General features: G+C 41.7%; 1 protein-coding gene across 1 annotated transcript; it reads left to right on the top strand.

Moving 5' to 3' along the window:
• The first annotated feature begins 41,595 nt into the window (after positions 1–41,595).
• On the top strand, positions 41,596–119,366 carry LOC149748569 (rap guanine nucleotide exchange factor 4-like). Its single transcript, XM_089916661.1, has 4 exons — positions 41,596–41,792; positions 98,572–98,714; positions 101,358–101,446; positions 117,326–119,366. Exons 1-4 carry the CDS (start codon positions 41,728–41,730, stop codon positions 117,560–117,562), a joined length of 534 nt encoding a protein of 177 aa, XP_089772787.1. The 5' UTR covers positions 41,596–41,727; the 3' UTR covers positions 117,563–119,366.
• The last annotated feature ends 1,177 nt before the right edge of the window (positions 119,367–120,543 follow it).

Genomic DNA, 120,543 nt, shown 5'->3' with positions numbered 1-120,543 from the left:
TAAATATTTATGCACCCAACATAGGAGCACCTCAATACATAAGGCAAATACTAACAGCCATAAAAGGGGAAATCAACAGTAACACAATAATAGTAGGGGACTTTAACACCCCACTTTCACCAATGGACAGATCATCCAAAATGAAAATAAATAAGGAAACACAAGCTTTAAATGACACATTAAACAAGATGGACTTAATTGATATTTATAGGACATTCCATCCAAAAACAACAGAATACACATTCTTCTCAATTGTTCATAGAACATTCTCCAGGATAGACCATATCTTGGGTCAGAAATAAAGCCTTGGTAAATTTAAGAAAATTGAAATCATATCAAATATCTTTTCCGACCACAACGCTATGAGACTAGATATCAATTACAGGAAAAAAACTGTAAAAAATACAAACGCATGGAGGCTGAACAATACGTCACTAAATAACCAAGAGATCATTGAAGAAATCAAAGAGGAAATAAAAAGTACATAGAAACAAATGACAATGAAAACACAATGGCCCAAATCCTATGGGATGCAGCAAAAGCCGTCCTAAGAGGGAAGTTTACAGCAATACAATCCTACCTCAAGAAACAAGAAACATCTCAAATAAACAACTTAACCTCACACCTAAAGGAATAGAGATAGAAGAACAAAAAACTCCCAAAGTTAGCAGAAGGAAAGAAATCATAAATATCAGATCAGAAATAAATGGAAAAGAGATGAAGGAAACGACAGCAAAGATCAATAAAACTAAAAGGTGGTTCTTAGAGAAGATAAACAAAATTGGTAAACCATTAGCCAGACTCATCAAGAAAAAAAGGGAGAAGACTCAAATCAACAGAATTAGAAATGAAAAAGAGAAGTAACAACTGACACTGCAGAAATACAAGGGATCATGAGAGATTACTACAAGCGACTATATGCCAATAACATGGACAACCTGGAAGAAATGGACAAATTCTTAGAGAAGCACAACCTTCCGAGACTGAACCACAAAGAAATAGAAAATATAAACAGACCAATCACAAGCACTGAAATTGAAACTTTGATTAAAAATCTTCCAACAAACAAAAGCCCAGGACCACATGGCTTCAGAGGAGAATTCTAACAAACATTTAGAGAAGAGGTAACACCTATCCTTCTCAAATTCTTCCAACATATAGCAGAGGGAGGAAAACTCCCAAATTCATTCTTTGAGGTCACCATCACCCTGATATCAAAAGCAGACAAAGATACTACAATAAAGAAAACTACAGGCCAATATCACTGATGAAAATAGATGCAAAAATCCTCAACAAAATACTAGCAAACAGAATCCAACAGCACATGAAAAGGATCATACACCATGATGAAGTGGGGTTTATCCCAGGAATGCAAGGATTCTTCAATATACACAAATGAATCAATGTGATACACCATATTAACAAACTGAAAGATAAAAACCATATGATAATCTCAATAGATGTAGAAAAAGGTTTTGACAAAATTAAACACTGATTTATGATAAAAACTCTCAAGAAAGTAGGCATAGAGGGAACTTACCTCAACATAATAAAGGCCATATATGCTAAACCCACAGCCAGCATCATTCTCAATGGTGAAAAACTGAAACCATTTCCTCTAAGATCAGGAAGAAAACAAGGTTGCCCACTCTCATCACTATTATTCAACATAGTTTTGGAAGTTTTAGCGACAGCAATCAGAGGAGAAAAAATAAAAGGAATCCAAATCGGAAAAGAAGAAGTAAAACTGTCACTGTTTGCAGATAACATGATACTATACATAGAGAATCCTAAAGATGCTACCAGAAAACTACTAGAGCTAGTCAATGAATATGGTAGAGTAGCAGGACACAAAATTAATGCACAGAAATCTCTTGTATTCCTATACACTAATGATGAAAAATCTGAAAGAGAAATTAAGGAAACACTCCCATTTACCACTGCAACAAAAAGAATAAAATACCTAGGAATAAACCTACCTAAGGAGACAAAAGACCTGTATGCAGAAAACTGTAAGACACTGATGAAAGTAATTAAAGATGACACAAACAGATGGAGAGCTATACCATGTTCTTGGGTGGAAGAATCAACATTGTGAAAATGACAATACTACCCAAAGCAATCTACAGATTCAATGCAATCCTTACCAAAGCACCAATGGCATTTTTCACAGAACTAGAACAAAAAATTGCACAATTTCTATGGAAACACAAAAGACCCCAAATGCCCAAAACAATCTTGAGAAACAAAAACGGAGCTGGAGGAATCAGGCTCCCTGACTTCAGACTATACTACAAAGCTACCATAATCAAGACAGTATGGTAGTGGTACAAAAACAGAAATATAGATCAATGGAACAGGATAGAAAGCCCAGAGATAAACCCACGCACATATGGTCACCTTATCTTTGATAAAGGAGGGAAGAATATACAATGGAGAAAAGACAGTCTCTTCAATAAGTGGTGCTGGGAAAACTTGACAGTTCCATGTAAAAGAATGAAAATAGAACACTTCTAACACCATACACAAAAATAAACTCAAAATGGATTAAAGACCTAAATGTAAGGCCAGACACTATAAAACTCATAGAGGAAAACATAGGCAGAACACTCTATGACATAAATCACAGCAAGATCCTTTTTGACCCACCTCCTAGAGAAATGGAAATAAAAACAAAAATAAACAAATGGGACTTAATGAAACTTAAAAGCTTTTGCACAGCAAAGGAACCCATAAATAAGATGAAAAGATGACCCTCAGAATGGGAGAAAATATTTGCCAATGAAGCAACTAGCAAAGGATTAATCTCCAAAATATACAAGCAGCTCATGCAGCTCAATATCGAAAAAACAAACAACACAATCCAAAAATGGGCCAAAGACCTAAATAGACATTTCTCCAAAGAAGATATACAGATTGCCAACAAACACATAAAAGGATGCTCAACATCACTAATCATTACAGAAATGCAAATCAAAACTACAATGAGGTATTACCTCACACCACTCAGAATGGCCATCAACAAAAAATCTACAAACAATAAATGCTGGAGAGGGTGTGGAGAAAAGGCAACACTCTTGCACTGCTGGTGGCAATGTAAATTGATACAGCCACTGTGGAGAACAGTATGGAGATTTCTTAAAAAACTAAAAATGGAACTACCATATGTCCCAGCAATCCCACTACTGGGCACATACCCTGAGATAACCGTAATTCAAAAAGAGTCATGTACCAGAATATTCATTGCAGCTCTATTTACAATAGCCAGGACATGGAAACAATCTAAGTGTCCATCAACAGATGAATAAAGAAGATGTGGCACATATACACAATGGAATATTACTCAGCCATAAAAAGAAACGAAATTGCATTATTTGTAGTAAGGTGGATGGACCTAGAGTGTGTCATACAGAGTGAAGTAAATCAGAAAGAGAAAAACAAATACCATATGCTAACACGTATATGTGGAATGTAAAAAGAAAAAAAAAAGGTCATGAAGAACCTAGGGGCAGGACAGGAATAAAGACATAGACCTACTAGAAAATGGACTTGAGGATATGGGGAGGGGGAAGGGTAAGCTGGGACTTGGTGAGAGAGTGGCATGGACATATATACACTACAAAATATAAAATAGATAGATAGTGGGAAGCAACTGCATAGCACAGGGAGATCAGCTCGGTGCTTTGTGACCACCTAGAGGTGTGGGATAGGGAGGGTGGGAGGGAGGCGCAAGAGCGAGGGGATATGGGGATATATGTATACATATAGCTGATTCACTTTGGTATACAACACAAACTAACACAACATTGTAAAGCAATTATACTCCAATAAAGATGTTAAAAAAATAAAATACACAAAGGAAAAAGAAGTGCTTGTACAGTATATTTAGATTTTTAAATTGTCTTTATTTCTGTTCTTATTCTTTTTCAGGTTTACCACTATACCTCTCTAAGGTTATGGAATGGGTTGACAGCCCTTCATTCAGGGCTTGAGATGTATGTGCTAAGGTGAGTTATCTGAGTCCATCATCTAACTGGATAAGCTCTTTGTGTAGTTGGACTTATCCATTGCCTCAGGAGCTACAAATTGCTGACATGATTGATGTTGATCCATCAGATATGTTTTGATTTTCTTGTGACCTAATCTTTCCTCCCAAATGACTCATCTTCATAGTGCAGGTAATAAAATATACTTCCCCATGCTGTTTTGAGTATTCTTTTTTTTTTTTGCGGTATGAGGGCCTCTCTGTATTTTTTTTAATACAGTTTTATATGTCTTCTTCACAACTGTTGTTCTGAGTATCTTTTTTTTAAAATAATACAATGTAGGAGAAGTCTATTTCTCAACTACTTGTTTTTAGTCATTCAAGCCTTCTTCAGTTAAATCTAAAACCTTTGGACAACTTTGTTTTCTTTCTCACTAACCATTGTGATTTTTCATCTTTAGATAGCAATATTATACATTTAATTATAAATTATAAATAGTTGATATTTGATCACTGACACGAATAGATAGTAGATAGATAATTGCAATGATAGTTTCTGCTCTTTAGGAATTTTGCAAACCAAAATAGCCAAAAAAGATTGGGATATATCCATAAGACAAGGTCCTTTGATTTTTGTCAAATTCAATATTTTTAGGCCTCAGTCACTTCCTCTAGAGGATAATAATATTTTTTCCATTTGTTTTAGGGGGTCATTATAAAAATTTATAACTTAAATTAGTGGCTGTGAAAAGCCTTTTGTAGACTACTGTCCACATTATTATGTTTGATATGAAGGCTATTCTTGATACAGTGCATACTGATGATGTAATTAAACCAATAAATCTGGACACAAATAAACAGCAAGGGGTAATTACATCTCTCTGTGTCTGTGATAAACATAACTACAGAAGAGAGAGAGAAGAGTCAATGTTTCTGCCTTAGAAGAAAATTCTATTGTCACCCTCAGGAGATCCCCAGAAAGTTAAAAGGCAAGTGAAGACACAGTAAAAACTTAAATATATTTAAGACGAGGGGGGAAAAAGATAAATGTAAAGTTGGAGAAAGACAGATTCTCAATAAACATTTATCACATGAATGAACAAATTAATTGGATAGAGTAGCAGAAATTCAGCTTTTTATCTTTTACTATTTCTATGGAAAACCTTGGGACTGAGATAAGCATAATGAGTTGGTTGAGGCAGGAGTACTGATAAAGAGAGCTTACCTGACTTTGAAAGAGACGAATGCTATTCTTGGTCTGCAGAGAGGAAGACAAATGTGGAACCTTCCCCAAACTATTGATTTTATATTCTTCATCTCTGAATCAGCAGCAACTTTCATTTCAGACATTCCCCTGCTTTTTCAAGATGTTTAAAGTTTAAAACCAGCATCATTACATCAGAACAAAATCTCTTGCTAAGTTACTTTGTGTGTTCATGTTATATTCTTATCCACAAATGACAAAATAGCTTCTCTATGGATGACATACCTTCTTTCCTCCACTCCTTATGAACTAAATTTATGTTTGGCTTAAATGTTTATTCTATTCATAGTCTAAATATATATATATATATATATTTTTTTGAGCAATAGTGATAATCAATTAGTTCTATGTTTTAAGAGAGAACTGATGGCAGGGAGAAAGTTGTATTTTGGGGAGAAGAAAAATTTGTAGGTGTTTCTGAGATCAGTAAACTAAGCTGAAGATGACCCAGTCACCTCAAGTGGCTTTGGGATTGACACCCCAGCAACTTTAATCGAACTGGGATTAAGGGGTTCACTGTGAATGCCATCTTCCCCTTCAGACCTAGTCCTTCTTCACCTGTGCCCTTGATCTCAGCAAGTGGCATCATTATGTACTCAGTGGCTCATGCCAGATCCTGTTAGTTTTTTTTTTTTTTTTGCGGTACGCGGGCCTCTCACTGTTGTGGCCTCTCACGTTGCGGAGCACAGGCTCCGGACGCGCAGGCTCAGCGGCCATGGCTCACGGGCCTAGCCGCTCCGCAGCATGTGGGATCTTCCTGGACCGGGGCACGAACCCGTGTCCCCTGCATCGGCAGGCGGACTCTCAACCACTGCGCCACCAGGGGAAACCTGTTAGTGATTTTTAATACCTCCTGCTCCCTCACCCCATGTCCAGTCACTTACCAATTGCTGAATATTTTGGCCTCCTAAATATCTCTCAAATTCGTCTCCTCCCCTCCATTTACTACCACCATCTTCTTTCACCTGAACCACTCCAATAGCTTCCTCTTCAAAACAGTCCCTGAGGGTTTCCTCTGTTTGTAGAGCACACCAGGGGCAGTGGGGAGCTTTCAAACCTTCAAACCTTTTCACAGCACTTCCCTGCTTCCCTTCATCCTGGGTTAAAATCCTGAGGCTGACCTTCGGGTTCTACATGGTCTGATTTCTGCCAGCTGTGCCCAAAGAAACATTTGCTGAGTGAATGCATGAACAAAACCTCGCTTTGGGTAAGTTACTTAAATATTCTAAACTTCAGTTTCCTCATCTGTAAAATGAGAATAATAATATTTCCCTCACAGGAATGTTGCTAATTTAAACAATAAGATATCACATGAATAACATGTGAGCGTTTAGCATTGCAGGATACATCTGATTATCGTTGAGTGAGCCAAATCAGCACTCAGCACAGAACCTGATACATACACCCAATACATATTTGTTTGATAAATCAGTGCTTTGGGGTTGTAATGATCTTGGGTGATTTTTATTTCTATACAAGTACCTACAAAACTCCATAATCCTCCATTTGATGCTGAACAGACAGCTGTATGTGGTTACTTGCAGCATCATACTGACTCTCAACAAATCTTCATTGTCTCCAGTGACTATGAAATCAAGTTCAAGTTCCTTCTCTTGGTCTTCACATTTCCAGTATGTAAATCTATGCTCCTGAAAACTTTCTCTCACACAAAATGTATTGAGTTTCTACACTATTCCCAGAGCTGTTAGGTGCTAGATATTTAACTCTTGAAGCCTTGTGTGATGTAGAATATCCAAGTGCTGTTGCATTTAAAGAAGCAGAGTCCAAATTGGCCAAAATATCATTAGAAAGGGATTTTGTTCTTTACACAAGTCTCTCAAAGGGTGTGGACAGGAATCCTGACCCTGGAAACACACCCCATCACCTGCGGCAGCCACGTAGGTGCACTGCTCAGCTCTCCCTTTAACAGAACCTGCTGTGGGGAGCAGAGTTGACTGACAGGCTCCAGCTGAAATAGCTTTGGGTTCTGCACGATGTTCACGCTGAGGCCTCGTAGCCAGTGAATGACCAGGTAGGGGTACTAGAGCGGTACACTGAGGGCCAAGGCTCTTCTCCCAAGCTTCTTTCCTTTCTCGATGTCAGCCCCACCTCATGATCAGGGTCTGAAGGCCCTCTGTCTCCTCTGCTCTCCCCTCCTTTGTGCTTCACAGGCACTTCCCCCAGCAAATCTTTGGCATATCTGATCCCATCTCAGCATCCGCTTCTTAGCAAACCCAGAGTAACACAGGTGGTACCAGGCGTGGTCCAAGACAACAATCTGTAAGATGAGACTTTGATTTTTAAATGTTTTTATGTACTCCTTTTTTAAATTGAAGCATAGTTGATTTATAATATCGTGTTAGTTTCATGTGTATAGCACAGTGATTCAGTTATATATATCCTATATATATATATATATATATATATATATATCCTTTTTCAGATTCTTTTCTGTTATAGGTTATTACAAGATATTGAGTAGGGTTCCCTGTGCTGTACTGTAGGACCTTGTTATCTGTTTTATATATGGTAGCTTGTATCTACTAATCCCAAACTCCTGATTTATCTACCCCGCCCCTTTCCCCTTTGGTAACCATAAGTTTGTTTTTATTTCTGTGAGTCTGTTCCTGTTTTGTAAATAAGTTCCTTTGTATTGTAAGATGAGACTTTTAAGTCAGAGAACTTTACGTGGCACTGTGGTCTCAAAAGGAAAAATAGGTGTGTCTGGGAACCAAGAGTGAAAGGAAAAGTAGCCCCACTTACCATGGTTCTTAATGACCCGCTGGGGAGTATGTGCTTTATATCCCCACAATTCTGGGCTCTGCAGGGTTGGAGATCCTAGTTCCCAAAGGAGGTGAATGTGCAAGGCGACCTGGTAAGCTTCCCGCTGAGCTACAAGCTCTGGTTGCTGCCAGTGAACTTTGAACTCTGTGTTCAGGGCCAGCGGGGAAGAAGAGAAGTCACCATCTTGTCAGGGGCAGTTTCCCCAATCCTCAGGAGAAGGTAGGGCTGCTCCTACACAGCGCAGGCAGAATAGAATATATGCAGAACCCAGGTCACCCACCTGGGCACCTCCCGCTATGCTCTTGCCCAGTGCTAACTGCTTGTGGATGTTCATAGCAAACCCAGCCTAAGAAGGATACGCTAAACCAAGGGCCCAGACTCCTCAGGAATGAAGGCTTAGGAAACACCACCATGAAATCCACTGCCTTGTTGGCAGCTAAAGCTGAGGGTGAGGGCACTTAGAATGGATAATGGGGGACAAAGAGGATGCATATCAGGTGGCGCCCTGAGACCAACTGCAGGGAATTCCTCTTTTACATTCCCCCTGGGAAAACTTGGCAGGTGCCCAGGAAATGCAAAAACAAAGGACACATATTCAGAGAAGCATCTGTCCCGACACCTTTGTGTCTCCTTAATAGAGCCCAGAATATTAAAAACAAAACCAAAAAAACCTCCTTAAATCAATAAGAAAAAGTGTACAGACTTTCACTTACAAGATCTAATGTTCCTGGGATCTAATGTACAGCATGGTGACTGCAATTAATAATACTGTATTGTGTACCTGAAATTTGCAAAAGAGAGAATTTTATAGTGTTCTCACCCTCCAGAAGGTAACTATAATGGATAAAGATAATGGATATATTAATTACATTTTAATTAACTCGATTGTGGTAATCATTTCACAACGTATACATGTATCAAGTCATCATGTTGTACACCTTAAATATACCCAACTTTATTTGTCAGTTATACCTCAATAAAGCTGGGGTGGAGGGGAAATAAGCAACCTAATAGAAAAATGGAAAAGACAGGACCTGATATTTCACAGAAGAAACAACATAGGAAATAAACTTAAGAAAAGCTGCTTAATTTCATTAGTAATTGGGGGTAATTCCAATTAAAACAAAATAAAATATATTTGAGGGGAGGCAGGAAATAGAGTTCATTGAGTCATATTTTCTCTTTACAGCTTCAAATACATACTGTATGCTAAATATTGGGTTGGCCAAAAAGTTCGTTCAGGTTTTTTTTTGTAACATTACTACACTGCTATAGTCCACATTGGTATGTTATTTCCATAACAAGTTTAAAGACTTCTTATGAATGAACTCAATAATACAAAAATGTGCACATACTTACACAAATTGCTATAGAACAGTAGTGCATACGTTATTCTCCTCCTGAAAAATTAGCTTTGATTTAAAAACCTCTGAATTTTCAAAGTCTCTGATTTTAAAGACAAGATCCAAGATGGATACTATGTGATTATAATGTCTATTTTAGCTGTTTGATTATCTTACTTGGATCATGAGACAGAGCGGGAAGGATTTAGATCAAAAGACATTGGTGAAGTTACCCCTTGGGTTATTTTTAAAGGGATAGCAAGAGTTCTTCCCTTAATCCTCCTCTCCCCTGCAACAAACCACACACACACACAGACACTTTGGCAAGAATTCTACACTGGAGCACTGAAGGGAGCTCATGCTCGGAGGTAACCGATACAGACTTCCAGAATTATGGGACCTTCGGCTGGGTGGAGAGAGATGTGCCTGTGAATGAGCACATGGGGGCATCAAGGCATAGGAAATATTCTGTCTTAATCTGTATGGAGAGATATGCAAATTGGTTATATTATTCTTTATGCCTTGTATAAGTGAGATATTTTTGTATTTGTAAAGAAATATATCATAAAAACAAATTTTGAAAAAGACTCAACTACAAGGTACTGATGATTCTGGAATTTTACAATATTAATCCATAACCTCTTTACGTTTGTCACACACTTTCAAAATTTAGAAATTTTTGCTGTCCACTGCAAGGTTGATCAAAAGACACTAAACAAGTCTGCAAGACAATCAGCCTAAGTGTGACAGGCTCACAGAATCTGCAGAAGCACCCACAGCTGTCACCCTGTCCTCCAGCTCAGCCTTCCACGTGCACTGGATGGTGTTTGACAGAGCTGTTCACTCTCCTGACTGGATTCCTGCCTCTGCAGCCCACGACTTTCCTTGAGGATCAGCCTTACCCCACAGTGAGCGTCTTACCCTCCACCAAGCTCTACTCTGCCCTCCTTCAGCCCCATCTGACACATCACTGTGGTGGTAGGAAAAAATACATTTTACACATGAGTCACAATGTGGATACACCTGGGAAGAATGGATGACACACCGGCTTGAAGCCATTGTCTCATGAGTCATTGCAGCAGCATCTGTGCAGGAAAGGCCGTGGAGTAGACTGCCTAGTAACACCTGCTCTGAATGGTGCTACCTGAGTTTAAAATCTGGCTTTGCCATTTACTGACTGGGTGACCTTGGGCAAGATCCTTCACTGTGCCTCAGTTTTCTTCTCTATAAATCTGGAGTAATTAGTACACCTCTCTCATAGGGTTGGTGTGAGAATTAAACGAGTCAGCATATGCAAAATGCTTAGAGGGTACCTGGCTCATGCTGCTGTGTGAGTGTTAGATCTTTTGTTTCTAGAGCAAGACAGCAGCTCCTCCCACTGACGTCCCATGTAAGCCCAAATGTGATGGGGTCAGGGCTGGGAGAGGACAGAGCTGTCTTTCCTTTTCTGCATCTTGATGAAGGTAATAGAGTCTGACTCCCTTTGGACTGCCAACAGCTGTCAAGCCTCATCCCTCCCTCTTCCTTTTTGCACCCACATCTGGGCAAGCCGATTCAAAAGCGCACACACTCCCTCTTTTGGTGCCCACAGGAAGTCAATGCACACAAGCCCCTTCTCTCTAAGAGTGCTTACCCTTAGCCCAGCACCACGCCCTACCTCAGTAAAAGCCAAAGCCAGTCTTCTTGCTCTCTCTCAAGCCATCTTTTGAACTGCTCGGGAGCCTCCCCTGCTCTCCCTAGAAAGCCTCATTATGTGAGAACGAAACCTTTTTATACCCTCTTGGTGCATGTGCAGCGTCATCAGTCTGGGACTTCGGAACCAACTTCAGGTGGGCAGGGGCTCATCTCATCTCTGAGGGGGTGACCACAGCAGAGAACTGTGAGCCCAGGAGATGGGGGAAGGCAAGGGATCTAGCTAGCTGCTGTTTCTCTTTGCTTAACTCTTTTTAGCCTCAACTATAGGAAATGAATTCTCCAGTCTCCAGAGTAAAAACTATTCTTGATCCATAGTGCTAATTTAAGAAAATTATACTCTGCACTACCTTTAGGTAAGTATCCTTTGCTAACCTAAACCAATATTCTCAGAGACGAAAGAGACACCCCACGCCCCCCCCCCACCAAGTAGTCAAGAATTTAGCATCCTGATTTGGTTTTTTTTGACAGACATCATTAGGATCCCGTTTCATCAAGGAACAACAACAACAAAAATGCAAAGCTAGGAAGTAAATACTCTATCACACTGTGGAGGAAAGGAAGGGAGAGGGGGGACAGAGGCATTAACTGTTGTGTATTGAGGGCCTATTATTTGTCAGGCTCTGTGTTATATTCATTTAGATTCACACAGCAACCCATCAGCTGGGGTTTATGGGCTCCATGAGCTCCTGCTTCGCAGGTGGAGGAAATGAAATGCTGGCAGATTTTATAAGTTACCTGTGGTGGACAATCTCTAAGGTGCCTCTCCTTCCCCCCACCACGATCCTGCTTCCTGGTGTTCAAGCTTTTGTATAATCCTGTCTCCTTGAGTGTGGACAGGACCTACGGTTTTCTTCTAACCAACAGAATATGGCAGAAGTGATGGATACCACTCCTGTTATTATGCGATGTTAAGTGAGACTTCATCTTGTAGCCGACCTGGTCTAGAGACTCTCTTTTTGGACTTAATGAAGTGGGCAGCCATAATGGGAAAGCTCAGGTGGCACTGAACTGCAGTCAGTGTCCAGGAGTTGCAGGTAGCTGGCAGGACCTCTGGGAAGCCTCTAGTTGATGACGAAAGCTGACAGCCAAAAGCCAGCAAGAAGCCAGGGCTCTCAGTCCTACAGCTGCAAGGACATGAATTCTGCCAACAACCTGAGCAAGCTTAGAAGAGTATTCTTCACTAGTTATGTGTCCAGAAGAGAGCACACTTTGGCTGCCATCTTGATGGTGCACTTCTAAGACCCTAAATAGAGAATGCAGTTAGTCTGGACTCCTGACCCAAGAAATTGGGAGGTAATATACTGTTTTAGGCTGCTAATTTTGTGGTAATTTGTTATGCATTAATAGATAACTAATGTATTACCCATCCCAGACAGATTTTTAGCACATTCTAATTTTCATTTTTCAGTGATATAAAATTCTACGTAATAGTCTACAGTGTTGATAAAAGGCATTGTTATGGAATATCATCGACTATGGTACATTTTGAGTTAGTTGCTCTAACAATCTTCTTGAGAGGTTGATTGCTGAGGAAAGTATGTAATAATAATATGCTTTAATATGATCACATAGGATGATAGACATATTAGGACTTAATATCATTATCGAGTTCTTTCTTCCCATTTATACATCTCGACTATGTATAACATTCCTTCTGTTTCTGTATAAAGAGTCGATTCTATTTTATTTTATTTATTTATTTTTTGTATTCTTAAAATTCTTCTAGTCAATATCTTTCATAGGGGGTCCTATGGAGTTTCTCAATATCCACAAGATGATATATTCATGACAATTAAATATCCTTGTATGTATGAAATCTTTTTACAGTATTATACACCTTGAAATATAGATAATGTATAAAGAAGAGGAAAAGAGTGGTGACATTTGTACCAATCAATGAAAAATTCATGTTATATAATATATCCTAATTTATTCCTATACCTCTACCCCAATTAGTATTTTTCTAAATTTCTCTACTAAAAGCACTTATGTATTAATATAAATTCACATATCCTATACTTGTAAAATTGGTAAACTTGTTAGAGATGTTTAAGAGCATATTTCCCAGTTTATCATGACTATGATATTACTCTGAACAGAGAGGCTTCTTTGTGTTAAATGTTACTCATTTTCTGCCTTAAGGAAATCTAGTTCTCCATTTGCCAACTCCAGCTGGGAAAACCCACTGGGCTAAAATCAAGGCAACAAATAATTCTGTGGCCAGTTCCCCAGATCTGTGATTGGCCCTATCTGTACAGTCCCAGAGAAACACAACAGGATTAAATACTGCATTTAGTTTTAAATTTGTTGGCAAACTCTCCAGGTAGATTCCTGCTCCTACTTTCTCCTGCTAATATCCAGCTTTAATGAGCCTCTGACATTTCCAGAAGACTATTTCTTCTGTAGATTTTGCTTATACCAAGTACAGCACTCACCATATTCATCATGATGGACTGAGCAACTGTCCTCCTTATCTTTAGAATACCTGAGCACTGATGCCCTAGATTCCAAACTCAGCTCCAAATGTCTCGGCTAATACAATCTTCTGAGATGGTTAGGGATGTTAATTAACCCCAACAATTAAATTAGATTCTCCCCAAGATTGGAGATCCACTTGAAAATAATTAGTGTGACCTTAATCTTCCAATAAATATGTGTAATCCTTGTCTTGAGACTACATGATGGAAGAAACTTCCCCATTTCCAAGGTACTGGCTCACTCACACAGCAGGAGTCGAACTGCCTGTACCTCACTCATATTGCCTGTTACCACAGTTATTATTTTAGCAAAAACTGCACAGTGGAACCTCACCATGTGCTTCTTGCTAATGAGGAGAATTTAAAATACTGTCCAAAAGGGACTTAACCGTGGCAACTATCAGAGCACCTCACTGGAAAGCTGAAAGCCCTATAAAACGATCAGAATCTCAGCACTTGTTCATTCCGCAAGTACAATCCAGGAATGAGCTGAACGTTCCTATCTTTGCCTCAAAGGACTTCCAGTCTACTGGGTAATTTTTCTAGTAGAGAAAAAAGTCATCAAGGTCTCCCCTAGAGGACTAGATAAAATATTTCCTAAAACCAGTCAACTTTGCATTCTCTTTATGTGTACCTATGTGCAGGTGTGCATGGATGCACCCTCATTTTGTTCCACTAAACATTTAGATCTCCTAATTTTCATACTCACCAGACTTCTGATCATTTTTCTGCTCCTTCCTTTTCTTTCTCCCAAGCATCTCCCTCATCTCATGCAAAAAAATATAATGCAGGTTCAGGCTAGCTTGCTAGTGTGAACTCACTTCACCAAGGTATGATCATGCTGGATAAGGCCTGCTGTTGCACCCGCATTATGAAAGAGCTTCCTATACCCCGGGAAGAGAGCCCACCTGGCTCTATTCTCCTTCATTCCTTAACTCCATTCTCCTGGCAATTCTGGTTTTTATATTCTTTTAAGTCTAACGGTTCAAACTTGACTGTGCATGAGTCACATGGAAGCCTTGTTAAAATGCAGATTACTGGGCTCCACCCCCAGAATTTTGGACTCATTGGGGTGGAGTGGGCCTGAGGATTTGCATTCGTAACAAATTCCTAGATGATGCTGATGCTGCTATAGTCCAAGGACCACGCTTTGAGAAACACTGTTTTAGGCGATGGCACTCAACCCTGATTACAAATTAGAACCACCTGTTAACATATTAAACAAATTCACGTGACCAGGCTCCTCCTGTGACTGAGTAAATCAGAATCTCATGGGGTGGGTCTGGGGTGCTGGTTTATTTTAGAAGCTCCCAGCTGATGCTAATGTGGGACCAGGTGAGAAGGGCTGCAACAAGAGGAGCTGATGACAGAGATGAAAGTTGGAGTGAGATTTGAAGAGAATGCCTTGACTCAAAACCTCCTCTAGAGATTTTGTCTTCTATGTGAGAAACACATATTTTAATATTTTAGGAACGTTTAAAATATTTCAAAAGCCATTACACATTAGTATATGACTCATGTTCCCGGAATTTGTTGGCATTCAAATACCAAAGAATTATAGTACGTTGTCATAATAACATAAGCCTTTCGTTTCTGTTTGCTGCAATGGGTGGTCAGACATTCAATTATGCATTTTTTATGGCAAGAAAAATGCATTTTCTATGAGAGAATAAAAATTAACAGGATATTAGCACAGCAAGAACTTATTAAATGGCATGGAAAGTTTATTCATCATCAAGAGAGTAATTATCAGGAGACTCAACTGAGTAAAACTAGAACTTCTTAGTGAACCTGAGCTATAAATAAATTTGGGCTTGGAAATGCATCCAATTCCTGCAAATAGTCAACTGAATCTTTCATGTTTTTTTCTGAGACATTTGACTTTGCATACAGACCTTGCCTGACTTTTTTTTACACTGATTGTAAAAGTTAGAAGCAGTACACTGGATTTCATTCCACAAGACCACTAAGATTCTGTGGGAAGGATTCAGGTGATGGTGGCCGGTTTCCAGGCAGGACTTCATTCTTTTCTGATTTGTTTTCCTGGTGCCCAGCACAACATTTGGCATATAACAGATGCTCTACAAATACTGACCTAATTTAACCGAATATTGTCACCCTATTTCAGAGGAAATAAATCTGCCTTTTGCTTTTCCTTTTTAATTTTTGTTTGTAACAGAGTAATAGATGCACATAATTAAAAAGTCATGGCTGGGCTTCCCTGGTGGTGCAGTGGTTGAGAGTCTGCCTGCCTATGCAGGGGACACGGGTTCGTGCCCCGGTCCGGGAAGATCCCACATGCCGCGGAGCGGCTAGGCCCGTGAGCCATGGCCGTTGAGCCTGTGCGTCCGGAGCCTGTGCTCCGCAACAGGAGAGGCCACAACAGTGAGAGGCCCACATACCACACACACACACACACACACACACACAAAAGTCATGGCTTGTAACAAAAAAATCACCAGCTTGTTCTACCTTGTTACCCCCCAAATTCTGCTCTCCAGAAACAGGCATTTTCTGCTCGGCCAGCTATTTCTTCTGATATTTCTATCCATATTTGTGTGTCAAAGTCCCCACAAAAAACTATCTTGATAGAAAACTTACAATCTATTTTGATTTAAAAAAAGAAAAGAGCTGAGTTCAATAGAAATTTGACAGGCAGGTAGTAACTGCCTAAATGAATCCAGTCAAATGAGTTTCCCAAGGGCTTGAGCCCTTGGGTCGTATGAGGTCAGTTGCAAAGGAGTTAGCCATGGCGTGGCTTAGGTGGGAATTAGCAGGTGGCGTCTAGGCAGGGAGTGGTGGACATTTGTAAACCCACACATATTCGAGGTAATTGGTTTGATACCTGAGGCGAGGCTAGTTGTTGAAATGGTATGTAACGTATCCTTCCAGAGCACAGGAGTACCAAAGAGCTGCTGTTAAACGAACTCTTGGTGATACTGACACTGAAAGTGCAAAGGATAAGATGCTGGAGGCTGATCCAAGCTTAGAAATGAGCCAAGGATAGAAAAGATGTGTGTTTCCTATTGTAAGTTCTACAACGAGAAGGTAAGCGCTGTACCTTGATAATTTTTTTTTACATAGAAATAAAACACTTAACTCTCAATGTATCTAATGTTTTACATTATAATGTACTAAATAAATACTGCCTTTACTATTATTTCATTTCCCCATACATTTATAACTGATAGAGAGTTTAAACGTTTTGACAAAAATTTTAAAGGTCATGGAACAATGTTATGAATATAAACTTACCAGTTATGAAGATTGCTTTGCACAGTTTCAGCTCACATGGCTATTTTTATGGTCCCACACTCCCCTGCAAGGCTAGGACAGCCTGTAAACGAAACTGAGAAAGGCCTGTTTCCTCCCTCTTCCCTATACCTGCCTGCCCTCTGCTGGAGGTGCCAAAGATTAGTGAAATTGTCCAAGGACTGTCAAGCTACACCCAGGTGGTTAGCAACCTTTTATTCTGCCCTGCCCTACCCTTCACTGCCACCCTTAAGGTGGAAAGCATCCCCAGCACAAGCAAGGATGTTCTAATTCTGAGTTGGGTTAGTCCTTTTATCCACACGTGAGGAAGACTCTGATGCCTATAAACAATCACCAGTTACATAACTGAATTCTCTTAGTTCTGTGCTCAGATTGTAGCCTTCTGACGCAAGCCTCTTGTTGGAAGAGATGTTAGAAGTTATTTAGTCCAAGGCTGGCTGGTTCCAGCATAAACTAACATTTTTACTTTTACTGCATGACTTTTACTGAATAACTAAAATATTTTCCTGTGTTGTAAATGTGAGCTCAGAGACCATCATCTTCCAGCAGAGACTGGATTTTTGACTTAGGCCAAATTTCGCTTGACATTTTCTTCTCCTGTTCAATTTCTACAATTGCCTTCACTGCCTGGGCAATTGCTCTCAGAGATGTTTAGCATTAATAGCTACTTAGAGATGTCTCTTGTGACGGATATGAAGAACGATATAGCCTTTCAGTTTCTTTCCAGAACTTCCAGATCTGCTTCCAGACTGAGTTCCAAGATATTATATTAATCTCCTCTTTCACCCCCAATCCTGCACCCACCTCCAGTTTACATTCCCACATACAGCAATATCACTTCCCTGCCCAGTAATTTAGCACAGGCTAAATCCACTGGAAATGCTGAATAAATCTTTTGTTAAATGTGTGAATGAAATAATATATTTCTTTTCTTTAGTGAAGGAATCAAGGTTAGTATCACTCAGTAATGAGAATAAGAATTGAGGTGTAGGCAAATGATATATCTGTAAACTTACAGGAGACTATTAAGAGCTCTGTTTGCTCAGAAGAGGAGCAGGTTATAGAACATTCAGAAATATGAACTTCTAAAATTCTTTTATCTGCTTATCTCATATCTTTGTTGTTTTCAAAAGGACATATGTGTTTATTTATGTAAAACAGTCATGTTAAGACAATAAAGGGAATAGGTTTAAAAGATAAAGTTAGAAGTTGTCTTAAAGCTCTGAGATTCTGAATTATCTTTTTTGTTAGAACTCTTGGACAGTGGATGGTCATTTATTTTCAGATTCTGAAATAACTTCTAACAAATATAAAAAGAACAAGGTAGTGAATGTTTTTATTTCCAACCTGTCAGTTGTTTGTAAGTAAATTAACATGCAGTGTGGCTTCCTATTACACAGGGGATTTTTTTGTTTGTTTTTAACATCTTTATTGGAGTATAATTGCTTTACAATGGTGTGTTAGTTTCTGCTTTATAACAAAGTGTATCAGCTATACATATATATATATATATGTATCCCCTTGCTCTTGCGTCTCCCTCCCACCCTCCCTATCCCACCCCACTAGGTGATCACACAGCACCGAGCTGATCTCCCTGTGTTATGCGGCTGCTTCCCACTAGCTATCTATTTTACATTTGGTAGTGTATATATGTCCATGCCACTCTCTCACTTCGTCCAGGGGATGTTTTTGCAAGAATTCTGCAGACATCTCTGACCATAAAGAAAGTTATTATTATTCCCATTTTATATTTAGAGAAATAAGGCAAATGAAGAAATTGAAAGAAATGCTTAATTTTACAGCAGATCTGGGAACAGAACAGCGGGGCCACTGATTTTACTTCATTAGAGTAGTGGTTTTTTTTTTTTTGCTTATATCCTCCCTAAAATAGTTTTGAAAAACAATGTGCCTTCTCACACATTTTTTTTTAACATCTGAAATTTTTCCTTATAAATTTAGATAGTAGCAAAGAATATAGCCCTATTATGATATTGACACTTTTAACAAAAACCTAGTGCACCACTCTGTCCAGGAGGGGGAGATTTCCCTCCTACCCGTCTTGAGTTTTTTTGGCTGTTCTAGTAACTAAATTGATCCAAGACAGATGAACAGGAGAAAAAAACAAATTTAATTCATATATATGGAGGTCTTATAGAAATAGGAGCTAAGAAGTGGCCAAAGGAGGCAGCTTTTATACTTCTGAGACAAAGAAACAACAAATTTGTGAGGAATTGACAGAACAAAGGAACTTAGGCTTGGATGCTTAATTAGTGAGGAATCCAAGCAGAGGTTGGGTTTGGGTAGTAAATTAGCAAAGGAGCAACAAGCTTTGTTTGTACAGGCTTCTCAGCCCTGAATTCCCCATCTCCAGCAGTGAGGCTGTCTCTCTACCCGCAGAGGCAGGGAGGGCCCCTTTCCCAGGGGAGATTTATTTCCTGCTTTCAGGGAGACAGACAGGAGGAGGGTCTGAGTGTTCTTGCACCAGGTGTTTCTCAAACAACATTAATTCAAAATAATCAATATGCCATCATGGCATCTTTGGGGATGGCCTGTCCTGAGACCCAACAGCTCTTTTTAATGTATACAATATAATCTGAATACCAAAGCAATTTCATATGCTTACTTTTAAAAACATAGGATTTATGGCAACATGGATGGACCGTGAGGGCATTATGCTAAGTGAGATAAGTCAGAGAGAAAGACAAATACTGTATAATCTCACTTATATGTGAAATCTCATAGATAACAGAGAACAGACTGGTGATTGCCAGAGGTGGGGAGCGGGGTAGGACAAGATGGGTGAAGTTGATCAAAAGGTATAAACTTCCAGTTATGAAATACATAAGTCATGGGAATATAATGTACAGCATGGTGACTATATTTAATAGTGCTGTGCTGCATATTTGGAAGTTGCTAAAAGAGTAGATCTTAAAAATTCTCAACAGGGCTTCCCTGGTGGCACAGTGGTTGAGAGTCCGCCTGCCGATGCAGGGGACGCGGGTTCGTGCCCCAGTCCGGGAAGATCCCACATGCCGCGGAGCGGCTGGGCCCGTGAGCCATGGCCGCTGAGCCTGCGCGTCCGGAGCCTGTGCTCCGCAACGGGAGAGGCCACAGCAGTGAGAGGCCCGCGTACCGCAAAAAAAAAAAAAAAAAAAAAAAAATTTCTAACTATGTATGCTGATGTTAACTAGATTCATTGTGGTGATCATTTCACAATATATACAGATATCAAATCATTATGTTGTACACCTGAACCTAATATAATGTTATATGTCAATTCTATCTCAATCACAATATAAACAGTCTCTTTTTCAACATTAGGAAAATTTACATTACCTATTTCCCCTTGAACTTGTATTTCTATTTTACTTTACCCACTGAATTTTATTGTTTATATTTGAAAGTTTAAAAAATTAATCATCTTATCATACTTTTCTGCAAGAAAAATTACGTATATGTTGAAATTTAAGAGATTTGCTTCCTGTATTGGTAAAGCTGAGTGTTAAATTTTTCTTCTGGATTAAGTTATCATCACTGTTATTAGTATGCAGTTAAACATAGCAACATACCTGCATTATTAAAATGGATAATTATTAAACATAATAAGTAAAATGTTATTGGAACTATATCTCTTAATGAGATGGATGGAGCCTTTTTCCTTTTAATTAGTCCATATATCCATAGATTATATATAGACTATGTCAATAGAAATTGACAACAAAAACAAATTACTGGATATTTTTACATGTAGAATTTACCAAAAATTGTATTCATGACTGTTTACAGTAGAATCCACAAGTATTCTTGTTAAACTAATATACATCTAATAAGTACATCATAGGATAGAATAAACTGGTAGAAAGTGGTTAAGCAAGAAGAACAAGCAGGAAATGCATCCAAGTAAAAAATGAATATCGAGTGTCTAATTATGTTTTTGCAGTAGTTTATTACAATTTTTCTCTTATGAGTCTGGATGAATATACAAGAAAATATAAAACACTCACTCACTTCGAATATATGTTTTGGATACTTAAAAATGTAATCCTGCTCAGCAGATAATCATGGGAATTTTTATCTCTTCTTTCTTGAAATCATGCAGCTGAGACACAAACCAGTGCTTTGATCAAGGCCGTGTCCCTGTAGACACTCACACCCTGGAATCAGGCCCCCTGGCGGGACTCCAGATGGCTGAGAGGTTTGCCTTATTTTATGAAGTAGGGTAAAGGTGACTGGGAGGGAGGAGCTGGGAAAGACTGGGCACAATGCCTCCATAAGCACGAGTTCTCAGGCAGATCAGATTTAAGCATGAGTAATATGGAATTTGAGGGCCTGGAAGTCGATCCCCTTAAAACTGTCCAACATACTCAACTCCCACAACTCCTGCATCCACCCTAGTTTGAAGTCGACAGTAGAGACCTCTGAAATCCACAGTGTATTTTAAATTTAAACTTTTTAGAAAGCCCAGAGACACAAAGCCTGGCTAGGAAGCTCACCAGGCTGTCCTGTGAGAGACCTTCATATAAGCTTGAATCATTATGTGACAGTGGCCTTCCTGAGGGAACTGCAACCTTTCTGACAGGATACTGAACCAGTAGGGTAGGACACGGGGCAAACAAAGCCTGATGGATGACTATACAGTGTTTTTAATAGCTTTCCATCTTTGAGTGAACGTTTATTTCCATAAGGAAAAAAACACAAAAACCTGTTATATGTGAACTGGGTGTCCAAGTAGTATAATAAAAACCAGAATGTAATGGAAAAATTCAGACAAGGTCATAGTCATCTTAAATATATATTTATTTTAAGATCCCTTGAAGGGCTGGAATTCAATTGCTAAATGAGCATTCTTTTATCAATGCAGAGATGAAATAAAACGATTATGCCATTTTTCTAAGGTATTTAATAAATGTATATATTATAATCTAGAGTATCATAATTGTGATTAATCATTCTAGGTCATTAGAGAACATTTCATTATAATGATTTTTAGCCCCTATTTTTATTATTTTATTAAAAGAAAATTTTTTTTTTGGCTGCACCATTCGTCTTACGGGATCTTAGTTCCCCGACTAGGGATTGAACCCGTGCCCTTGGCAGTGAAAGCGGGGAGTCCTAACCACCGGACCACCAGGGAATTCCCCTAGCCTCTATTTTTAATTAATTAATTAATTTATTTACATCTTTATTGGAGTATAATTGCTTTACAATGGTGTGTTAGTTTCTGCTTTATAACAAAGTGAATCAGTTATACATATACATATGTTCCCATATCTCTTTCCTCTAACGTCTCCCTCCCTCCCACCCTCCCTATCCCACCCCTCTAGGTGGTCACAAAGCACCGAACTGATCTCCCTGTGCTATGCGGCTGCTTCCCACTATCTATCTATTTTAGGTTTGGTAGTGTATATATATGTCCATGCTACTCTCTCGCTTTGTCACAGCTTACCCTTCCCCCTTAGCCTCTATTTTTAAATTGGCACAATTTATAAGGCGTTTATAAAATTTTTTGAAAAAATTCAATCCAGTGCAAAAGGAACAAAATGGACAGCATGCCCTTGAGATTTAGGAAATGTAAACAGATGGATGTGTAGATGGCATACTCATTAATAAGAAGGTGGAATTATGTTGGAAATAAGACTTTGGAGAGTTCCCAAGATGGCAGAGTAGAAAGACCCTGAGCTCACCTCCTCTCATGGGCACACCAGAATTACAACTATTTACAGAACAACTCTTGATTAAAAAGACTGGAACCTACCAGAAAAGATCTTCTACAACAAAAGATATAAAGAAGGAACCACAATGAGATGGGTAGGAGGGATGGAGTTGTGGTATAAGTCAATTCATACCCCAAGGTGGACGGTCCACAAACAATTACAATTAGAGAATAATTACAATTGCAGAGTTCTCCCCAAGGAGCTAGGGGTCTGAGCCCCATGTCAGGCCCCCCAGCCCAGGGATCCTGCACTGGGAAGATGAGCCCTCAGAATGTTTGGATTTGAAGGCCAGTGGGGCTTACTTTCGGGAAACCCAGAGGGCTGTGGGAAATAGACACTCCATTCTTAAAGGGTGCACACAAACTCTAACATGCTCCGGGTCCCAGGGGAGAAGCAGTGATTTGAAAGGAGCCTGGGTCAGACCTCCCTGCTGATCTTGGAGAGTCTCCCAGAGAGGAAGGAGGCAACTGGAGCTCACCTTGGAGACAGACAGCCATTTCGGGGAGCTTGTTCTACCACATGGACACTGCTGCTGGAGAGTATCATTTTAGAATCCTCCCTCTAGCTTACTAGGCTCAGGAACTAGCCCTGCCACCCACCAGCCTATAGGCACCAATCCTGAGACTCCTCAGGCCAAGCAACTAACTAGGCGAGGAGACAGCCCCATCTACCAGCAGGCAGGCTACCTTAAGACCTCCTGAGGCCACAGCCACCCCTGGACATGGCCCTGCCCACCAAAGGACACAGGACCCAGCCCCACACACCAGCCTGCAGGCACTAAACCCAGGACCCCCAGGGCCCTGCAGCCAGAGACCTTGGGAAGCAGCTCTGCCCACCAGTGGGTAGACGTCAGCCCCCAAATCCCCTGGGTCCTGGCCCCACCCACCAGCAAGCCTGCTCTAGCCTCAGGACCAGCCTCAACCACCAGAGTCAGACACCAGCCCCAGGAAAACCACAGCCCCACAGCCTGCCGGTAGTCCAGCACCTGCCCTGGGACGGGCTGGGCCCTAGCCTGCTCACCAGCAAGCCAATACCAGCTCTGAGACACCTTGGGCCCTTCAGCCAGCTGCCCCAGGATCTGGCTCCACTCACCAGTGGGCCAATACAAGCTTTGGGACACCCTGGACTCTGCAGCCAACTGTGTCAGGAACTGCCCTACCCCCCACCAGCAGTCTGCCACCAGCTATGGGACCACTGAGCCCTGCAGCCAGACCCACACACCCAGCACTGCCCCAAGAACTGGCTTTACCCACTAGTGGGAGGGCACCAGTCCTGGGATCTCCTGGGCTCAGACTCTACCAACCAGTGAGTCAGAACTAGCCCAGGGCCCCCTAGGGTTCTGCAGCCAGCTGCCTCATGACCCAGCCCCACCAACCAGCAGCCAGCAGCTTCCACACAAGGCAGGGCCTGGCAACCAACTGGACCAGGGGCCAGCCACACCTCCCAGACCGCCCACAGTAGTCAGCCTGCTGTAACAGAAAGACCCATGCAGCCCACATAGGGGGCACCCCTAGAACATTTAGCTCTGGTGACCAGAGGGGAGTGCACTGCTGGGACATATAAGACGTCTCATACAAAAGACTACTTCTGGGCTTCCCTGGTGGCGCAGTGGTTGAGAGTCTGCCTGCCGATGCAGGGGACACGGGTTCGTGCCCCGGTCCGGGAAGATCCCACATGCCGCGGAGCAGCTGGGCCCGTGAGCCATGGCTGCTGAGCCTGCGCGTCCGGAGCCTGTGCTCCGCAACAGGAGAGGCCACAACAGTGAGAGGCCCGCGTACCGCAAAAAAAAAAAAAAAAAAAAAAAAAGAATACTTCTCCAAGGTTGAGAAATATAAAAGAATAAAGAGCCCAGAAATAGACCCATGTGCTTATGGTCAACTAATCTATGACAAAGGAGGCAAGAATATACAATGGAGAAAATACAGTCTCTTCAATAAATGGTGCTGGGAAATCTGGACAGCTACATGTAAAAGAATGAAATTGGAATTTATTTTCATACCGTTTACAAAAATAAACTAAAAATCGATTAAAGATTTAAATGTAAGATTGGAAATCATAAAAGTCCTGGATGGACACATAGGCAGAACACTCCTTGACATAAATTATAGTGACATTTTTTTGGATCTGTCTCCTAAGACAAAGGAAACAAAAACAAATTAAACAAATGGGACCTAATTAAACTTAAAAGCTTTTGCACAGCAAAAGAAGCCATTGATAAAACAAAAAGACAATCTATTGAATGGGAGAAAATATTTGCAAATGATGCAACCAACAACGGGTTCCTATCCAAACTATATAACAGCTCATACAACTCAATAGTAAAAAAACAAACAACCTGATTATACAATGGGCAGAGGACCTGAACAGACATTTTTTCCAAAGGTGACATACAGATAGCCCCAGACACATGAAAAGATGCTCAATACCACTAATCATCAGGGAAATGCAAATCAAAACCACAATGAGATATCACTTCACACCTGTCAGAATGGCTATCATCAAAAAGACCACAAATAACCAATGTTACTGAGGATGCAGAGAAAAGGAAACCCCTGTACATCGTTGGTGGGAATGTAAATTGGTGCAGCCACTGTGGAAAACAGTATGGAAGTTCCTCAAAAAACTAAAAATAGAACTGCCATATGATCCAGCAATTTCACTCCTAGGTATATATCCAAAGAAATGAAAACGAATTTGGAAAGATACATGCACCCCAATGTTCGTAGTAGTGTTAGATACAGTAGCCGAGACATGGAAGCAACCTAATTGCCCCTCAATAGATGAACGGATAAAGAAGATGTGGTATTTACAATGGAATACTACTCAGCCATAAAAAAAGAATGAAATCTTGCCATTTGCAACAACACTGATGGACTTGGAGGGTATTATGCTCAGTGAAATAAGTCAGACAGAGAAAGACAAATACTGTATGTTATCACTTATATGTGGAGTCTAAAAAATAAAGCAAACTAATGAATATTATAGAAAAGAAGCAGACTCACAGATATAGAAAACAAACCAGTGGTTACCAGTGGGGAGAGAGAAGGGAAGAGGGGCAAGATAGGAGTAGGGGTTTGAGAGGTACAAACTACTGTGTATAAAAAAAATAAGCTACAAAGATATACAGCGCAGAGAATATAGTCAATATTGTATAATAACTATAAATGGAGTATAGTCTATAAAAATTTTGAATCACTGTGCAGTACATCTGAAACTAATATAATATTGTAAATCAACTATGCCTCAATAAAACTTTTTTAAAAAAAGAAACAAGGCTTTGATTTTTTTTAAGTGTTTACTTTGCCCATACATTTACCTTCATTTTTCTCAGTCTACACCATTTCCATATGCTTGGCTCAAATATACACTTATTACTAAAATAGCTGATTAGGTTGTCCTAAAATTCCAATTCAATAAATTTATTTTCTTATTTTCTAGAATTAATGTAAAGTTGACAATTAAACAATGCAGGGGTCGGGGCACCCACCCCTGCACAATCAAAATCTGAATATAACTTTACAGTCGGCCCTCCATATATAGTTCTGAATCCCTTGGATTTTTTTTTTTATTGAAAAAAGTCCACGTACAAGTGGACCCATGCAGTTCAAACTCGTGTTGTTCAAAGGTCAACTGTATATATATATGTATTCAAAGAGTGTGTTTTCCAGTCTTATCTATACCTGAGATAATGTTAAATGGGCTTTTTATTCACATTCAGCAATTGAATAAGTCTAAAATACAGAGGTAAAATTTGACATTGGATAAACTGTGATTCTGAGTCCAGATAACTAAAACGATATTTTCATGTTGCTAAGGAACAGTTTCTATTTAGTTGGAACAAAACTTCCCTAATATTTTCTGTTCCTCTCAGTCCTATGATGTAATCCTTTACAACTCAGTAAAATTGTAACCTGAATATGGGTTGGAGTACTGGCTTTTATTTACAAATGCAGAGATCCCTCCTGGTACTCACAGCCTGTGGTGTCCCCTCCCACACTGTACAAGGGCTGGTCAATAGAATCTGGCGGAAACAGCGGTATGTTACTTCTGAGACTACTATAAACAGCACTGCTCTCTCTCTCTCTCATCACTTGCTCTAGGGGTAGCAGTGACGCGGGAGGGCCCTGTGCTGCTAAACCAAGCCTGTGCTCTAGTGAGCAACTTGGGAAGCAGATCCTCAAGACCACATCAGGCCTCCAGATGGCTGTAGCCTGGCTTGACTGCAACCTCACGGGCAACCCTGAGCCGGTGCCACCCAGCTAACCTGCTCTCAGACTCTGACCCTCAGAAACTGTGAGAGAATAAATGTGTGCTGTTTTAAGCTGCTAACTTTCGGGGTGCTTGGTTGTGCTGCAGAAGGTAACTAAAAAGCTACCGAGTAGTGCTACCTATTGAACTTGTTACTTAATTATTCTTTACTCTGCATCTATCATTTTTAAGCAGACCATTATCTGCCATTAAGGAAATACGCCCTAAATTAGTCGTTCTTGATAGCGGTGCTTCCACCCTCCTTCCACCCTGGGGGACAACCTAGAACTTTAGTTGTCACCATGATTGGTGGAGCTTATTGGCTTCTGGTGAATGGGAGCTAGGGGTGTTAGACATCTGCAATGTGCAAGACACTTCATTTCAAGATAGTAAAGGAAACAGTATAAAATATCAATATTTGTTATAAAAAGGGGATATTGTTCTAATAGAGTTCAGAACTACTAGCTTAAAGAGAGGAATGTCCTATTTTTCATGGGGAAGGGTAAATGAAATCTGCTGATCTTTTTTTTTTTGAAATGGTCCATAATGGAAATGTAAAAAGAAGCCAGGAATCTGTCGTGTGGAATACACTTTGCTCAAAAACTTGAATATAAGAATATAAAATTTGCAATCATAAAAATGACATTTGAAATGGTATGTATTTTTTAAGAGAAGGTAGTCTTTAGTTTTAGGTAACAGGATAGTTTGTGACAGGTAGAATTACACACTAATGGAAGGAATATGGGTCTAGTGAAGCAGAGAAATGTCACAGTCTCACTGCCCAGTAGCATCCTAACTTGGGCAAATTCAAAATTGTGATAGGAGGACAAGGCAAAAAATTGCCGTACCTTGATGATACCTTATTTGGTACAATTTTCATTTTCATGGGGACCTTACAAAATGCATATTACTGAACTGATCAAAGATTGATTTGACATGGCTCACAAAATAACTGGAATCTATAAGATATGTTTTAGAAAAATCTAGGCCTTTACAGCATTCAGAGTAATTTTTTCTTTGATGTTAAATGCATTTTCAATCAAATACGTTGTAATACTCTAGGCTTATAGGATTTTTAGCGAACTCTTAGAACATGTCAAATGAATTAGTACTTGGAGTGATCCCATTTGGGTTGATAAGGCCAGTTCCCACAGTGGGAGGTGCGACAGGGAAGGGCAAGGGATTTTCTGGACCAAATTCCAATTGACCACAAATGCCATCTTCTTGCAGGGCAGTATACTATAGGACTGAAAAAGTAAGGCAGAGTCCCTGCCCTTGTCTTTTGTATCTTTTTATGTAGTAGCTTATTATTTTTTAAGCCAAGTATATGTTTCCAGAAAATTTTTAAATCACCTTTTTTTTAGTGTTCAGTTCTATGAATTGGGACAGCAGCATAAAGTTTTATGACTACTATCATACTCAAGATATAGAACAGGTCCATCACCTCAAAAATTCCTTTTGTAGTCAAGACATCCACCTATTCCCAGCTCTTAGCAATCTCAGATCTGTTTTCTGTCTTTATAGTTTGACCTTTCCCAGAATGTCCTATAAATGGAATCATACTGTAGAATGAAGCTCACACATTCCCATCCCCCCAACCTAGAACCAATTTGGATTATTTCATGAACAAGAAATAAACTTCTATTTTGGTTCAGCTATTATATAGATTGAGGCCAATATGTCACAGCAAATAATCAGCCCTGACTAGTACACTCTCCTTTTTTTTCGCTTGTCAAATCACCTTGTCAACATGCCCTGATTACAAATCTTTGACCAAGTTTGTCAGTTATCTGTAGGTCACTCGTAAGAAACATTTTTCCAGGCCTTTGCCATTCATGTGCAGATGAAGTTGAGAAGCTAAAAACTAGATGAGATTTAGAAAAATATTCTTTGTCTTATTAAGTGTTATAAAGAGTTTATCTAATATATTGACTGCAAATTATTACTAATTCACCTGTATTTCCCAGCTATGCTGGGAAATTTTTTGGGGCAGTGTCCAGGCTAATAGGAAAGAATACTGTGATTAATTAGCAGTAGCTGTCATGAGCAAGTGAGGTAAGAGTGGTGGCATGGGTTCAAAAAATTTCATCATCCCTGGGGTTAAGCCAATGCCTTGGCTGCATTCAGTAGGCCTTTCCTAGCAATACACCCCAGATTCGTAAGTCTCAAGTAAGAGGAACTTACCATGAAGGCAATATCTTTGCCATGGCTCTTATTTATAGGAATTGGTGTGATTTATTGGCAGCTATAACAGGCCAAGTTATAAATGAAATATAGATTTCCCTCTGCCTAGATTCTGCTTGTTTAGTTCAGAAGTCAGGTATTTTCAGGACTCAAAAGTTCTAGTAAAACAATTTGAAAACACACATACTGTTACTCCCCTGAACAGTGGCTAAGCCGATGATTTTATCCTCTGGGCTGCAACCTGGTATCCTTAAATCTATGACAAACTGACTCCCTGTTTGGTTTACAGACCAACCTGACAAATAAAAGGAAATAAAGAATAGGAAACATTCCTTTGATATAAATAAGCCATGGGTGGTTAAAAAGCAGACAGACCCCCTCCTTTCTGCTGTGGGAATTAGAGTTTACTTATAGTGGCTCTCAAGTGCTTGGATTCCTTAGGCTACTTGTTCTTAGTTACTATTTTCTTTTTTTTGCGGTACGTGGGCCTCTCACTGTTGTGGCCTCTCCCGTTGCGGAGCACAGGCTCCGGACGCGCAGGCTCAGCGGCCATGGCTCACGGGCCCAGCCGCTCTGCGGCATGTGGGATCTTCCCGGACCGGGGCATGAACCCGTGTCCCCTGCATCGGCAGGCAGACTCTCAACCACTGTGCCACCAGGGAAGCCCAATTACTATTTTCTTTCTTTCTTTTTTTTTTTTTTCAGTTACTATTTTCTAGATGACAAAATGATGAAGTTCAGATACATATACCCAAGTCCAACTAATACTTCACCCAAACAAAATCTCAGCTTAATCTTTCTAACAAACACATTAAAGATTTTTGGTTTTCACAGGACATAAGAAAGAGTAAAATCTTTCCACACAAAATAAGATCGATGAATTAGCCAAGAAATTCAGGTCATTTCTAATCATGGGGGAAGAGTCAGACACATCTAAATTGAAGGATATTCTGCAAAATAACTGGCTCAGAGTCTTTTAAAAAGCCAATGTCATGAAAGAATTAAAAAAAAAAAAAAAAAAGAACACCGTTGAGGGGTGGTTTTAGATCCAGAGACTACAGATAAATGCATAACAACTAAATGCAACGTATGATCCTTGTTTGAATCTTGCCTGAAACATATGCAAACAAGCAAAAGACAAAAATGATATTTTTTGTCTATTGGGGAAATTTGTCTATTGGGGAAATTTGAATATAAGCTTTATATTAGATAATAGGCTATATCAATGTCAAATTTCTTGAGTGTGATGACTGTAGGAGAAGGTAGAAGAATGCCCTTGCTCTTAGAAGATGCTTGTGGTAGTATTTTTGGTAAATCCAGGTGAGGAATATACAGGAATTTATGGTTCTAGTATCCCAACTTTTCTGTAGGTTTGAAAATTTTCAAATTAAGAAGTTGAGGAAAATAAATAAATTGAGAAAAATAAGGTAATTTATGTTTTGTTTTTATTTCATCAAGTTCAATGTCTAAGGTAGGGATGGCAATTGGTAATTTTAGATGTTTTAAATTATAAAAATAAGCAGGAAAGTTGGGAAGTGGGGGGAATTACCCTATCATTTCTAACACAGGGATTATACTTTTCCTTTCCAATCTGTTCCTCTGTGCATAAGTGACATCACATTATAATAATTTTCATCTAGTTTTCCATTTAATATTATATCTTCAGCATTTCCTATAATATTATAACTTAAACACTTATAATGACTACTTTTAATGATTCATTTGAGGGAATTCTTTTGAGGGAATATGTATTTTCTTTAAAACAGTTCCACAATTTAGATTTCTAACAAATAGTGTTTCAATGGGCATCTTTGTATGTAGCGTTTTCTATATTGTGGATTCTAGTTTTGGTATAAATTTCCACAGGGGAAATTGCTGGATCAAATGACCATTTATGGAAGACTAGAAACACTTTGCCCTTATTCTTTTAAACTGCCAGTGAGATAGTAGGAGCTTAATAAAAGTGAGCCATTTCAAACAGTTACATTTCCTTGAGCTGGAGTATTTTCAGATTGTTAACACCCCTCCCTTGCCCCCCTCTCCCACAACTAATTGTGGGGCCTTGGGTCTCTCTTTCCTACTATCTACTCCTTTAGATGAGTTTTTTCAACCTAAGATCCTGGGCACCCAGAAGTCAGTGGGAGTGACAGGGTGTCTTTAAGCTTTTCAATATTTCACCAGCCTAACAAAAATCATACATATACTCACAATGAAAACTCAGTGAGCTTAGAAGTGCAGTCTCTGGCCCCAGTCAAGCCTGGCCTGATGACTACAACCCAGCCAACAGTCCATCGGCCACCTGAGACCGTGAGCCAGAACCCAACTGAGCTGCTGTCAGGTTCCTGACCCTCAGAGATTGTCAGGAGATAATAAATGTTTGTTGTTTCAGCTGTCAAGCGTTAAGAGTAATTTGTTATGCTGCAATAGATAACTGATACAGATTTCGGAAATGGGATGTAGCCTTACCAGAGACATAAAATGTGGACGAAAGACATGAATAAGTACTTCATGAAAGAAGATATCTAAGTGATCAATGAGTAGATGTAAAGAAGCTCATCATTAGTTGTCAGGAAAAAGCATACTAAAACCAGTATGAAATACCATTAAACACACACCAGAAAGGCTAAAATGAAAAAGATTGACAATCTGAGTGTTGGTGAGGATGCAGAGGAACTGGGACTCTCACACATTGCTGGCAGGGATATGAAATGGGGCAATCACTTTGTAAAACTAGTAAAGTTAACATAAACCTACCCCTATTGACCCAGAAAGTATACACCGAGATATATACCAAGAGAAATGACTGGATACATCCAAAAAAGAGTACATAAATGTCCTTAGCAGCTTCATCCATTATAGACCTAAACTGCAAATAACCCAAATTTTCATCAGCAGGAGAATGTATAACAACTTGTGTTATGCTCAGGCAGTGATATACAGCAATAACAACAGGTGAAGTATGGTATGTACAGCAACTTGGGTGAATCTCAAAAGCATTATTTCAAGCAAAAATAGCACATACTATATGGTTCCATTTATATAATATTCAAAAGCAGATAAAACAAGTCTATAGCGATAAAAATGAGAGCAGTCATTACCTCAGAACTGGTAAGTTGTACTGACTGGAAGATAGGAGGGAATTTTCTGGGGTGATAGAAATATTCCACATTTTGATCTGAAGGGTCACACTAAGCTATACATATGTGTCTTAGCCCATCTGGGCTACGATAACAAAGCACCAGAGACTGGGTAGCTTATAAATACCTGGAATTTATTTCTCACAGTTCTGGAGGCTAGAAGTCTGAGATGAGAGTACCAACATGGTGAGGGTCCTCTTCTGGATCACAGACTTCTTGGTGTTATCCTCACATGGCAGAAGGTGGCAAGGGGGAGCTCTTTTAGAAAGGCCCAAATCATGAAATATCTGCCCTCATGACTTAATCACCCCCCAAAGGCAATACCTCCTAATACCATCACCTTGGGGATTATGTTTTAACCCATGAATTTTGGTGGGAGACACATACAGACCATAGCAATATGTTAAAAAATTTCATAAAATCATACCCTTAGGATTAGTTCATTTTACTACTCGATGTAAATTACAGCTCAGTTACATATTGTTAAAAAAAAAAAAAAACCTAGGGGCTTCCCTGGTGGCGCAGTGGTTGAGAGTCCGCCTGCCGATTCAGGGGACACGGGTTTGTGCCCTGGTCCGGGAAGATCCCACATGCCGCAGAGCGGCTGGGCCCGTGAGCCATGGCCGCTGAGCCTGCGTGTCCGGAGCCTGTGCTCCGCAACGGGAGAGGCCGCAACAGTGAGAGGCCCGCGTACCGCAAACAAAACAAAACAAAACAAAACAAAACCTAAAGTCCTTTCTGTGGCCTCTAAGGCCCTAGGGATGGTGTCTTCGGCTCCCTCTTTGAGTTCATCTCTTGACACTCTTCCCCTTATTCACTCCCCAAATCTGCTGGCTTCCTTCCTCTTCCTCTAATCAAGCATGTTGGCACCTCAGGGCCTTTGCATCAAGTCTTCCCTCTGTCTGTAATCTCTGTCCTCAAATAACCCCTCAAATATCATCCTTCATTTATTCAGGTCCCTGGTCATCATAGTCACGTTTCTCTGGAAAACAGAGTCTCAGGCAAGGACTGTTAGGGCTGTATTTAGGAGGTACAATCCAACACAGCTGGTCACTCAGTATATTAGCTTCCTACAGCTGCTGTAACAAAGTGCCACAGACTGGATTCCTTAAAACAGCAGAAATTTATTGTCTCGCAGTTCTGGAGGCTAGTAGTCCAAAATCAAGAATGTTGGCAGGGCCACGTGCCATCTGAAACCTGTAAGGGAGACCTTTGCTTGCCTCTTCTAGCTTCTGGGGTTTGCTGGTAATCCTTGGTGTCCCTGGCTTGTACACGCATCATTCCAGTGTCTACCTCCATTGTCACATGGCCGTATTCTCTCTGGGTATCTCTGTCTTTTCTTTTTCTTACAAAGACATCAGTTGCGTTGGAGTGGGAACCACCCTCATAACCTCATCTTAACTTGATTACATTTGCAAAACCCTATTTCCAAATAAGGTCACATTCCCAGGGGTTAAGACTTCACCATATCTTTCTGGGGAACACGATCCCAACCCATAGCACTCAATAAGCACACAGGCTTGGTCACAGTCAGGCTGTATGGAGAAACCGTGCACCCAAACAGTCCATCGGAGGGAGCAAGGGAGAGGTTTTATCTGCCTGGTATCCTCCAATCTCCTGTCTCCCACTGGTCAAAGTTCATTCAGGGAGAATTAAGCCTCTGCATTTCCGGACCGCATCAATCAGCCCCACTGGCAGTTGCTCAGGAAACAAGGCCCTGCCTTTCGGCTTTTCAGCTGAGTTTGGCGAGAGAAGCCAGATATTCTAGGCCTGTGGCTGGTGAGCCTCAGGCAGAGAAACCATGGGGTGTGGGGAGCCATGGGGTCGGTTAGCTGCTGAGGAGAAGCAAGTGGCTGAAGATGAGACAGGTGGTGTGTAGACGGGTCCCATGCTCTGCTCAAAAGTCACCTTATTGGGAGACTGGGATTGATACATATACACTATTGATACTATGTATAAAATAGATAACTAATGAGAACATACTGTATAGCACAGGGAACTCTACTTGATGCACTGTGGTGACCTGAATGGGAAGGAAGTCCAAAAGGGAGGGAGGGGATATATGTATATGTATGGCTGATTCATTTTGCTGTACAGTAGAAACTAACACAACATTGTAAAGCAACTATACTCAATAATTAATTAATTAAAAATTTTTAAATTAATTTTTTAATTAATTAAAAAAACAAAAAAGCCCAAAAAAGTCACCTTACCAGGGAGGTCCTCTCTGACTACCTTATAGCAAATAGAAGTCCACTCTCCATCTCTGCATTCCTTCATTTTACTTAATTGCTCTTCATAGCATTTATCCCCACTGGTCCTATGATATATTCATGTGCTTATTTGATTCTCTCTCATTTTACCCACTGCAACAGGGATCGTGAAAGCAGGACATTTGTCTGTTCTCTGCTCTCCCCTCGGTGCCGAGCACAGTGCCTGGCACATGGCAGGAACTCAATACATATTTATTGAATTGAATGACTAGGTGAATTGATGGGTGTAAAAAATGAAAAAGGCCCTGTCTCTCCAGTCGGTTGGGGGGTAGCTGAGAGGGTGCCAGTGGGGTTATCTTAGACACAGACAGGCCTGTCATGAGTAGGCCTAGGTTCACCTGAAGGGAAGGCTCCATTTCCAGGGTTTAAACTGTGCAGCTCCTGGACAAGGTGAAGAGCTGTGGGAACCAGGGCCTCTAGGTCATCAGGCAGGGAGAGCTGACAGAATTGGAATCTCCCTCAAGTGAATGTGGAGGGCAGAAGGTGTGTGGTGCCCTTACCCTGCAGGTCACAGTGGGTAAAGAACCCTGTCTTTGCTTCTTGACGTCTTCCTAAGTCTTCTGAGTTATTTTCTGCCTCTGGAACCAACTACGCTTTTAATCCAGAAAAGCTGGTGAATATCTTTAGTTGTGCAACACTACCACGTCTTTTACATGAATATTGGTGCCACCTAAGCAAGAGCTCAACTCATCACCAGGTTATTGCCCAGTCAACACATGACATATATCTTGCTTTAAATGACAATTCTGTTTTATTTCCGTCAAGTTCTGCATGCTCTTGGTTTCATACAACCAATAAGATTTTTAGTCACATTCTCTCTTTTCTGTTCTTATTTTCTCCGTGGAATCCCCTATATACAGTAATCTGGTTTTGAAATATGTAGGAGCCCATATTGGATTACAGATGAAAAAGAAATTGTAACAAAAGCTAGGTGACTGCAATTCATTCAAAGTTGGTTTTAATGGTAATTTTCTCTATTAATATGAAAAATGTGTATAATAACACAGGTAGAGATTTTCTCAGTTGAATAATGTACTACGCTTCTCTCACACAATATCAAAAAGCAATAGAAGGTTGTTAATTCACCCAAATAAATATATTCCACTAGAAAAGAGGCCTAAGATGAATGTGGTGATATGGTGACATTTTCCTCACCCCAGATTATTTACCCAAGTCCATTACTGCCTCTTTACCACTCACCTTGAGGAAGTGGCGTACAGAACACTTTCACACGTAGAGAGGCCTTCCTTTGGCACAGGTGGAGTATTGCACCTGGTTAGTCTTTATGCCTAGTTCGGATCTGAGTGATATGCATGTCAATGATTTTCACCAGTCTTGGTTCCGGAGGAATAGGCTCTTCTGGAAAGGTGGCCAGTTGGAGCATTCATGCTCTTTCCCAGCTCACTCCCTCTACGCAGGGAGTTCTTATGTTAAGTGAACTAACACAATAATATCAGTTTTCTAGATAGAAGCCAGCATGTTTCTCTAGAATACAATTTTACTTCTGGAGCAAAAGAGTTTTCTTCTTTTAGGACTTGCTTCCATAACTAAGTCACAAATTTTAACTGAATAATTTTGGGGACAGACGGTTCTTTTTAACTATGCCTCTTGACTTACACTTTATCTTTCTGCGAAACAAGGGCCTATAACCACATATAGACTCTTTACAGGGAGTATAAACACTGCTGACTTAAACTTTTACATTAATCCTTTATGAATCTGGAAACTGGAAGGCAGTCACTAGATACTCCCAAACCTATTTTTTTCTTGATTTCATAATATTTTATTGTTTGCTCTAATTCCAGTGCCCCCAAAACTCACAAAGAAATGTAGTAATACATAATTTACTAATGTAAATATTATGGGTCATTTGACTTTGCCTTATGGATAAAATTTTTTAAAAATAATATTTATGTTACTGTAAACAAAATTTTTGTCACTTTCATATCCCCGCTTATTACTGTTTTAAGATTTTAATCCAAATATACTCCCCCCAAATTGACAAATCTTCAAAGTTTTAAATCAAAACCACAAAGTTTTTTATTATAACCCACAAACTGGGGCTTTCCTGATCAGATATCTTAAATTACGCATTTCTTCTTTGGAAAGCTCAGGGGACCAGTGAGCAGTACTTTCCCAATGAATGTGGTATTCCTTACAACTCCCAGGTGGATAGCCCTGCCTGGAAAAGGCAGTTGTCTTGGTTGAGCAGGCATTAATGTCAAAGGTATGGAAAAGAAAGTTGACTTGATTCAGTTTTCACTGGCTTGTCACAGATGCTAAATTCAAATTTCACCTGAGGCACCAAAATGGAACAGATATGAAATTCCAAAGTAAGGTGGCAAGATGCAGACTTTCAATCAAAATACTGAAGACCAGTTTCATGAGTCTAAAACACCTCACCCAAAGCAGTAAATAAAAGTGTCTAGGAAGAAGGAACAGAGGGAGGATTCCATGAGGAGTATTTTCTTGGTGAAAGCTGTGCTGTGATTCCCACCACCAAGGGTAGGGAAGGGAGGGCTTCAATGGACCACCCAGAGAACAGTTCCCTACAGTTGGTGGGGACAGGGGACTGACGTCCGACTTGACTCCAGCCCTGGAAATCTAAAGATCAGAAGAGAGGGACTGGTGAGCTTCTTTGGCAAGGGTGAGAAGTGCTATCACTAGGACTGGTCTGTACTCAGTTTATTGGAGCAAAGTAGGCACGAGTGTTTCTACGGACCAGCTGTGGGCCAAACAGGAGAGAACCATTCTGCAGCCCCTTTGAGCCCTGCTCAAGAAGACCCCTGGGATGTGAGTGGAGGATAACTTGGGACTCTCCTACAGAGGGAGGTGGTTCGGAGAGGCCCTCAGGAAAGCCAGGTCTGAATAGGGAGCTGGTACTAAACAAACAACACCTGCTCATGTTGAAAGGGCCAGCAGGGAGGCCGCCCAAGAATACATGAAAGCACCCAAAAGACACCTTTGCCAGGCCCAGAAAATATGATGCCATCTTACAACTGTTCCAGCCAAGTAACTGTTCCCGCCCTCCTTTTTCCTCCTCTCTTCCTTACTCCTCCGTTTCTGGAAGGGTAAAAACCAGCAGGTATTAAGTAGGGGCAGAGATAAGCAAGGAAAGGAGAAGCTGACCACCTCCTCTTTCCTAAAAGCTGGACACCTGCCTGTGACCAGCTCTAGATGGTGGAGGAAGAGAGAATTCTTATCTTTGCATAAAGATTGAAGTATTTAGTAATATATTGGTTTGGACATTCTAACAGAAAGACTAATGCTTTCTATTACCTATAAGTGACCGAAAAAGCTATATCCAGTGTCAGGGGTAGAATTACCCTCACTGAGCAAGTTTAAAGGGACAGTGAGAGAAAACATTAGAATTGCTGTTATAACTTCACTCGGGAAGTACTGCTTCTTCAACGAATAGGTTATAGCACCAGCAGGAGCGATGGATGTGTTTTTATAACCCACCTTCCATGAGGTACCTGAAACATGGTGAATCAGATCCTTCCCTTACACTGGATATGAGTGAATCCCTAATCTTCAGTAGAATTCTCAGAATGGAAAAATGTAGGGCCCTATCCTACTTCTGTTACGACGCTGTTGACTTACATATTGCAATAACTCTCCAGTGGTATGTCCCTGTAGCTGTCCTATGAAGAATGACAGAGCCAGGCATAGACTGAATGAGGAGAGGGTTTTGAGACTCAGTCTAAAAAAGCTTTACTGTTTCTCTGTTTCCCTCGTGTCCTACATAGTCAAAACTTGCAATTTACAAATGTCACGGCCCTTTAGTATAAGTGATCTCAAATGATTGAAACCAGGTCCCTCTGAAATGCAGAGGGCAGATACTGTTTATCTTCATTGTACAGAGACTAATAACAACAATAACAGCTAAGAGTTACTGAGCGCATATCATGTGGTTGGCACTTATGCTAAATGTCCTATAAGCATCATATTCATGTATAATACCATTAATTTATCCACTTTACAGGTGATGAAACAGGGTCTTAGGCTAAGCAATTCATTTAAGGTCAAACACTTAGTAGAAGATGAAGCTGGAATTTGAACTCAGCTGTCTGTCCTCAAATTCCTAACTTTGAACCTCTGCTCAGATGAACAAAATGGAACTCTTAACATTAAGAAACCCATTCAAGGTTCTACAACTAGTAGTAATTAGCATTAACACACTTGGGTCTTGTGATTTTTGGTCCTCATCTCATTGGAGATCATCAGTGGAGATGTTTAGCTGTCTCACAGAGCAAAGCTATAGGAAGGAGATTAAGCAGAAACATTTTTGCCAATCAAAATAACAGGCCTCAAAAGAAAGTTTACTATAGTTAATTACACTATATTGTATATTTGAAAGTTACTAAGAGAGTAGATCTTAAAAGTTCGCATCACAAGAAAAAAAACTAGCTATGTATGGTGATGGATGTTAACTAGACATTATGGTGATCATTTTGCAATGAATACAAATATTGAGTCATTATGTTGTATACCTGAAACTAATATAATATTATATGTCAATTATATCTCAATTTTAAAAAAAGTTTAGGTAAATTATACCCATACGTTGGAATATGTCGTAGCCAGTAAAAATTTTTAATGAGGATTTCATTTAAACACACAAAGCATTTTTCCATTCCAAGTAGAAAAAGTAGCCTATAAAATATTAATGCTTTCAAGTCTGTATGAATACATGTATCTATATACATATATACATAATTGAATGTAAGCAGCAGTTATATGCATGTGTTTATGGGTGTATTTGTGATTGTATCTTTTAAAAATAGAAAATATAGAATGAAATGTGCTAAAATATTAGCAGTTATCTCTAGGTGGTGGAATTATCGGTAATACTTACTTCTTATTCTACACTTTTATTTATTTTCCCCCTAAAGATCAATACATGTTCTTTTTTGCTTTCCCCTACTAGACAGGTTTATTATTTTTAAAATTATTATAAGAAACCAATTTATAACCATTTTATTCTTATCATGTGGGCAGTCATTTCTGACATGCCTTTTACCCTCATATTATAGACCACCAGTGACACCATCGCTCAATGCAAGGGCTTTGGAATCAGACAGACCCGAATCCGGTTCAGGGTCCCCTGCTCCAGTAGCTGAGGGTATGGACCTCTCTGGAGGTTCAGTGTCCCAGTGAGTATATTGGAGTTACTGGAACCTACATCCAGGGCTGGATAGGGACATGTGTGTGCTCTGGGAAAGACAATGATTCTTGGTGCTTCTTCGAAAGGATATTCTTTAAATAATACTTTAATTTCTATTTGGAGGAAAGGCAGGGTCCCCATAGGGCAAAACAAAAGCCTTGCAGTTCATTAGACCTACAATCCTTAAAATGGACGATAGAGGCCTTGGGCTCTCACTCCCACTCCAAGCAGGTCATCGGCATCTTCCTTCCAACCCAATCAACACTCTCCCCGGAAGTACTGATAAATATTATTTTCTCTAGTTCATTACATTTTCAAAAATATTTGTCCCTTCTTGTGGAGTAACCCTGGACATCTGTCCTTCTGGCTCTGCTTCATAAAATGTTCTGAAGATTAAATAACACATGTAGAGAACTCTGCACAGCATCTGGCACTCAGCAGAAGTTCAATAAATGACGACTATTATTAGTGTCATAGCTAAAAACTATGGCAACTCCAAGCCTCCGGTAACGCCAGGTCATGCGCAGTCCTTTTCTCCTCTGGCCTCTAGCTCCTTACCTATAAACATTCTCTGATTAAAGGCATCTTGGGGAAAGCATTTGGTGACCTTGAAATGTTCTCAAGAGTTCTCTGATACCTTTATAAATGAATCTTAATAAATATAGGAGACTCATTTCCTTCTTCATACCTCTAGCATAAAAAAGCAACATAAATACCTTTGGCAATCTTTGTATAGTATAGCATTTTAAATGTTATTTCCCTTAAACACGGTAGAAATCAACAGGATGGAGGTCACCTGGGGGACAAACACTGAGCAGGGAGGTGTTGCTCAGGGAACTGCGGCAGGTCTGAAACCAGATCCTGGCTATGGAGCAGAGGGGAAACGGCAGATTCTTTGGAGGAGTTTTATTAGGATGAAGAGATGCAAGAATGCACCTGCTGTTTCATTCTCTCCAGTCTCCTTGAACACCCTCTGAGCAGGGGAGTGAGGGGAGGGTAGGAGAGAAAAAAAAACAAAGCGAGGTTAGCAATGCTATGTCTCTTTCCCCATTGTCTGTTCCCAAGTGAACATGAACATCAAAACACTGCTTGGTAGTAGTCTAAAAGATTTGACTTGTCCCCAAATTCCTAAGCAAACATCGGTGTGTAATTTGATTTTTGGCAGAACGTAACTGAACTTCTAGGCATATCATTTGTTTTGTACATCTCCCAGGGACAGGTGGAGTGACCAGCCACCCATTCCACACTCCAGCCACGGAAAGAAGGGCATGTGCAGCCAGCCATTCAGGTCACACCAAGCGGTGGGATCTTGGCCCCCAATCCAAACCTCAGTTCTGCTGTGGCCCCACTACTCCCCATTCTTAAGTGTGTGTGTGTGTGTGTGTGTGTGTGTGTGTGTGTTTGATCAAGCAGGTGATGGGAGCCCAAGCAAGTTCAAGGTTCAAGGTCAGCGACTTCGGTCTGTCAAACCCTCAGTCACCACTGGTCACCATTCTGGCTCACTGGCCTCCCCTTTGGGCTTCCAACCTTGCCTGCACTGCCTCTCCGTTCCATCCCAGCCCTCCCTCACCGTTCGGGGGAAACTAATTCCACAACTCAGAGACCACTGTGGGCGTCCCCAGCCCAAGCCAAGATAGCCCTCCTCTCCATCCCTTTGGAAAGGGGAAACAGCAAAGGTGAGCAAGAAACCGCCAGCAGGTTTTGACAGCTGCAGAGGGAAACTAATGGGTTTCTAAGGAAACAGAGAGGCAGCAGCCATTTTAGTGGCATTTGCTGTATGAAAAATACATAGACACTGACACCCGTCCCCCCACCCCCACCCGCGGCGCCTTGCCCCCTCCACGCTTCAGAAGCCCCGAGGTGAGGGGTGGGGCTCAGGTCTCCCCGAGACGCAGCAGTCACCAGTCGCAGGTGGCCTGCCACCCGGGGTCGCCCCCAAGCCCCCTCCCTGAAGCGGGCGGGACCGCGGGACTCCCCACCCCCGGGCGCCGCAGTGCAGCGCGGTCCCCGCGTCCCGCCCCTCGGGTCCCCCGCCCTCGCCGGCCCCCAGCCCGGCAGGCCGCTGGGCGCGAGGCGGGCCGGGAGGAGCGGGTCCGCGCGGCGGGCGAGGCGGAGACGAGGCGGCGGCAGAGCGAGCGCGGGAGGTCGCCGCAGCCGGGGGACGCCGCGCGCCGCTGCCCATCATGGTCGCTGCGCACGCTGCCCATTCTTCCTCCTCCGCCGAGTGGATCGCCTGCCTGGATAAAAGGTAGCCGGGGAAGGGCCCCCGCCGGGCCGGGCTCTGCGCGCTGCCCCTGCCCGGAGACAGCTGCAGGGACGCCCGCCGGGGCCGCGGGACGAGGGTCCCCGAGCGGGGAGGGAGCGGAGGGTCCGCACCCGGGACCAGGGGACGCAGATCCCGGTCTCTCATGGGGCTCCCCGTGCACGAGATTTTCACACGTGGTGGAGAAATTGCGGCGCAGTGGGGGAAGCCCCAGCCCCGCCAGTCCCCCCCCACCGCCCCTCCTTCACGGTCTCATCGCCCCCCGCGACTCCCGGCTCCGCGCTCGGGTCGGGGTTTATTTTCCTTGGCATCACAGGGCAGAAGAATAGATTCCTACCTTCATCTGGCTGTTCAGACCCTCAGGGGTAAATAAGTTTTAAGGAGGGTGGGGGGAAAGGCAGGTGCAGAGTAACGTGCTTTTTTTTGTTCCTGAAAGCCAAGGGTGAAGGACCCAGTGGAGATGTCAAGTGCCTTCTGAAAATTTCAGCTTCTGCCCCCGCAGTCGCTTGCCCAAGGTCTGTGTTAGGAAGGTCACGCGGGAGACTGCTTTCGTCTTAATACCCTGCCTCTCGGGAAGAGACCCTTACTCTAAAAATTTAAAACCATAAAGCGTTGTAACTCCCGACGACAGCCCTGTGTTAAGGAGGGTGCTGTGTGTAACAGCGGACTGCGGTTGTTTCTAGGCTCTGACAGCATAATTTTCTGTTTGTCCAGATTGTGGGTTTAGCAGTAAACATTACACAGTATGTTAGCAATTATAGTTTATTACCCTGATTAAAAGGTGATGCATCTGAACTTTTAAGAACTGGGTAAGAAATCTTGCAGAGTGAACTGCCTCTGATTTTCGAGTTTGATGCAGCAGGGCAGTGATTCATGTCCTGCAGCTATCTGCATGACATCTCTATTTGCATTTGTGTGAAATATTTTACGCTCTGCCATATTGAAATTCTTACACGTAGCAGATTCGTAACCAGATCAAACTTGAAAATCTTAAGCGTGACCTGCTCTACATAATTTACTATTATAGGCCTTTGTTGAAAAAAAATAAGTAATTTGAGAAAAGCTAAACATGGCTCATTTGAATAGCTTAATATATCTGAGAAATAATTTTTACTTTCAATTACCACACAGTAGCAAGATTTTTGGCAGGCAGTGCCCTGTTTACGTCTAAGATGATAGTGCTAATACTAGAAGAGTCGCATGCAATACATAGTAAGAGAATTGAAGTGATGGTTATTATGAGGATGTTATTCCTCATACAGAATTATGTAGAGGAACTAAGAGCATGAATAAGTGAAGAGCCTGCTAATGTGATAAGTAAATTAAATTTAATAGTTTAGGAAGGGGCTTCCCTGGTGGCGCAGTGGTTGAGAGTCCGCCTGCCGATGCAGGGGACACGGGTTCGTGCCCCGGTCCGGGAGGACCCCACATGCCGTGGAGCGGCTGGGCCCGTGAGCCATGGCTGCTGAGCCTGCGCGTCCGGAGCCTGTGCTCCGCAACGGGAGAGGCCACAACAGTGAGAGGCCCGCGTACCGCAAAAAAAAAAAAAAAAAAAAAAAAAGTTTAGGAAAGATGAATTATCAAAGAAGAGAAAATCAAGTTCTTGTACTTATAAATAGTAATGCTATCGTCATGAGTGAATTTTTCAGATAATAGACTGCATATTTCTATTTGCAGAAATTCTTGGCATGCCATTTTTTGAACAGTTAGTAATTCACAGGCAGCCCTTTAGTCAATAAATACTTAAGCAAAAATCTTAGAGCAGTACTAACACTAACACAAGCTAACACAAGGTGACTAACACATTTCTTTTCATAATGTGTATTTGCCCAAACATTTTTGTTTGGAATGGATTTTTAGAACATAGTGCCACAGTCTAATCTAATACTATAATTCATAATGGGGAGAAACCTCTGGGGGTGGAGTTGGGGGTGGAATCCTCCATAGATACTGAACCTAGCATTCCTGGAGTTCAGGAGAGTAGACAGATCAATAAATTAAGGGTTTTAAGCCCAGAGCTGTCACCAGTCACAAGTTCTGATCTTGGACATGTCACTTTTATTTCCTTGAGTGTCTGAAAAATGAGGATAACACTGTCTTACCAAGGATTAGTGGGCCAAATGAAAAAAAAATTATCATGAAAGTAATTTGAAAACTGTGAAGTGCCATGTGAGCATATTATTTTGTGGTTTTACAAGAACCTTGCATTTTCCACAGTGTCGGTGCTAGAATCCCTTTGAAGGAGAGTTTAGGAGTGGCAGTCTCATTGTAAGAGGGCCTTGAGGTACTTGTTTTGAAGTTGCATTTTTACTTAGATTGTTAACTTTTTAGGGGAGGAGGAAGATTAAGGGTGCTGGTGGAAGTTGTCTGGGGAAGGCCGCTGAAGTCATTCCTTTTGGGACACTGCCCTCGATATTTCTGAGAAATGCAGTCTTGATGCTCTGTTCCCAGGCACTGTGTTGGGCACTGGGGAAGCAGGAAAAGAAAGATGAGCGTTGCTTATTGAATGAGGGGGTGGGCGGGTAGGGGTGGGACAGCTACATAAACAACTAACCGCAATGCAACGATAAGTGCTTTAATGGAGAGGTATGAGATGCTTTGGGAATGCAGAGGAGAGAGTCTTCAGCTCTGCCAGGTATGCTTCCCACAGGTCCCTGCCTGGTCCGTGGAGGTCGAGGGGAACTTTATCAGGCAGAGAATTCTGGGAGCAATGTGAACAAAGACACACAGGTGTGGCATATAAATATGCTCATTTCTTCTCAACCACAAATTCCTCTTGTAATCAAATCAAGAACATAGGAACATATACTCTATTTTTCTAAAACTCCTGATTATGGACATTTTCAAGCACACACCTAAACAAAGAGGAAATGGTACAGTGATCCTTGATGTCCTATTGGGAGAAATGATGCTGGGACCTTTTCCACAGCTGGGAAATGTAGTTTAGATATTTGCATCATGCAAGTGTCATGGACAACTAGAAAAAGAGCAACTGAGGGGTTGAAAATAAAAAGGGGAGTTAAAGTAGAAAGTCTGCAGGAGTAAAGATGTATGTAATGAACGTTGAAACAAATTTAAAAAAACAAGGAAAATAATCCCATAGAAATGTTCGTTAAGTGTGCCTAGGAAGTTGTCATAGACAGGCAATGCTATATAAGCTTGCATGTGGGGAGGTGGGTTAAAAGTATGCAGATATGTGGATTAGGGTGAAGAAAGAAAACCCAAAGCTTTTTATGTATCAAGCATCCAAGCTCTTGGACTATGGTGGGACCCAGAAGGTGAGAGTGTACAAATACTAATTATAAAATCAGAAAGACGTTGAACATTCGGATGGATAAAAATACATTGAAAAAAGTCTCAACAGACAATATTGTTAAAGTAAAGCAAGCTGGGCTTCCCTGGTGGCGCAGTGGTTGAGAGTCCGCCTGCCGATGCAGGGGACACGGGTTCGTGCCCTGGTCTGGGAAGATCCCACATGCCGTGGAGCGGCTGGGCCCGTGAGCCATGGCCGCTGAGCCTACGCGTCCGGAGCCTGTGCTCCGCAACAGGAGAGGCCACAACAGTGAGAGGCCTGCGTATCGCAAAAAACCCCCCCCCAAAAAACCAAGCTTAGTACTACCTCATTGATCTTACAATTTTTTTCTGAGCAGGGATGGTAACTAGAAATGTATTACATAGTACCCCACTATTTGGGATGTAAAATGCCTTTTTAAAAAATGTGTTGACCATTGTTTTTTAACATTAGTGAAAATATTTTTTCCATAAGATTTTAAGTTTTGCCACTTGTGAATTTAAGAACCATTATAGGTCATAATTCTCATGGTTGGTAAGGGAGTGTTATGAAGGGACCACTCATATTCACAATACATATAGTGAATTGTTGCCAATATTCATCACTATGGGGCAGGAGTTGGCAAACTGTGGCCAATGGGCCAGATCAAGCCGCTGCCTGTGTGTCTTCTGAGCTAAGAATGGTTTTTACATTTCTGAATGGTTGGAAATAAACCACAAGAAGATTAATCTTTTGTGACCCATGAAATTTATATGAAATTCAAATGTCAATGTCCATAAGCACAGTTTTATTGGAACACAGCCACGCTCGTCCGCGGCTGCTTTCACACTACAATGGCAGGAGACTGTGTGGCCCACAGAGTTTAAAGTATTTACTATGTGGATCTTTGAAGAAAAAGTTTGCCATCCCCTTTTACAGGTGAAAGAATCTACGTAAGCCATTGACAGAGAAACCACTGGAGATGAAAGTTGTCTTTGTCTGGGAAGGAGTTCACAATGTTTGGTTTCTTGTTCTTCAGTTAGAAGTATAGTGTCAAGGGAGGTCCTTGGCTGATTGGGTTGTTTGCGGACCACTGGTGATGACAGACCCAAGCAGAAAATGAAGCTAACATGATATGGATGTGTAGAAAAGTTGTCATCTTTAAAAACAGCCGAGGAATTTAAAAATTATTAATGTTTCTAAAAATGCCCCTTACATAGTGTCTTTGCATCTGATTTGATCCCCAAATAGATATTGAGTTAGCTATTTTTGACTGGGTTGAATGAGAGTGAAAGAAATCAAGGAACAAATTTGTTAAAAACCAGAATGATTCATAGCAGACACGGTGAAAGAGGATGACTCAGATACCAAAGAAGCATCAGACGTGGTCCCAGCCTTGAGGAATATAGAAGATCAAAGAAGCACGCAGAGCAGAAGGCTATCACTGGGGAGGGCTGATGTCTATCTACCCAGGCAGGTCCCAAGGGATGACATTACCCAGGGTTCAGGACTGGTCTTACAATCTTGGAATGCTGACTTGTCAGCACATCAAGAATTAATACATTTTTTTCAGGGACAGATACATAGGCACCAAACTCTCAGAGCCTGTAAAAACCAGAAAGACAGTTCATTAGTTTGAAAATAACATCAGAGAAGTGGATACTGACATCCTTTGGCTAATGTATTCCTTCTCTGGGCAAGCTGTATGGAAATCCAATTGTTATTAGAAGGCCATGTTGTGCATTTACAATGAGAAGCAAAGCTGCCAGGAGATCAGGACACTTATAACTTATGGCCAGCTCATTCTCTTCTTAGAGCGACAGAGCCCGGGAACTGAATTGTAACCAGAAGATAATTCAGGGAATCCTTCAGGACAGTTTGGCCGTCACCTCTTCCAGTTAGAGGACCATCCTATGTGCTCTCATAGCACGCTTTGTCCAACAATGTAATAGCACAAGTCAGACTTCATCGCAATTGCCTATTGACTCCGTTTTGTGTGTCACTTGATGTATTGCTGTGTTGTATTGTAGTCATCATTTTATCTCCAGCTTCAGTGCAGCTCCCTGATTGTAGAAAGTGCTTATGGGGTCAGGGTGAGATGGCCAGAGGCATCCTCCTCCTCAAGGATGGATTAGCGTCTGCCACCATGAGGGCAAGGCCTCGCACTGGCCCCCTTTGCCTTGGAAAGGGCTTGAGTGGGCACCAGCGTCTGCCTCTGCTGTTCCTTCTTCATTTTCTTGGCTGATGTGAATACTTTTTAAGAAATGACATGGCATAGCTCTATTCTAATTTTTATTTCTAAAAGTTTATAATGGAAAATTTCAAAATACACCAAGAGAAGAGAGAAGAGTATAATAATTCTCTTGTCCCACCCCCTCCCCCTCCAAGAGTCATCACCTCACATCCAATCTTGTTTTATTCATACCCCCACTTGTCCCCCACCACTCCCAGGACTATTTTGTTGCAAGTCCCTTTTAGTATTATTTCCTCTGTAAATATTTCCAAATATATCTCTGAAAGCTAGGACTCAATAAAAAATACCATTGTCATACGTTTAAAAATGTGACATTAATTCCCTAATATGATCAGATATCTAGAGTTCAAATTTCCCCATTTATCTCATAACCTTTTCTTCTTTCTTTTTGCAGTCTGTTTGTATTAGGATACAAATAAGTTGTATTTAGTTGATATATCTCTAGGTCTTTTTTTAATCTCTGGATTCTCCCTCTAGCTCTCTCTTTTTCTTCCTTGTAATAAATTTGTTGAAGAAACAGGTTTTGTCTTTTTTTTGGTTGCGTTGGGTCTTTGTTGCTGCACAGGCTTTTCTCCCATTGCAGCGAGCGGGGGCTACTCCTAGTTGTGGTGTGCGGGCTTCTCATTGCCGTGGCTTCTCTTGTTGTGGAGCACGGGGTCTAGGTGCGCAGGCTTCAGTAGCTGTGGCACGCGGGCTCAGTAGTTGTGACTCGCAGGCTCTAGAGCCCAGGCTCAATACTTGTGGCACACGGGCTCAGTTGCTCCGTGACATGTGGGATCTTCCCTGTCCAGGGATCGAACCTGTGTCCCCTGCATTGGCAGGTGGATTATTAAACACTGCGCTACCAGGGAAGTCCCAAAACAGGTATACTTTTACCGTCTGAATTTTAGTGTCTTTTAATATGTCCCTTTGTCCTCTGTATTTACTTTTTTTTTTTTTTTTTTTTTTTTGTGGTACGCAGGCCTCTCACTGCCGTGGCCTCTCCCGTTGCGGAGCACAGGCTCTGGACGCGCAGGCTTAGCGGCCATGGCTCACGGGCCCAGCCGCTCCGCGGCATGTGGGATCTTCCCGGACCGGGGCATGAACCCGTGTCCCCTGCACTGGCAGGCGAACTCTTAACCACTGTGCCACCAGGGAAGCCCTCCTTTTTTTAAAATTAATTTCTTAATTTATTTTTATTTTTGGCTGTGTTGGGTCTTCTTTGCTGGGCGCGGGCTTTCTCTAGTTGCGGTGAGCGGGGGCTGCTCTTTGTTGCAGTGCTCGAGCTTCTTATTGCGGTGGCTTCTCTTGTTGTGGAGCATGGGCTTGTGGAGCACGGGCTCTAGGTGCATGGGTTTCAGTAGTTGTGGCACGTGGGCTCAGTAGTTGTGGCTCACAGGCTCTAGAACACAGGCTCAGTAGTTGCAGCACATGGGCTTAGTTGCTCCGCAGCATGTGGGATCTTCCAGGACCAGGGTTCGAACCCGTGTCCCCTGCATTGGCAGGCAGATTCTTAACCACTGTGCCACCAGGGAAGTCCCTGTCCCCTGTATTTCCTGTAAATTGGTATTTAGATCTAGAGCTTGATTGGATTTAGATATGATTTTTTGGCAACAATCTTTCTCAGAAGTGTTACTTGCATTATGAGTTACAGAATGTCAAGTGGTCTCTTTTTGTGATGTTAGCAATATACTGTTTTTAAACTTTAATACTTTCAAGTTTAAAAGTAAAGATACTTGCCACTATCTTATCTACAAATTCTCGAGGGACATCTCATTGTAGCTCCAAAACATGGGAGTGCGACATATGTGTGGAGCAATTAGAGGACAACACACCCTAATATGTAACCAGGGTTAAATTCTGTGGTGTGGGTTCTACCTGTCCTTTCAGGATTTTAGGAAAGGAAAGGTTCAGCCAGAGCTGGACTCCCTCAGATGAGAGGCACATGGGGGATGGTGTGCTCGCAGAGCAATGGGCCTGAGAGAAAGGTACTTGGTCCGTCATACTCTTGATCCTGCAGCCTAGTCTCCTGGACACAGCCTGGGAGCCCAAGAGTCATCAGAGGAAGAGTGGTGCTCAGCAAAGCAAATTCTGCCTCACTGTCTTAGTTTGGGTTTCCCAAAATGGACTTCAGTCTCCTCCAGTGAGGGCAGGATTGGAAGATCCCTTTTAGTTTGAATTTCCTATGAGTTTATAAGATTTCATAGCCCTTCCAGAGTAGCTGCTTCTTATCTTGTTCCAGCTCCCCAACCCCAATGTAGCTAGTTTTTCTTTAGTCAGATTTAGATCCATTGTTATGCACTTGAACAGTGGCAACAAAGAGTGAATTTTCCCTCTAGTACCTTCAATTCACAGTTGAGGGAATGGGAGAGGAGAGACGGTCTTGGGAATACTGAGAGACTGAGGGAAGAGAAAGAGGATGGAACGAATTGGGTGGGGAGGGTGACAGGGAAAGACCCAGCCAAACATACGAAAGCAAACAATCTGGCTGGAGTGGAGGCGCCGGGGTACCGTGTTTACTCAGCTGCATCCATGTGCATTGCTTGCTTCCCCTGCGTGAACAGAAAAACCAAGCTCTATTACTACCCTCTTTTCTCTTTGCGCACACTCTTCCTTGGAGCACCAATCCATTTCCTGTGCTTTAGCTGAGCAGATTACTTACACTCAGTATCCTTGGTTTATCTTCTAGACCAGATGCATTTCTGTCTCTCTGTTGGATATTCCCACATCAAATATTCCATTAATATTGGGGGCAAACATGGTTTTCCTTCATCTGCCTTTGCTAGAGAGGTAAGAAAAACAAAATACTTATCTTCCCAGCCTCCCTAGAGGTTAGGTACCCACGTGATACACTTCTGGCCAATAAGACACAGCAAAAGTCTGCTAGAGGCTTCTAGGATAGTTTTTGCCTTACTGATGAAAGATACAGATGTATTTGACACTCCTTTGCTCTCTTCCTTCTGCGTGGAATTACTACCTAAAGCCTGGGCCTATGGCAACCATATTGTAATCCCAGAAGGAAGGGCCAGGAGAAATACAGACCCCAATTCTGACTTTGTTTAGCTTCTGAATGGATCAATAGCTGCCTACCTTCAGCTTTTTTGTTGTCAAGAAAAACACACCCTATTTCTAGAAACCACTCTTTGTTAGGTTTTCTATCATTTGCTGTCAAAACTATCCTTAACCTAACAAGTTGATACTCAGCTTGTCTAAAACTGACTTCATCTTCCTTAACTTCCTTTTCCATTAGTTCCTCCTCCTTACTTTCCTGTTTTATTAATGACACTACCACTCTCATTCTCAAAACTATGCATCACCTTTGTCTTCCCTTTCCTATGTCCCTTGTTGTACCTAACCAGTCACCAGTTCTTCTCTTGGCCTTTGTATTCTGCTGCTTTGTTTCAGGGCCTTATCATCTGGATCTGGATCTTTTCATTGTTTCCTTATCCAATCTGGAAAGCATGATATTTTCAAATCAACTTTGTTGTAACGTCTGCCAGACCTGGATTCAAATTCTGCCACTTCCAACCCTTTAGCCGTGTGATCTTGGTGAAGTTATTAATCTTTCTGAACCTCTGTTTCCAAAGCATCAAATGAGCCTACAAATACATACTGTAGGGGCTGTGCTGAGATTTGTGGGCTAATACAAGTGTAGCTAAATGCTCTTCTCTAAGTAGAAAGCATAGTGTAGGCGTTAAGAGTTTGGGAGCCAGACCGTTTTGTTTCAAATTCCAGTGTTTTTTTTTTTTTGCTGTACGCGGGCCTCTCACTGTTGTGGCCTCTCCCGTTGCGGAGCACAGGCTCTGGACGCGCAGGCCCAGCGGCCATGGCTCACGGGCCCAGCCGCTCCACGGCATGTGGGATCTTCCTGGACCGGGGCACGAACCCGTGTCCCCTGCATCGGCAGGCGGACTCTCAACCACTGTGCCACCAGGAAAGCTCCAAATTCCAGTTTTGATTTTATTAATGGTGTAACTTTGGGAAAGTTATTCAGTTTTAGTAGTTGTTTTGTAGATTCCTGAGGATTTTTTATCTAGACAATCTTACTGTCTGTGAATACTGGCAGTTTTACTTATTCTTTCTGATCTTTATGTCTTGTATTATGTATTTTTCTTGCTTTACTGCCTTGGCTAGGATTGCCAGGACAAAGTTGAACACAAGGGGTGAGAATGGACTTCCTTGAACCAGGAAAGGTTTCTTTTTTCTCTATTTCCCCTATTTTTAAAAGAGTGGTGTAATATTGGTGTTATTTCCTCTTATAATGTTTTATAGATATCTTCTGACCAGGAGTAGTCTTTGTGGGAAGTTTTTTGGTGACAAATTCAATCTCTTTAATACATAGAAGACCACTCAGGTTTTCTGTTTCTTCTATGTCAGTTCTAATAAGTTGTTTCAAGGAATTTGTCCATTCATCTAAGTTATCAAATTTATTGGCATAGAATTGTCCCTAGTATTCTCTTATTATCCTTTTAATGTCCTTAGGATATATAGTGATGTTTCCTCCTTCATATCTTATATTAGTAATTTTTGTCTGCTCTCTTTTTTCTTGGCTGGGCTTGCTAGGAGCTTCTCAATTTGTTAATCTTTTCAAAGAACCAATTTTTAGTTGATTTCCTCTATTGTTTGAGAAATTCAACGATTTGTGCTTTTTTACCCCATTTATCCTACTAGCTATGGGTTTAACTTGCTCTCTTTTTCTGGCTTCTTAAAAAGGAAACTTAGATAATTAATTTTAAACTTTTCTTCTTTTCTAACATGAGCATTAAAGCTATGATTTTTTCATGGTCAGCTCCAAAAAGGGAGCACAGTTATTTCATTATTCAGTATTTACAAAAAAAAAAATTATTTCTGCCAGAGAAGAACAATTAATCAAGCTATTAGCATGCTAAGTAAGCATATTAAATAGGATGATACTGGGACCTGTTGACTTCTTCAACCTCATGGAGAAGATACTGTGCAGCATGATGAACAATATCCTTCACAATATCCCAACAGCGAATTCAGCAATGGGTTTCATAGGGCTCTCAATATATCTTGACAGCATAATGCCAAAGGGACACTGAAAGAGAGTATTTCTTCTGGGGGCCAATATAATATACAGATTTTTTCATTGTTTAATTTAATCCTGAGATAGATTTTAGGCTGTTTTAGAAACAGATGGATTACTTCTCTTTCAGAAAATTTTCCATAAATACTGTTTTTTTCACATCTAAGCTGCTGATAATTAATAAAATTGGGTAGCAATGACTTGAAGTCATATTTTTCGATAGCTACCTGGAGTGCTACTGTTCTGTATTGTTGGGTAGATGAAGAGTTATATGACTCTGGACTTAGCCGAACATGGAGGAAAATTACATCCTCATTTGATAGCCAAACAAGACTGTATGTCTTAATGGTGGTCCAGCCCTTCCCTGTGAAATTGTGGGGGCAAGGGTGTATTCTCAAGGAGGAATGTTGGTGCCTCTCTACACACAAATGGTGGTCAAGAGCCTGGCCCCTATAATTGTTGCCATAGAAACTAAGGAACATGTGTTAATTGCACTGAAGCATTCTTTTTTTAATTTTATTTTTATTTTTTATTGCACTGAAGCATTCTTAAAATGAGTGGTATAATTTTCTGAAAACCCTTTTATGGAATAAAATTGTAAGATGTAGGCATATTAAATAGAATGACTTGCTCAATAGGATTATTACCTATAAATTGGTTGAAAGTTCAAGAACCTCTCTTTTAATTAAATGGGGAAGTACTTTTTAAAGGCCCTTAGAAAAGGCTTAATTGTTAGAGATGTTGAAAACAAATAGAAGAGACCTTTGATGGGAAGTAGACGTTGCTTGGAACTTGATAATTTGATTCTTGATACTGTATATGACATTTCAATTCTGTTTAAACCTCAGATGAAGGCATTAATGTCTTGCCTCGTGTTCAGGCTCTGACAGCCTTATTCTTCTACTTATTGATTGGCTACTTATTGAACATGTTACAGAAAAAGTTGAGCTCTTAAATCTTATATGTTTTCTTTATAAACTCTTTAAACAAACCTGAGATATAAGAAAGTTCTGTCTCTCGGGTCCCTTGCCGAGGCTACTTTTGTCACTCCTCTACCTTTCTCTTTCTCCCTGTGTCACGCTCCTTTCCTCCTTCCTCAACCCAAATGTGCTGTAAGAAAAGGATATGATCTGAGCCCTCTCCTTTCCTACTGTTCATTCATTCGTTCAGAGATTTTACTCTCCACTTTCCATGTGCCAGACGTTCTTGCTGGGGATAGGTTATTAAGAAAAACTGACATGGATCCTGACCTCATGAATTTACATATTAGTTGGGAAGACATTAATTAGTTCAGTCAGTCCTTCAAAAAACTATTTGTTGAGTACCTACTGTGTGCTGGATACTGTTCCAGGTGATAAGGAATACAGTGGTGAACGAAACAGGAGAAGTTAGGTGGTAAAAAAGGCTATGAGGCCAAAGGTAAGAGGATATGGAGTGATGGAGTCAGGGAACAGACACATCTATACTACAGTCTCAGATAGTGGTAAGACTAATGAAGGAAAACGAAGTAGAGAACAGGGGAAGAAATTGAGGGGTGGTGGTGTTTTAGGGAGGGTAGGCAGTTTACTGCAGAAGTCAAATATGATCAAAGACCTTGAATGAACTGAGAGACCATCTAGTGTGCATTTACATCAGTGTAACCCATGCTTTGCTAACTAGGTGGTTGAGGTATTTTAGAGAACATGGGTCAGGTAGTGCCTGTGATGAGGACAGAGGCTGAATACGTGTGGTAGTGCCCTTTTGTTTGGTTACAAGGCCTTATTTTGAGAAAATACCTGTAAGATAATAGAAAAAATATATATGTATATTGATTTCTGTCCCCTGTTCCTGGCACTGAGCTCCTAAAACTCTTGTCATTTCCTAAGTGATAAAACCACCAGGAGCATCTATTGTCCTAATGTTTGTCTCTGACCCTGCTCCTGATGCAGGGCTCCTGAAACCCTTGTAAATTTCTAAGTGATCAAAGTACTAAGAACGTCTTTTGTTCTACTGACGCAACTCTGGGTGGGCTTCTAGATGGCTCCTGGATGGGGTCTGGTCACCAGAAAGACCAAGCCATGATTAGAAGCTTAGAATTTTCAGCCCTACCCACCCCCATCCTCCAGGGAGGGGAGAGGGGCTGGAAATGGATTTAATAATTGATCATGGCTATGTTAGGAAGCCTCCACAAAATCCCAATAGTAGGGGGTTCAAAGAGCTTCCAAGTTGGTGAACACATCCACAGCCGGGAGCATGACACACCCCAACTCCATAGGGACAGAAGCTTCTGTACTCGGGACCTTCCAGACTTCACCCTCTGTATCTCTTCATCTGTCTGTTCATCTATATCCTTTATCATATTCTTTAATAAACTGATAAATGTAAGTAAGTGTTTCCCTGAGTTCTGTGAGTTCCTCTAGCTAACTAATCGAACCTGAGGAGAGGGTAGTTGGAACCTCTGATCTATAGCTTGATTGGTTAAAAACACAAGTGATAACCTGAGTTTGCCACTGGAATCTGGAATAGGGGTGAGGGGTGCAGCCTTGGGGGACTGAGCCCTTTACCTGTGAGATCTGATGCTATCTCCGGGTAGATAGTGTCGGAACGGAGTTAAATTGTAGGACACCCAGCTGGTATCAGAGGCTTGCTTGCTGTTTTGGTGAACTCCCCTACCACGTTTGGTGAGCAGAACTGTCAAAAGTGAAGCATTCTGTGTGAGTGGTAAAGGAGACTCAGAGGAGAGAAACACGGTAGGGAAGAAGGAAGAAAGCTGAGTTTTTCATTTATAGTACCTAGAGCATATTATTGTTTTTGTGGATGTGATAGACAAAGGTAATTTCAGAAAATGGTGAAAAGGATAAATTCTGAAATTTTGGTTTATCCTTCAAATATTGTTACTTAAAGATATTTAAAATGCTGTTCATTTAGGTCTTCATTATACTAATTTTTTCTTTTTTCTTTTCTTTTTTTTTTTTTTTTTGCGGTACGTGGGCCTCTGCCTGTTGTGGCCTCTCCCGTTTCGGAGCACAGGCTCCGGACGCGCAGGCTCACTGGCCATGCCTCACGGGCCCAGCCACTCCACGGCACGTGGGATCCTCCCGGACCGGGGCACGAACCCGTGTCCCCTGCATTGGCAGGTGGACTCTCAACCACTGCACCACCAGGGAAGCCCTCATTATACTAATTTTTGAGAAAAAAGAAAGGTATCTCCAGAGAATTGATGAGCACCATACAGATCAGGAAATGTACTATCATTTAAATGAGTTTCGAAAGATACTGTGTATATGGTTTTGACCATGGATGCTGATGGCTGACTGATAGTGGTAACATCCCCATCCTACTGGTGCACTTTTTGGTTTCATAGTTAGCCAGTTTAGTTTTATCAGTGATGAATTTGTCTGGTACCTCTGTGGGGTCAGTGCTCTCTTAAGACAAGCCTCTCAGACAAATACACTAGAGCAAGAAAATGGTCCTGAAAACCTATAAACTCTAGCGATTTTTCATGCTGAGGATTTGTTCACTCTCTTAAACAACTTTTCTATCATTATACTACCATCTGCCTTTTGATACTGTTTTGTATTGAATTCTTATATTTTCCTCATCAACTAATTAGATGATATGGCAATATAAATTTTTTCATGTCAAAAACTGAAGACAGCTTGAGAGTAGTTAAGTGTCTGTGTTGATGTTAAGGTAGTTGCATGCAGCAGACTCACTGTAGAATCTTCCTTGGTGGTACTTGAAGATCTGATTTGTGAGAGTTAGAGCTTTCTAATCAGTAACCAAGTTTTACATTTTATTTACGGAAAATAATTGAAATACTTAGACCAGGAATCCCTATTTAATTATCCAGGTCATCAGAGCATAAATGGGAAGCCCCCTATTGATACAAAAATATGCAATTACAGAGAATACTGACGGGACCATATAATAAGGCGGCTTCATCTATAGGGCAGATCTCCGAAGCATGGCCAGACTTAGAGGCCAGCTGGTTGACTGGGAATAGAAGACAGTTTTATTGTGCTCTTTCATCTTCTGTACGTTATCAGCTTGTGAATGCATCTTATCTTTTCCTCAGTTGAATTTTCCATTATCTTTATTGTTTTGCTTCATACCTTTTCAGCACTTCATGGGATATTTATCTTAACAACTTTAGAGGCTCATTTTAGAATTCAACATTCAACAGATTATGGATATTAAAGTTCATTTGAAAAACACCTGTTGGGGCTTCCTTGGTGGTGCAGTGGTTGAGAGTCCGCCTGCCGATGCAGGGGACACGGGTTCGTGTCCCGGTCTGGGAGGATCCCACATGCCGTGGAGCGGCTGGGCCCGTGAGGCATGGCCACTGAGCCTGCGTGTCCGGAGCCTGTGCTCCGCAACGGGAGAGGCCACAACAGTGAGAGGCCCGCGTACCGCAAAAAAAAAAAAACAAAAAAAAACACCTGTTGTATTTAGGTGGTTAGTATGTTTTTGGCCTCTATCATTATAAGTGGCTAAAATAGCCCCTCAGAGAAGCTTACAGAAATCAAAAGTGGACATTACTTAAGCCTGATGTTGTTTGGGGTTACCTGAAAGAGAATCATAAAGTAGTCAAATTGCAAAATGGAAATAATTTAAAAACTTGTATATCTTATTCATCACTTTTAGGGAAAGAGTATAGGTATTAGGGAGACGTGAGAGTGAACAGTAATAAAGTAAAACAATAGGATGGAAGGATTTTTTAAATGCTGGAAAATTATCTAAAGGGAGCGTCTCTTCTTTCCATTTAGTTTGGCTAACCTTGGTTTTCTTTTATTTATTTACTTACTATTGATTTTTACCTGCCTGTAAAGAATTTTGCAGCCAAATTCTGCCACCGAAGAATGCCTCTGCAAATAGAATAACATTTTGAATTTCTTTCTTTTGAATCGGGACAAGCAGCACAGGCATAAAATTGATTTTATGCGCTGACCTCTACTTACAATTATATAGCAGAAACTTCATCAACAGGAGTTTTATCTTGTAGGACTTCTATTGAATGAATTAAAAGAGATTTTAAGAAGTGAAGGGTGAGTAATAAAGGAAATTACAGGAGAAAAGAAAAACATGAAAAAGTCCCACTGTTGTTTAGATGCTAAAGCAGACATCGGAGACAGCAGCACGACTCCTTGGTGTGACACGTGAGCAGTTGCTCTCACCACGTCCTTTTCTCTCCTTTGGTTTGCGAGAGCAGTTGCTGACTTGCAGCTGAGAGCTGACAGTAGGCACACACACCCTGCTTCTTTTTGAGAGTGTTACAAGTTGACACATATTGACACGTCTTTCTCCTTCCCAGAGGGAATGACAGGAGCTTATGAAAGGTAATGAACTGTGATTTGAAGTACATTTTAATTGGGGGCAAATCAAAGCATTTCTGGCTTATAATTATTAATTTATTTCTGCAAACCCTATCACCAGGAATAAATGGTCATAAAATTTTAGCGTGTTTTCCCTACAGTATTTTTGGTATGAGTATTTTTTAGACCTGTTTGAGCTCATACTTTAAGATTTCATGCCTCTTAAAATTAACCATATAGGATGATCATTTTCCTAGATTATTAAAAATTCTTTGTAAATGTAATTTTTATTGGCTGAAATCATATGGATCATATGGCATACGTTTTTTCTTATTGTTGGACTATTAAGACATATAAAAATGATTGTTGCTGTTACCAGTGATGCCGTCACCTTTCATATTCAGTTTTTCCTTTGTTTTAGATTACTTCCTTAGGATAGAGATATCCATAGAACTAAAATTAGTTAATGTGTGTGAAGAGGTTTAAGAGCTTTGATACATATCTTCAAATTACTTTTCATGAAGACGGTAAGATAGCTGCTATTATCTGTATTTTACAAATAAGGAAACGGAGGTTTAGAAAAGTTAAATTATCCGTCCAGGGTCACAAGGCTGGTAAGTGCCAGGGACCAAGTTGGGATGAAACCCCATTGCCTTTCCACTATAATGGTGTTTCAAGTATGTTCCTTGTAATGTTCATAGACAGCGCAAGGAAAAAAATGGCTCATGATAGAAAATGTGGGAAATGTTATTTCTGTCTTTTTTTTTTTTAACCATCTTTATTGGGGTATAATTGCTCTACGATGTTGTGTTAGTTTCTGCTGTACAACAAAGTGAATCAATCATATGTAGACCTATATCCCCATATCCCTTCCCTCTTGCATCTCCCTCCCACCCTCCCTCTCCCACCCCTCTAAGTGGTCACAAAGCACCAAACTGATCTCCCTGTGTATTTGTGTCTTCTAACTGAGCCCTAATCCCAGCACACCTCCTCAGGGCATACCATTTCCCAAATATTTTGGCCAATTACATGTTTCCTAAGTTATAATAGCCTCAAATTACCCAGAGTTCTGAAAACCTGCTGAAACAAAGTTGATCAGACTGCTCTGTTTTAGAACACAAGATTAATTTCTGAATATACAACAATAAACAAATGGCTGAAAGCCAAACAGGATAGTTATTTACAGTGAGTCTTCAGTTATTCAGCATCAGAGAGAAGTTAATTTCAAATTTAATTGGAATAAATCTCAAGTTTATCCCAATTAATCCTCCAAACTTGGCGTAATTTAGTAATTCTGGTGGAAGTGGTATTTATAAGCGGTATTTAGTATAACTCCTTTTCTAAAGAATGCTGAGTATCATTTTCCTTTTACGTGATGATTGAGGCTCGATGTATTGAACACGTTAGCATCCTGTATTATAATATGGCGATTTTGAGGTACGTGGATTAGGCTTCAATACCAAATGCCCCAGTGTCGCTTTGTTGTTTTTTTTTTGAAGTTCTGCCTTTTTATGTTTTACTTGCCTGACTCTTCCCTACCGCCCAGAAGCTGTCACTCCTTGCTTGCTGCCCTCTAGGTGTCTGTCCCGTCTCCTTCCCTTGCACAAACATAGTATCCTGCTTCTGATCCTTTAGACTTAGAATCCAGGTTAACCAAGTTTATTGGAGCTGTATGTATCATATGAGTGCATACATTTTGCTCCCAAGGATTTCTCTTCTGAGTAAAGTGTACGAATTTCAGAGTTTTAGTATTTTTAGGCCCCAATTTTGGTTATACAAAGCCTTTTAAACTTAGGTGCTACATGATCTCACTTCTATGATTTTGTTTTCAACTGAGATTTCCAGATAAATATCCTCTGAATAGTTGAGGAATTAAGGTAATGAAGTAATTCCTTTAATCAACACATATTTATTGAATCCTTAGGAAACACTTTCTAGGTGCCTGGGATTCTTCAATGAGCAAAACAGAAGAGCCCCGCTCTCATATAGCTTATATTCTAACAGTGGAAATAGGTAAAAAAAAAAAACAACTGTAAACATGAAATAAATTATATGTTATGTTTGGAGGTAATATGTTATGGAAAAAAACAATAACAGCAAAAAACAAATAGAGCCCAGTGAGAGATCAAGTGTGCTGGTGGGGGTGGTGTAGATTGTAGTAGTACATAGGTTGGTTAGAATATGGTTTACTGGAAAAGTGTGATTTTAGCAAAGAGGCAAGGGAGTTAACCAAGCATATGTTTAGGGTAAGAACATCCCAGCAATGGGGGCAGCCAGCGCAAAGGTCCTGGTGGGGTGCACGTGTGGATTGCTCCAAGAACAGTAAGGAGGCTATTGTGGGTAAAATGAAGTGAGCCAGGGAAAGAGTAGGGAAGTCAGAGAAGGAGGGTAGATTATGTAGGGACTTGGCAGCTATTATAAAGGGCTTGGCTTTTACTCTGAATCAAATAGGGAGCCACTGAAGGGTTTAGAGCAGAGGAATGACGTAACCCTATTTGCATTTTCACAAGATCACTGTGATAGCAATGTTAAGAAGATGCTCTGGGGGATGGGGCAATGATAGAAGAAGGGAGACTTTTACTAGGAAGCTCTTGCAGTAATCCAGGTGAAAGATGATGGTGGTTTGGATTAGAGTGACAGCAGGGGAAATGATGAGGAGAGGCAGGATAACATTTTGGAGGTAGAACCAATAGAACTTGCTCATGAATTGAATGTGGGAATGTGCGAGAAAGAGGAGTCAGGGATAAATCTAAGGTTTGGGCAATTGGAAGGATGGTGGGGCCATCTGTTGTGATGGGGAAGGCTATAGGTAGGGCAAGTTTGAAGGGAAAGAGGAGTGCAATTTTGGACAATTGGAGTTTGAGAAGTCTATTAGACATTCATTTGGAGATGCTGAGTAGGAAATTGGATATGCGGTTCTGGAGTTTGGAAGAGAGGTCTGAGCTGGAGATAGAAATTTGGGAATCATTAGTACATAGATGGTACTTAAAGCCGTGAGATTGGAGAACATCAAGGAAGTGACTGTTAAAGAGAAGAGGACCAACAATTAAGTCCTGCCATCTTCCAACAAGAGTTCAAGGGGAGGGGCCGTCAAAAGAAGCTGTGTAGGAGTGACTAATGAGGAAGGAGGAAAACAAGGGAATGTGGAATGTGTCTTGAAAGGCAAGTGGAGACGTTTCCAAATATTCCTGTAGATCATGAAAAAAAATATTGGGAAAAAGAAAGACCACAATCTGGGTTTGCATTTGAAGTTTTATATTTTATAGATGTCACGGCTAATAGGTCTACTTTTCCAGCCTGGTTAGCAGTTGAGTGAGTTGCACGCTCTGTGCCAGTTCTTGGAATGTTGTTTTGAGGAAGACAGCGGGACTGAAAACAAAAATAAAATATCTCACACACAAGGTGCAGGGCAAATGCATAGCCTGTGGCTTAAACTAGAAGGAGATCATCCACCTAAAATGTAGGCGAATGGCAAAGTCCAGGTAAGGAAAGATGAAAAATCATGGTATAGAGGTGTGGAGGACAAGTGGTAGGATAACATGAATGCAATTATGAAAACATAGAGTGTTATTTTTCAGAAACAGTTGGAGAAAAGGGCAGGGAGTCAACATCACCATGATAAATACTGAACAGCAAGGGAGCAAACTATCACAGCTGAGGCATGCGGGCTGCTGTGACACTCAGAAGTGATGTTATCAATAAAGCCAGAGTTGGGAAGTGATTAACAAATAAACAACGTATGGCGCGTTGGTTGCCATGTCCCTGGAAACATCTCCTCTCTGGAGATAGTGTGCCTCTGTAAATGAGTTTCTGGTTGGTGCACATTTGCTTTTGATACATATGGCAGCTGTGAAATTGTAACTACCCCGTTACAAATGCTGCTAAAGAGACAACTATAAAGTTTTGGTTCTGGACAAATGGACTCAATTCTCCTTATTTCTCCCACTAAGTGCAACTATAAACCCTGGACAGTATATAAAAAAAAAAACAGGAAAAGACTCTGCATGGTGGAGAGAAGGCAGACTGGCTTGGGATCTCTCTATCTGAAGAATCACATAGTGGTGTGTTCCTTGAGTTTTCTTTTTGCCTCATGTATCCCAGACTGGGTGCTGGAGGAGACAGTGTTCCAGAAATGCCAGTCAGCACAGACAAAAATTATGCCACAAGAAAAGCCTGCTGTCTCCAGGGTAAGAAAGGGGGTAGCTCAGTAAGACAGAAAACTTTTAGATAATAACTGCTCTACTTTAAACAAACACCACAGAAAAAACTGCAGGCTTAGTCCCACTCCTATCAGCAAAGATCAAGTGTGGAGTCTACACTTTCACTCGTGCCTGACTGTGAGGAAGCAGCTCTTCCCACCTAGATTTTGAAGTAGTTATCCTAAAAATGCTTCAGTGAGCAATTATGAACATACTGGTAAAAACAGAATATGTAGGCAAAGAAATAGAAAGCCTTAGCAGAGAAATATAAGAAATAAAGAAGACCCAAATGGAAGTCTGAGAACTGAAAAATATACTAACTGAAATTAAAAACTCAGTGGATGGATTGACACCAGAGTGGGTAAGACAGAGGAAAGAATTAGTGAACTCAGAGATAGAACAATATAAATTACCCAATTTGAACAACAGAGAGAAAATAGACTGAAAAAAACCCAGAGACTCAGGGGTCTGTGGCAGTATAACAGAAGATCTAACGTTCGTGTCCCTTAGACTATTGGAAGGCGAGTAGAAAGAGAATGGTGCTGAAAAATTGCTAGAGGAAATAATGGCTGAATATTTACCAAATTTGGCCAAAGAAATAAACCTACCAATTCAAGAAGCTGAGTGAACCCCAACCAGGGTAAACCCAAAGAAATCCATGCCAAGTTAATCAAACTTCTGAAAACTAAAGACAAAGAAAAGAAAAATTACTTAGAAGCAGCAAGAGGGAAAGGTTACCTTACCTATAGGGGGAAAACAGTTAGAATGACAATGGATTTCTCACGGAGCCCAGAATGAAGTGGAACAACATTTTTCAAGTGCTGAAAGAAAAGAACTGTCAACCCAGATTCTATATTCAGTGAAAATAACCTTCAGGAATGAAGGGGAAATCAAGACATTCTCAGAAAAAGGAAAACTAGGAGGATTGTCAACAGCAGACCTACTCTGAAAAAGTGGCTAAAGGAAGATGAGAAAAAAAGGAATCTCAGGAGGGAAGAAGGAACAATGGAAAGAGTAAAAATATTAGGCCCAGGAGAAAAGTGATTGAGTTAAAGCTGCATAACCTGAAAACAGAAATACACGAGGAGATCAGTGGATACTAGGATGATAACTCTCAATGCAAGTGCCCTGCTGTTTCCACTGTCTATATGAAACATGCTGCTTTTTCCTATTTACCGGAATCTCATCTTTTACAGAAGCCATCCAAAGATACTCTTTCACTACCCACTTAGGGTATATGAGTGAGGTTAAATGATGAGTGTGTACGGTCTCTTCTGTTTCCTGTCTTATATCCAGCAGGAATATAAGGGAGGAGTAGGACTCCTCCTTTTTCATCCGCCCCACATGCAGACTCACCTACTGAGGTATAGACTACCCTCACCTTGGCTTCCCCTGTTTCTTCTTCCAGACTGTGGGGTGGGTGGTACCTTAATCACTGACGACTACACTCTTTACGGAGTCCCGAAAGTGGTTAAAAAATGTGCTTTGGTCAAGGGACCTCCCTTCCACTCAGCCCTCATTCTCACTCTGTCACTTCAGCTGATAATTATTAACGAACTGGGATTTTTGGAATTCCGGAGGCTGAATTTGTCTGTAGAAAGAGGCCTTCTCCCTGGGACGGGGGCTCCACTTGTCCCCCGTTAGAAACAGTGGACAGAAGAAGAGGTGGCCAATAATGGACACTCCCAGCTGGTGAGCGACAACTCCGTCTCCCCCTGGCTTCAGGCTTCCAACATCCCTACCTTGTATTTGGACCATATCACCATCTAACACAAGATCAGAGATGGGAATCTCTTGACGTAAATTGGGCAGTGGACATCCTTGCCTGTGCATTGGTCCACTGTCTTAGTTGATGTGCAGATAGAGAAAGGACAAGTGGACCAGTGGCAAAACCTTGGCTCTGCACCTGGGAGGCCTCTGCTCTGAATGACTGAGGGATACACAGCGAGATAACAGCGTGCCTGTGAGACCATGGAGGCCAGTGTGCTGAATGCCAGTGTTTCCTTCTAGTTAGTAAAGAAGGAAATGCTTTAACTTATTTTTTTGAAACCAAGATCTCCCAGAGGAGAGAAAGAAAATAATTTTTGAAAAGGTTCTTTATAAAACCTTTGTGCTGTGCATACGAATCCATTAACCTTATGTCGAGTAATGCACTATGTGTGACCCTAATGCCTGGGCTTCATTCTTGCAAAGGGAACAGAGAACATGCTTGGGACCCAGACACGGAACGAGTAGTCAGAGGAGTGTTTAGCATATTGTCATACGTGGTATGAAGGGCTACATCAGGCTCTGAGAACATAAACAGGGGTCCTGAGTCTGGGAAATCAGATCAGATTTCCCCAGAGTAGGTGGCATGAAAGTAGTAAAGAGAAGCAGGAGTAGATGAGAGAACAGCAGAGGGTCATATGTATTCAATACATTTGAGTATCATCTCATCCAGGTGATGCATTCCCTGCTCTTGAGAAGCCCCCATTTATCCAGGAATACATAAATTGTGAATTGATTATTTTGACTCAGTGACATATAGATTAGGAAAAAATGACCCGTAAATTTCTATGGCTAGATAATACAGGCAGATCTTTTGAAGGAATTTGTGATAAATAATTAATGTTGACTATCCCAGTTTTATGTAATGAAAATATTATCTAGTTTGTCCTGTTTTTTTAAACGTTTTTTTTTTTGTTGGTATATGTTACAAAATTTTAAGTGTATACATTCATGTCCTTTTTTTTTTGGTGTTTTTGGATCATGCTAAGAAAGAAACTCTGTACACAAATTAGTGGAAATACCACTCAACTTGTAAAAAGCAATAGTAACTACCATTACATGGTTCAGGTCTTTTCTTATTCACCCTTAAGCACACTTTCTCTCCTTACATACTTACTCCACAAAATGTTACTTGTGCCAAGTAAAATTTTATTTGGTGGTTGAATAAACATGGAGCCTGCAGAAGTACATTCCAAAAATCCTACATTCCTACATAGGTTGGTGAATTCCCTGCTTTTATTTTGTTTAGTATTTCAGTGGAAATTCGGTCAAATAGTAGATGTGATCTTATCTGTCCAATAAAAGGGCAAGAGTGAGTGCAGATCCTGTGAGATACAGCTGGAAGTCTTCACTTTGGATGCCTGCGGAAAGGACCTTAATTTAAGAGCATCCCTGGCTGAGCATAGGAAAGTATTGACCTGCCCTTTTTGCGGGGACTCTTTTGGAGAGTCATGCTCTGTGATGCGTGGACACGGGATCTGTCTAAGGTGCCTCTTCCTTGGTCATGGAGCCCGACAAAAGGCTTATTATCTGTCTAGAGTGTTTTTAGTTTGGTGGAAGAAGCAAATTGGCACCAGGCAAAGAGTTGGAGCTGGCACTGGACGATGGCCTGTGAATTTGCCCTAATGGGGAATTTCTATGTGACCATGTATTCATTTCCTCCAGCTGCTGTAGCAAATTAAAACAAACTGGCTGGCTTAAAACAGTAGACATTTATCGTCTTACAATTCTGGAGGTTAGTAGTCCAAAATCAGGTGTCAGCATGGCCACGCTCCCTCTAAAGGCTCTGGGGGATGTTCCTTCCTTGCTTCTTTCTAATGGTTGCCAGCAGTCCTCTGCCTCCATCAGAACATGGTCTTTCCTCTGTGTCTGTCTCTGTGCATCCTTTCCTCTTCTTATAAGGACACCAATAACATTGGATTTAGGGCCCACCCTAGTTCAGTATGACCTCATCTTAACTAATTCCATCTCCAAAGATACTATTTCCAAAAAAGTCACAGTCTGAGTTCTGGAGGATGTGAATTTTTGAGATACACTCTTCAACCTGGTATAGACAGTGATAGAAAAACTCAGGAAAGAAGTGACCTGTTCCATTTGCCTGAACTATTTTGAAGACCTCTGTTTAATATTCTATAAACCTAACTTCTGTTTCACTTGTATAAGGAGAGAGAGAACCAAGGTGATCTTTTTGTGCCCAGTGCCTTGCCATCTCTCAGATACAGAGGATCCAGATCAACAGATCAGCATGGCCCCGGAGAGGCTGGTAGTGAGATGAAAATGTTTAGCCCATGTTGAGTATGCAGTGCTGAAGTGCTATGTGTATATGACTCTGGGTCCAGCCATGGCCAGTGACTTCCTCATATCTTCTGATGACATGAGGGGCATCAGATGTGGGTATGTCCAGCAGAGGTGACCAGAGAACCTGGAGATATTCATCTCTACGGCTTGTGGACCGGGTTCCCTTCTCTTATGGCTGCCACTGTTAGGAGGTAGAGGTGGGAGAGACAGCTGAATGGGTTGTGGGTGTCTGCAGGGAATCTACATATTGTTAAGGAACTTTCCCTGTATCTTCAGACCTTGGGTTCTGGGTTGTGAGCTGAAGGGGAGGACATGAAGTAGCTGTCGGTTCTGAACCCTGGGTGTAGCCAGACTTGCAGAAGGTGGGTATTTTCCTGTACTGTGATCTGAAAGCTATTTTGTTTTTCAGTGCCCCATGTGAATTAGAGTTCTTGTCCCATTGCAGTGGGCTTGTCATTTCTAATTAAACAAGATATTTTGCAAGTTTGTTATATGCTAGAATATTTTTAGTTCAGTTGAGGAACTGCATTTTCACTTTTATTTATATGTTGATCAAAAACAGCTTTATTGAGATAGAAGGTCATCCAATAAAGTACACATATCTAAATTATATACAATTTGGTATGTTGTGGCTTATGTATACATTTATGAAACCATCACCACAATCAAGATAGTGAACAAACTCACCACCCTAAGTTCTCCCACGCCCCTAATATTCTCTGCCTTCAGCCCCTCCCCACCCCCTCTCATCCCCAAGCAACAACTGATTTTCTTTTGTCACTAGAGATTAGTTTGCATTTTCTAGAGATTTATATAAGTGGAATCATTCAATAAGTAGTCTTTTGTGGGTGGCTCTTTTCACTCAGCATAACTGTTTTGAGATTTACCAATGTTGCTGTATGTATCAACAGCTCATATCTTTTCATTTCTGAGCAGTACTCCATTGCATGGATATACAGAATTGGTTCTCCAAACATCTGTTGATGGACATTTGGATTATTTCCAGTTTGGGGGCTAATACAAGTGAAACTACTATGAACATTCATGTAAAAAATATAGCAGACAACTTACCATAGAGAAGTGTAAAAATAATATATGTACACCAAAGAACCCGTACTATTCCCATTTCTCCAGAGAAGCTGTTCTGCAAAGGTTCCCTGTGAGCTAGTTATTGCTAAAACCAGGTAACATTTTTAGGTCCTTATATTATATTACTTCTGTAGCATAAGACTTCTTGACCATCGCCTCCTGCCGACTCCTCCACCCTTAGCTTCCATCACTTTGTTTCTTCTAACTCTTCCCTAGTCAACACTAACTCATTCCCTGTCTTTGTTATAGTGCCTACGTGTGTGTGTTCCTTTTTTTTTGTCATTTTCTTCCTTAGTGTTTCAAACGTCTTGTTACTGATTATGGTTCTCTCTTTCTCCTTTTCCCAGTTTGTGTTTGAAATTCATTGATAGCTGACTTAGAGATAAAATTTTTTGAATTCTTGCACCTTTCATGTCTATGGACACTTACTTCTAAGGTGTTGAAAATTCTTTAAAAAGGAAGTTGGCAACATGATCACTTGTCTTTGTTTTCTGAGAAAGCAAAAAAATAAAAAAAAGTATTCCATGGGGTTCCATTTTCAGCTTGTTTTTCTTATTAGGCCGTTTTCTCTCTCTGAACAATCTTGTTTCCCTCGTGGATTTGACTGACGTGTCTGCTGATGACTCCCAAGGCTGAATCTCTAGCCCAGCTCTGCTGACCTCAGGCTTCCTGATAGTTCTGTTGTCTCTTGCTGTTGAAAATTCATAACCAAGTTTTATTTGTTTGTTCATGTGTTTGTTTTTAACCCTCAGTCAGCGTCCATGTGAATGTTTGTTTAGTCTATACCATTATAAGGATTTGGGAGAAATCACTTACTTTCCTACTTTTATAGAGCTGCTTAATTGCATTAGCCTCTGTCTTTCAGCCAGTTCAGCCATGCTTTTTGAGCACAGTATTATCTGTTTTTTGATGGAATTGTTTGATAGGAACATCTTTTCAGCTTGTCTGCCTCTTTTTTGGCCAAAAATAGATTTGAACATAGCTGTTGGGCAGTGTTTTTTTTTTTTTTTAACCACATTTTCTTCTATCCTATGAGTTTCACCTTCCAGGATAATTCTGAAACCATCCACAAGGAAAGCTACAAGCAAATTTCTGCATTTTCTTGTTTGGTTTAGTTTTTGATTGTCCTGCTTTTAGCCGAGTCTGCTGTCTTGAGCTGCAAAAGTTCTGGCAACTTTCCTTCAAAGTGTGCATAATTGGCTTTTGGATGTTGTTGTAAGTCGTAGTTTTGTGTAGTTATAGCTCACAGTTTTCCCACCCAAGATATAAAAAGGTTTGGACTCATTTGTATTTTCACAAAGATAAAACCTCTCTCGGAAATAAACATATAAATACATCCTATGTGTTTTGGATCTACTTTTGTGTGTAGCACGAAATGACTGCTCTGGATCTGCCAGCATCTTCACTGCTGAGTGCATCGTGGAAAGCTTACAGGGTGACATGAGGTGCCACGGTCTTCAGTGATTCATGATGTTTTGAGGCATGTGTTTTTTTTATGGGCTAGGACAAAATGTACGCATTGTGTGTGCACAGACAGGTCCAGCTCTCTACCCCGTGAAATCTTGGGAGCTATTAAAGTCAGGGAGCTCAGGGTCATTGAAAGAATGAATGCACCAGCAGGCAGTCATTCCTACCAAAAAACACATTGAATCCATTTTAAAATGTAAAGAAAAAATACATCTATCATTTAAAAAGCTCTTAGTTTTGATTGGAGTTATGTTATTGGGATACTCTCCAAACAGAAAACGGAGCTACTTTTAGTTTTGTGTTTATAAACAAAATATTTGACTTACCACATTTTTGAGCAATTCCGGTAGGAAGTTGCACTAATTTGTGGGAGCCAGTAGGTTTTTTTTGCAGCCAAAAGGGGGAAAAAAAGCTTCTATGGATTCATCAAGAAATCACCCTTGCCGGCACGAACACTCAGGCGGAAGAGCGCCAGCTGTACGAGCTGGTGACGTTAGCATAATCAGTTCTCGCCAAAGACGTTGCTCACTGTTCCTGCACCGCAGGGCTGCCGCTGGGGATTCCCGTCTAACTCCAAAGTACCAAATGTGCAGTATTTTTGCTGCACATAAAAATATTTATGGCCTCCTGGTTTTCATGAGAAAATGTGACATTGGCCAATATGGAAAGCCAGAAATCTACTACATATTCATGTGATAAATCCTTTTAAAAATTCAAAAATGCAAAACTTTTCTTCTCAGAAATCTTTTGGTAAAATTGTTGCTTAGGGTGGAAGCATCCTCTTTATCCTGCAGCTCTCTGTGCATCCTCACACAGCACTGAATGCCACCCGGGACGATGAACGCTGCCCGGAGAAGCACAGACATAGCAGTAAGGGACACGGGCTTGGGATCACCATTTCCATTTCCTGTATGTAAATGTAGAACAAACCTTTTTTTTAAAAATTTTATTGAAGTATAGTTGATTTACAGTGTTGTGTTAATTTCTGCTATTCAGCAAAGTGATTCAGTTATACAGACATACATATATATACATTCTTTTTCATATTCGTTTCCATTATGGTTTATCACAGGATATTGAATATAGTTCCCTGTGCTATAAAGCAGGACCTCATTGTTTATTCATCTCATATATAATAGCTTGCATCTGCTAATCCCAAACTCCCAATCCTTCCCTCCCCCTGGCAACCACAAGTCACAAGGTTTTCCTGATAAAATACAAGACACCCAGTTAAATTTGAATTTCAGATAAAGGACAGCACATTTTAAAGTATTAAGTATGTCTTGATTATTGCAATAGGACATATCAGTATGTATACTAAAAACCTATTCATTGTTTATTTGAAATTCAACTATAAGTGGGTGTCCTGTATTTGTATTTGCAGAATCTGGTAACTCTAGGCTTACCACACTCTTCACACAAAGGATGCTGTTTAGGGGTAGGAGATCCACTTCAACAAGGTGCTCGGAGAGTGGATTAATAAGCTGCTCATGACTGACCACAGATAGTTTAACTTCCTTCTAAAGAGAGTGGCACCAATTGAATGTAAGATTAGTTTTTATTGGCACTGTTCTTGGTGCTGTGTGTGTGCACAGCCGCTTTTGTTTGTGGAGCAGGATATCTCAACAAATCTGGGCCATGGCTGAGCTGCTTTAGGGCTGCCACTGGCTTGTCCTCTTCCTCTGCCTTCCTTGAAGCTGTGCTCAGCCTCTCTGCTAAGTAAACAGTGAACCAATCGTCAGAGAAAGTGTGTAGTGTCTCCCAATTATCAGCCAGCCTGGGGCAGTCACACATCTCTGGATGGCCCTGATTGAAAGCATGGTGGTGAAGAGTGCAGTCAATAGACCGGGTTCCAGTTCTGGGCTACCCCCACCAGCTGAGATTTGGGGGAAGTTACTGAGTACTTCCAAGCTCAGTTTTCCCCACCTGCAAGATAGTAATACCTACCTTATAAGGCTAATGGGAGGATTACATGAGTTAATATATATATAATATATATATAATATATATAATAATATATATATAATATATATTATATAAAATAATATATATATAATATATAATATATATATAATATATATATAATATATATATAATATATATAGTTAATATATATAAAGCAAGTACATTGATTGGACCCTAATAAGAACAAATAAATGTCAGTTGGTAATTTTACTGCTATTTCCCAAAACACAGTGTATATGCAAGGTTATATTATAGTTGTTTACCAAAGGGTCTTTCTTATTTGAATGTTCACAGTTTGAGGAGAGGGAATATGTTCTGTTCATGTGTATCCACAGCATAATGACATGGTGACATGCAGTGGGCACTGGGTGAATGTTAAGTTGAAGAAAGTTGACATCTATTGTCCCCGTGGATTTAGGAAATAACATCCCTCCCCTCCCATTGGTTCCTTAGCAGTCATACTTACAGAACCAGTTCTCTAGGTCAGAACTTCCTAAGAAGTTACAGTTTTTTTATGTCTCAGAGACTGATTCCCTCAGCCTTTGGGGTGGCCTGAACTTCAGCAGATGGCTTGGAGCCATGTATCAGTTTATCCCAGTAATTTTCTGTGAGGGCCATGAATTTAAAAAAGGTTGGGAGGCACTGTTCTAGGCTGTAGAACATTCAGTTGTTATGAAATAATACATGTAGTTTGGTCCAATTTTTAAAAAATAAAACAGTTTATATTTTATCTAGCTAGTGTGCTAGATAAAGCTTTATCTAGCATGCTAGATAAAGCGTGCTAGATAAAGATTGGAAAGATATACAGTGGATTGAGGTTGTTTGGGGAGGTTATAACTGTGGGTGATTTTTTCCCCTAATGTTTTCTCCAAATGCATTTCAGTAATTAAGAGAGGATAAACCCTCATAAATGTTATTTTGAAAACATTTAAAAAAATATTCATTTACATGCACCTACAGGTAAGTAAATGGATGTAAGGTAGATACAGTTTTATATTGTAAACAACAGAGCAGCCTTCGGTGGGGGTTAAGTAATTTTACACATTTAATTCATGAAGAAAAATGTCTCTTTCTTAAGGAAAAATAAAAAGCTGTTCATCCAGTGGAAAGTAATAATTGTTGAAACTCAGACGCTAATGCAAAGAGATTTTTTTGAGTTCAGAGAATTAAAAATAAACATTTAAAATAGAATAAAAGTTTATTTTAAAATTCATTACAAAGTGACTTTAATGAATCAATAATTCATTAAATACTTAATATGTTTGTTGAATGAATAAGTGAATAACCAAGCACCTACTATATGTCAGGCACTGCACTAGTCATATGTGGTCCTATGCTAAAGTTGCCCAGGGTCTGGGGGAAGAGTCAACTTTGCTTCCGTAACATTTTGTATTCTTTATTCACTTGTACTGGTTGTGTTCTAAACCCAGGATTACTTGTAGTGAATTGCAAGGACCTTCCTTCTAAATCTGCTCAGCACCCACGTCTTCCAGGAAATGCCAGTAACCACTCTTTGATCTCTTTCTTGGATTAAACTCATTAGGTTGACTTCCATCGGAATGGCTGGATTGTTCCCCCTTTCATTTAGTAATCTTGGCCCACCCAGAAATGCAGTGCCACTTTTTGCACATTTACATTGGTTTTTTTCAAGTGCTGAAATGAATTTATTACTGATACGATAATGTTACCAAACCAAACTTGGGTCCACTTGCCCGTGCTCTAAAGCCAATCTACTGACATTGGTTGTGGTGAAGGAAAGTACAGCATTTATTTCAGGGCACCAAGCAAGGAGAATGGGCAGCTCATGCTCAAAAGACCTGAACTCCCTGATGGCTTTCAGGGAAGGGATTTTAAAGGCAGTGTGAGGGAGGGAGCTGCAGGGTGCGTGATCAGCTCGTGCACAGTTCTTGGATTGGTTGGCATCAAGGTGAAGTTTCAAGCATCACCAGCCTTCTGGTTTCAACCAGTCCAGGGTCTATGTTCTTGTGGTCAGCAGTTTTCATCTGGTGGGGCTCTACTTCCTGTAAAAACAGCTTAGGAATGTGTGTCAGGCCTTTGTCCATACCTTTCAGGGAAATGGGAGTTTGGTGATTCTGCTATGTGGCGGATTTACAGTCTAAATTGTTATCAATTTCCCGGCCCAACAGCTGTTCTTTGTTTCTACATCTTCATATTTCCTAATCATTAACTCTTTTTTTAAAAAAATTATTTATTTTATTCATTTTATCTTTGGCCACGTTGCGCCTTCATTGCTGCGTGCAGGCTTTCTCTAGTTGTGGCGAGCGGGGGCTACTCTTCATTGTGGTGCTCGGGCTTCTCACTGCAGTGGCTTCTCTTGTTGAGTCAGCCTTTTACTTCAAAAGACAAGGGCACAGGGGCTTATACACAGTTTCAATAATTAGCCATGTTCTCTCTTATAAAGGTAACAATTATTCTTGTAATATATAAAATAGTATATATAGTTTTAAAAACGTGCAGTTCATCTAAGTAAAGTATTGTCACAACTTTTAAGAAAAACAAATATTTCTTTTGAAAAAATGCAACAGTTAATGACAAGGATAAGTCAAATGACTAACATACTCTAGTAAAGAGGCTACATTTGCATCCTGAACTGCATGCGAACCTGCACAAGGGTTACAACTGTGGAACACTCCAATCAAGACTAGTCCTTAAAGGACCAAGCAGGGCACCAAATTATGAAAAGAGCCAGAGGCTTCCTGATAAGAAGTCTGCCAACCGAAAAATTCATTTAATTCTGTCATTAATAACAGTGTTATCTGCACCTGTGAATACTTCCTTTACTCCTGCTAGAAATAACCATAACATTTCTAAGGGGGGAAAAAACACATTCTTAGATTTATTTTAAGCCATCCATGAGGAGGTAGGATCTGGGGGCAAAAAAACCTGAACAAGTTAATGGCTATATCGGAAAGCCTGCAATATTAGATCTTAATGGAAACAAAACCAAAAGGTGATAATAAACTTAAGAGTCCCAGCCACTAGGGTTTCTCTGCTCTATGAGTGCATCGTGCCTCCTCAGAGCACCTGACTCAGTGAAAGAACGACCACAGGAAGCACAAGAGTGTGGTTTCTCTCCAGTGTGGCTGCCCTGATGGCCTTGCAGGGATTCCAGCCGGGTGAAGGTCCCTCCATGTTCAACACAGTAGAAGGGGCGCCCTCCACAGTGTGTTTGTCGGCGTCTTTTGAACCAGAACAGCTGGACAAAGGCCATACCATATTCTTGGCACTTGTATGGCTTGTAATGCGGATAGATCACTTTATATTTGGATAGACGGTTTGGTTTGCAGAAACCCTTACAACAAACAGGACAGGTGTATGGTTTGGAGCCTTCCTTTTCTGTGTTTCTGTCATCTGAGCTGTGATGGTTCAGGCACACAGTGGACCCGGGAGAGCACTCTGAAATGGCTGTGGGAAATGGGACATCGGTTTTAAAGATCATTTCTGTGGGCTTGACACTTTCTTTCCCATAAAAGTTCACAGGTATCTGAAAAATCCAGATCTTTTTCTGTATAAGATGGTGTATTAGTATTAGAAGGACCCAATATTGTAAGCAAGTGATCATGCCACATGATAACAAACCATAATTATAAACACATATAGAGAACTTACTATATTAATTAAATAAAGCTGCGATAAAAATGATCTGGCGCCTTTCATGATTTACATATTTGTTCTTGGACAGCATTGTAATTAGGGACAAATGGTTCATATGATGTTCAAATACATGACTATAATTAGGATTACTTTCATGCAGTCAAGCCACATTTTTAGTTTTCCTTATTCAATGTACCCTTTCATCATCTTCGCACACCCACTGACGCTTGCAGATGAGAAAAGACAGTCCGGAACCTTATGCATCAACAGCTGGAGGGCCTTTGTTCTCCATCTCTCCCTGCTCCAGCCTTGAGGGTCCCTGTACCCTCTTCCTGTGCCTCCCCTGCCATCCCAACGCCCACACTCCAACACCAACACCTTTTCAATCAGAGCTGTGTCCTGCTCTGGTCCTGCTGTCCTGGAGCTGGGGAACAAGGCTGCAGAAGCTCTAAAGCCAGAAGAATGGGGATTACCTAGTGACATCGGGAGGGAGACAAACTGATCACATAATCACTGTTCAGTGACTATAGGAATCGGCTTTGCATCCCTGATGTCTAGGAGGGCACCTGCAGAAAGGTAGAATGAGGAAGGCTATCCAAGTAAGGGACGTGTATAATGTATTGTCCAAACCAGGATACTTTTGAGAGTGAATAGGGACACTATTAACAGTTTCACGGGGACTATACGTACAAGCCATGACTTATAAGTCCCAGGAAAAACTGGGCTTAGCGTCACCTTACTTCTAAGTGGGCATTGCAGGGAGAAGGGGAAGAGAGTTATGGCTGTTGTCACACCTGAATGAACATGACAAGTGGAGCCCTAAAGCTCTATTTAATTAGTCTCCCTACCTTTTATTCCTTTCTCCTCCAGTTCATTCCCTGCTAGCAGACTAATTTTCCAAAATGATGGCTCTGATATTTGCAGTCTCCTTAAAATCTCTGCTGGTCCCACATGGTTAGCAGAATAAAGTCTGTACTCTCACTGGCTGGCATTCCAGCCCTGCCCTTAATAGGGGTCCAATCTTATTTCTTAGTTTTACTCTTTGAGAAGCCATTGGAACTTCAAACCGTTGGATCTACTGGCCACCCTTGGCCTATAATTTCTTACCTCCGTGCCTTTGCTCGTGCTTTAGCATCCTATTGCTTGGAAACCTTCTACCCTCTGTTTGTGCTTATACAATTTCTGCCCATTCTCCATGACCCAGCTCAAATTTCAGCTAAAATGCTGTGGGAAGCTGACAACTGGAAGAAAAAAGTTCTCTGTGAAGCCTTATCTACTCACTCTTTCTCATCTAGCTCTGAACCCCTAGGAGTCTCTATATAGACCTCTGTGTACCTCTATGTGGACCCATATGACTGCATTCATCCTTGCGTTTTCATCACTTAGATAGAGGTCTTAGATCCTCTTAGAGATCAGAAGTTGTTTTAGGGTAGAATCAAAGTCTTATTCTTCCTGTAATTCTCAGAAAACTTTACATTGTACTTTGCACTTGGTTGACATGCAGCAGACTTGTTGAATGAAAGAGATTTAGAGCCTGAAATTCAGAATTCTGATGCCCTTTATCTCTGCTTGGGTAAAGAAAAACTGTAGGACAAAGGTACTTCCTGTTTTGCTTGCTCAGACACTTGGGGCTGGGATGGGTGTGAACATCTGATTCTTGCTGGCCCTGAGGACTGGCTCCCTATTCCTCACAGGAGGACTGTAGGAGGTGGACCAGCATCTGGCATTTGGGAAGTCTGTTATGACCTCTCAAGCTAGAGCTTGTGTCTTTGGTGTAGACGGGGAGTCACAATATCCTATTAGTAAATGGACCATACATCACTATAATAAGACCCCTTTCTGATGTTGGGCCAGCTACTTGTCCTTTGGGAACTCATTCTCTAGGCATCTTATTGCCTGAGTAGTCATAACCGCTGGATGCAGTAATTCAAATCTTGCCAGAAATTATATGCAAGGCTGGCTTTCTTTTTATTAAATCAGCATTCTAGATACCAGGCTACCTGGCCTGGATTATTAATTCTGATCACTTTGAAAACCAAAATGACTAACAGCAAAAGGAAAGAATGTCAGATTGAATCTTCATCCCGAACTAATCATAATCCCTGCCATATGTCCTTGGCACAAATCATGTTGCTGCCTGGGGCGTTTCATTCTCTGCAGTGAGGCATGCTGGGAATTTGTGTTGGTGAGGACTGCTCTTGCCATTTTACACTCTGAAGGGGTACCAGAAGCAGTTTCGCAGACGAACGAAATTCAAGGCATCTGTTTTCCCTGGCATTTGTAGTGTTGAAACTATGGAAATGAGGTGTCTTAGACTTGGTGGGTATGACAAAAGGTTTTAGTCTAACAAAAATTTGTCAAGAAATTATATTAATAGTTTCTCTGCTATCCAACTCTAGACTTATTTAACAGTCTACTCACTATTAAAGCCTGAGCACTGTGAAAGGAAAGTTTGACTATATCTGTAAGAACTGCATCCTACCATGCATTAAGAAGTTGTTTGGTTTACTAATAACTTTAGCTGATGGGACCCTATACTATATAATCTTTAGTTTATAGGCCATGGCCAGCTAAACCATACAAAGAACATCATTCCAACCAAATTCCTGAGTGCATTTTGCCTTAGCAACAGATCTGGAAGGCCCAGTCTCATTTTGGTTAAGATAGTTAGATTCTGAGCTGCAAAGTAATGATACAGCAGCACTTGACATAGTACCCTGATTTATTTTTACTTATTATTTATTTATTAGCTCAGTAAATAACTCCTCTTAGAACCTAGGCTTTTCTAAAGATGAACAGAATCTCAGAGATAATTTAGGTCCACAGCTCCCTTTTGGATGTGAGGAAGCCAAGGCCCAGGGAGGTTAAGCAATTTGCTCAAGGTAGTACAGCTTGTTAGTGGTAGTGATAATGTTAAGTGACATAGTATCACTTCTACCACATTCTATTGGTCACAGGGTCAGCCTAGATTCATTAGGAGGGGAAATAAGTCCCACTTATTTTTTTCTTTTTTTTGCGGTACGCGGGCCTCTCACTGTTGTGGCCTCTCCCGTTGCAGAGCGCAGGCTCAGTGGCCATGGCTCATGGGCCTAGCCGCTCCGCGGCATGTGGGATCTTCCCAGACCGGGGCACGAACCCATGTCCCCTGCATCGGCAGGCGGACTCTCAACCACTGCACCACCAGAGAAGCCCAAGTCCCACTTCTTGATGGAGATAATGACAAAGCATTTGTGGCTATCTTTAATACACCATACTCATAAAGTAGAAATTTTGTTGCATAACATTTTAGACTCTCTGGAGGTATGTACTGCCATTTTAATTGGAAAATTTTCAGCCATTCTTTCCTCAAATATTTTTTTCCCTATTTTTTCTTCTGAGACTTCAATTACATATATATTAAACTCTTGTTATTATCCAACAGGTCATCAAGTCTCTGTTCATCTTTTTTTAATCCTTTTTTTCTCTCCATGTTTCAGTTTTGGATAATTTCTACTCTTTGCCTTAAGGTTCACTGATTTGTTTTTCCACAGGGCCCAATCTCCTCTTTTTTTTTTTAACATCTTTATTGGAGTATAATTGCTTTACAATGCTGTGTTAGTTTCTGCTGTATAACAAAGTGAATCAGCTATATGCATATGTATATCCCCATATCCCCTCCCTCTTGCATCTCCCTCCCGCCCTCCTTATCCCACCCCTCTAGGTGGCCGCAGAGCACTGAGCTGATCTCCCTGTGCTATGTAGCTGCTTCCAACTAGCTATCTATTTTACATTTGGTAGTGTATACATGTTAATGTTACTCTCTTACTTCATCCTGGCTTACCCTTCCGCCTCTCCATGTCCTCAAGTTCATTCTCTACGTCTGCGTCTTTATTCCTGTCCTGCGCCTAGGTTCATTAGAACCATTTTTATATTTAGATTCCATATATATGTGTTAGCATACGGTATTTGTTTTTCTCTTTCCGACTTACTTCACTCTGTATGACAGACTCTAGGTCCATCCACCTCACTACAAATAACTAAATTTCGTTTCTTTTATGGCTGAGTAATATTCCATTGTATATATGTGCCACATCTTCTTTATTCATTCATTTGTCGATGGACACAGGTTGCTTCCATGTCCTGGCTATTGTAAATAGTGCTGCGATGAACATTGTGGGACATGACTCTTTTTAAATTATGGTTTTCTCAGGGTATATGCCCAATAGTGGGATTACTGGGTCATATGGTAGTTCTATTTTTAGTTTTTTAAGGAACCTCCACACTGTTCTCCATAGTGGTTGTATCAATTTACATTCCCACCAACAGGGCAAGAGAGATCCCTTTTCTCCACACCCTCTCCAGCATTTATTGTTTGTAGATATTTTGATGATGGCCATTCTGACTGGTGTGAGGTGATACCTCATTGTAGTTTTGATTTGCATTTCTCTAATGATTAGTGATGTTGAGCATCTTTTCACGTGTTTGTTGGCAATCCGTATATCTTCTTTGGAGAAATGTCTATTTAGGTCATCTGCCCATTTTTGGTTTCGGTTGTTTGTTTTTTTGATATTGAGCTGCATGAGCTGCTTGTATATTTTGGAGATTAATCCTTTGTCAGTTGCTTCGTTTGAAAATATTTTCTCTCATTCTGAGGGTTGTCTTTTTGTCTTGTTTATGGTTTCCTTTGCTGTGCAAAAGCTTTGAAGTTTCATTAGGTCCCAGTTGTTTGTTTTTATTTCCACTTCTCTAGGAGGTGGGTCAAAAAGGATCTTGCTGTGATGTATGTCATACAGTGTTCTGCCTATGTTCTTCTCTACGAGTATTACAGTGTCTGGCCTTACATTTAGGTCTTTAATCCATTTTGAGTTTATTTTTGTGTATGGTGTTAGGGAGTGTTCTAATTTCATTCTTTTACATGTAGCTGTCCAATTTTCCCAGCACCACTTACTGAAGAGGCTGTCTTTTCTCCATTGTATATCCTTGCCTCCTTTATCAAAGATAACGTGACCATATGTGCATGGGTTTATCTCTGGGCTTTCTATCCTGTTCCATTGATCTGTATTTCTGTTTTTATGCCAGTACCATACTGTCTTGATTACAGTAGCTTTGTAGTATAGTCTGAAGTCTGGGAGCCTGATTCCTCCAGCTCCAGTTTTCTTTCTCAAGATTGCTTTGGCTATTTGGGGTTTTCTCTGTTTCCATAAAAATTGTGAAAGTTTTTGTACTAGTTCTGTGAAACATGCCATTGGTAGTTTGATAGGAATTGCATTGAATCTGTAGATTGCTTTGGGTAGTAGAGTCATTTTCACAATGTTGATTCTTCCAATCCAAGAACGTGGTATATCTCTCCATCTGTTTGTGTCATCTTTAATTTCTTTCATCAGTGTCTTATAGTTTTCTGCATACAGGTCTTTTGTCTCCTTAGGGAGGTTTATCCCTAGGTATTTTATTCTTTTTGTTGCAATGGTAAATGGCAGTATTTCCTTAAATTCTCTTTCAGATTTTTCATCATTAGTGTATAGGAATTCAAGAGATTTCTGTGCATTAATTTTGTATCCTGCTACTCTACCAAATTCATTGATTAGCTCTAGTAGTTTTCTGGTAGCATCTTTAGGAGTCTCTATGTATAATATCATGTTATCTGTGAACAGTGACAGTTTTACTTCTCCTTTTCCAATTTGGATTCCTTTTATTTCTTTTTCTTCTCTGATTTCTGTGGCTAAAACTTCTAAAACTATATTGAATAAGTGATGAGAGTGGGCAGCCTTGTCTAGTTACTGATCTTAGAGGAAATGGTTTCAGTTTTTCACCATTGAGGATGATGTTGGCCGTGGGTTTGTCATATATGGCCTTTATTATGTTGAAGTAGGTTCCCTCTGTGCCTACTGTCTGGAGAGTTTTTATTATAATTTGGTGTTGAATTTTGTCAAAACCTTTTTCTACATCTATTGAGATTATCATATGGTTTTTATCCTTCAATTTGTTAATATGGTGTATCACATTGATTGATTTGCATATATTGAAGAATCCTTGCATTCCTGGGATAAACCTCACTTGATCATGTTGTATGATCCTTTCAGTATGCTGCTGGATTCTGTTTGCTAGTATTTTGTTGAGGATTTTTGCATCTATGTTCATCAGAGATATTGGCCTGTAGTTTTCTTTTTTTGTAGTATCTTTGTCTGGTTTTGGTATCAGGGTGATAGTGACCTCGTAGAATGAGTTTGGGAGTGTTCTTCCCTCTGCTATATTTTGGAAGAGTTTGAGACGGATAGGTGTTAGCTCTTCTCTAAATGTTTGATAGAATTCTTCTGTGAAGCCATCTGGTCCTGGGCTTTTGTTTGGTGGAAGATTTTTAATCACAGTTTCAATTTCAGTGCTTGTGATTGGTCTGTTTATATTTTCTGTTTCTTCCTGGTTCAGTCTCAGAAGGTTGTGCTTTTCTAAGAATTTGTCCATTTCTTCCAGGTTGTCCATTTTATTGGCATAGAGTTGCTTGTAGTAGTCTCTCATGATCCTTTGTATTTCTGCAGTGTCAGTTGTTACTTCTCCTTTTTTCATTTCTAATTCTATTGATTTCAGTCTTCTCCCTTTTTTTCTTGATGAGTCTGGCTAATGGTTTATCAATTTTGTTTATCTTCTCAAAGAACCACCTTTTAGTTTTATTGTTCTTTGCTATCATTTCCTTCATCTCTTTTTCATTTATTTCTGATTTGATCTTTATGATTTCCTTCTGCTAACTTTGGGTTTTTTTTGTTCTTCTTTCTCTAATTGCTTTAGGTGTGAGGTTAGGTTGTTTATTTGAGATGTTTCTTGTTTCTTGAGGTAGGATTGTATTGCTCTAATCTTCCCTCTTAGAACTGCTTTTGCTGCATCCCATAGGTTTTGGGTCGTCGTGTCTCCATTGTCATTTGTTTCTAGGTACTTTTTGATTTCCTCTTCGATTTCTTCAGTGATCACTTTGTTATTAAGTAGTGTATTGTTTAGCCTCCATGTGTTTGTATTTTTTACAGTTTTTTTCCTGTAATTGACATCTAGTCTCATAGCGTTGTGGTCGGAAAAGATACTTGATATGACTTCAATTTTCTTAAATTTACCAAGGCTTGATTTATGACCCAAGGTATGGTCTATCCTGGAGAATGTTCCATGAACACTTGAGAAGAAAGTGTATTCTGTTGTTTTTGGATGGAATGTCCTATAAATATCAATTAAGTCCATCTTGTTTAATGTGTCATTTAAAGCTTGTGTTTCCTTATTTATTTTCATTTTGGGTGATCTGTCCATTGGCGAAAGTGGGGTGTAAAGTCCCCTACTATTATTGTGTTACTGTTGATTTCCCCTTTTATGGCTGTTAGTATTTGCCTTATGTATTGAGGTGCTCCTATGTTGGGTACATAAATATTTACAATTGTTATATCTTCTTCTTGGATTGATCCCTTGATCATTACGTAGTGTCCTTTGTCTCTTGTAATAGTCTTTATTTCAAAGTCTATTTTGTCTTATATGAGAATTGCTACTCCAGCTTTCTTTTGATTTCCATTTGCATGGAATATCTTTTTCCATGCCCTCACTTTCAATCTTTATGTGTCCCTAGGTCTGAAGTGGGTCTCTTGTAGACAGCCTATATATAGGTCTTGTTTTTGTATCCATTCAGCCAGTCTATGTCTTTTGGTTGGAGCATTTAATCCATTTACATTTAAGGTAATTATCGATGTGTATGTTCCTATTACCATTTTCTTAATTGTTTTGGGTTTGTTTTTGTAGCTGTTTTCCTTCTCTTGTGTTTCCTGCCTAGAGGAGTTCCTTTAGCATTTGTTGTAAGGCTGGTTTGGTGGTGCTAAATTCTCTTAACCTTTGCTTATCTGTAAAGGTTTTAATTTTTCCATCGAATCTGAATGAGATCCTTGCTGGGCAGAGTAATCGTGGTTGTAGGTTTTCCCTTTCATCACTTTAAATATGTCCTGCCACTCCCTTCTGGCTTGCAGAGTTTCTGCTGAAAGATCAGCTGTTAACCTTATGGGAATTCCCTTGTATGTTATTTGTTGCTTTTCCCTTGCTGCTTTTAACATTTTTTCATTGTAATTAATTTTTTATAGTTTGATTAATATGTGTCTCGGCATGTTTTTCATTGGATTTATCCTGTATGGGACTCTCTGTGCTTCCTAGACTTGATTGACTGTTTCCTTTCCCATGTTAGGGAAGTTTTCGACTATAATCTCTACAAATATTTTCTCAGACCCTTTCTTTTTCTCTTCTTCTTCTGGGACCCCTATAATTTGAATGTTGGTGCATTTAATATTGTCCCAGAGGTCTCTGAGATTGTCCTCAATTCTTGTCATTCTTTTTCCTTTTTTCTGCTCCCTGGCAGTGATTTCCACCATTTTATCTTCCAGCTCACTTACCTGATCTTCTGCCTCAGTTATTCTGCTATTGATTCCTTCTAGAGTATTTTTAATTTCAGTAAGTGTGTTGTTCATCACTGTTTGTTTGCTCTTTAGTTCTCCTAGATCCTTGTTAAATGTTTCTTGTATTTTCTCCATTCTGTTTGTGAAATTTTGGATCATCTTTACTATCGTTACTCTTAATTCTTTTTCAGGTAGGTTGCCTATTTCATCTTCATTTATTCGGTCTTGTAGGTTTTTACCTTGCTCCTTCGTCTATAACATATTTTTTTTTGATGGGTGGTGCTGTATTCCTGTCTTACTGGTTGTTTGCCCTGATAACGTCCAGCACTGGAGTTTGCAGGCAGTTGGATAGATCTGGATCTTGTTGCTGAGATGAGGACCTCTGGGAGGCCTCACTCCAATTGATATTCCCTTGGGTCTGAGGTTCTCTGTTAGTCCAGAGGTTTGGATCCGGAGCTCCCACCACAGGAGCTGGGACCCGACCTCCAGCCTGGGAAGCAAGATCCCACAAGCTTTGTGGCCCAGTTAAGAAAATAAAAAATAAAAAAGAAAGAAAGAAAGAAAGATAAAAAGGAACAGTGCAGTATCAAAGAATAAAAATCAAAATTAAATTAGAAGGATTAAAAAGCCTATTAGGAAAAATAAAACTATAATTGAAACAACTGCAACAAGGTAAAATAAAAGAACAACAGAGAAAGGAAAGAAAAAAAAAGGGGGGGGGAACAAGCCAAAAGGAGGGAACAATAACAAAGGATAAAGAATAAAGTAAAATTAGAAAAATAAAAGATTTATTTGGACAAATAAAAATATAAAAGCATCAACAACAATGAATCTACAAGGTAAAACAGAACCCCAATCTAAAAGAGGAAAAAAGAAAAAAAATAATAAAGCCTTGGCTTTGGGGGCGGTGTTTAGGCAGGGGTGGGGTTTAGAGTGGGGCAGGACCTAGGCGGGTGGGGTGGTGATGTTTGAGCGTGGGGCGGGGCCTCTGCTTAGGACCTGCACAGAAGGGGAGAGGCAGCATGTGGAAATGAGGGCCTCTGGAGTGTGGAGTTCTGGAGTTTGGGTGTAGGGCCCTGAGTGAGGGTGTGTGGGTGGCGTTTAGGCCCAGCTCGTTGGAGGGGGTCTCAGTGGGGGTCTCCAAGTGTAGAGGTTGGGCCCTGGGTGGGGGTGTAGGGGCGGGGCTTGGGCTCTGTTCGGCAGGAGGGAGGCTCCAAGGGCAGGATTAGGCCCAGGAGCCCAACAATCTCTCCCGGCCTAAGTGGAGAGGGAAAGCACTGGCCCTTCCCTTCCGTTCCTCCGCACCCCTCCCCCACCATCTTTCCCAGGATCTCCCCCGTCACCACTGGACCCCTAACTGTTGGTGGGTCCCACTGGGTGTAGGAACTCCTCCCCTCCCCCAGCCCCCCCTCAGGAGTGCTGTCCCAGCAGTCTGTGCTTTACTTTTGCTCCCCCTTCCCTCCCTCCTACTCCCTCAGGACCCGCACAGCTGGAGGTGGCCTAGTTGGGCAGAGGATCAGGCCCGGGATCTCAGCAGGTTCCTGGGAGCCCAAGTGGGCAGGGAAAACCTGGCCACGCTCCCTTTTGATCCTCTGCCCTCCCTGTGGTTCCCCAATTTCCCCCTTCGGGCATGGGATCCCTTCCCCTCCCCCAGCCACCCCTCAGGGGCGCCAGTCCCATGCTGCTTCCACTTCTCCTCCCCCTTCACTCCCCCACACCCCACGTCCTACCTGGTTGCTGGGGTTTCCTCCTGTCCCCTTAGGTGTCTGTTGGTCCCCAACCGGTGCCTGGTATGTGCCCTAGTTGTGAGGAGACACAAATTCCACGTCCTCCTAGTACGCCATCTTGACTCCGCCCTCCCAATCTACTCTTAATCCCATCCAATGAATATTTTTTCTTTTCATAGTTTGTATTTTTCAGCTTTAGAATCTTCATTTGCTTCTTTTTTGAGAGTATCTGTTTCTCTACTGATATTCCCTATCTCTTCCCTCCTAATGCTAATCTTTTCTTCTAAGTCCTTAAACATATTTATAATAGCTGTTTTAAAGTCTTTGTTTGGTATTTTCACCATCCCTATCATCTCAATAGAAACAGGTCTGTTTCTATTGACTTTTTCCTGATTATGAGTCACATTTCCCTGTTCGCTCACATATATGGTAATTTCTGATTGTATGCTAGACATTATGATCCTCTCATATTGAGAGTCTGGAGTTTGTTACTTTCTTTAAAGCATGTCATCTTCTGTTTTCATAGGCAGGTAACTTATTGACCAATCAGTAAGTTTCTATTGAGTCTTGTTTCTATTGAGATTTATTTTTAAGCCTTGTTAGGGTAGTTCTAGGTTTGAGGCTAGAATGATCTTCTTTGAGTCTCAGTTGAATGTCCAGGGTGATGGGTGGAGTCTGTCTACTCTGGCTGGTCAGGGCTGCTATATCTCTCAGCACTGTATGACTTCCAGAATCTCCATTCAGCTTCTACTCCCCAGGAGCCATTGCCTCCCAGGCTTCTCCATGAGCATTGGTCTGCACATTTGCAGCTAATGAGTCAAGAAGACCCCTCTGCTAAATTTTGGAGCCCTTTCTATGAACAGCTTCCCTCTCTCTGGTTCACTTCACTGCAGATTTCATCTACTTCAGCATTCCTGAATTCTAATTTCTGCCCCACTAGCCCCATGAGACTGCCATGCTCTACTTGGGCTCTCCCTCTCTGCCTGTGTTCCAGAAAGTATCTCCAGGCAAGGCATCAAGGTTATTGTGTGGATCACCTCTTGTGTTTCTGTTCTTCCTAGAATCATAGTCCTGCATTGCCTGTCATCTAATGTCTGAGAGCAGTTGCTTCCTGTGTTTTGTTCAACTTTTAAATTGTTTACTGTGGCACCAGTTATTCCATCATAGCAGGAGTAGAAGTTCTCTTCTTTTTGTATTGAAACAATAGATTTTTTTAATAAATAGAAAATTCCTTATATTTAAAAAAATTAATTGCCATTCTACATATGGCCTAAGTGGTTAATCTGCAGCATCAGTTATAGAGATGGTTTTGTTAGTGAACTGAGGACACCTATAAGGCTTTCTTTGACTGTTGGCTAATATGTGTACTTCAATAACAGGTTGGTGAGTTGATGAAATTAATGCTGGTTGAAAACCTTTGGTTCTAAGTCAAAATGATGCCCCCCTTGACACATTAAGTTCTTTTTTCTGGCTTCTCTTGGGTTCCTTGCTGGAAGTGCTGGAATCCTTGTAATTTAGTCCTACTGCCTGAGTTCTAGTTCTTTATGAGGCTTGAACACTCAAGCTTCCATAACTCATCATTAATCTAGAGATGTGTCTTCACCCAGTGTGTCTACATACCAAATTTTCTACTCCTATCTGTTATTTATCAAATAAGGTAACATTTAGGCCTACCTCCTCCAATTTAGATATATTTATATCCATTACAAGTATTGTGGGGCAGGACAGATTAGTTACAAGAACAGCCTAATTATCTCCACACAGGAATGATAAACGCCCTTGTAGTTGTTGGTCCTATATTATATATTCTAGTTTAGAACCATTTTCAATTTGTGCCTAGTTTAATGGATTTATTGGAGTGCATATCTTCAAAAATGTTACTGGTCGTCGTTGTTTCTGGGATACAGCTTTAGAACTACATTATTTCCATTTCCCATATGGTTTTTACCTTCAGAAAAGGCTGAGTAATATCACATTTTTGCATATTTAGGTTTACTAAATTAGTCATGAAAATTATGGGCTCACATGAAAAAAATGTAAATGGATCCTACAAGAAATCTTGGTGAATAATTAAGCTGCTGTTAAAAATGAAATGACTCTTAGTTCATTCTTTCACTGAGAGCACTGGAAGTCTGAGGATTTATTATTACTCTAATTTGGTAAGTGTGGTCACGAAGAGCAAAAAGTTTATAGACGGGGCTTCCCTGGTGGCGCGGTGGTTGAGAGTCCGCCTCCCAGTGCAGGGGACACGGGTTTGTGCCCTGGTCCGGGAAGATCCCACATGCTGCGGAGCGGCTGGGCGCGTGAGCCATGGCCGCTGAGCCTGTGCGTCCGGAGCCTCTGCTCCACAACAGGAGAGGCCACAACAGTGAGAGGCCTGCGTACCACACACACACACACACACAAAAGTTTATAGACAGATAGCTTCTTAAGCAAAAAGTAATATAATTTTCCTTGAAATGTTATTCACTTTTAATAATACATTCACGTGTACAAATACAAAAGGCACAAAAGTATATTTATTCTTTCAACAGTGTTCATTGGGCATCTGCTATATGCCAGGCACTGTTCAGGGTACTGGAAGTATAGCAGAATCCAAACAGACAGAAAATCCCTGCCTTCACGGAGCTTACATTCTAGTGGAGGCCATCAACAAAATAAATAGCTTATTTGTTATTATAAATATTATGTTAGGAAATATTAAGTGCTATGGAAAAAAAGAATTCTGGATAAAAATAGGTTGGGTGCTGCTGAGAGGCCTGGGATTTTAAATAGGTGTCAGGATCAGCTTCGCCGAGAAGAGAATTTGTGCTCAAACTTGCAGTAGGTGAGGGAGGGAGTCTTGCAGATATCTGGGAAAGAGCATCCCTGGCAGGAGGAATAGCTATTGCAAAGCTCTCAGGTGGGGCAGAGGCCTTCAAGGGACAGCAGAGACACCTGTGTGTCTGGATAAGAGCGAGTAAGAGGAGAATAGAGGAGGAGGTTCCAAAGGAAATAGGTGAGGGGGGTGAGGCATGGGGACCAGATTATCCACCATCATCATAGCATACCCGCTTCCCTTTTAGAGCCAGAGATTTTCAACCAGCTGATCCAGGGAGGTAAAGGCATTTTCAAACTCCCTGCTCAAAATGCGCTTCCCTCTGCTGCTGCTCATGGGTTGGAATGGTTAAAAGATTGAGAATAATGTCCTCCCCTCCTCTCCCCCATCCTCAGCCTTCCTTTTCCTCACTTTGTTTCACCGTCAAGGGTCTCCTTCTTGTTGCCCAGGAATAGAGAGTGCTAAGAAATGGTTATCAGAGAGATCTGACTCTAGAGGTTCCCATTTCCTGTTCTCTAATCCTCACAACCTAAGAGTCTTAGGGCCTTTCAAATGTTTAGTTGTAGCAATGGCAATTTTTTGAACAGAGCCATCTCAAATTTGAATGTAGCACTAAGTAGTGTGGAATGATTTTCGAGAGTGTCTGCATGCTATGGTGAAAATTACATGGGGAAAAAAAGCCATCATTTCAAACTTATCAGCAAAACATTTTTAAAGAAGCACCAGTTATCTGAGTCATCCCAGAAGCCATTCTAAAAGTTTAAGGAGCCAAAAGAAATTATTTTTAACTTAATGCTAATAGGGCAAGTGTATTACCTGGGGAAAATTATGATAGCTGTCTTCTTTATGTGCTGCTTGGGGTCCAGTAAGCATCCAGTTTGGCTGGGCTTTGGGGACCTCTGACTACAGTGTGTGGTGGAGAGATGTGTGCCCAACCTGATGATACTGTGCTGAGTTTAGACACTCATGAACAGTCAGAGAAGATTTTTGAAAAGGGCCTGCTAGAACTGGGCAAGCCCATACTTTGATTTTGTATTTGTAACAAGACAAATTATAGCACCCTGAGTCTGGTCAAAAGGTTTCCCTCTCTCTCTTCACTAATAAATGCAGGATCAGCCTTTTTTTTTTTTTTAATAAATTTCATTTATTTATTTATTTTTGGCTGCACTGGGTCTTTGTTGCTGCACGCGTGCTTTCTCTAGTTGCAGCGAGTGGGGGCTACTCTTTGTTGTGCGTGGGCGTCTCGTTGCGGTGGCGTCTCTTGTTGCGGAGCACAGGCTCTAGGCACGCAGACTTCAGTAGTTGTGGCGCGCAGGCTCTAGAGTGCAGGCTTAGTAGTTGTGGTGCACGGCCTTAGTTGCTCTGTGGCGTATGGGATCTTCCCGGACCAGGGCTCGAACCCGTGTCCCTTGCATTGGCAGGTGGATTCTTAACCACTGCGCCATCGGGGAAGCCCCAGGATCAGCCTTATTTAGATATTAGCAAGGCTGGTCCTGGTCTCGGCCTGAAGACAGGCTTTTTCAACAGTCCAAAGAGCCCTGGGCCCCAGAGCTGGCGTAGCTCTCTCGGTAGGACAGATGACACACTGGTCACCTGCAGAAGAGAGGTGGAAGTATTCTGGCTCCTCCTGTTGCTCTGCTCAGGGCCAAAATGGTGGCCCCTAGTGACCTCCAGTCACAACTCTCTTATCTCATTTGGGACCCTGGGGGGCCGTTTTCTCTTCACTCTTTTATAGAGACATAAAAGCAAGTGGGCATGATTTCTAAATAGGGAGACATCAGGCCAGGAATGTGCAGACTTAACACGTTCTGCTCCCTGGTGGCTGACATGCAGGCCGTATTTTGGAAGAGCCACAGAGGTCATGGTGTGCCTTGTGACAGTCTCAGCTGTGAGAATAAAAAGCTGCAGTTGCGGGCTTCCCAGGTGGTGCAGTGGTTGAGAGTCCGCCTGCCGATGCAGGGGACGTGGGTTCGTGCCCCGGTCCGGGAGGGATCCCACATGCCACGGAGTGGCTGGGCCCGTAAGCCATGGCCGCTGAGCCTGCACGTCCGGAGCCTGTGCTCCGCAACAAGAGAGGCCACAACAGTGAGATGCCTGCGTACCAAAAAAAAAAAAAAAAAGCTGCAGTTGCACCTGGGGTCCATCAAGGGGATTTTTTTCTGAGAGTCACCCTGAACATGGGCAGAATCAATAGACGAGGGAGAATTTTGGCAGTTGGTTGAGTTGAGGGGTGCGCTCATGTGCGTGTGGGAGTGGCTGGGTGTGTGTGTGACGTTAAAGGAAAAGATGCTGATGCTGTGGTTGAGAATCCGCCTGCCAGTGCAGGGGACACGGGTTCGAGCCCTGGTCTGGGAGGATCCCACATGCCGCAGAGGAGCTAAGCCCGTGCACCACAACTACTGAGCCTGCGCTCTAGAGCCCGCGAACCACAACTACGGAGCCCGCATGCCACAACTACTGAGCCTGCGTGCTGCAGCTCTGAAACCCGCACGCCTAGAGCCCATGCTCTGCAACGAGAAGCCACCGCAATGAGAAGCCCGCACACCGCGACGAACAGTAACCCCCGCTCGCCGCAACTAGAGCAAGACCCCGAGCAGCAACGAAGATCCAACGCAGCCAAAAATAAATAAATAAATTTATATTAAAAAAAAAAAAGACACTGAGTCTTGTTAAAGGTAGTAAGCAGGGCTTCCCTGGTGGCGCAGTGGTTGGGAGTCCGCCTGCCGATGCAGGGGACGCAGGTTCAGGCCCCGGTCTGGGAGGATCCCACGTGCCGCGGGGCGGCTGGGCCCGTGAGCCATGGCCGCTGAGCCTGCGCCGTCCGGGGCCTGTGATCCGCAGCGGGAGAGGCCGCGGCAGTGAGAGGCCCGCGTGCCGCAAAGGAGGAAAAAAAAAAAAAAACTATTAAAGGTAGTAAGCAGACTTTATTCAGGGCCATTGAGTCAGGCATAGGGACTAGCACCATAGGAGTTTGCAGCGGGAGAGAGAGATTGGGTTCAACTCCGAACACAGCATAGACAAGTGGCAATTTACAGCCAAGGAGCAAGGTGTGGGGGGTGGGAGGAAGTCAGTGGCTGGAAAATTACTGAGAGGAAACATCAAGGGTAAGGAGGATTCTGGCTAAGTTGACCCGACGGGATTCTTGCTGAAGACAAGGGTGATCCGATATCGTCTGGGGGATGGTGGAGGATGAGAAACCCAATCAGATATGGAGGGTGGTCAGATATCAGGGGTGGGGAGGTTCTGGTTAAACTGACTTTTTAGCAAGGTTCTTGCTAAAACTGCATTTTACAAAGAAGTACACAGATGGGTCTAGGAAAAGGGTCAGGAGTCTGACCACACTTTGGTCAACAAAGAATCTTTATCTGTGTGTATGTGTGTGTTTGTATATGTGCTTGTACATATGTGTGTATGCATCTGTGTGTATACATCTCTGTACCTATGGATATGCATGTGTATATCTGGGTGTGTGTGTTAGGAGGTTGGTGGGTAAGAAACTCATAGGGAGAAAAGTCAATAGAACAGGTCTCTAGGGAGAGGAGCCCTACTGACACCACATTTTTTAGGAATAAATGATGCAACAGTGGTGGTACTATAGACGTAAAAAGAGAAACAAGAAAGAACTGATTTTAGGAAGAATTTACAATAGTGCCTTCATGAAGTCTTTGTAGAACTTGCATCCATCAGTGATATCTGTTCTTCTTCTGAATTCATATTTCCTTCTTTCCTATTTTAATTGCACTTCTTACTGCATTTCACCTTGATAATTGCTGTATGTGTCCAATTCTCCCTAACTCAGTTTGAACTTCCTCAGCACAGGAACCATGCTCTTTGTATCACCCGAGTGCTTTCTTCTCTCATACAGACACGCAGATTGAATGAATGCATTTTCAACAGCATCTTTCTGAATTTTGTTGACGTTGTTGGGAAAACTTGTAATTAGTAAAGAGTCAACATTTCAGTATTCTAAGTGGTTAATAACCATATAATTAAAATAACATGATAAGTGGTAAACATCTTGAGTTTCAAAGACTTTTGATATATCCATGTCATCACTGGCATTATACACACATGATTTTAGCATACTAATACTTACCTAGCCTCTGTGTAAAATGTTTTTGATGAACATTTCAAAGCCTTTTAAAAAGTTAATAGTGTTATGAAAAGGACGAGATTACCAAGTACGTATTGTTTGAGATCTTACTGTTGTTATAATAGAGAGAGAAAAACATACATGCACACCTATCTATAAACCCTTCCAAAACTACAAGAGAATTCTAATATATGGTTCTAAGCACTTTATTCGTTGCTTTCATCATTAAAAGGTCTTTGTAATCCTGAGTTACTGTTAAAGCACAAGGAGACAAAATGAACCGCGAAGTCATTTTAATGCAAATGTATTTATTTAGCATTACACCCAATGTTCTGAAATACATTTACTGATCTTCAGAAGACATCTGGAAATTTAGAAAAAATACAAGTGAAGTCGTGGAGGAAATTAAGCATTATATACATTCCCACAAGAGGACGGTACTGTTACAACCCGTTATTGTCCATTTCTTGAGTGAGCCTTCTGTTCACGACTATGGGAAGGCTGCTGGGCAGAGAGCATTTTGCCTCCCTTCCCTCCTTTCCTTTCCCTCTTCATCTACTTCCTGCACGCCTCCCACAGGTCTGACTGCTGGGTTGGGATCCACTGTCCTGAAAGGTCCCCCAGAGATTCTGTGGGAGGCGAGGGGAGGAGGGGGGTCTTACTCAGCAGATTGGTGAGGGTGGGGCCCACCTCACGGCAGAGGATTTGCATATTGATTATCATATAGTCAAATAGAAATCATCTAAGAGGAGATGTTTTGCTGATTTTATGGTTACTGTACACTTTTCCCCACAGATGCCTATGTGTTATTATTTCGTGCTCTGACTAATCCAGAAACTGGTTAATAAGTCCCTAGATAATCCCGAGCTGACTGAATTAAGATTTAAGAGCACATTAAATTTTCACATTGCATTATAACACGTGGGCAGCACCTGGAATCCAGAACCTTTGCTATCCCTCGTACACCTGACTTTGGTAGTTTCCATGTTTGCCTTCTTTGTAGTAAAACAAGGTGCAGCCCAGAACATTGTGGGTACCCATGTTACAGTACTTACCATACAGTATTCTAATTTTGGTTTTGTGGCTCCCTTCCCCACTGGATTGTGAGCTCCCGGTGGGTAGGGTTGGCGTGTTGCTCACCTCTTTTCTTCCAGGGAAAGGTATCTAATGTAAGGTAGGAAAGCAACACAGTTTACCGAATGGATAAATAAAATGAATGTGTATTCATGAAAGGATGTGTTTGGCGGAGAGCCATTTATAATTCTATAGATTTTGATAATTCATATTGCAAAGTTAAGTCTTATTTGAGTGCCATTAATTTGAAAGGTAGATGTGATAAAAAGTTATAAATAAGTTGTTAAAACCACGCCTTTCAAAATCATAAACACATTCTAATAAAATTATCTTTTTTGTAATGCTAATTTAAGGCATTATTTACCATTACAATTTATATAATACTTAAAAGGATTTTATTTTATCGAAAATGGTTTTAGTTTGTGCCTTTTTAACTTAGATGGGTTAACCTCTGTCTGACCTTGCTGTCTGATTTAGACAGTTTTCAATGATGGACAGTAACATTCATCCTGAAGAGCTAAAGAACCATGAGAAGAAAAAAAACAAAACAAAACAGGAAAACAGTGATGCAGTAGTTAATAAAAAATAAGATCCAAATAGTATTCACCAAATGAATGCATAGAAGAATGATGGTATCTCCAAGAAGACAGAAGTTGCATGCATGACATGTGAAAGAGTAAAATAATGTGATAAGATTCCAAAAAGAAATGATATCAATTGGACTTTAGAGAAGGATGAGAACGTTGTTAGGAAAAGCTCTGTGAGGGAAGTGAACCCTAAGCTGGTCATAAGGAGCTGAGTCAGGGTGAGAAAAGACTTTGTGTCTGTATTCGTTTGCTATTGCTGGGTAACAAATCACCACAACCTAGTGGCCCAGAGCATCACACCTTTATTACCTAATCAGTTCTGTGGGACAGGAGCCTAGGCATGCTTGTCTGCATTTTCTGCTGAAATCAAGGTGCTGACTGGGCTGTGTCCCTCTCTGGACTTGGGGACCTCTTTTGAGCTCACTTGGTTGTTGGTAGAATTCAGTTCCTTGCAGTTGTAGGACTGAGGTCCCTGTTTTCTTGCTGGCTGTCAGCCAGGGACCTCATATATTCCTTGCCACGTAGCCCTTTTGCTACATGGCAGCTTCCTTCTTCAAGGCCAGCAAAAGAATCTCCTACTTCGAGACTTCCTTGGTGGCGCAGTGGTTAAGAATCCGCCTGCCAATGCAGGGGACATGGGTTCGATTCCCTGGTCTGGGAAGATCCCACATGCCACGGAGCAATTAAGCCCGTGTGCCACAACTACTGAGCCTGTGTGCCACAACTACTGAAGCCCGCATGCCTAGAGCCTGTGCTCCGCAACAAGAGAAGCCACTGCGATGAGAAGACTGCACACCATAATGAAGAGTAGCCCCTATTCAATGTAACTAGAGAAAGCCTGCACGCAGCAGTGAAGACCCAATGCAACCAAAAATAAGTAACTTTTTTTTAAATTGAAAAAAAAAGAAAGAATCTCCTACTTCTTCTACCCTCTTTTAAAGGACTTGCTTGATTAGGTCAGGCCCACTTGGGAAAAATCTTCCTTGTGATTAACTTAAAGTCAATTGGTTAGGGACCTTAATTATATCTGCAAAATATCTTTAACTTTGCTTTATATTGTAACGTATCATGGGAGTGATATCTCTACACTTTTGCCATATTCTATTGACCAAAAGTAAATTAGAGCTTCTGCCTACCCTTAAGGGGATTATATAAGGATGTGGGTCATTGGGGTCACCCTAGGATCCTGCCTACCACAGTGTCTTCTTTTGTAAATGATTCTTTCTACTGCTGTTTGAACATGTTTTAAATGTGAAGTTTTTAGAAAAAGTGATTTAAAACACGGGTCCTGTGTGTCAGAGGGTTGGCTAAGGAAAATAACTTCTCTGAACTTGGAACTTTTACTTAGGGGACCAGATGTATGCAGTTATTAAGGAAAGGAGGGTAGAGTGAGCTATAATTAGAGAAACCTACATCATCATTTTGAAATACTGCAAGAGCTTCCTGACTGGTCTCTTAGCTGTTGGTCTTTACACTCTCCCACCTGCCTTTACTTGCAGTCAAGGTGATCTTTCCAAAATGTATATCCAATCGTGCCACCCTCCTGCTTTGAATACTTCTGCTGACTATTAGACGGAACCCAAGTTCTCCAGCTGCCTAGGCAAGGACGGCCATGCCGTTCAGCTTGCTAGCCCAGTACGTGTTTCACGTGCCCTTCATTCACACTCAAATGAGGCCGTGGCCGGAGGGGTTAAGAAGTGGAGATGGATTTGAGAGACACTGAGTTGGTAGAATTAGCTGGACATGGTGAGAGAGGACGAGCCTGCTCCATGCATGGCAATAAGGAGTGCAGGTGCAGTGGCAGATGTCGGAGAGAAGGTGAGTCCAGTTTGAGATCGCTGTGGAACGTCGCATCCAAGGACTTCCTGTGTGCTTGGCCCTCTACTGAGTACCGTGGGATCTATGAAGGAAGTACCAGGCATGACCTCTGCAGAGAGGAGAATGTATGTGGCATTAGGAAATCATAGATTCCCAAGAGAAGTGGGGCAACGGAAGGATTATCACCTGTGGTAGGTTACAGAGGTGGGTTGGTAAAGATGTCCATTAATAGCTGAATGGAATTTTCCCCACTCCATGAATGACAGAGAAAACATTGCTTTTCATAGTTTCTGTGGCTTAAATGTTTAAACAATGGGGGAGACATTATTAGGACCTAATTTTGGGGTGCCCACAGAAAATCTCAGGAAGAGAGCTTTCATGCTCGTCCCGGTTATCTCAAATTAGCTCTGTCTTTCCAAGTGTCTTTTGTCACTGGGCCTCACACAATCTGGTTATGAATCTTGAAGTTCTTTTGTGCTTGTTTTGGTTTGTATGGAAGTATGTAAGTGCTTTTTTTCCTGCTGCTTTCAGTTTCTTCCAGAGAGTGTTGGACCAAAAATGTTTTTAGGCCTCCCTGGTCTGCCTTCCTAATATGGAACATGCTCTGGGGAGAATAAACAAGGTGGGATGCTGCTTTCCCTCCTGATGGAAGATGGATTCTAATCTCTCTCTCTTTTCCTGTGTAACTAAGTAGAATCCACCATATCAATGTCCAGCCAATTTCCAGCTCATCTGGTCCTTGTGATTCCCCCCTCCGGTTGACTTAAATGTTGCCATTGCTTTGGGCCTGCAGGCTAGTGCCAGCGCTTCTGTAGCGGAGCCCCGTGGGGTTCACACGGCTGCTTGCTGTGGCTGGGTGTTACGCCTGCTCGTGCCGACACTGCTTCCCATGAAGTGTGCTCCTCTGGCTAGAGCTTTCGAGGGTAGCTCTGCCAGCCACTGCGCCTTCACTGCTTGGGAAATGCTTTCCCAAAGGACACTCAAAGGCTCTCACTGAAAGTTGTCTGCACCCCTTTATTAACTGCTGAAATTCTAGCACCTGTTTCAGAGCCCCTTGACTTTTGAGAACATGGCTTCTGGTAGGGAGTTGATAAGGCCCTTCCAAAGGGACAAGAGGTGGAAAGAGGCCCTGTGCTCAGTGTGCTGTACCTTCCCTGGTAAGCCTGCAAAGCTCTCAGCTCTTCCGGACACTTGGTCATCTCATAAACTGGCACTAATGCATCAGGATTTTCCTCCCTCTTCCCTGGGAAGCAGAGCTCAGGCCCTTTGAGTAGAGGTTAATTGGGAGGACCGCCGAGGTTGTAAGCAGATTCTTCGAATCTAGTTATCTTGGGCCTGAAAGTGTGACAGCGGTGGAGGAAGAGCCTCTCAATTAAACTCATGAAAGCTGTGTCTTAGGTCTTCCCCTTAGTGACAGGTCACCTGCTCATGTCCTCCAAAAATGTGCATCTCTCATGGTGGGATCTGTCTTCCTCTGATAATGTCCCAAGTTCCTTGGACTCTGGCCCGTGTAGTCCTGACCTCTATGTTAGTCTAGGTGATGCTGTATTAACAACACTCCCTCTCCCCCAACCAAAATCTCGGGGCTTCACACAGTGGTGGTTTATTTGTCACTTAGACAGAGTCTCCATCTTGCGGCTGTAGCATCTGAAGGACTTGCCTTCTCATCAGTTTCCTAGGGCTACTGAAACAAGAGACCACAAACTAGGTGGGATAAAACAACAGAAGTGTGTTCTCTTATGATTCCGGAGGCCAGAAGTCCAAAACCAAGGTGTCGTCAGGGCCAAGTCCCCCGAAGGCTCTCAGGAATATCCTTCCTTGTCTCCTTCCAGCTTCTCGTGGCTGCCATCAATCCTTGGTGTTTCTTGGCTTAGAGATGCGTCACTCCTGCCTCTGCCTCCGCCTTCACCTGGCCATCTTCCCTGTGTCTGTTTCCAAATTTCCTTCTTTTTGTAAGGACACCAGTCCTTGGATTATAGCCACTCTAGTCCAGTGTGAGTTCATCCTAATTTGATTGCATCTGCAAAGACCCTATTTCCAAATAAGGTCACACTCATGGGTACCGGGTATTAGGGCTTTAGCATGTTTTGGGGGAGGGACACAATAACCCATCACACACTGCAGAGTTGTGGCTGAGGCTGGCCCTTAACAGTTTCACCTCAGAAGTGATGCGTGCTCGATTTGTTCACAGTCCACTGGCCAGAACATGGCTCCAACATAACTACAAAGGAAGCCGGTAAATGTCAGGGAACACGTGGGAATTTGGTGAGCATTACCTGTCTCAGTCACATCCTGGCCCCCCTCATTTCCTCTGATCCCAGAATGTTCTGGGGGCACTTAGGAGGTGAATATTTTCTGTAGAACGTGACATATCTATCAAAGAATAAATAGACCTGGAAAACGGCTCAAAGAAAACAAAGAAAATAGTTTATATAATCTGTAAAACTATCCCATTTTTGTTTACTTCTCCAGTTCGTCTTAATCCAGAAAGTACAAAACGGTGGTCAACAAGTTGGATCTAGTCCATAGATGTTTTGTGTGTGGCCCACACAATGTTTAAGAAATGTGAACAAACGTCTAGATATCTTTCCCTGAACAGCTGAAATACATGACGTCTGGCCCCATGTTTCCACAGAAAGCCAGTGATAAGGAAAATAGCCAATAAGGCCTGCTCCCTGTCGACAGCCCCACCTCTGCAGTTTGCAATTTGTCTTTGCTTTTACCACTGGTTTTGTATAGTAGAGATTTTTTTCCTTATATTTGGCTCTTTGTATAATCATTTACTCTACCTAATAGGCCCTGGCAGGCATTTGTGTTTGGGACCTCAATTTTGAGTAAGTATAGCCATCTGTAAAGGAAAACTCCTCCTTCTGTGTTTCCGTTACCCTCATGCTACTACCATACTCCCTACACTTCTGATACCAGGTGTGTGGGTTTTCCACACATTACGCAATTCTGTGACACCAGCTGGCTGTCCTACAATTCAACTCAATTCTGACACTGTCTACCTGGAGATAACATCAGATCCCACAGGTTAAGGGCTCGGTCCCACAAAACTGCTCCCTGCCCACACACACGTGCAACTTCAGATGTCAGCTGCGAGTCCAAGTTGTTATCTGTGCTTCCGACTGACTGGCTATAAATTGGAGGTTTCCACAAACCCCTCTTGGAGTTCGATGAATTTGCTAGAGCAGTTCACGGAACTCAGCGAAACAATTACTTGCTAGATTTACTATGAAAGGGTGTAGCTTGGGAACAGCCAGATGGAAGAGGTGTACAGGCGAAGTATGGGAAGGGGCATGGAGCTTCCACGCCCTCTCCCAGTGCCACTCTCCCCACATTTCCAGGTGTTCACCAACCCAGAAGCTCTCTGAACCCCGTTGTTCAGGGATTTTTATGGAGTCTTCAGAACTTAGGCATGCTTGATGAAATTGATTGGCCATTGGTGACTGAACTCAATTTCCAGCCCCTTCACCCCCACGTCAAGGGGTGCGGCTGAAAGTTCCAACCCTCCAATCACATGAGTGGTTCTCCAGGCAGCCAGTCTCCATCCTTAGGTTACCTAGGAGTTTTCCAAAAGTCCCCTCATTAACATAAACTTGGTTGTGGTGGAAAGGGGCTTGACACCCATTTCACTTTTATGGCTCTTAAGCATTTCAGGAACTGAGGACAAGAGGCCAAATATTATAACTGAAGAGGCCCCATGTGGCTCTCATATAAGAAATTACAAGAGTTTTAGGAGCTCTGTGCAAGGAACAGTGAACAATTTCTTATTTCTTACTATTTTATATTTTTTTATTGTAAATCACAGTATCACACCATCTGCAGTATTAGTGATTTAAGGTGAACAGTTGACAAAGGCCTGGAAATATTTATAATGGTTATAGGGGGATAAATATTTGCAGTAAAATATTTGCAATTGGTATATTTGCAAAATTTTAAATATAGTTAGAATAATGCATGTTGACTCAAGTAAGTTCTTTCTGATATAGCCTTGTGCCTTTTCTCCCCTTTATAGACCATTAGAACGATCCAGTGAAGATGTGGATATAATCTTCACACGGCTGAAAGAAGTTAAAGCTTTTGAGAAATTTCACCCGAATCTCCTTCATCAGATTTGTTTATGTGGTTATTATGAGAATCTGGAAAAAGGAATAACATGTAAGAAATGCAACTCCAGTGGTGTGTTTTCATGTATAAGTTTGTGCTCATTTGTGGTTACCCTGTGGGGATGGATAGCAAATGGGGTATCTATGTGCCAAATATTTGAGCTTCAGTCAAAGATATGAGGTTGACATTTCCCTCTCCTTTATTTATTCAGTTCCATGTAGGCATTTCCTTAACTCCTTCATCCACAGCATGTAAATGGTTCTTCCAGGGCAGCCTACTTTCCAGATGGAGCTGGAAGGATGTACTGATTTATACATTCAGCAGTATCCTTAGAAATTCTAATATATAATTATTTTCTGTAACCCAAGAAATATGGGAGCCAGCAGGATATTAAACAAGATAAAAGGTCTCTTAACTAATGATAATAGTAATTTAAAAACTTAAAGCATAGCCGATTTTACAATAGCAATGTTTCAAATTAACCTCAGTGATAACGTCTATTCCAGATGTGACCAAAGGGGTAGGGAGAGTAAAATGATAGGGTAACAGCTGCTTTAAAAAAAAAAAAACCAAGTATTTTCTCATTGAAAAAGTAGTGCTATTCTATCTGTTGGGATGCTTTATACTGCAGTAACAGAAAACTCCCATCCAGCTGGCTTGAGTAATAACTCATACAAGGGGGGAAAATCAATTACTCATGTATAAGCAGTCCTGAGGAAGGATGGCTTCAGGGTTGGTTGATTTAGTGGCTCAATGACATTATTAAGGTCCCAGGTTCCTCCCATCTTTTTTGTTGGTTTGTTTTTGCTCTGCATCCTCGGGTGTTGGCATTTGTACTCAGATTTGTCCCAAATGGTTCTGATACAACTAACTACAGCAGTTGGAGGCATTGTGTGCTGATACACAACATTCCTGCTGAAGGACTATTTCTTGTCTCTTTTTCAGAATCCCCCAGCAGACTTCCTGTATTGTTTCATTGGCTAGAATTGCATCATGTGCCCATCTTTAAACCAATCACTGGCAGAGATCATGGAATCACCAGGGCTGATTTAGACCAATCATGGTTACCCCCGTGGAGCTAGGGAAGAAATACATTCTTAGAATTTGGCCCATTAGAGTAGGGTGGGAACTTGTATCAAATCCATGTTCAGTTAAATAGGAGGAAGGGAGGGCATGATTCTGAGTGGGAACCTATCAGGATCTGTCACAACGTCATTGTAGAAAATTTAGAAGACAAAATAAAAATCACCTACAATCCCCAAATCCAGAGATTGATATTCACATTTTGTGTGTGTTCTTCAAGATGTTTTCCCATATGCACACATGCAGAAACATAGTCATACTTCTATTAAAAAAAATCATCCACACATGTGGTTTTCAAACCAATATTTTTATTCTTACTGATAGCGGGAACTTCATTCTTTTAGAGCTGAGACTCTGTTTTCTATTTCTTAAGGCCACTTTCGAAATGAATCTTCTGTGATGTGTAATGTGAATTTGATTGGCAAATGATAATGTCTTTGGGGGCCAAGAAGTTCATGAAAGGCAAAGCCCTAACTCTAAAATAAGTCCCTTACAAAGGCTAGAGTTACTCGAGAGGCCAGCTATAAACTCAGCCATCCCGCATCTTAAGCTTATCATTGCACTTGGTAGGATGCTATTGTTGTTCTTGCCTTTCCACAGCATGTCTCAGTCAGAGAGCTTAGGACAGCTTGTCGTCATTAATTATGGCTCCCAGAAGCTTCCTCTTACGCACTGAGCACTAGCCTTGCCAGAACTTAACTGTCCCACTGAGTTGTCATGTGATTTTTCATTGAGCCACTTGACTTCTGACTCTGTGAGAAGAATTTTAAAATATCAGATCATTCCATCTAGTTATTTAGCTAGGATATTTAAAAGGATAGTTGGGTCTGTATGAGATTTTTGAACCAGTGTTTCAGAATGACTTTCCAAACTACTGGTCTTAACATGGATATGAGAACTAAGGTTCTCTTTAAATAACTTAATGTTTTCTCTCTGAGATTACAAAAGTAAAGCAAAATTAAGTTCAGAAATTTCTGATGAGAATCATTTCCAGAGAGTAGTTAACTCGTAATGCCTAAAAGCAGTGAATTTATAAAATAAACAAGAAAATGGACAATGAAAATACAGTAGTTAAAAATTTTAAAACAGATTTTATTTTTCTTAATCAGCCATTGGTTAGCTGAAAAGGAGACATTCTATTCTAGAAAGCATGTTGCTTTTAATATAGATTTGGGAAATTGGGGTGGTGAGCTAGTTTTGTTGAGTCCCATAGTCTTATTAACACGTACCCCATCTAGAGTAATAATTTTCCAAGAATCACAACACAGTGAAATATATTTAAGATAAATTACAGAGAATACCAGTCAATTCTTCTTACATTCAAAGGATCTTATAGCATTTAGGGTTATCATCCCTTATTGCTGCTCTGTAAATATGAAAGAGTTCTGTTTAATAGAGTTCTACTTCATGGAACGTTGAATAAATAGGATATAGCTTTGTTGATAGAAGAGGGAAAGAAAATTTTGGCATGTTCTGGTGGGAACAGATAGAGGAAGGTTGGTAAGCTCATCTAGGTCCAAGTTAGGCTCACAATAACCAGTGAGAAATTATCAGGTTACCTGGTAAAACCAACTTATATTTGGTCTACTTACATGGCTGTTTCTTTTCCAGTATTTCGCCAGGGTGATATTGGAACCAACTGGTATGCTGTCCTGGCAGGGTCTTTGGATGTTAAAGTTTCTGAGACCAGCAGTCACCAGGTAAGATACCTTATTCTTTTTTTGTCTTAAAGTAAGAGTTACTACTTTTAAACAATACATTATCTCTCTGTCTTGGATGCCATCAAAATTACATTTTCCAAGCCACTTCCTCTTTTCCACAGTAAGGAGTTCAGCAAGTATGTGTTGAGTTCCTTTATTAAGTTACTCAAGAAACATATATAGTGAATGTCTTCCATGATTTGAGTATGGCGCCAGGTGTGGGAACATGCAATGCAGGAGCACATGGGCTGTTCTCCAGGAGCTTGCTCTCTATTTGGAAAATGCAACAAGTCCATTGCAGTGAGAAACTTCAGTTACATGAGGTGAAATGTGAGCAAAGGGGAAGGAGAAGCAAGTCTTCCGAGGTTTGTCCTTAGATCCTCCTCCGTCTGGTTTCCTGACTTTTCTCCGTCCTAGAAGTGATCCCCTTGTCAGCCTTTTAAGAGCTCCAGCGATGCAGGGGAAACGTGGTCGGTGCAGTCCCGCAAATATCCCTCACTTTTTCTCTACCTCAACTTGTCACATGTGGGAGGGCCAACAATTCTTTTTTTTCTAAAGTTCAGCCCAGGCTTCCTTTATCCTAATCGGTCACCTCTGAGGAGCTTGGCATCCTAGTAGATAAAACTCGTATTCTTCTTGCCCTCCATCCCATAATGCTTGTGAATTTAAAATTGGACCCTGGGCTTCCCTGGTGGCGCAGTGGTTGAGAGTCCGCCTGCCGATGCAGGGGACACGGGTTCGTGCCCCGGTCCGGGAAGATCCCACATGGCGCAGAGCGGCTGGGCCCGTGAGCCATGGCCACTGAGCCTGCGCGTCCGGAGCCTGTGCTCCGCAACGGGAGAGGCCACAACAGTGAGAGGCCCGCGTACCGCAAAAAAAGAAAGAAAATTGTACCCAGAGTCTCCTTTCATATCTGCAGTGACTTTTGCTCCGTCATTATTCCATGTGGCCTAAATGTGCAGAACTTTCCTATTTAGAGCCAAGGACCTCTCATCTCAAAAGAACACCCCTCTAGAGGCTACCGTCAAGCTTCAGTATGAGAATGTTCCAAGTTTATATTCACATATTCAGGATTCAGATAAAAACTGAAGGAAGAGAATTGGCTAATTACAGAATCAGAAAGAAATATCAAGAAACATCAAAGAATCAGTTAAAGGGACAAATAATCTCCAGCCAAGCACCATGTTTAAGGCAGTGCTTCTGAGCCTTCTCCAGATGTGGCACACTTCGAATGTGAGAAACATTCATGACGTCCTCAACTTGAGGTTTAAATTTTGTAGGAACTTGTGTGTGTGTTGGAGTTGTGGGCAGTTACCATCTAACAAGCGGATGGTTGGTAAGTGGACATTTGAAGTTTGGAGTATAGGTGCCTGTGTTCCACCCACTGTTACGGAGACTTAGGATCTCAGGCCAGTGCCCAAGTTCTACTTAACCAATAGTGTACCTTTTCTATGCACCAGTGTATCAAAAGTTCCATGAGAAACTTCCTGGAATCTGTGCCCGCTAGCCTCAGTGGTACTGTCCCTCTCCCCTCTCTCACAGGGCCAGTTTCCTCTTGGATTTCAGAGCGGCCCAACGGGGGAGGTGGGTTTTGATTCTTGTAAGCTGCCTCCGTTTCCCAGTGGGACCGATGACAGCTAGCAATTCTTGGATATTTGTTACGTGCTAGGCAGCGTTCTAAGCACTTAATAGGTGTTTACTCCTTTAATCCTCACAATGACCCTATGAGGTAGGTCACATTACTGCTTCATTTTACAGATGAGGAAACTAAGGCCTCAAGGGATTAACTAACTTGCTCCAAGTAACATATCTAGAAATTAGGGGAACCAAGATTAAAACCCAAGGACTTAGGCACCTGAACATACGCTCTTAGCCAACACTCTGTACTATTTGACTCCGAAGAAACATGATGAAGCGTGTGATTTCCCTCTCTCGGCTACTTCTCATCCTTTCAGGTCACCCCATGTCCTGCATCTCTGCACACCTTTTCCCTGCAGACTGCTGTCCTGGTGGGTCCCCTCCGGCCCTCGTTGCTCACGGCTGCCCCTGACGCTTCCCTTCACCCGGTCGCACCTCCGTGGATGTGCAGAGGGGACAGGACCTAGAAGAGGATGATTTTCCTTCCTCCTCTGCATGGTCCTGAATGAGTAATGATGGTGTGGGTGGAAAGTTGAAAAGAGAAAGGTGAGGAAAGAGAGGAAAGGGAAGGAAGATGCAAATTAAGGAGGAGAAAGGTGAGAAGGCAAGAAATATAAGCAAGAGAGATGAGGAAAGAATTTTAAAAAGCAGAGCAGATGTTCCTAAGGGATGATAAATAGCATCAGCAGTGACGTGCTGACACCTCAGATGTTAAAAGCTGGCATGAGATTTTGATGGTATTAGAATAGTATTTGGCCAGGGGCTGCTGGAGTGTTACCCTGGACCAATTATCTCTCACCATGGGGTGCCAGCCAAGAATAGCTGAGCAATACTTTGTTATTAGCTGTGGGTTTTTTAAAAATTTTAGTAAATTTTTAACTTTAGATTTTAGCTGTGTTTTTTTTTTTTTTGCGGTACGCGGGCCTCTCACTGTTGTGGCCTCTCCCATTGCGGAGCACAGGCTCCGGATGCACAGGCTTAGCGGCCATGGCTCACGGGTCCAGCCGCTCCGTGGCATGTGGGATCTTCCCGGACCGGGGCACGAACCCATGTCCCCTGCATCGGCAGGCGGACTCTCAACCACTGCGCCACCAGGGAAGCCCCCAGATTTTAGCTGTGGTTTTGACCTCAGCCCCAATGCAGAGAAGTTTCCTGAGCTGGGCTTGCTCTTCTCTTACTTTGTTAGGAATTAGTTTTATACCAAAGCTGGCTTATTGCCTCCTCTGTGTACTCCTCAGAGTCCAGCCATAATGTCCAACCAGAGTTTTCTGAATTGATTTGGAGAGTCACTAAGAAACAAGGAAAACACATTGACCTCTACATCCTCCAACCCTCCCAAGAGTAGCCTGAGACAGACAGTGATCCTAGCCTTCTAGCCAGCTCTGATGGGCAAGACAGGGTTCCAGCCACACGGAGGGAAGAAGCTAAGGAGGATGAGTGAGATGGCTGAATCTTCTCTCGTGGCAAGTTGCTCAAAGGGGAGAAACAAAAAAAAACCCATTTCTAGCTGCTCTAGCCTTGTAATGGACTCTGGTCTCTGCCCACTAGTGATGTGGCCACATCAGGTCTATGGGTTAGCCAATCAGAGTAGCATCCTATGTAAGTGAGGGTTTGCCAGCAGGGTGCCAAAAGGATGCCAAGCAATGCCAACAGGAGATAGATAGATAGATAGATAGAAAGATAGATAGATAGAAAGATAGGTAGGAAGATAGATAGATGGATAGATAGATAGATAGAGACAGATATTTCTTTCAAGGAATTGGTTTATGTGATTGTGGGGACTGCCAAGTTTGAAATCTTCAGGGCAACTGGCAGGCTGGAGTTTCAGGTGAAAGCTGATGCTGCAGTCTTGAGTCTAAAAGCTGGAAACTCAGGCAGAATTTCTATGTTGCATTGTGGAAGCAGAATTTCTTCTTTGGGAAACCTCAAGGGAGACCTATGTGCTCTCAAGGCCTTCAACTGATTAGATGAGGCCCACCCACATCATGGCAGGTAATCTGCTTTACTTAAAGTCTACTGATTGCAAATGTTAATCACATCTAAAAAAATACTTTTATAGCAAAATATAGACTGTTTGACTGAACAACTGATTACCATAGTTTAGCCAAGTTGACACACAAAATTAACCATCCTATACCCCTATCATGGGGAGCAAAATGAGATTGGGCAATGGGCCATGGGAGGAGAAGCAAGAAAAGACCTGGAATTCCTAGAGACCAGCAACAGCATTGCTAAGTGCCTTCACGTGTCACACTGTGTTAGGGGTTCCGTGGATATTAACTGTCTTTATCTTTAGTTATTCATGTCCTATTTTACAGGGGCTTGAAAACAAGGCTCAGAGACCTTAGGTATAACTTTCCTGGGGCCACACATATGTACGTGGCTAAATTAAGAATTGAATTCACTCGACATTTCAAAATGAAGCTTACTGGGTTTTACAATAATTCTGTGTTTGGTAAAGGAAGATAAATTTCTGTGGCTTATAGAAAAATTTTGGATACCTCCTAGATGCTTAACAAATACCTATTGGAATGTGAGCAACTCTCTAATTTTGTTTACTTCCTGATTTCAAGTTTTTTTTTTCCAATTTCTTTCACTTAGTAAGTCGCCATGCATCATATGAAACCTCATGCAGCAGTATTAATATTTTTGTAGGAAAAAGAACCCACTGCAAGTCGTCACAGTTTTCTGGCTAATTACTACGTTGACCGTTGTCTGCCCGGAGGAGTTGTTAATGTCCGCCACTAAGTAGATAAAGCAGAGTCCTTACTGATCTCTGAATGACAGTTTTATGAGGCCACATTTTTTAAAATTTGTATTAAATCTGTGGGTTTGTTTTCCCCCTGTGTATGTAAAGAAAGTTTGGTTACATTGTGGAATCTTTACTGGGACTAACTTTATCTGCATATTTTTGGTCTCTGCGGACCAAAAATGTCAGTGCTGGAAAATTCCTGGACAGTGGCTTTAGAGGTACATGGCTATAAAAGAGAAGTATTTCCTTCTTTTTACTGCTTGACTTAGCAAAATAAACTCATTTTAGTTTTATGAAATGCAGGCAAGAAAAAAAAAAGAATTGAATTCACATCTGACACACTCCAAATTTCATGTTCTTCCTGCTGTTCACACACGAAAAAAGGTGGGCAGGGGGCAGTAAAAGAAAAAGGAGAAAAGTTAAAAGAGACTAAGAGAGAATTAAGGAAAGAAATGAGGTAACAGCAAAGAGTCAAATCTTCAAAAGTGGTTAGGGCAGTTTCTTGCTAGCCTGCCCCTCCATTTCCTTTCCTCAAGTCTCACCTTGCCCTGCATGCCTCTCTTCTCATCTGAGAGTCAGAAGTCAGAGGAGATGGTGGTGATGAACTGCCAACCTCATCTCTGAGTTGCGGCTCCTCAGTAGGGTTTTAGCTGAGCCGGAATGGTGAGATAAGGGCAGGAATGGCTAATGGTAACAGGGCGCCCACTAGAGGCAGCTTTGTGCAAAGCACTTTACAAGTTTTATTTCACTGGCTACTCCCTACATCGCCTTCCCCATTCAGTGCTATTATTAGTCTCATTTTACAGGTTACACAGCCATTAGGTGTCAGAGCCAGTTCTTTGTGATTCTAGGGCTCACGTTCTTGACCCTCAGGGTTGTACAGGTGCCATCCGGAGGGTGGGAAGGGGAAGGGATAAAGTGAGGGCCGAGCAGTTCAGCAATGACGAGTGTGCAGAGAAGCAGCTTTTCCCCTGCAGCTCCTGCAGCCACCCTCCTCATTTCCGATTCCAGCTCAGAACTCAGAGCTCCACGCCTCACCTCCAAGCCCCCCCTGAGGCGTGCTGCTGGGGAAGGCCCGCTTCTCACCCTCTGCTGGGCTGCCCCTGGCATGTGGGCCCTCCTGCACCACCTTTCAGGCCTGGACGCGCACAGTGAAATGAGCGTGGCCCATCCCTTCAAAGGGTTTCTAGGTTAGAGGGTGGGAGAGGTGTTGATGGGATGTGTAGGGGGTTGAGAGAAAAGGAGGAGCCTGACTTGGATGATGAGGTGGGTGGTGATGCCACTGATTGAAATTAGAAACACATGAGGAAGAAAACCCTTCACAGATTCTGGTACAGTATTTTTATGGCATTTATTAGGTACTATTGATTTGGGGGGAATTTCTTCTGAAAAAAAATCACCCTATTTCTTATGTGTGATAGGAAGATATAACTATAACTTCAAGAATACACAGAGCAGAAGTATTTTATTTGCCTCATAAGTTCATGTTACTTTCCTGCCTGTTTCAATATATTACTTTTTCTCCCTTCCCATCATTCCTCTATACTTTTCTGCTCACCAGAGTAAGAAAACTCACTTCTTGCTCTCTGTATGATTGGTTTGGCAGGTTCTTCTTGAATTCTTTGGAGCTCCCGTGGAGGGTCGCCCTTATTTCTCACTGGCCATACACTACGAGCAGAGTAGTATTAAATCTCGTCATGTGTAAAGCATTTCACTTGCACTCTTTTGTTTGAGCCGCTCTGTTAGGTCGACCCAGCTGTGTTGCATCTTGCTTAGGTCACAGGTGAATGAGTTGCCCACTCAGGAGGACACAGTGGTAGCCCATAGAGCTGGAAGTCACCTGACTGCCTTACCCAATCCAGTGCTCTGCCCGAGCCACGCTGAGGTTAGCCACACGTGGGACCATCTGCCTGGGGAGGAGGCTACGGGTACAAAGGGCGCTTGCTCCCGGGCGCTGCCGGTACGCACGCATGGTGGCCGCGGGGGTGTGTGGCGCCTTCTTCATCCCCTGGGGTCACGCCGATGCCCAACGTTATAACAAAGAAAGCCCTTGATTCCGCATTTGGGAGAAGGAGGAAAACAGAAACACGCCGGTAAGTAGTAATATAATCTTCAGGCCCTTTCCTGGCAGGGGAGGGCGGAGGGGAAAAGCCATGGGGCTGCGGGCAGCCAGATGGCTCGCCTCCTGGTCTTGTTTGGGGTCAGCCCAACCAGTCAGTTTAGAAGCACAACGTGTGCCAGCCGGGGAGGCACGACCTGGCGCACTGATGCTGCCCCTCCCTGTGTCCGCTCCCGGCTCGGGACCGGCACCCTGGGGTACAGGAGCCTGCCGCGCGCTGGCTGGGACCAGCTTCTCTGCCCCTCACGCAGTTAGGCCTGCGCTCTGCTTCCCCGCCTTCTCTTCACCTGAGTCTCCCCAGTCCAAGGCCTCGAGCGCGGACCGGGGTAGGGGAGAGGCAAAAGCCTCCGGATGAGGAGAGGGACGTGGGCCGTACCTGCCCGAGACCTTCCCCGAGGAGCTGGTGCCACGGTGCTTTCGTTTCTTGCGTTACAGCCTTGAAACCATGGGTGTGCTAAAAACTCTGGGCAGTACATGGATTATTCCATTCCTGTTATTACGGCGAACTTTTATTAGAGACTGTCCTTGGAAATGTCTTCCTGTAATTTATATTGATCCCACTACTCCGTAAAACAAAACCTACTTGGGAAGTGCTCCTGCCCCTGTGTCCCTGTGCGGCTGTCAGAGGCCCCTCTCCCAGCTGCCCAGCCGTTTTCCTGCCTGGCCGTGCGTTGTCTTACTCCCTGAAACTGAGAATGCCCAGCAAGGGGCCCTGCCCACGGACCGCCTCACTATCCCCGAGTGTCCCAGCCTGGCTCACGTGCTCGTGTAGCACAGATTCTGCTGGGGATATATCCTCCAGTTCCCAGCGAGACCTGTCCCCACCCTCGGTTTCTTACCTAAGCCGAAGCAGGACGCGCAGGCTTTCAGATGCCCACAGCTGAACTCGAGTGCTCAGGAAGCTGCCTGTCTCCGGTGCCTATTTAACTTAACGGGCTAAAAGCCAGGGATTTTACATTCCCACTGGAATGAATAATAGCAATACTATGGGTGGACTCTTTCATGTTTAAGTGGATTTCAGGTTAGGAGTGAGCATTGGAACAAGTTATAAAACAAATATGAAGCTTAAAAACAATAAATAGTTTAAAAAACCGCACTATCTCAGACAATACCCAGCTGTGTGGGGGGGGGAGGGGAGGGGCCAGCGAGACAGGGTCCTTCTTTTCTCTGCAGATTTTATAAGTGAGGAGCCTCTTTGGCATGGTAACTATTTAAATCCTAAAAATAAAGTTTTAAACTAATCTTTACACCAAAAAAGTATAACAGTTCCCCAGTCATATGAAAGAAGAATTTCTGATGGTTGCAGAGCAAATAGAAGTTCATACTGCAAAATAGGGAATGGGATGCTTTATTAATTCATTAAAACTTTTATATTTCTATAACAGACGCTTATTTAAAGTGTTACTATTTACTTAATGCAGTGCACAATGCAATCAGACCTCTTTCGAAATCCTCAGAGCCACTTAATTGCTGAGTGACTGTGAGCAAGTTAGAGCACGTGTAAGTTAGAGATACTAGTTCCTGCCTTACATTAGTTAATGTATATAAAGCATTTAGTACGAAGCTTGGCAAGGAGCGGGGCTTCCGTGCTTTTTTATTACTACTTGGAAAGAAAAGTTGGTTGCCTAAAGTGGAATGCTGTTGGTTGCAATGTTGTCATTTCACCACAAGAGGGCAGTGCTAGAATAGAAAAAGCAGGGAATGCACTTGGTATTCGAAATGGCAAGTTTAACAATGCCGTTCAGCCATTTCATGGGATCAGAGAATGGGGCTGAGCTTGGCCTTGGTCATCACTTTATTCATCTTTTCATCAGTCTCTATAAAGTTGTCTGGCGATTTTTAGCCAAATTTTTGGAAAATGGTCTCTTACTGGTTCTCTCCCCAAAGTAAAATGTGCTTTTTTTTTTGAAAACCCTCTGTCTATACAACAAAGATGTTTTTAAGCGTTGCATATTTGTTTGTAAAATTTGGAGGATAGGCATGTTTCTCTGTCATGTTGCTTTATCTTTCCCCGTCTTTGTTTTTGTCTGTCTGATTCTTTGGTTCATTCTCATTTCACCCCATTATTTTCAGACCTTGCTGTCATTTGGAAACATTTTCTGAACCCATTTATCAAGCCAATAAAACCTGAAAGGTGCCAAGTCTAGAGTGGTTGGTTGTAATCTCTTACTACTTGTCTATGCTTAGGTCACACTCTTTGTTAGGATCTGATCAGAGTTTGTTTAGCATCCTGCCTGGGGCATCCGAGTACTGTATTTAGTTTTGTTGCATGTAATTCTGGGTTTGGGCGGAGGCAAGACAGGGCCACAGTGTAGTACAGACTGGCTCTCTGCTGAAACGGGGCTGGCCTCCCGGATTTAGTTATCAGATGCTAATGCGAGTCCATTCTCACTGAACCTTCCAGCAGCCAGCTTGCCTGATCTTGTTGTGCTCTGTCTAACACCGATTCCAGGGAAGTGCTCTCAAAGTAATAGAGCTTGTCTTTGCTGTTTGTTAGGAAGAAAAACACATTTGTCTTAGTATTTTGCCTTCCTGCTTGGTAGTAAATCCTTAAGGCTGCACATACGCCCTAATGTCTTGACAAATTCAGAGATTAGGTTCCATTAAACTTCTATTTTCTAAAAGGACTTGGAGCACTTTGTAAATTCCAGGACTAAATTCCAGCTTATGAAATAAACCCAGGCACTACCAGACTTAATGGCAAGTGTTGCCTATAGGCCTAAAATACAAATTGTAAAAATACTTGCTTTGTAAAAATTTGTTTCAGGGTGTACACACTTAAAGGACCAGTTTGTTCCTTGATGTTAACCCAACATGTATCCAAAACAATAAATATGCGGTGAGACAATTAACTTCTTGAGCTACTAATAAGGAAGTGAGTTAAATATGCATGATTAAAAATAAGATACCCCTCTGGGCTTCCCTGGTGGTGCAGTGGTTGAGAGTCCGCCTGCCGATGCAGGGGACACAGGTTCGTGCCCCGGTCCGGGAAGATCCCACATGCCGCGGAGCGGCTGGGCCCGTGAGCCATGGCCGCTGAGCCTGCGCGTCCGGAGCCTGTGCTCCACAACGGGAGAGGCCACAGCAGTGAGAGGCCCGCGTACTGCAATAAATAAATAAATAAATAAATAAATAAATAAATAGGATACTCCTCAAAGTTACAGGGCAGTCAAAAAATTGATGTACTTAACACAGAATTCTTCTAATGTATTGTTTTAAATTTCATCAGAATGTCTAACTTGTGTAAATTAGATTTCAGCTGCTGCTCGTAGACCTCATGTGCAAGGTCCATGTTTATTAGCTTGGATATCAGTGACACATAACCGTGGACTTTCTTAACACCATTCCCATGTCCATACTGTAGTAATGTTCATAACGAAACTAACAAATAAAATGCCTCCTATGAGAATGCCTACTTTAAGGAAACCCAGTATACTGTAATCCAGACATTCAAAGCAGATAAATTAAGGGGTGATTAGTTGCAGTGCAGAAGGATTCTTTGATTTACAGCAGGACTCTTCAGAAGGGTTCCTTTGAATACACGCTCCCCCAGAGAGCTGAAGTGTTTTGCAGATCATTCAAATCACTTGACATCCGGACTGGGGGACAGAGAAACTTGGAATTTAAGTGTTGAAAAAGCCATCATTAATTGGAGATGAACGCAAAATGAATAAGAGATTCTCTGTTACTTAAATAGTAGAAAAATACACTTTACTTTTTAGACATGTAGATAACCATATTTATATACATGTATAGGTTAAGTCAGAAATAATATTTTCCATTTTTGATGGAGCACCTGTGTGCCAGGAACCGTATTGGACTATCTATCACGTATACTGAATTCTGCTAATAATCGAACGAGAAAGATTGTGCCCATTTCGTAAGTGAGGATACTGAGGCTCCTGGGAGCATTCTACCCAAAGCCCAGGATTAGTAATTGGCAGAAATGAGCTTTCAATCTAGGTCTGCAAGGCACATCCTCTTCTCCCTATGCTGCCTCCAGGGCACTTCCCGCTCGGTGTGGAGTGTGGCGACTCTGGTGCCTCCAGGTGTGTGTGCTTTGCTTGACGCTCCCTGCCGTCCAGCAGGGCCAGATTGTTGACACCTTTGTTAACTTACCTAACACCAACTTTCAGGAGCAGAAGTAACGAGACCCCACCTATTCTGCTGAAACACATACCATACCAAGATATTGCTCCTGACTTCAGTTGGTGCCCACCTGGGCAGGAGGAGAACCTGTAAGCTGGGGGCTGCCCACGGTGGAGGTGGGCACCTTCTAGAGGGCATGTGCAGGTGCTCCTGGGCAGGAGGTGGGGGAGGACGCAGGAGGTGGAAGCAGCACAGCCCCCAGGTGAGCAGATGAAGGGCTGAGGCAGGTCTAACATGATGGGTGGGGCCTGGTGATGGGCAGGGGGGCAGGAAGCAGGCTCCGTGATGGGGATGGGTGGCCAGGCTGACGACGAGGCCCGGTATTAGAAGGGTACCAGAGAGGAGCCAGGGCCTGGGGAGTGCTGTCACAAAGAGGCAGTCTACCACTTTGAGAAGAATTAGGGTACCGGCAGGTTATCGGGACAGAGACGCAGAAAGATAGAAACCCAGTTTCTCCAACTGATGTAGGAGCTCCGTTAGTAGAACAGGGCACAGGATCAGAGTGGGCAAAGCAAAAATGCAGATGCGATTCTTAGTTTCTGGCTTTGGTTGCTTGCATTTCTCCTGAGTAAGGGGGTCAGAGCCCCAGCCTGGAATGGATTTGATCCTCTAGGTGAGGGTCAAGTGGGCCCCAATGTTGGGATTAGAGGGTTGGCGGGGGAGCAGTGCCAAATGTGTGGTATTTTCCTGGTGATTTGGAATTATTAGGTACTCAATCTGTGAATTGGCTGATTGAGAAAAGAACCTGTATGGATTAAATTAATAATTAATCAGTTTTCCTACTGAACCTTAGAGGTTCTTAAATTTCATATAATAAGTTAGGAAGTATATGGGAAGTAATTAGATTGACTAGTTTCTAGCCTCAACTCTTCTACCTGTTAGCCACACTTCACAAATTACTGAATATCTTTGAGCCTGATTTTCCTCAACCTATAAAATAACAATAATCCCAGTGTTGCAGGATTGCTTTAATAGTACCACCAGTAAGAATATCTTTATTAAGCATTTCTCTTGAGTCAGGCATGGTGCAAAGCACTTAAATACATTACCTCCTTTAACTGTTGTGAAGAATTAATGAGACATCATAGTCAAGACGCCTGGCCCAGCGCATGGTATATAGTGCTCCGCTCACACATGTGGAGATCCACGTGAATACTAATGCACAGGATGAATGCTATTAAGGGTGACTGGGTAATTAAGTTTTCAGAAGGTAGGAGGAGTGATCAAGTGGACTCACAGATGAGAGAGAGCTGGATCCGATTGCAGGAAGAAACCAGGTATCGTATCAGTAATGTGTCATAGGTAATTCTTTTTTTGAGAGCCCATCACTGCTAGTTATGTAGTAGAATTGGCCTTGGAGACCCAGGATGCTTTACTAACACAATGAAGTCTTCCCAGGTGTCACCCAAGGGCTATTGCACTTAGAATGTGTCTGATGCAAAGCAGTCAGTGATAAGCTGGTCTCTGTTGCTATTGTAGGATCTCTCTGGGAATACTGGTTAGGCCCAATACCTCCCCAGAGGTCTCAGCGTAACTTGGGACTCAGGGCCACATTTAGCTAACCCAGTCTCCTGTTTCCCCAGAAGCTAACCTGGAGACAAGGATTTGGCTGCAAGTGGTTTTTATGGAGGAAACCCCAGGAGGTGTCGTAAGGGAGTGGGAAGTTGACAGGAGGAATGAGGAATGCCTATAAAAATGTGTAGGTAAGGAGTTCAGCTACGGGCACCTGGGCTCACTCCTTCCGGGGGACCCTCTAAGAAACTGGGTAGGGTAGGAAGCCGGCGTATTTATCTTGCTCCTCTCATGCCTCTTTGGAAGATACACCTTACAGGCATTAATTGCCCAGCACGCTGCCCTCAAGTGGAGCAATGCAGATGAAAGGGGAAGCTGAGCATATATGTGGGAACTGTCCAGAAACCTACAATTGCCTTCGAGGGTGGGAGAAAGGGGTGGGGGAATCTGGCAGGGCTCCAGCAGCATCTGCTAAACCCAGCTTCATACTTGAAGACACTCAGATTTTTAGATCGTCATTTCATATCTGAAAGTCCCCCCAAATAAATTGCCATGTTAATGTAAAATGGGCCATTCCTTCACTGTTGATGTTTCACAGTCCTTGCCGATTGCTTTCTTCAGTCTTCCTCACTGTAAATATTTCCTTTCAGGTAACCTTTCTGAACATTAGTCTGCAATTGAGCAGAAAATAAATGTCTGAATAGTCCCTGTCTAGTAAGTATCGAGGCATGAGCAGATCTCTAGAGGACGTGTGAGTTCAAAGGAATAGTGGTGTTCCCTGCAGAGATGGGCGCTTGCAGCTGCAGGCAAAGGCATGCATTTAAGCATCTCCACAGGGTTTCAGGCTTGGAACTCTGACCCGCAGGGATCTGGTGAACTGGGAGTGTGCACTAAAATAAGAGTGCGTCGGCTACTCTGACTCACATTCCTGGGGCTCACATTTATCCTGCCTTTCAACTTATTGATACATACTGAGCAACCATATTGGTTCTGCCACCTGAGAGAACATTTGAATGTCAGTGTCTTTATTTGGTAATTATCTTCTACTGCACATTGCAAGTCCCCGCCTGGAATTCAAATGCAAACAAGGCCTCGCCCCTAGGGACTATAAAGGGAGTGATTCATCTTCAGGGTGAAGATGTTCTACTTAGGACTTTCTTCTTCCCTGTGCCCAATTATCCCAGTTGCCCAATCCACACTTCCCAAATCCATTCAGATTTCTAAGTAAATTTGTCCTAAAAATACCGAGTCTGCTGAAAGTCAAGTTTGAAGTTGCAAGTAATGCTTCTTTCAGGTGAGGTTTTACAGTCCTACTTTCAAAACCATATCTTGTATTTGTGATTCCCTGTCCTTACGTTTGAGAGGATGGGGTCTGAAGGAGGAGAAGAAGACAGGTCGGATCCCACACTCAGCTCTGGTGGGAGAGCGCAGGATACTGGGAGTGAGCCCAGGTGCTGGATGGAATGACGGGGGCTGGTGCCCCTCTGTACAGAGGTCCTGACGCACGTAGCTACACTGAGGAGGGCACTTGGCAGCACTAGCATGACTACATGTTGTTACGTGTGAGCAGGCAGGTGTCATGTTAAACTCTCTAGGGGAAATCCAAGAATAATTTCAGTCTTTTGTCATCCTTACAAGAGCTGCTCACTAGCAAGAAGATGGGCTCATGCGACTGACTTTCACAGGCTGTGTCTTTGTATACCTTTTGGTGACACATGGTGACAGGTGTCGGGGATAGGAGATGAGAGATGGAGAAGACAACTTATTCCGTAAAAGTCTACAGCAAGCTCACGAAAAACAGATCTGCATAGTTCTTGTGCATTATACTTTGTAGCTAATCGTAGATAATTGAGCTACATGGATAGTGGCAGTAGTAATACGTATGGTTCATCCCTGTCAGGTTTTAAAATAGAAATTTACACTGGAAAGTATAAATTAGGCTAAGAAGATTCTTTCTGAAGGGTCCAGATGATTAAAAAAAAAAAAAATGAAGTAGGCTAGTGGATCTTTAAGCGAACCCGTAGTCTAAAGAATTTGTGAAAGTCTGTGATTTATCATAATCCATCTTGTGCTTTTACTAGAACCTGAAAATTACTCAGAAGTATCTGACATGCTGGGTATTGATATTTCAGCCCTGGGAGTATTTTTCTGACTGAGTTTGTTAACAGCTGCCTTTCTGGAAAATTTATTAACAGGCCATTTTTATGTTTCCCCCTGATCTTTCATTCTCTTCTGAGATATTATTGATTTTATTTTCCTGAACACAATTTTAAATGGTAACATCTGTGCAGAAGCAACTTGCTATGGTTCAGGGAACTGGGTTCTTATGGGCATTTGTCTTAGTAATGCGATTACAAAGTCACTAACCTGATCTTAATAACATTTGCCTATTATCGTGTATTAGGTGCATGAAAGGAAAACTGTACTTTCTAACTCAGGATTACCCTTGTGTATCTCCCTTAGTTGATAGTACCTTTTGCAAAATTAATGTCCAGGTGATCTTGAGTGACTGAATTACTTGAAACTAGTTAGAATTAAATCCAAGTATATTCGCCCATGTTGCATGCAGAAAGGAAATTACTTTTTTAGTACACCTTACACTTTTAAATCATTGATTCAGGACATTTTATCAGCTGGCCACACAGCACTTCACTGGGTGCTGCTTTTACTCTATCGTGGCTGAGGGGGGCAGCGTGATACAAGAAGCTGGGAATCTGTAGTCAGTCACAATTGGAACCTGGCTGTGTTACTTACTATCTGTGTGAACTCGGGCCTCGTGAATCCACCATTCTGACCCTCAGTTTCCTCATCTCTTTAAGACAGACTGACGTAACAGTATCCCCGTTCCGGTTTCTTATTTAAATATCGTTAACTGTACTCTCTCACTAAAAAAGCTGAGTTCATCTTCAAACGATTTCCCCCGTTTTCTAAGAGCGAGTAGTCATAGAAAAAGATAACCATGTCCACAGAAAGACGTGCACAAGATTGCTAGCAGCCTTATTCATAATATCCCCAAACCAGAAACAACCCAAATGTCCACGAATAGGAGAATGGATAAGCACATTGGGGCATACCCTTGCAATGGAAAACTATTCGTCAGTGAAAGGAAAAAACTACTGATTCACGCAACAACATGGATGAATCTTACAGACGTGACGTTAAGCAAAAGAAGCCAGACACCGAAGAGGGCATATTGTCTGATTCCTTTTACATGAAGTCCTAAAACTGGCAAAATTCCTTTACGGTGATAGAAATCAGAGCGTCAGTTGCCTCTGAAAGCAGGGTCCTGACTGGAAAGGGGCATGAGGGAACTTTCAGGGGTGATGGAAATGTTGTCTTGCCTTGGGTGGTGATTACACGGTGTATATATTTGTCAAAACTTGTTGAACTGTGCAAGTGAATTGACTGTTATATTGTATAGAAATTAGTTGACCCTTGAACAGGACGGGTTTGGACTGTGCGGGTTCACTCATGGCGGAGTTTTTTCAATAGTAAATACTACGGTACGACGTGATCTGTGGCTGGTTGAATCTGCTGATGGGTAGGAACCACGATATACTCAGCTTTTCTACTGTGTGTGTGCAGGGCTGGGGGTTGGCACCCCTAACTCCCCCGCGGTTCGAGGGTCAACTATATACTTCAAAGAAAAGACAACTCATCCACTGGCAAAATGTTTGCTTTTCTAATGACCAGTTTTTTGGATTCTCAGGATGCAGTGACCATCTGCACTCTGGGGATTGGGACAGCCTTTGGAGAGTCCATTCTGGACAACACTCCCCGCCATGCGACAATTGTTACGAGGGAAAGCAGTGAACTTCTCCGCATCGAGCAGAAGGACTTCAAGGCACTATGGGAGGTGAGCCCCAAGGCTGCTTTGTCAATTAACGTGGTTGCAGAAAAGAAAGAGAGCTACCACATGGATAATGGCATTAGAGTCAAGCCTTAATGTGCTCTGTTCTGAGCCGGTGGATGGAATTTAATTTTCAAAACTTGTTTTTGAAATGAGTGAATGAAAAAGCCATTTTGACACAAGATGTCTTTCCTTTTTTTTTTTTTTTTTAATGTAGTGCTTGCTCAATTTTCTGTGGTTTGACATACATTATAATTATTTCTTGAATGACCATAGAGCGTTTTATGTATAGAGTGTTTTTATGTATTTCCCCCCTCCTATTCCACAGATGTGTTCTTAACCAGGGAACAAAATACTTTGACATTTTCTTTGGCATTTTCAAAATCATCATTGACATGTTCCCTGGGAAAGTGGAATGAATGGGGTTAACATCTGCTTCATTTAAATGCTTTAAAAAATGATGTGCCCTGTAATAAGGTATGGGAAACGAGGGACGTAAAGATGGCTGGTTACTTGCCAACTTCAAAATGCACGGATAGCACAGCAGTGGATGGAGGCAGCTGGTCCTGGCGGCTTGTGCATTTCCCGCTGCTTACCAGTGCCCTTTAGGGTACCACGCTCATTTACAAGAAGGACAGGGAAGAAATCATCTTACACGCATTCACGGTAAATGGAGTGCTTAGAAAGGCCCTTGCGTCCTTTACGCTCATTCCTTTTCAGTTCTTCAAGCTTTGATTTTTACCTGTGGCTGTTCCTTATCTTTGTCCTTGGCTCAGTACGTCCAAGCGTTAACCCATCGAGCTGGCAGGCTTCGCCACTTGTCCCAGTGTGGCTAAGATTTTAAACGTGATCTAAAAAGAATTTTGTGTAATCACATAGTTTCCTCCAGAGCCAAACAAATGACGGATGCGTTAAAGGAGCAAACCTGTAGGTGAATGAGTGATGCTTTGCCTTGAAAGTCCTGCAAAGCCTTGGAAGGCCTTGGTGGTGAAACCTGTTACTTTTATTCTTGGCAGTAGTGAATAAATTGCAGGGTTACTTGTTTGAAATGTTCCTCTTAGAAAATATTAAAGAGCTCCAACTGCTCTGTAAAGTTCAGAGACAAAAGCGAGTTTTAGGAAGGCAGAGCTAAAGTAGGTTTGCATGAGGTGTGTGCGGAGAGGTTTTCTGTCAATTAAAAGGGACCAAACTTGAGGCAAATAAGCCGCTTTTTGGATCTTTTCATTTAAAAGGTGAGCTGAAAAGTCTTTTCCAAAAAGAAAATTCGGAAGACTGGTTTAAGAACAAAAATGACTCCAGTTGTGATGTATGTCATTATAACTGCTTTTGTCTGTGATGACTTATTCAAGTTGCTGGTGGAGGATGGTTTGTGGCAATATTTAAAAATTTATTTTAATTAGGAGGCCTCAGTGCTGCGAAGAAAGTGCCTGAGAAGTTGCTACCTGTGAACATTTTTTAAAACTTATTTTAACTTTAAAATAACTTTTTAACTTTAAAAAACCCTGGCTGTCCAGTGGTTAAGACTCTGCTTCCACTGCAGGGGGCATGGGTTCGATCCCTGGTCAGGGAACTAAGATCCCGCATGCTGTGTGGCATGGCCAAAAAAACAATTTATTTAAGAAATTTTCAGACGTTTGGAAAATCAAAAAGGATAATACAATGAACGACTTATACACTCTCACCTAGTTCAGCAGTTGTTAACATATAGCCATATTTGCTTCATCTGATTTTGCTGAACCACTTTAATGTAAACAACAGGCATCACGACATTTCATCCTATATATTAGCATATTTCTCCAAAAAATCAGAATATCCTGCTACATACCCATAATATCATTATTTCACCTACAAAACTAAAGATAATATACTAATGTCATCTATATCCAGTCCACAGTTCAAATTTCCCCATAAATATCCAGAAATAAATACATTTACTCCATAAGTATTTTTATATCTGTTTTATTTCAAACCAGACTTAAATAAAGAACCATGTGTTAACATTTGATTGTTATGTCTAAGTCAGTCTCTCCCCCCCACCCCCGCCCCCGCCCTCTCTCTCTGTCTCTCTTTCTCTATGACACTGACTTGTTAAAAAGGCCAGGTCAGTTTCTCCCAAATTCAAGGTTTGTCTGATCATTTTCTCATGGTATCTTTTTTTGTACCCCTACCCCAGGGTTTCCTGTAAACGGAAGTTAGAGCTAAATGTTTGATTAGGTCAAGCCAAACACTTTTGGCAAGAAGTCAAAGGTGATACTGAGTACGTTAGGATGCTCTTAATGTCTGGATACCTCGCTATAAGTGATGCATTGGTTTGATTTGTTTGATCCCTTGGTTGGATTGTATCTGAGTATATTTTAGGGCTGGTTTTCACAGAGATTTCCCTTAGAGGAAAATTATTAAATGGGGCTCTTGATGTTGAAAGTGGTCCTTAGCATCCCAAACCTTGCCACGTGATTTTGTATCTCCGTGGGTCCAACCCCTCATCTGTAACCTCAGAGCGTGATTCTGGTCTTCCCTGTCAGTGACTTAAGTGAGCTGAAAAGGATGGAGAGAGTTTTTAGACTGACCTCTTATTTTACAGGTTGGGTTTTGGAACCTCATAGTGAGCAAGAGATTAGTAAGATATTTCATTTTTATTTACCTGTTCATGCAACCAAGCACAGAGTACAAATAAGATGCTCCATCAATGTTTTAACTGGCTAAAGTGAGAATGCAAGGAACTCCATTATCTTGCAACCTGTGTGAATCAGAACTTTATTAATGGGCACACTTGTGCATATACTGTACATGATGACCCTAAGAAATTGTGGAATTCTAAATTACCTTTCGAGCAAAGAAAATTGACTTATGTTTATTCCACTATTCATTTATTCAGCAAATACTTAGTGAGAATCTCCCGTGTGTCAGGTCTGGCTATAGCAGTGAAGAAGATTGACAGGGCTCCTGCTCTCTGGGCCAGGGCTTCTGTTCTACTTGGAGGAGAGAGAAAATAGACTAGCAAGTCAATAATATTATTTCAGAGTATAATATATCATTATCATTAAGTAAATTCTATTTCTATTCTTTGAATATAGGTG

This window comes from Delphinapterus leucas, chromosome 8, assembly GCF_059928025.1.
Source record: "Delphinapterus leucas isolate spDelLeu-1000000601 "Yukka" chromosome 8, BTC_Dleu_Yukka2, whole genome shotgun sequence".
NCBI lineage: Eukaryota > Metazoa > Chordata > Mammalia > Artiodactyla > Monodontidae > Delphinapterus > Delphinapterus leucas.
This window is presented reverse-complemented; position numbering and strand designations above follow the sequence as displayed.

Bases quoted from the DNA above. Each gene is read 5' to 3' on its own strand.
- LOC149748569 (XM_089916661.1), top strand. From the start codon at position 41,728: ATGGTCGCTGCGCACGCTGCCCATTCTTCCTCCTCCGCCGAGTGGATC. The intron at 41,793-98,571 runs GTAGCCGGGGAA...TCCCCTTTATAG, and splicing joins ATCGCCTGCCTGGATAAAAG to ACCATTAGAACGATCCAGTG. The intron at 101,447-117,325 runs GTAAGATACCTT...TTGGATTCTCAG, and splicing joins CTGAGACCAGCAGTCACCAG to GATGCAGTGACCATCTGCAC.